The sequence below is a fragment of the Neovison vison genome, chromosome 11, assembly GCF_020171115.1.
Source record: "Neovison vison isolate M4711 chromosome 11, ASM_NN_V1, whole genome shotgun sequence".
NCBI lineage: Eukaryota > Metazoa > Chordata > Mammalia > Carnivora > Mustelidae > Neogale > Neogale vison.
In genome coordinates this window covers 29,921,324-30,065,502 of record NC_058101.1, presented here as the reverse complement: position 1 = coordinate 30,065,502, position 144,179 = coordinate 29,921,324, and the positions used below count along the sequence as shown (strand labels likewise).

General features: G+C 34.5%; 1 protein-coding gene across 2 annotated transcripts; it reads right to left on the bottom strand.

The window, feature by feature from the left end:
- Nucleotides 1-73,061: 73,061 nt before the first annotated feature.
- GABRG1 (gamma-aminobutyric acid type A receptor subunit gamma1) lies at nucleotides 73,062-143,471 on the bottom strand. 2 transcript variants are annotated; one of them, XM_044224756.1, is made up of 9 exons: nucleotides 143,229-143,471; nucleotides 128,796-128,944; nucleotides 115,302-115,369; nucleotides 94,232-94,452; nucleotides 93,314-93,396; nucleotides 89,754-89,891; nucleotides 89,495-89,647; nucleotides 84,196-84,407; nucleotides 73,062-74,466 (listed from the first exon to the last, which is right to left on the bottom strand). In XM_044224756.1, exons 1-9 carry the CDS (start codon nucleotides 143,330-143,332, stop codon nucleotides 74,197-74,199), a joined length of 1,398 nt encoding a protein of 465 aa, XP_044080691.1. In that variant the 5' UTR covers nucleotides 143,333-143,471; the 3' UTR covers nucleotides 73,062-74,196. The 2 variants fall into 2 exon arrangements, with proteins under 2 accessions (XP_044080691.1, XP_044080692.1); XM_044224757.1 differs by having other exon boundaries at nucleotides 84,196-84,284.
- Nucleotides 143,472-144,179: the final 708 nt, after the last annotated feature.

Genomic DNA, 144,179 nt, shown 5'->3' with positions numbered 1-144,179 from the left:
TGGTGACTTGAGACAAATCCAGCACATCTTACATCTTCCATGCATAAAAATGCAGGAAAATATCTATCACTCTGTGCAGGTTCACTAACATTGGTAAGCAGAATTTAGAACTCACCATCTGTGTTTCCACTAAGGGAAATTGTATTCCTTTCATATACAAGGGTTTCTAGCTTTGAATCACTGACAGCATAATGCCATTTCCTTGTTGCATGATTCATCAGCTTCATTTAATTAAACTGAAATCACAGAAGGTAGGATTCAGCCAAGCACTATTTGTCCCTGAACCACCATTCTTCCCTTGAAGACCCTGACCTAAAGTGAGAACAGAAGGCCAAGCATCTCTTTAGAATTACAGTTACTTTTTGTTTCCCCTGGAAAACAGTTCCAGGTCTTTCTACATAAAGAGTCCACCTTATAGAAATCTAATGTAATTCTAAACGATGCTGTCTGAAATTTAAAATCCCCCTGTTAAAAGTGTCCTGAATAAAATTTACTGCTGTTACAGAACTCTGAATGCATAGATTCTGCTTGACTTCTGTTATCCTTTTATTTTTGAGGAAAAAAATCACAAAAACCATTGGCACTATATCTTTGCCTGATGTGGAGTTTACCTGTTCTACATGCATTTCCAAAATTGGCACTAATTTTGTGCATCAAGAAAAGAGATACTTTTATTCAGGAGTAAAGGTTTAGGTAATAGTGAGTTGCTACAGTGTTTATTTCTGGCTTTCCAGAGAGCTGGTAATTTAGTAGCAATCATGTGTCAAATAACTTATATGTGACCTAGTGTTTGATATCTTTCTTAAATAAACCATGTGAAGGAGCTTTATCCTGATTTTGATGTTAAAGGTATTGAGGACCCAAGTGTTCAGTTGCCTGGTGCAAAGCCATACAGATAAGTATCAATGTCACACTTTAATACCAGCTCTGTTTGGTTTCAAAGTCCTTTATTTACTTATTTACTTATTTGTTTATTTTTGTTGTTGTTGTTTTTCTTTGTTCCTGCTATTTCATGCTTGGTTTCCCTGATATGGGGGACTAAGGAACCCTCCCAGGTTTAACTTTTGAATCTCTCTATCTGGGTTAGGAAAGGAAAGGAAATTGTGCTCATTTATCTTCATTTTTCTGCATTTCCATGCCCCTTTAATTATGCACTAAATAAACAACCTTTATACTACACATTGTCTTAAACATTGTTCTTTGATTTTTGAAAACTTCTCAACAAGTACTTGTTAGTGGCTAAAAGGTCTGTATCTATTTGTGTGTATAAATTTAAGTGAATCTTATTTTTTAATACACTTGGAAAAACCCACAAAGTGATTGCCTACAGAAATAACTTCAAAGTAATAACAAGGGAAAAAAAAACAAATATTCAAGCTACAAAATGATTACATGAATCAAAAATATGGCAGCATTGTAGAATTAGGAAAATGTATGCTGTGATATATGAATATGATAAGAGAATTTTAAAATGATACTGATCACTTTATTTCCCCCTACACTCTTTTGGAGCAATGTTTAATGTATATATTCATACTGACTTTATAATTATGTGCCTGACTGTGACAAATTGTCTTCTCTATATATGAAGATTATCTGAGTCCTCACTAACTATAGTGTTCTACAGGGAACCTGGAGACTATGGAGTTGATGGAATCTTATCACCTTAGCAGCATACCTGCACAGTACAAGTATTTTTATGTGAGCAGTACAGTCCTTTTGTTTTGCTTCTCTATACCTAAGTGTAAACTGAACTGAGAAAGCAACAGAATGGATTTCAAACTTGCTTAACCAATATTTTCTAATGGTAGGTTTTTAAGACCCAGAATAAGTTATTTAAGGATGTTATGAAATCCATTTTCTCTTGAGAAATCTAAATGCCAGGCATTTCTACCAGAATATATTTGAAAAAAAATCTACCAAAAAACAAAATGTTGGCTTAGGGTCCTTTCTCCATTTTTGACTCATTGAATTTCTCCCCTAACAATTATTTGAATAAAAGCAGCATATCTGAGTAGCCATTTTTAAATCTTGTTACAATTTTTATATTCAATTTTATATATCAGCTTTGTACTAAAGACTAGAAAACAGTATTGTATATTCATGCATTTCACTGAAAAAGGATTTAAGTCATCTGCAGAGCCTTCTTAAATCTGTTTTGAAACAAGATAGAATATAAATAAATACATTAATTAGAAAGTAGAGAAAATCCTCCTTTGGTCAATTTGTTTCATTTTAATTGGTATTAGAAATGTTTCTACATGGGGAGTTTTGAAACTAATGAAAAACAGACTTTGAAAGAAACTTTAAAAAACATTGCACTTAGTGTTTTGTAACTATTTTGAACTGTGGTTATATTGTCCATGCTTAGTGACATTGCAGAATACCTTTAATTTAATAGGAAAGAAGGAAATCACAAAAGAACCTTGGAAACATGGTTTGGTTCAAAGATTTATCCTGTTACTGAGACAACTTTTCTAGAAGTTCTACAAGAAATCTAGTTTTACCCACTCAATTATTGCAATCCTTTAACTAGTAAGCAATCAGGGAGGCCAAAAATGAGGAAAGGGTGAAATGATTAAAAATAAAAATTGAATTTAAATCTCTTAACTTCAAAAAAAGTTTGTTTTCAAAGCTCATGAAAACTGATTTGATCTTTTCTGCTAATCATTCCAGTTAATTTTAAGAAGTTAGCTAAACATAATTGATAGGAAAAGAAAACACAAGATCTGGACAGAGATATCCGGAGGGGATGCTCAGAACAAAAAAATCACACTATTTGGTAATCTAAGACACTTATATGTGTAATCTGGTCATGGTGTATCATGCAAACTACAAGAGGAATTATTCTTGGCAGACATTTTCTTTTTATCCACATAAAGTATTATCTTGACAGGCAAGAAGAGTTAAGAAAGCATAAAGCCTCGGAAAGTCCACCTTCCAAATGGGAAAGTTCCCCCAAATTAATGGACTTATCCTACTTCTGATAAAGAGCACCCAATGGAAAGACGTCTTATTGATTTGTAAATTCTGTCCTTCAAGAATTGATGGAGAGAGAGAGGGTTTCTTGAGTTTCTCTGGAGATAGGAAATCAGTAGTCTCTGTGAATCTCATTGTCAACTCGGGCCCCTAGTATTTTCTTCAAAATATAAGAAGGCCTTATACTCAAGGACCACTTCAACTTTTTACTTGTCTTACTGATTCTCTGTTTTTACTTGAGAATAAAGAGATATCTAATTCAGATCCTCAAGACTTTATGAATGTCTACTTGAATTTTCCCCCAAAACAAAATACTAACAAAAATAAGCCCTACCACAAATAAAACCTCTTAAATGGGTCAATATCATGCTTAAATTATTTTATCTCACTACGCCAACATATCATCCCAGAAACAATACTGTCACCCATTCCATATCATCAGTCACTGAACTGAGGGGCTAAATCGTCCAATCAAATACTAAATGGAGGCATACAACGTATAACAACAACACAAAGAGATGATAATGAAAATGACCCCAAATCTGACTCTACTTTTATCATTCTAACAATTTCAACTTCTTTCATTATGAACCAATGTTCATAATGCTTTACACCTTAAGCTGACAAACGTAATAACAAGAGTTTCCGGGTTTTAAGCTTTAATTCTGAGCCAGGCATTACATTGATTTGTAATATAAGTGAAAGAGGGAAAAAAGGAAAAGCCCAACAAAATCTTCACAACCCCACAAACCCACCTTTGTTTATATTCACACCCCTCTACTTCACCTCCTAACAGACTAGATTATACCCTTGTATTTGACCATGTAATTTCTTCTTCTCCAAAAGGAACCAATGGAGAGAATAAGGGAGGGGAGTCTGATGGTCCCTGGGTCAAACCCAGCCTCAGGCCTATTTGGGTATGGCCCACAGAGCTAAGAAGGCTTTTTACATTTAAAAAATTATAAACAAAAGAAGGAGGAGGAGGAGAATATGCAACAGTGATCTTACGTGATCCACAAGACCCAATATTTATTATGTGGCACTTCCTAGGAAAATTTGTCAATCTCTGGATAACTAACACATTGTATTTGTTTCCTAGTGCCGTTGTAACAAATTGCAGCAAACTGGGTAGCTTAAAACAACAGAAATTTATTCTCTTACAGTTCTGGAATTCAGACGTCTGAAATTAAGGTGTCAGCAGGATCCATTCCTTTTGGAGGTTCTGGGGGAAACTCCATTCCATGGACCTCTCCTAGCAGCTGGTGGTTGCCAGCAATCCTCATTCCCTGGCTTTTAGATGCTTCACTTCAATCTCATACAGGGTATTCTTCCTGTTTTGAGTTCTATTTTCTCTTCTGATAAACACACCAGTCATTGGATTACCCACCCTAATCCAGTACCACCTCATGTTAACTAATAACTGATGACTATTTCCATAAAAGGTCATGTTCTGCGGTTCCAGGTGGACATGAATTTGAGGGAGAAACAATTCAATCAGTATAGTCATTTTTAATTTTTTCTAGGTTTAAGAACATAAAAAACATTCTTTGTATTGATATAAGAAAATCAAAGTAGCATTCTTCACCCTGACTTATAATGAACTTACTTTAAATATTAATTTCCAAAGACACTGAGTGCTAAGTAGCTACATAGTTACTCTGTTATCACTCCAAATTTTCAGATGTACTAATTGTCATTTTGGTCAACAAGTGAATTAATCAAGTTTTTTTGCATGAAAAACATGTATATAGGATTAGGTCTCTTCACCATGGAGGGAGTCTCTCCAAACTCTCAGTATTCAAGCTTAAAATAATTTTTTTTTCATTTGACTCATTTTATTGAGGTGGAACCAAACCCACAATATCCCCAAAAGACACCGTAATAGCTTTTTTTTTTTTTTTTTTCGGTTTAGTATCTTTTATTTTTAAATTGTTTTCTCAATTTACATTTTTTTTTCCAATTTATTTATTTTCAGAAAAACAGTATTCATTATTTTTTCACCACACCCAGTGCTCCATGCAAGCTGTGCCCTCTATAATACCCACCACCTGGTACCCCAACCTCCCACCCCCCCACCACTTCAAACCCCTCAGATTGTTTTTCAGAGTCCATAGTCTCTCATGGTTCATCTCCTCTTTCAATTTACCCCAAAGCACAGAATCCATGAAACAAGATGGGATAGGGAGGGAGACAAACCATAAGTGACTCTTAATCTCACGAAACAAACTGTGGGTTGCTGGGGGGAGGGGGGTTGGGAGAAGGGGGCTAGGGTTATGGACATTGGGGAAGCTTAAAATAATTTTATTGTTCTTTTTTCATTTAGCTATTGAAAGAAGTCTCATGAAGTCATTAAATTATTTACTTGAAAAAAAACAAAACAAAAAACTCTTAACTACTAGTTCTCATGGGATAATGGAAGGCATCATGGAAAAACTAAGTAGTGAAACAAAAAAAGGAATATTGTCCTGTTTTCTATATTAAGCAATAAAAATTACTTACTACATCTTAATAAATTTACAATTACAGAGATCTTATAAAAGGAGGTTATGAATAACAACATAACTCAAAGGAGAATCATTGTCATAATGACTTATTTAGATACCAGATAAAATAAATATTACTATCTTGAAAGGTCAGGAGTGAGACTGACTAAAAATGATAAGTATTTTAAAATAAAAATACAACATAAATATCTTGATATTTTGCATATCAATTTTAGACTATAATTTAAATTGGATTCCAAAGATTTTTCTACTTACACCTTTTAAATGTGAAGCTAATAGCATTTTCCAATTATAAAATCTAAAATATCAAATGTGTTCTTCTAAAAATATGGATAGCTTCTAGTATTCCCAATTTTCATAGTATCCTTATGTTGTTCTTCTTTCATAAATTGATCACTGTTTTCAGGACCTAAAAAATTAAAAATAAAAGATTCAATTCTCCCTGATAAAAATAAGGAAAGAGCCTCTTCCCCCTTCCCCTTTTCTCTTAAAGCATTTACTTTAGGAAACTCATTAAGTGTAACTTGTCTCTTTGAAATGTATACAGATACTTTTAAAAGCTAAATAACTCTCTTGCCAACTTTAAGAACCAGGAATATCTTTCCCCATGAATAAAGAACCAATTCTTTGAAATGCTATCAACAAGAAAGATTGTGTCCTTTCTCTCCCAGTTTCTGTGGGGAGAGTAGGAACCTATCTGCAGCAGGTGCCTTGCTCCAAAGCAACCTCTTGTCAGAAAGATATGAAAAGTTCTTTTTTTTTTTTTTTTTTGGATAAAGTCAATAAACTAACTCTGATGGTCACCTCAATTATCAGGTGAAATTAGGATGGACTATGTGTGACAAATGGCTTTGCCAAGTCCTCTTACTTAAACGCTAGTCATTGTTGGTTTGGGGAATGCGTATGTAACAGGTTGTATCTGTTTGGCTCTACAAAAGGGTGAGATTTTTCTCTCTTTGCAGTCTTTTAGCAGATTGTAACACACATTACATTGTGGATTAATGCTTATTTAATAACAAAACTGTTTTCTTTCTCTTCTGCCTCCGTAGAGAGGTTTTTCTGGGTTGGGAAGAAATTTTGTTTTTAATTGTATTTCCCTCAAATATACTATACTAAGGAGTCCATGCCTCTCTGAATTGCCATCCCATGAAAAATGGTGTCTATTTTACGCTTTCAGATATCACCTATATTAACAGATTGGCTAGTAGGGTTTTTCAAAACTTTAAGAATGTAACTAAATATCTCTTCTTCAAAAGTTTGATTCTCTCTTTCTTTTAAAATAAAATTTTAAATTGATAGTATAAACTTAGCCTAGGATTTTGTTCAAAACTTGAGAGAAAATATTTTAAATTACATTTAAGTTTCAATTTAAAGTTTAGGCAATTTCTGATATTATTTTTTTCTTCTCCTATTAATTTTGGAGTTACCTGCTACATATGTAATTTGTAAAGTATTACTAGTATTGAGTGGTTTTGCTTGTTAACTCTTTATTTATTACTTTTGCCTGTAATAGTCTTCACCATGATCAGTAAACCCTGCAATTATATGTAAACCTGTGTATTGATCATTAATATCACAACAACTAAATGCTTGTCAAAACACTAATGGCAAGAGACTATGCGATGCTGTGACACCACAAAGACAATTGCAGAAATACTGCCCTGTCTACTCTTCAAACGATGATAGGCCTCCATTGTCTTATAGAGAAAAAAGAAGGAGCATTTTACTTTGGCTTGCTTCAGAGACTTGCCCCCCCCTTGCCTCCAAATGTCTGTAAAGTCAGCCTCAATATACAAGATTCTTATTCTCTTAAACAATGACTGGTAAGGCAGGTGACAATTTCTTGGTACAACTGTCAATTCCTCTTACCCTCATGGACTTTTTGTTAGACTGGCTATTCAATTAATTAAAAAATAGTAGATTGGTTAGAAACTGTGTTGTAGATTTACTTTAAAGATTCCTAGAGCCAATACATCATCAAAAATACAAAGTCGATCAAATACATATTCAATCCCAGCTATGACATTTACTAGCTTTGTTAACTAGAAGAGTTACTGAATTTCTCCTCTCACCTGTTTCCTCATCAGCAAAAGGAGAATAATAATAACTCTTTCAAAAGGGCTGCACTTTAAAAAGTCTTGTACAATAACTGTACATTTAGGTTTTTTGCTAATGGCTATGTATTGTTTATTGTCATTTCCTATTGGGAAAAAGAGCTTCTAGGGCAACTCCCTAGTGGCTGTTGATTTTCTCTTATGTTAAATGCCTACAAAAGAGTACTTTAGTTATGCATTCAGAATGCAAAGGACTATATAGGATATTGGCATTATCAACAAAGAAAAGGTAAGAGAATTTTCTTCTCAATTTTACTTGAACAACTAGGTAAAATTTATTTATGCCTCTGTGAATTCTCTACTTACTGATGCATTTTCAAGAGAATAGTGGAAGATTTCTCTTATCTCCATCTAATTGCAGTCTTTGTTGTTAATCCCATTATAAAACAATTGTAGTTGGTATCCAATGGCCTCCCAATGAACCATGCTTCTGATTTTCACACTCTGGCTTAGTCCCATCTTGAGTTGAATTTGGGCTGGTCCCATGGAACAAAAAGAATGTCCCGATAGTGAGTTCTAAGGCAAGGTCAGAAGAAAGCTATGCATCCTGGGAAGCATACTGGGTGAAGCTGGTGACCTTCTATGAAGTTTCACTATCCAGAACTGCTATGGAAAAGCCAAAGCTAGTCATGTGGAGAGGCAATATGGGAAGAAAGAGATGCCAGCCAGTCTCCAGCTTTTCTAGCCATTCCTGCTTAGGTGCCAGGCATGTAAGTGAAGAAGCCATCTGGATGTCCAGCTCAGTTACACCTTCAGATGACTCCAGTACAAACCTGTGGTTTCGGACTAAAACCACATTTGAACCCTGAATGAGAACTATTCAAGTGAATCCGATCAACCTACAGAACCATAAAAGACAGTATTATATTTTTAAGTGTTTTTAAGGTGATCTGTTATATAGCAATACAAATAGAAGTCATTTTTATACTTAATTTGAAAAAAATGAAAAAATATGCCTTTTATTGGTTACAGTATGTAATTATAATCTGTAAATACTTTAGACTGATTTCTTGAGAAACATTTAAGAATATAGCCAAACCAGACACAAGCTAAAACATAGATGGAGAGAGAGATAGATAGTTCAATCAATCAATCAATCAATCCACACATAGGTTAAACATCCTGCCCAGGACTTCGGATCTTAAGACAGTGTTTGTATTGAAATGTATCTCCTCAAATTCATACATTAAAGTCCTAGTCCTCAATACTCCAGAATGTGAGGGTCATTAAAGAAAAGATTAAGTTAAAATGAGGCCCTTAAGGTGGGTCCTAATCAAATCTGACTGGTATCTATACCAAGGAGAGATGTGGACAAGCAGAGACAGTAGAGAGGCCCAGGCACCTATCCTCCATGACCCCCGACCCCCCGCCCTGCCTCTCAAATTCCTCATATCGGAGAGATCATATGATAATTGTCTTTCTCTGATTGACTTATTTCGCTTGGGTAGGGAGGGGAAAAATGAACAAGATGGGATCCAGAGGGAGACAAACCTTAAGAGACTCTTAATCTCATGAAACAAACTGAGGGTTGCTGGAGGGGCAGGGGAGAGCTAGCGTGGTGGGGTTATGAACATTGGGGAGGGTATGTGCTATGGTGAGTGCTGTGAAATGTGTAAGCCTGAAGATTCACAGTCTTGTACCCCTGGGGCAAATAATACATTATATGCTAATAAGAAAAATAAATAAATAAATAAACAAAACAAAACAAAACAAAACAACCAACCAAATGATGGGGTCCATGATCAAAGGAGCGAGACTGATACAAAGCGAAAGTCAAGCAAAGCTTTATTTCGCGCCAGAACTGAATCAAACCAACCAGCTGGGGCCATCTCTTAAGGAGAAAGCAATGACCCCCAGCCTCAAAGACTAGCTTTTATAGAGTAAAGGCCATGTGGTTAAGCCTGGCCAATGAGATTTTAAGACACAGAGAAAGTTGCATAGTCATGCTAGGTCACACACAGGTGGCCAATTAAATTATAATTTACCCTATAGTAGCTATTTGAACTAGCCTGTCACTCTGGTCAGAATTGGCACCCTAGTTTGGTGCCCAAAAGGCGGGGTTTACATTCTTTGGTAGTTAGGGACATAGTATGTGTGCTTTATTGATTGAATGTCTCTCTACCTGACCTGACCCATCCTTGTATTTGGGCTCTGTTATCAGGTACTGCTCGACCATATTTCACTGGTTTCCCAGACTTGTTTTTAAGTAAGTTCCCCTGGGTTGGGGACAGGGGGCAGGGTCAGTTTAAGTTTTACTGCACAAACAACAAAATGGCTGTTTAACCGAGATGGAGTCACTGTGGCTAAGTAGGCCCCTACCAACCAACCAACAAACAAAAGAAACCTACCCTGCCAATGCCCAATTCCAGCCTCTGGAACTGTGAAAAAATAAATTGCTGTTTTTGCAGAGACCAGATCTAAGGTATTGTGTTATAGCAGCCCTAGCTGACTAATACAAATGTAAAATAATGTTTGAGAGTCAGAGTATGCCACAGCTAATTAGAGGGGTGCCCTTAGCTGAAGTATCCAGTATTAGCTGGTGTCCAAAGCCTCACCTGTATCAGCCTCTACAGTGGTTCTGCCTTGCTTGTGAAGGTTCTGGTTTGACACTCTCTGTCAGTTCTATAAACCTCTGAACTTACTTTGAATAAATCCCCTTTTCAATCCAAGTTAATATGATTTTGTTTCTGTAGGGCTTTTTTGTTTGTTTGTTTGTTTTTTTAAGATTTTATTTATTTATTTATTTGACAGAGAGAGAGAGAGAGATCACAAGTAGGCAGAGAGGTGGAGAGGCAGGCAGAGAAATAGGGGGAAGCAGGCTCCTTGCTGAGCAGAGAGCCCCATGCAGAGCTCCATCCCAGGATGCTGAGATCATGACCTGAGCCCAAGGCAGAGGCTTAACCCACTGAGCCACCCTGGTGCCCTGGTTTCTGTAGTTTTTAACCAAGAGAACTAACCATGAAAGATCCCTGTTTGAATGTTTAGATGAGTCACAGTAAACCACATAAGGTAAGGGGGTTTTCCACATAATGCTTGTGGGCACTCTTAGAACAGGAAGTTCACAGGGTTACAAAAATTCACTGGTAGAAAAAGAAAAGCATCACATTTGGTAATAATATGAGGATACAAATTTTGCTTAGTGAAATATTTAGATAGTGCTACAAAATAACAATAATCATAGCAATAATAATAATTATTTTTATGTTAAGCAGGAAGGGGCTGTCATATGCTTGTGAATATCTCTTTGAATAATAAATTACATGAGATATTGACAAGTTTATTGCTTTGGGAGTAAACTTGTAGGTCATGAAATTTACAAAGGCTGCTTTTAGAGAAAAGCAAACCTGTGTTTAAATCTGATTATATTGTCTAATAGATTTGACCTTTACTATATCATTTGTCTCATCTATAAAATGGGAATAATGTATTTTATATACAGTTATTGTAAAGATTTAAAGAGGAATTTTATGTCAAACATTAGTCATGGGGGCACCTGGGTGGCTCAGTGGGTTAAAGCCTCTGCCTTCAGCTCAGGTCATGGTCCCAGAGTCCTGGGATGGAGCCCCACATCGGGCTCTCTGCTCAGCAGGGAGCCTGCTTCCTCCTCTTCTCTGACTGCCTCTCTGCCTACTTGTAATCTCTGTCAAATAAATAAATTTTAAAAATCTAAAAAAAAATTAGTTATGGGATACAACAGAGTTCATCTGTTTTCTTATTTTCAAGTCCATGTCTCTTTTAGAGGTAGAGGAGGATGTGGTTAACTTGCCAAAAAAACTAAATTTAATCCTTTCTGAATGTAAACAGTTTATTTCAATGTAAAATGATCCCTTACAGCAAATTCGGTCAATTCAAACTTAACAACCTAGCAGGGATAATTCTCTCCACTCAGCTGGTAACTTTTCTTCTATCCATTTCCTTAGAAAGACTCCTGGATATCTGCAAGCACATAGGTGATCCCATGGCAACAGGGATGGGGGAGCTTGTTCTTGGGCTGGTTCTTCAGCTCCCTGATCTGCTGTCCTTAAATCCGGATTCCCCAAGAAACAGACCTGCTCCTATGCTGTTGCTGAGCCAGTTCACTTCTGCTGATCTTTCTAGAGAGTTTCCATTTGACATAAAACAACAGGTCTCTGTGCATTACCAGGGCTTGTCATCTGCCCCCACATCACAGATAGTAGCTCTAAGACAGCAGTTACAGGCACTCTACTGTGCGCTCATACCATTGCTGTCTGGGCTGTCATCTTTGTGATGCCCCTTTCCCTTCATCACAACCCTTCCAGCCTTTTTTTTTTTTTTTTTTGGTTCCTCTGCAAAAAGAAAGAAAGAAAACTGTATACCTTGCTTTCCACAAGGAACCAAGAGGAAGCAGTGAGCCAAGCCATGGTGGAGTACTAATGTGGACCCTCTTTGCAACTGGAGCATGCTTTCCTTCCTCCTCCACAATGGCTGTGATGGACCACTTTGGAAGTGGTCTACACATCTTGATTTCAAAGAAGGTGAACTCAAGTAGGCTAAAAAAAAAATTCTTTTTTTGAGTCTCTCACCTCCTTCTTGCCTGTGTTCTTTCTATTATTCTGCATGCAATTCAACCCAAAATGGGGAGTAAAGGAAGAATCAAGGATGTCCTGTCATCTGACTTCTTATCCTCTCTTTTCTGTCTTTTCTTCTTTCTTTCAATGTCTTAAAAGTGCTCATTCTTTTTGCTCAGTGGGTGAAAATTCCCCTCTGTCTCATTTTGACACCTGTATTCATTGAGACTTAAACAATCTTTTGGGGCTCGACATTTTTTTTTTTTTTCCTAAAGATCCTATCTATTCACCCAACACACAGAGATCACAAGTAGGCAGAGAGGCAGGCAGAGAGAGAGAGGAGGAAGCAGGCTCCCTGCTGAACAGAGAGCCCGACGTGGGACTGGATACCAGGATCCTGGGATCATGACCCGAGCTGAAGGCAGAGGCCCCAACCCACTGAGCCACCCAGGCGCCCCAGGGGCTCGACATTTTTGATGTAAAAATGAAATCTGGTGAGCCTGGATGGCTCAGTCAGGTAAGAATTTGACTTGATTTCAGCTCAGGTCATGATCTCAGGGTCCAGAGATGGAGCCCCAGGCGGGCTCCACACTCCACCCTCAGCGCAATCTACTTGAGATCCTCTCCTTTGCCTCCCACCCCACTCTCTCCTAGGTGCACATTCATGTTCTTTCTCTCTAAAATAAATAAATAAAAATAAATCTTAAAAAAAAAAGAAATTTGAAAAACCCTTTGTCTCTCTACACAAAGTCTGTCATTTTATGTTATTATCTTGCTTTACACACACACACACACACACACCATATTTCTCATAAGTTAACAGCTGATTACTGTACCCCCCACCCCGACCCTGTGCTTTCTGACTATGAAAATTCTAGTTCTACCTTAGGCATTGAATGTTTGGATGACTTGGGTAAAATATAAGTTAGATCCTTACGTGGAAAAATACTGAAGAAAAAGGATATTAATTTTTTAAAGATACTATTCTATTTGATGAATAGGAGAAATATTTTTAGTTGAAACTGTATCTTCCATTTATTCTCCCATTCAGTCTGGAAAAATTTGTGTTGAACTCCTACTATATGCAGTCACTGTGTTAGAAAGTTGGAGAATAAAACAGGAACAAAATGGAAATAGTCTCTGGCCTGATGGATAAGGCAATCATAGAACAAGTAATTAAAATTGTGATAAGGATCACATAAGGAGAGATGTAGAATAGCTTTGAAATAATTGAACATTTCTTTTAGGATTCTTTTGAAATGTAGAAATTTTAATTTACTTATCTTATTAGCAGAGTCAATTATAAAAATGATAACAAGTACACATTTTCCCCCCAGACTAGTAAGCCTTTCTATTAATGAAGAATATTTCATTACCTGAAGAAAACTTTTAAATGAAATATAATTTTTTTAATTTGGCTGAATATAAATAAAGGATATGAACATATTTAAGGAATGACTCCTGTGAATTGAACAAGAAACACATTAAAATAGATTGAATAAGTTTGTTGTGGTGAATGTCTATATTTGCATTTTTGTTAACATTGTCACTTAGAGTGGTGATAATTAGACTATTCCCATTAAGGCAAATCTGATTTATAGATTTATAGCCCTTAAACTGTATAATTTTTGATGTTTAGACCAAAAAAATTTGGTTGCATGGCAAGTGTTCTCTAAAGACAAAAAGAATCTGAGAAATGAGAGAGCCAACTAATCTATCACCATCCAGAACAAACATGCACTTGTGTTCCAACCTGTTCTTTGTCTAACACTACGCAAATGGAACAAACATGCGATGATGAGACAGGTTATAAGACCATAGTATGCCATGTTTCATCACCTCTACCTGACGGAGAATGCAGCAATATGATAAATAATATCAACGGATAGAAATAATTTTATGCACCGTTGCTTTGATTTAGGATTCTGAGTCCCAAAGATGCTGTACCTCTCCAACATACAGAAAGCTTTCTGGTTTAACTTTGACATAATATTTCAAATATATGGGGCTTTAGTGGTATCAAAAATCATTTCTATCAAAGTGAAATATATACACCTTTCCCTAGAAGAAGAAAAAATGCTAACTGCCATTTACTAAGTGCTTATACTATGTTGGACCTTAAATAAAGAATATTATATACATTATGTCATGGAAGCATCAACAGGCCCTATGAGGAATAATTATCCTCATTTTTCTAATGAGAAAGTGAGTTTTGAAAGGTTAAAAAATTGCTGAATAGTATAGACAAGTTAGTATCAGAATCTGTCTGATTTCCAAGTGCATATATTTAACTGCTAATTTTCCTGCACATACTTTGTTAAGGCCATACTTCATTGGAATTGCAATTTGTTTTTTCAAATACCTATAATGTTCACAATCTTATTAAAATGCCTTGAAAAGTAGGTAAGCTTAGAAGGGCAGGTATTTTACTCCAACTTTATATAGATGAGAAACTTCAGGATAAAAAAATCATATGTATTTTGTATGATACACACACACACACACACACACAAAATTTACTAAGTGGTAGCAGCTAGACAAACCATGACTTTGGGGCTCAAACTCACTTTTTTATTTATTTGTTCATTGGTTTGACTTTGCCTCACACACATTTTCTTTGTGCAGAGGAGAGAAGCCAGGAAGCTTGGGCTTTCATGCTCTTTGAACAAATTCAAAGGACGGCAATAAGCACAACTACATGGAAATGAGACGGGAAAAAAACAACTTTTAACATTCATGCTCCCTCTCGAAACATCTTCTACTCTGCTTTTCCCCAAATTGTAACCCAACTCCTTGATGCATGATCTAAATTTTCTCCAACACCTGAAATTTAAATATTACCCCAAACCTAAACTATTGACATTTTTATAGGTAAGAATGCCATAGATTTCTCTCTTTTCTTCCATTGGGTAGGATAGCCCCTTTATCCCAAACTTATGTTAAGCTCTTGAGATACCCTAAAAATGGGTGGGGCATTTAAAAGGAGTCATTAAAGGTAAAACCCTATTTTAGAGATGTCTCTAAAGAGCAGCTTTCTCACTGGCCTGCTTCTAGTGGGACTCTGTCACCTTGTAGAATACAGGCACAGCCGTGAGAGGGGGGACCTACTTGCCTCCATCTAAACAAAAAGGGTCTTTGAGTACACGAGGACCCTGACTGCAGCATTCAAAACTATCTAAGATTTTCTGATCACCAGGACATACCTAACTCCTCACAGTTCCTGACACAGAGTAGGAATTGACTGAAATATAGCAAAACTGGTAACGGAAGGAGCCAACTTGCAAGTTCAGTCCATTGTAAGAAGGCTAGGCACAGAAGCTTCATACTCGTGGTCATCACCAAGAGGCGTTCTTGACTCAGCAGAGTTTACTGAGCATGTCACACCCACCCCATCACCACAGCCCATGATTTTCTTTTTGTTCAAGTCCCTGGGAGGAATTTTCCAGAACCCTAACCCTGGAATAAGAAGAGAAATCCTAAAGGAAAATGTTCCTGACTTGGGGAACACCATCTCACTTTTTATCTAGAGGTGTTTATTGGAATAAGAGTATTTGGTTGTGAAGAAAACAGTTTGAGACCTTTTGCCACTTAATACTGGCTGAACAAGGTCTTAGCTTCCCTCTTCTAGGAAGGAGCAATGAGAAGGAGAAACCTCCACAAAGTTTGCATGGGTGGGGAGCCCATCCTGATTGGATATGAAGATAAGCAAATGCACAAGTTATACAAGTTAATGAAGTACTGAAGAGGTCTTCAGTAGGGCTGGTAAATCATTGATTTTGAAAAGAGGTTTCTTGGGGTGCCTGGGTGGCTCAGTCGTTAGGTTTCTGCCATCAGCTTAGTTCATGATCCCAGGATCCCGAAATTCCTGGGAAAAAGCCCCCCATTAGGCTCCCTGCTCAGCAGGAAGCCTGCTTTTCCCTCTTCTCTCCCCCTGCTTGTGTTCCCTGTCTCCCTGTGGCTCTCTGTGTCAAATAAATAAAATTAAAAAAAAAAAAAAAAAGGTTTATTGTACACAAGAAATATCTATTACTTTTACTCCAAATGAAATAAGCTAGCCATTTTCCTTAGCAATTGGATGATGATGATAACAGAAAAAAATATTAAAATCTCACCACTGTTAAACTTTTCTATTAATATTTTGTTCCTTCATTTCTAGATGTAAATATGAGAATTGCAACTGCCTATGAATAACTATTATATCAATACTGTAAGCTGTCACAGTGCAATATTATGATTTTGCCCCAATTACACACACAATTTTATTTCAATGGCTGAATATAAAATGTGTCAATTTATTGAATTTCCCTTCTGAATTTAGAACTGTTTACATTTACAATAAAAGCAAGTTAATAAAATACTAAAATTTAGTAAGTTGGCTTTCAACCTTGTTTATGAAATATTAGCAGTCACTTCTGGTGAATCTTTAAACTATAAATATATTTTTTTATTTAAAAGTCTGAAACAAAAAGTAAAATTTGGCATTTCTTGTTCAAGAGAGTCTTCATTCATGTTGGAGTGGTTCTGTATATGAGGCACCCTAAAGAAATCAAACTGAAACTCAGCAGTTATCAACGGGCTCAAAATTTTTTTTAATAAAATACTTTATTTGATTTTGACCAAATATAACTCTATCAATCTATATTAGTTACAAAAACAAAAACTGATTCAATTAAACCCAAACCTAACATTCACATCATATGTTAAAAAATGAATTAATCTTAAATTCTGTGGTAAACCTATTGATCCCGTTCATATTATTCAAATCAGCAAGATACCATAGGCTTTAATGTAGTTTGTGAAATCTGTTTTTGTTTTTATTTTATAACTGACTTTGTAAATGTTTTTATTTTATAAATGATTTTATTTTATAAATGATTTATAAGTGATTTCATAAATGAAGTTGTCTGCTTATTATATAAGCAAACTTATATAATGTTTTAAAAATTCTTGTTAGTGTTCTGGTTATGATTATAGCCTCTCCACACACACAATATTTAACTTGGCACTTAAACACACTTTTACATCTTTAAAACAGATATATTTAATTTGGGAGGAAAAAAACACAGGAGGTACAAATTTCCAGCTCATAAAATAAATGAGCCTTGGGTTTACAGTGTACAGTATGGTGATTGTGGTTGGTATTACTGTATTGTATATTTGAGGGATGTGGAAGAGTAGATTTTGCATTTTCATCCCAATAAAAAACATTTGTAATTATGCATTGTGGTGAATGTTAACAAGACTTACTGTGGTGATCATTTCTCAGTGTATGCATATATGGAGTTATAATGTACACAATTGAAATTAATATAATGTGGATGTCAATTATCTTTAATTGTTTTAAAACTATTAAAGAATTTAATAAATTTTTGCTTTATAGCTTAGAAGTTTTAACGCCTTAATAATGTCACTTTGCCAATGTTATAATCCAAAGGACATCAAGAGGTAGACACTTATTTGTGAATAAATTTTTTCTCTTTTTTTCTTTCTTTTTTTAAAATTTTTTCTTTTCTTTTAGATTTTTATTTATTTATTTGACAGACAGAGATCTCAAGTAGGCAGAGGCAAGCAGAGAGAGAGGAGGAAGCAGGCTCACCGCTGAGCAGAGAGCCCGATGCAGGGGCTCGATCCCAGAACCCTGGGATCATGACCTGAGCCGAAGGCAGAGGCTTACCCCACTGAGCCACCCAGGTGCCCCGTGAATAGATATTTTAAATAAGTACTCCCCTTTTCTATTATTTAGATAGACTCTAGGCTGGCATGAATGCTGGAAATTTATAAGAGTTAGATGTGGATGTGTGTAAACAGAATCATCCACCCTCAAAGAGGAAAGGAACATCCCTTACTGTTTAGCTGCAAATCAGTGCTATTAAGAAAATGCCCTCCAGAGCAAAAAAGGAATGGATTTGAATTCTAACTTTTCTTTTAATAGTTTTTTTGATATTGAAAATATAGTTAACCTTTCTATGCCCATTTCCTTATATGTATAACAACAATGCTTAATTTCTATGATTGTTCTGAGAACCAAACAAACGAATAATTATTGAACCTTAGATCAGTGAAAAGTACACGTTAGGTTTGGTTGAAGCATATGAAATTGTCCTTTTTATAACTAAAAAAAATGATTACATATCAGTAATTCCAAATATCCCAACTGAATGACATTATTATTGTCTGCCTAGCTAACTACCACTCATTACTTAAGATTCAGAGTAATGACCCCTTTCTGCTTCCTCCCACAGCCTCCCTAACCCCATGCCCTCTGCTTTCTGGGGCTAAATTCAGTTCCACATCTCTTTTTCGCTACCATAGTGCAGAGGTATATCTCTATTAAACCTTAATCATGTGTATTCTCCTGTTTATTTCTCAGTCTTGAAATACGTTTTTCAAGATTATGCTTTTTATTTCTGCAGTCCTAGCACTTACAATATATTTCATATGTTAACATATAAAAATTATATTAAAAGTGACAGTAGCAATATTTTTTCTTCTCACATTGCCATATGTTTCACACTCATCCTGAGAGCCTATCCCGAAACAGGCCCCTGGCCTGGTTTGCAGACTGCTTCCTGTACACCAAGGGACTGCTTGTCCAGCCACTTGGGATGCAGGGACACGGCAGAAAGCAGCACAGGCACCTTTGCTAAATGCAGAGAAAGGGACAATATAAAGGAGATTGATCCCACCCTTAGAACTGTTGGCAAGACAATCCTCCAGAATGAATTCGCTCTTTTCAAAAAGTAATTTCCTGGATATAAAATTATGGCTACAGGAGTCATGGGAGATTTCATGCAAGCAGAGGGAGCTCATGATTTCTCCTACAGATTTATTGTCATACAGTGAAAGACAAACACAGCAATAATACAGATTTCTAATCTTGAATACAGGGTGCATTCCATTTCTAAAAGAAGAAAAAATAAAAGACCAAAAGGAAACAAGAAAACAAGAAAAAAAGGAAGGAAAGGGAAAGGAAGGAGGGACAGAAGGAAGGAAGGACGGGAGGGAGGGGAAAGGACAGAAAAGAAGAAGGGGGCGCCTGGGTGGCTCAGTGGGTTAAAGCCTCTGCCTTTGGCTCCTGGCATCAAGCCCAGCATCACATCAGACTCTCTGCTCGGCAGGGAGCCTGCTTCCTCCTCTCCCTTTGCCTGCTTTTCTGCCTACTTGTGATCTCTGTCTGTCAAATAAATAAATAAAATCTTTAAAAAAAAAAAAAAGGAAGAGAAGAAAAATTAATATAAAATTAACAACAGAGAAAAGGATTTTTCTTTTTGCCATGTGTGCATGTATCTCACTGTGAACATGATGATTACAGTATCTTGAACAGAACAGGAATATAGATTAGGTTCTAGAATCTTCACAAACTTGGTTTGAATCATGTCCTGGCCAGTTATCTTCTATGTAATTTTCTGCAAGTTACTTTCCTCTCTATACCTCAGATGTAGCTATACCTCAGATATATATACATGTATCATGCAGTAGCATAGCATCACCAAAAGGTTCTGCTTCACATATGTGGGTATATATGTATATATTTGTGGATAAATATATAGTATGATACAATAAATGTATAAATGGGGATTATAATTATAGTATCTACCTTATAATATCATAAAGAGTAAACAAAGTCACATGCACAAATTACTTAACACAATTTCTAGAATGTAGTCATGCTTCAGTTAAAGTTTACCACTGTGTGTAAGAGGCAACACATGTTCAAAGTTATGCATATTTTAAGATACAACAATCTTGGATGGGAATATTTTCAGAGACTATCAGAGACTATTATTCAAAGGAGATTTCAAAATGGTGGTTTTAAAAAGTCCTAACAACTATTATTTTATTATGTATGATTATAACTCTTATTTTAGAAAATGTGAACATAAAAGAATTTAAATTCACATTTGGTGAATGACCCTTGGGATAGTGTAGAACTTCGTACATAAGCCCATAAGCAGGAACTTAAACAAGAAAGATGTTGATTTCGCTCTTACCTAACTATATAAAAGAACCAAATCTGATTTAGAAGCTCTGCCCTGCTGGAGATCCAGGTTCTCTCAACTTTCTTCTGCCTTTCACAGGATGTGGCCGCTATTCATTTTGTTAGTCAGGATTCGCTATCTTAAATTAACAAATTAACCCTGAAGTCCCAGAGGTTTAATGTAAATAGGGTTATTGTCTACTCCAGCAGCAGCATATCCTCAGCAAAGGGTTTTTGCTCAAAAAAGTGACTCAGGGACATGGGCTGATGGTGATTCTACCATCTTATAGCACCATCAAATGGAATATAATTCTTCCCTGGTCACCCTGGCAGAGGAAGAGAATGCAGATTGTTGCCAGGGTTTTTCTCTGCCTAAGCAGGTTAGTGATCTCTCAGTCACTTCCCCTCAGAAGTAGTGGGGTAGGGAGGGGGTAATGGGGTTATAGACATTGGGGAGGGTATGTGCTATGGTGAGTGCTGGGAAGTGTGTAAACCTGGCGATTCACAGACCTGTACCTCTGGGGCTAATAATACATTATATGTTTATAAAAAAGAATTTAAAAATTATGAAAAAAAAGAAGTAGTCATTTGGTCCTACCTGATGACAAGGGATTGGGATATGGTGGGGATATACAGAATATTTTGTGAACATTTACTACCTCTGCTGCAGATTCCATTTTCTAAAAGAGCTTGCCGCCTTAGCTTCTTTCAGCCATTGGCAAGAGATCAAAAGGAAAGTGGAAGGTATTCTCCTTTTATTCAAGAACAAGATCCGAGAAGATGAGCACATACCTATATTCACAAGTCATGAACCAAGCTTATTGAGGTGGCTATACCTACCTGGGAGGAAGACCATGGAATACGGTCTTTATTCTGATACCCATGTATCTTGCTAATGTTTAAGGGTTCTCTTACTTGGGCATCTAGGTGGCTGAGTTGGTTAAGCATCTGTCTTATGCTAGGGTTGTGATCCTAGAATCTGGGATTGAGCCTCACCTCCTGGGCAGGGGGAGAAGGGGTTCCCTGCGCAGCAGGGAGTCTACTTCTCCCTCTCCTTCTTCCCCTATCCCCTGCTCATACTCTCTCTCGTTCTCTCTCTCAAATAAATAAAGTCTTTTTTTTTAAAGGGGGTGCTCTTACTTAAAAAAAAAAAAATGGGGGGAGGGGAATGTATACTGAAATAAGAATTCCAGTCCCAGAGGTGCCTGGGTGACTCAGTTTGTTAAGCAACTGCCTTAGACTCAGGTCATGATCCTAACCTCCAACCATGTTTGAGTCCTGCATCTGGCTCCCTGCTCAACAGGGAGTCTGCTCCTCCCTCTGACCTCTCCCCTCTCATTCTCTCTCTCAAATAAATAAATAAAATCTTTAAAAAAAAAAAAAAAAAAGAATTGCAGTCTCAGCTGCAAAATTTGTGGGCAAAATTATATAATAAGTTCAGTTCATTTTTAGGAAACATTTGAATATCTGGATTCTGTTATAAATAAAAATTCACAATTTGAAGCAATCTTAAAGTACTTCCTATGTGCTACCAAAATAATATTTTAAAATCAATAAGCAGTCGATCTATTGAAATATCCTCCTTTTTTTTTTTCTTCTTCACAAGGAATTTCTTCTGAATTTACTAGGTAATGTGCAGGCTTTTAATGACAAGAAATCTTTTGGATGTCAGTGAACTAAAGTTGAATACAGATTAAAGGAAAATGAAACGCAGATTTATGGTTCATGGTTTATCTTTCATTGCAGTTACACAAGGAAAAACCAGTCATCCATTAACACGGCTCAGCAGAGTTTTGATGGCTTCTTTTCTCTCTCAAGTAAGGCTCAATTCTTTAAAAGACACACGTTTGACAGTTCCAAGAACTAATGTTCCAGTCCTGTAATTATATCAAAATCAATTTAAGAGAGACAGTTGCTGGTTGTTTTCTTTTTTGACTTTTTTTTTAAAGACAACCATTGCCAAAGCCCTTTGTCTGGTTGAAATTCATCTTTAGAATATCATTTTTTAAAAAATATCTTTAGCTATACCTTTTGCTTTCTACCATGTGTTCTCCAATGAATACCATAGAGACCGGCTTTGAGATGGTCTTCTCCAAAAGTTGCCCAGTAACACTGGATGACAAAACCTAGAGCTCTGAGTGTCAAAAACTTTTACGGAGTGAACCTGACCAGTGGAAGGTAGGAAACAGGAACTCAGCACACAGTAATTGTCTCAAATGTCCCTCACGTGGAGTGACTTGCTATGCTTATTTCTGGCTATATAACCAGCTCAAAAATACATCCTCTCATGTGAGGTCTTCCACCGTCCTCACCTCATTTTACCTCACTCCAGTTTTCCTGGAATTTCACTCACCCATAAAATGTCAGCATTTACGTTTTCACTTCAGGTTTTGTTGCTTTAAGAGAGCCTAAAGTAAGACATCCATAATTTAAATATTCCTAATGGGAATTAAGGATACCTACATTTCTCTTTCTTTCATTTTCATCTCTTCTTTTCTCTTCTTTTCTCCTATATTGCTTCCTTCTTTCATCTCTATTTTTTAATCTCTTATTTAAATTTTGTAACTCTTATTTAGGCTACTCTACAAAGTTAGAAAGGGCCAAAACAAGTTTATAAATACTTGAAGTAAATGTAAGTTATGCTGTTTTTTCCTTTAAGTTGAGCTGATATCTTAAACAACCTCCAGATAAATATAAATTATTGCTGTCAGTAGAGAGAGCAGCAGCAGATCACTTAGGAAAGTTACTGTCAAGCTATGGGGTACTGCTCATGAGAAAACGTTGTTTATGTGCTCTTGGCGGACATGAAAGTTAACACATTAATCTATATTGATATTTTTCATATTTTTGTATTTCTATATTTTTATAGTTTTATGGTTTTATTAACAAAATATGACATGCACATAAGCTGTCTGTCACATATTCATTTTCTTCACTGCGCAGCCTGGCTTTGGGATTGTTGACTCCGATAGCGGCTGCTCTTTCCACAATGGCTTTGCAGTTCTTGGAGGAGACATTGTGAGCAATCTCTGCACAGGGAGATCTGTTGCACATCAGATGTACTTCAAGCTCCTTAACATAATGGATTATGAACTATGGAAAGCCACTGGGCAGAATGTGCTTTGTTTTCTTATTGTTCCTGTAACCAGTGTTGAGTATCAACACTGGCCCTTGAATCTTCTGCAACCCTATTTTAATGCCTCTCAATTTCCTCCAGTTGAGGTTTTGACATATTCATCTCACTGGTGCTGGAGAATATTTCTTTTTAACCATTGGCATTTAACCAAAAATGTATAAAATGTAATTTTAGGAACTAAAGAGACCTTGGCATTCACTTAATTCTAAAGTCAATTATTATATAAGGCAATTAAGTGTCTTTTGAAGACATAGTAGCTTCCCAAGTTCAGATTCAACTAGACCCAGGTCTTCTTCTTCTTCTTCTTTTTTTTTTTTTAGATTTTATTTATTTTTTTGACAGAGATTACAAGTAGACAGAGAGGGAGGTGGGGGGGGGTAGGTAGTGGGAAGCAGGCTCTCTGGTGAGCGGAGAGCCCAATGCAGGGCTCAATCCCAGGACCCTGAGAGCATGACCCAAGCCAAAGGCAGAGGGTTAACCCAGTGAGCCACCTAGGCATCCCTAGACTCAGGTCTTCTGTATCAAAGACCAAAGCTCTTAAGTTACTTGTAGTCATTTTGCTATATGCCTCACCTTTAATGTTCTCTCTACTCTGAATTTTTAGAACTAGAACTAGAAGAGGTAAATTAAACAAATAAAACAACAAAGAAATCTAAGAAACTGAACAGAAGATTTTGAAACTCTTGTTAAAGAGAGAGATTTTATTTATTTCTCCCTTTAGAGAAATGGTCCATATACTCTTTCTAAACTATGTACTGAAAAAGAGAGAGTTGTGGATTCTAAATTATTTAAACTTGTGTCTTTCTGGAGGCATGGCTTTAAACCGTGGTTTCTGACCTAGGCTGCTCTGGAATGTTTGGGAAAGTGTTCTTTTTAACCCATACTTACACTCTGAGAGATAGATGGTTTTCAGAAAATCTTCCATATACAGACAATGAATGACAGCAATTAGGGAAATGTAACAAATTTCTGCTTGCTTATACATGTTTTCTAGCTAAGATGAGCATGTGCAACCCTAGCCATGTTTGTTTGATTGTTTAATAAAACAAAATTTTGTTTTTTATTTGAAAAGTAAAACATAGTAATGGTATGAAAAAGAGACAATATGATTTTTTAAATATTTATTTATTTATTTTGAGAGAGACAGAAAGCATGAGAGGGAGCGACAGTAAAAGAGGGAGCAGGAGAAGGAGAGAGAATTCCAAGCAGACTCTGCAGAGCCTGACACAGGGGTCAATCTCACAGCCCTGAGATCAGGGCCTGAGCTGACACCAAGAGTTGGAGGCTTAACTGACTGTGCATCCAAGGTGCCCAACAATATTATTAAGATAAAAGTTGAAATATACTAGTATCTTGCAACCCAGAATTGGCCAATATTAAAATTTTGGAGTTTCTCTTTCCAGATATACTTTTCTACTCATATATATTATTCATTTTTACAAACATGAGACCTTACTATAAATACAATTTTAAGTTGATTCTTTGATTTAAAATATATAAGGTACATATTGACAAGTCTGAATATTCTTCCATACATTCATGCTAAGTGCTTTAAAAATATTCCATTGTATAGACTATATCAAAACAGAAAGGAAAAACAATATATGTTTTGTTATATATATATATGTTATATATATAATTTAGATAGATAATTGTTATATATATAATTTAGATAGATAATTTTTTAAAGACAAAGAAGTAAACACTAGACTTTGAACATTCTTGTTAAACCAGTAGATTTTATTTATTTCCATTATGTAGAGGAAAAAAAAGTTAACCAATTTTCTTTCTTTTTTGATGTGTCAGTTAAAAGATGTATACGTTTATAAGACTTGTAATATATATATCTTTTAGGAAAATAATAACAAGAAAAGTAGCTAATGTTGACTTCATGCTTATCGAGGGCCAGAGCCATCACACTGATCAAAGTTACATATTTTTATTATCTTTACAGAAAAAGAGCGAGACTCTTGAATAGAAGTAACTTGCTACTTAGTTCTTTTATCTTAAAAATTTTGTTTAAAGTCAGGTTTAGTTATGCATGTCTGTGTATGTATCACAACAGTCCACTTCTTTTAAATAGTTTGAGAGGTTTTTACAAATGTACATTGTAAGGACCTATTTTATATTTTTATATTTTAGCCAGAGGCTTCCATTGAGGTTAAACAATAACCTTGTTGTTTAACCCTTAAACTGTCCCTGTTCCCCTCCTCCCAGGGGACTTAGTTAAAAACAAGTCCCAGAAACCAGCCTCAGGTAACAAAGCACAAATACAAGGATGGGTCAGGCCAGGTGGAGACATCCCATCAGTGGGGGGTTGCATACTGTCTCCCTAGCTACCAAAAAGTATGGGCCCTGCCCTTTGGGAGCCTTTTGGGCACCAATCCTAACCAAGGTGAAATTGTAATTCAATTGGTCACCTAGCAACACTGTGCAGTTTTCTCTGTGTGTTAGAATTGTATTGGCCACCTGTACATGGCCAGGCCCAACCGCATGGCCTCTGCCCTACTGTTGGCCTACTCATGGCCTACTTGTTATCTCTCTCTCTGTCAAATAAATAAATTCTTAAAAAAACAAAAAAACAAAGAAATCTCCAACTATAACTGTGAAATTATTTGTCTTTCAATTTTTGCCTTGTATACTTCAAACTCTGTTATTTGATGCATTTATATTAAAATTATTTTGTCTTCTTGATGAATTGACTCTTTTATTACTATGTGCTATCTTTATCATTGGAGTATATTTTGTTCTAAAGTCAACTTTCCTGGTATAAAATTTCTTTTAAGTTTTTATTTAAATTCCAGTTAATTAACATACAGTATAATATCAGTTTCAGGTAAAGTGTATTATCAGTGATTCAACACTTCCATAAACACCCTGTGCTCATCTCAAGTGTTCTCCTTAATCCCCACCACCCACTTAACCCATCCCCCACCTCCCCTCTGTACCAATATTTTGTTTGCTATAGTTAAAAGTAAGGTACACTGTATGTTGAGAAAGCAAGTCTTCTAAACTCCTTTTATAAATCAATGATTCATTCTTAATTATAACAAAAAGAAAATCTTTAAAAATTTAATTATGTAAAATATTATAAAATCTAAAATAATAACAGATACATATGAAATTTGAAAATTCATGGAAGTATTTTGGAAAAAAATTTTAAAAATTGCAAAACAAAGTAAGAAAGTGTACTTCATTGCTACTTACATATATGAATAAGGAATTTTTTGGATTTCAAAATAACAATTTATTGGGCGATAAGGATGTTAGAGAGATTATAGCAGGTATGATCATAGGTGTCCTAGACAGAATACAATAAAGAACAAACAGATAATATTTAAATATTTTTAAAGATTTTATTTATTTATTTGACAGAGAGAGATTACAAGTAGGCAGAGAGGCAGGCAGAGAGAGAGGAGGAAGCAGGCTCCCTGCTGAGCAGATAGCCCGATGCGGGACTCGATCCCAGGACCCTAAGATCATGACCTGAGCCGAAGGCAGCGGCTTAACCCACTGAGCCACCCAGGCGCCCAGATAATATTTAAATCTGTACATTTCCAAACTAGCAATTCTGGAAAACAACACACAACACATATTTTGTTAATCATCAGTGATGATGTCATTACATTACATAGTCTTCAGAAAAACTTCACTCATGGGGACAAGAGTGAGAGTGAAAAAAAGCAAATCATGCCTTAGTATTATATATATATTTACATCTCACGGACCTCCTGAAATGGTCTTAGTCATCCCTAGGACCATAATTTGATAACCACTGCCATAGTGTTCCATTTCCACTTTTAACAATTTTATAATTTTTTTATCTTTTTTAAGATTTTCTAAAATTTATTTTTGCAAGAAAGAAAGAGAGAGAGAGCGAGAGCACACAATTTGGAGGCGCCAGGGAAGAAGAAGACTCTCCAGTGAGCAGGGAACACAATATGGGACTTGATCCCAGGACCCAGGAATCGTGACCTGAGCTGAAGGCAGACACTTAACTGACTGAGCCACCCAGGTGCCCCAATTTTTATTTTTAAAGACCAATTCCTGGTTACCATTTCTTCTATTAAATTTTCTCAGCTAAAATAACTGGCAGGATTCGTCCTAATTTATACCAATCTGGTGAATGCCTCCTAGGAGAGCACTATGAAGGTGAGAACACTTTTTACCATACTCCCTGAAAATAAAGGCATTGTCTTTTGCTCTACCCTAGATATGCTATATATTAGGTTTGGGTTGGATTTAGATTATGCAGAGATCCCTCCTGCACTTGCTCATCAAAAGTTTAATCACCAAATTTTCCTTCAACAGCTTTTATCATAGATCCCATGAGTAACTCAAAATGGTGAAATATTTCTGAAAAAATGAGATTTAGAGTCAAGTGGCAGACTCAGTATCTCAACTTCATAACTCAATTCAATTTATTTTATTTCTATAAGCCTCAGTTTATTAATTTATGATGTGGGAATAATACTACCTCTCAAATGGATATTTTGAGTTAAATGGGCTAATATATTTAAAACTTTCATAATTTTTTAAAGATTTTTTTAATTTAAATTCAATTAATTAACATACAATACATTATTTGTTTCAGAGATACAGGTCTGTTATTCATCAGTCTTATATAATACCAGTGCTCATTACAATACATACCCTTCTATCTCCATCACCCAGATACCACATCCCACCACCTCCAGCAACCCTCAAAACTCACAATTTTCAAAGCTTTGAAACACTGCAATGGTTAGTTATGATTTTTGCCCATATTTTATTATTAATAATTGCATATATTGGTCAATAATGTAAAAGAAACTAAAACATTCATTAAAAGTTTATTATTCACATGTGTCATATAAAAAGAACAAATAGCTGATTGGCTAAAATTGAATTTTCACACATTTTTGATGTTACAAATCACAACTTCGTGTTGAAGAGGCATTCATTAATTCAATAAACACTTCTTACATACCTCCTAAAAGCCTATCAGACAGTTTCTTTTAATTTGACCACTGTACATATGGCAAGAAGAACCTCTCCAGAGATATGGGATGAAGTAACATATTTTACTTTTAGCTATGTGAGTCTTTTACTAAGAATGAGAATTATTTTTGTGGTAGAAAAGTATTTTTTATTAAAAACTATGTAGAAATAAATGTGAATAAATTATTTTCCCCCTGGAAACAGTGACAATTGCTAATTTAAAATTTTTACTATATGGCCAACATTGTGCTAAGAATTTGGACATACGTTATCTCCTTATCCTTCAGAAAATTTAAATACATAAATACCATCATAATTCCCATTTTACAGTTAAGGTTATTCAATCTCAGAGTAGTTATGCTTCCCCAAAACTGAAAAGTAGATAGCTAGACTCTGTCAGAATTTTTATACCATTACAGAACACATATCACTCCAGAACCTATACTCTCAGTTATGTATTGCTTATAATTAGTAATAATAGTAATAGTAATAGTAATAAATAATAATAACAATGTCATTATTTCTTTTTGGTGTGGATATAATACTTTTAGAATTATTCATACCACCACCCTTATCTCTCAACATTTTAAAATAATAATTGATAGTACAGTTCTTAAAACACTGTATATAAAGCTTTGGGTTAATTTAGTGAAAAATTGTTAAAGTCATTTGTGCTGCATTAACTTTAGAACTGGTTTTACTGCCAAAGATGGGATTTTTATTAGCAAAAAAAAAAAAAAAAAATTCAGAGGCAGTGTTTTATTTTGCTGGAAAACATTTGTACTAATAGCTAAATAAGGCAGTGACTTGTTCTCTACCTTTAAATATGTGTGGATCTAAAATTTGAGTACACAGAATGGTTTCGAGATTTCTATTATTTTATTGCTGAGAAAAAGAGGAGTCAACACTCCTTTATCACAATTGAAAAAATGTATCTCAGTTTTCTCTATAAGAAGGAGCGGTTTAAATAAAAACTTAAAAAAAAAAGTAAAGAGCATTTAGAATCTCTCCCTTAAGAAAACAAGTAGTTCTTTATTCTTCAGAGAATTTGTGCCAATCTGGCAGAAACAAAAAAAGAAATTTTTTGGATCATGTAACTGAGAAGTCCAGAGGTAGGGCTGCCTTCAGGCACAGCTTGATGTACTGGCATAAATGACATTCTTAAGCATCTGTTTTCTCCTCACCACTTGGCTTAACTTGACTCTTCATGCCATGTCTGTGCTCTCTAACAGGCTTAGAAAAACTAGCTGTAGGAGGTCAAAGCTTTATATTCTTTCAGCTTCAATTCCCTTAAGAAGAGGATGTTCTTTCCAATACAGTTACCATGAAAATCTTATTGTATCTCATTGATTTAAACTGGATACCAACCTTAAACACAAATGTATAACAGGAGAATGTGAGTCACCAATTGTCTTAGGGCTAGGTCATATGATTTTCTAGAAGCTGACCCTGAAATCAATGATCCCTCTGTAGGCAACTAAGGCAATACTATGAGAAACCAGAAAGGAGGATGGGGATAGGAAGGAAACAAAGCAAGGGTGTGATTTCAGACAGAGTCCAGACAGAGTGTGTTTCAGGCACTATCCACAAAGATACGTCTTTAATCTTTCTTGCAATTTACTCCTACACTTTTCAGTTCCTGGTCACAAGTAAACATAAGCTCCAGACCTCCTGTGTGTGAGGTCAGAGCTGGGTGTGAGGGTGAGTGGGAGTGTGTTCACGCACATGGAGCTGTCCAGGGTTCTAAGGGCAGTCCTCTGAAGAGAAGTCTTATACTCAGGCCACTGGAAGCAAATGCACATGGAACCTGGGCAGGGACACAAAGAAACTCAAAAGGATTGGAGCAACAGTGTTTGCTGCAAACCCTAAGGTCATGGAGTAGCTAGGGATTTTGCCCTGATGAAAAGCAGAATGCAGCTACCAGAATATGGGTAAAATGAATGTTGTGTAGTACAAAACAAGAGCTGTCCACTACATTCTCCAAGCTAAATTTTAGAAACAAATCAAAATATTGTTTAATAAAATATTGATTTAACGGTTAATTTTAGAAATCTTGGTTTTATATTTTAAAGGGCAGTATTTAGAAAATTAAGCAACTGTTGAGGAGTAGAATGAGCATAAGATTTAGGAAAATGTTCGGGTTTCACCCTCTCATTTAGAGTGTAAATTTGAACAAATCAATTAACCTTTCTGAGCCTCAATTCCTTTACCTGCAAAGTGAAAATTAAAATAAGGCCTCCAGCACTAGTTACAATGAAGATCAAATGAGATAATGAATGCAAAAGAGGTTTTGTAATGGTTACACTGCTTAATGGATCTACCTTGCCCATTAGGGTGTAAATGTCAGAAGGCCAAGACCTTATCCTCCTCAACTATTCTGTGTTTAGCCCAATACTTATACTTACGTTATCTGAGAGATTTAATAAGGTAACATATTTTTGTCAGGCAAGATTTTTGCTTTGGTATTTATATATTCATAGACATGACCGTCTTATACCAAAAAACAATCACTTTAATAGAAATGTAATAGACTATTTCAGATTTTTTGAGAGAGATAGAGTGCACACATGAACACACAAATGGGGAAGGGCAGAGGAGGGCGGAAAGAATCTTAAGCAGGCTCCACACTAAGGTTGATCACCTAAGGTTGATCCCAGAACCCTATCATTGAGTTGAAATCAGGAGTCAGATGTTTAACTGACTGAGCCACCCAGGTAATCTACAAGCCATCCTCTATACTTTTCGATGAAAAGAAACAAAGACTATGAGTCAAGTGCTTTTTGATTTTGTGTCCTTTGTCTTAAGGCATTATACATTTCTGTTTTATTGAGCAGGAATTAATGAGGCATAAATTCCAAATACTCAAAATAACTAACAGTCATTTGCTGTCAGAGTAGTAGTCTGGTTCCTTTGGAAAATTAAGCTTATGTGTGTCTAAAAGGAAACCATTAGTGTTTTGCAGAATTAAAACATCACCAAAATGGTCTTAAAGAAAGGAATAAGATATAAAGGAGTAGGGAGAGAGATAAATATAGGTGAAAGAGATTCTAGGGTATGAAGAGTGGCTAATTATCTAGACTTCAGAGCCAGGCTACCTGGAGTTATTAATTCAGTTCTGTGCCTCTACTTGCTCTTGCTCATCTATAAAAGGGAACAGTAATAGTATTGCTCTCCTAGGTTGAAGTGGGAACTAATTGTTTTAATACATTCAAAACACTTTATCAAAGCTTATGCTTTATTTTACCCTACAAGCCTGTTGTTAACCTAAAATTACCATGGGACAAAAGACATCAGACACTATAGTATCCACAAGTATTAACTGCAGAATACATTAGCACCTATAAAAGCAATACAAATTCAATACAAATTAAAAATAAGAGGACTTATTCTCTCTTTGTTAAAAATGAGGGAAAAGATTTCCCTCCCCCTCTACTGCCTTTTTTCTTTTTTTTTTTTGACCCCTTGCTTAAGAAAATTTGTAATTGTAAATTATTTCTCTCTCATGAATGTATGTAAATCATTTTAAAAGTTAAGGAAGAGTTTTGTTAGCTGTATGAATGCACAGGGATTGCTTTCTCAAGGACCTGGGAATGTAAACATCCAAGAAAGATAGGATTCAGGTCTCGCAGTTTCTGTGGGAGGACAGGAGATTAATTTCAGCTGGCTTCAAATTACAAAACTGTCTTCTGTTACCGGGATATGGAAAGTTTATTTTTCCTTTGAGTAAAGCCAATTAACTAACATAGATGGTCACCCTAATCACCAGGTGATCACACATTATCACACTAAGTGTGTTCTTGATGCGGTCAAGTCCTTTTACTAGAAGATTAGTTATTGTTGACATTGAAAACACATATGTGATAGGTTATATCTGCTTGACTATATGAAAAGATAACTTTCCTTTTTTATCTTTGCAATCTGAGCAGACTGTCTCTCAAGCATATCACATTCTGATTGAATGCTCATTCAGTAATAAACTGTTTTCTTTCTCTACTATATTTGTGGACAGGTTTTCCGGATTAACAGAAGATTTTGCTTGCAATTATATTTTACCAAAGTACCTTTCTCTTTATGGGTGGACTAAGAGCTACTTGGGCATTTATAGCTTTAGAGAGAGCAGACGACAATCGGCAAACAGTTCTGGATTTCTTCCTTACTTATGGTTCAACCATTTTTTCTTCCTCTGCATATAAAACCACAGTCACAAAATCTGACAGATCCAGGATTCAGAAACACAGTCTTTCTAAAGTGTTAGTAAAGAACTAATTCCTCAGAATCACTTGTTCTGTTGATAAAAGTGAAGATGGGGAGCCACTGCTTCTAACTTTGCCCAAGTCCTACTGGCCTTCGATTACCAATCCCATGGATAAATAACTGTTCCAAGTTTCAGTTTAATCATCATAAAAATGGGGCTAACAACACCTATTTCTCTGGGTTGTTATGCTTAGTAAACCTTCGGATGCAGTATGTTAGTACATTTTCACTAACACTGTGTTGTGGATTTGCTGTCCTTGTCGTTATTCTTTTTGTTTCAGTCATGATAATCTGTGATTATCACTGAATTTCTTAGTTCCACTAAGGACATCAGTGATTTGTGATTGTTAATGCCAAAACTGCTAGTTTAAAAAAAAAAAAAAAGGACTTCAAAAGTCTTTAAAAGATTTCTACATTAATATAAAATATATCCAAGAAACTACTTCAAATCAACAAGAAACCATAGTTCAATACATTAGAAAAAATGGACAAAGAACAGGATTAATTTACAGAACAAAACCCCAATGGCTAAAGCTATATGAAAAGATAATTAACTCCTCTGGCAAAGAGAAATGGCAAGACCATAGGGATATACCTTTAATCAGACTGGCAAACTGGCAAACCCTATGATAAATATCAAGGGTTCTATAGTAGATAACAAGATAGTGATCTGGCTGTGTTCCTCTTGGAATGAAAACTGGTATAACTATTTTGGAGAGTACTTTAATAGGATGTAGTAAAATTTAACATGCATGTATAGAATGACCCAGCAATTCCACTCCACATCCAAACTATACAATCAAGCCTCAAAAGAGAATTCTGTAGAATGTTTACTGCATTACTGTTTGTAGAAGCAGAGTTGGAAATAATCCAGGTGTCTCTAACAAGGAAAAGTTACATAAAATGTAGTTAGTATGTATTATAGAATGGTATGCAGCAGTAGTTGTTGGAAACAATGAAGAGCATTTTTACACTCTTGGGGACAGATCTTATAAATGTAGTGTCAAGTGGAAAATCAAGATATGGAAAATAGATCTACATCACAATGCAACACATATAGAAGCAGTGTACATAAAGGTAGGTTAAAACTTCCAGATTCAATAGCCACATTATCTGGGTACAATTTCTTGTTAGCTGTGTGAGCTCTTGCTCTTGTTAGCTCTTATCTGTAAATTAGCTCTTATCTGTTATCTCCTTATCTGTAAGTAAAATAAAAAAGGATAGTATTTACACAATAAAATCATTGTAAGAATTAAGTAAGTCAGTATATGAAACCTTTTTTAAGATTTTATTTATTTATTTTAGAGAGAGAATGAGCAGGAGTTGGGGGCAGAGGGGGAGAGAGAGAGAGAAAAGCAGATGCCCTGCTGAGCAGTAAGCCCAACCTGGGACTTGATCCCAGGACCGGGAGATCATGACCTGAGCCAAAGGTAGATGCTTAACCAAATGAGCCACCTAGGTATCCCTGAAAACCATTTTCAAGGCTGAATAATTCTTAAGACTTTATTATCTATTTTAAGACGTATTTAAAACATGTATATATTCCCAACAATATTGCCTGTTTTTCAAAAGATCTATGCAATTTCCTGGTGATATATGAACATGAGAATCTATTTACAGGGAGGATGGGTATAAAATAAAATAAAAAGCAAGAAATAAATAAAATATAATATATCATATGAGAGAAGGCTTGTAAAGATTGATGATGATAGAGTCCTATGAATGGAAGCGCATGATGAACTAAAATTCTCTACTGAGGTCTAAATAAAACAACTCTGCTATTTTAGTAACTTCAACTGTATTCAGGCTTTTTTAGGACAACTTACCACAGTTAGTTAGAATACTATTTTTGTACAAATCCTTAACAAAATTTGCATTTGATCATGTATCTAGAGAACAATATCTTAAAACCTTCAAGGAAATCAAGTAAAGACACTCATCAAAATTCAATGTTTCTCGGTCTTACCACAACAATATACACATACAAAACTTTTGATTGTAAAATAAGCTATTTTTTAGTGTGTAGAAAGGGAAAGGGAAATTCTGGAGTGTAAGCTTGTAGTATTTTTTAATAGTTTTAACACTAGCACCTGGAAACATGTCTGACACTTCGATTCTCAGTTATTATCTGTTGACTTAATGAATAGATATTATAATCAGATTCTCACTCCTCTCTTACTGGTGGATTTCACTTGCATATTTAAGAGTTTATTCTTTCCTAGGGATTCAGTGATCACTATTTCACCAATAACAAATGTAATCATAATGCTTTATGATCTCTTTCTCTTCATGCCTGTGCTGAGTTGCCCAATTAATGAAGCCTGACAGATGCCTATGTAGTTCCTTTCTGTCCCCAGGCAACTAACAATGATCCTGGTAGCGTATTAGACGCCTTTGGATGCAACGGATAGAGTCAGCGTTTTGTTTTCTGTCTCAAGCCCATTATCTAAAATGGTTAAAGTGAGGCCCCAGGCCTGAACTGAATAGCTCCCCAGTCCCCTCTCTCTGCCAAGTGTACAAAATCTGCATGAAGAGATTTCTGCCACAGCATTTTGATTATACCCTCATTTCATCCTGAACTTGTCAGGAGCTATAACAACTTGTTAAAATTGTCATCAGTATTTTTTCCACGGTTGAGAAGACTCTATTCACTACAATCTCAGTGAGACTTAGTCTCATGATCTCCCCCATTTATGCTTAGAAATGCCTATGATGGTTAGGTGCCCCCTGCCAGACCAGTGCCCTCAGATATTTAGTGGGTGTGAATCAGACCAAAGCTTATGTATTCCATATCTCAGGGTGCAGTGTTCTGGGCCCTTCTCTTGTCAGTTGCTCAAATCTTGGCCATATCAACTCCCAAGCAACTTCCTTTTCCTGCCTGCCTGATTCCCATACTGAATTGTGATTGGGTGTCTGCATGTTAACATGACAAATTGTCTGTGTAAATGTGTTTGCTATTTTCTTTTCAATTATCAAAGATTAGCAACCCCAACAGAACTCTGTTAATTAAAACAGAGCATATGACAGTGAGTGAATATGTTTATGTCTTGAGTTGTAACTATAATAAGCAGTGTTTTGTTTTTTCCTGATGAGAATGTTTATTGTCCTGAGTATTGGAAGAACATAAAACTCCAGGTTCTTCCCTTTGAGTCACTTCAATAATATATAATAATAAAATGTTGTTTTGTACTGTATAAAACATGTCATCATTAACAGACCCTTTATCTCCTCTTATTCTTCATATTTATTAAGAAATTAGACCTTGGTTTTGAAATTTCCTCACTGCATAAATCTGACTTAGTATTTAAATTTATCATATGTGTCTTTAATATGTGTCAAGTACTAATTGTGGAGTGATAGCAATGATGAAAACAAATACAGCAGTAATTATAGGTTTTAAAGTTGAATATTATGTTTTTGGATCAACAAAAAGTGTTATGGGCATATCTTAATTTCTCTCCAAGTAGATACTAGCACTACTTATCACTAAGGATTGCTGTAAGAATTAAATTTGTTACATATTAAGTGCTCAATACATGTTATATGTGATGTTATTGTATACCACAGTGCCATATACTGTATAAGAGAAAATAATCAGTACAGTTTTATATTAAAATACAATAACAAAACAAGTGTAATGCATGGTAATAATATTCATTCAGGGATTACATTATTGATACTAGTGGAGAATAATATTTACTCTTTCCTGTGGGTTTTCCTTAAAGCTAGCCAATCTAAGCAATTGACTTTATCTGTGAATATGCTAATCAAGGCTTTAAATATTTATTTATTTATTTTAGTCGGGGAGAGGAAGAGCGACAAAAAGAATCTCAGGCAGACTCCCTGCTGAACACAGAGTCCACCCAGAGCTTGAACTCAGGATCCTGAGATTGTGACATGTACCAAAACCAAGAGTCAATCACTCAACTAACTCTGCCACCCAGGCACCCCACTAACCAGGGTTTTAGAGTTGAAATTTCATAACAAAATCTCCTTCTGACATCTCTTGTGGTGGACATTACCCCTGGTCATGGAACACAATGCCCATCTCATCATGCTATGAAGGAAAATAACACGAAAGATTCTTTTCCACGTTGTATTGCTTAACGCAGTTTGTCCTTTTTATTCAAAACAAAGGTCAGAATTTTCAGTAATCAGGATGGATTTTGTGCTTTTTTTCGTTTTCAGTTAGAAAGCTGTAAGTAGTGTCTTTTATACTGATGTAGTTATATAGCCTTTGTTTCATGTACAAAAATTCAAGCTGCAAGATTTATTTTATGCACTTGCTTGTTTATTTAATGTGCATTATAAATTATTCTGCCACTATATTATCTATTAAATCAAATTGTGTGATGTTTACACAGTACTTGCTATCTCAAGATTGCAAATAATTTCTCAGGCAACTCATGGGAAGTCAGAGAATTTCTATGAAATAAGAAATCCAATATTTATGAATAATGATATTTCAAAAAATACATAGTTGATATTTTTGAATTCCACTCCTGAGGAAATAAAAGTCAAACAAGATTTCAGCAGGTCGTTTTGAACAAGCACAGTTTCACTTTACCACAGCCAGATCCATATATGAAATTGGAGGGCATGGTGAATTTAGAAGAGTTTTTTTTTTTTTTCATATTCCCCAAATCTGATGAAAATATTGCTTTTCTACAGTCTTTTAAGTGATTGCAGTCATGTGAATTCTTAGTGATTTCATATGGACATCTGGGACTAATAAAGCTCAGAATTTGGAATTCAAATATTTGTTATATATATCAACATGTAACAATCCAAACTGGTGCAACCACATAGTTTACTACTCAGAAAAAAAAAAAAAATTAAGAGTTTTCTGACTAATCTCAAGACCAGTAGCAAATTGTAAGATGAAATAACTATTTTTTAAAATAATAACTTTTTTTAAAGATTTATTTATGAGAGAGAGAGAAAATGAGTGAGGAGAGAAACTGAAGGAGAGGGAGAAGCAGGCTTCCCAGCAAGCGGGGAGTCCAATGTGGGGCTCGATCCCCGGACTCTGGGATCATGACCTGAGCCAAAGTCATACACTTAACCAATTGAGCCACCGAGGTGCTCACATTTTTTTCTTTTTAATTTGGATCTTGAGACAGGATGATATACTTCTGAATAGTATAGATTTTGAAGCCACACTACCTACTGAGAATTCTAACTTACCACTGCAGATTATTTATCTGTGCATCAGATTCCTGATATCTAAAGTAAGAATAATAACTGTGGTAATTGCATAGGTTATTCAGAAAAAGCACATGTAAAATTGATAATATAAGGACTCAAAATAAATTTTGATATCCTAAGCCAACATGAAGAACAAACTAGAAAAATTTTTTGCAATAAATATGATGATAATCAGTTATACTAATTTTTCTCACAAATCTATTAAAAGATAACTCAAAGAAAAGAACATACATTGATTATGGGAAATACAAATTTCACTAGTAAGCAAACAAATCTATATTGAAAACAATAAAATACTTTTTTATCTTTTAAAGTAGCATAGATACAGGAAAATACAAGAACACATTATGCAGGAAGTTTGCACTTAAAAACATTCTTGCATTTATATTGCCATTTTGGAAATCATTCTGGCAAAACTTATTATGTAAATTAAAATATTTTTATTATTTGACCTAAAAAAATACATTTTGTAATTTTGTTTTTAGGTTACAATAATTTTAGGCAAAAAAATAGTGTAACATAATTTGTAACTGTGAATTTTTTAAAACAATATAAAAGTACACAAGTAACTGTTAAGTATGTTAGTTTAATTTCAATTATTAAACGTATTTTGGAAAAATATGAAATGCTTATGGGGAATTATTAGTTTAGAAAAGAAGGCTCTAAGGGTAGACTATGTGCTATGCTCATGTAGATACATGGCTGAGAGAAAGACATCAAAATGTCCGAGTAATAGTTCATTGTGTATATACTATCTCTTCTTTAACCATTCATCAGTTGATAGACATTTGGATTCTTTCCATAATCTGGCCAGTGATGATAATGCTGCTATAAACAGCAGGGTGCATGTGTCCCTTCAAATCAGTATTCTTGTACTTTTTGGAATAAATACCTAGTAGTACACTTGCTGGGTCATAAGGTGACTCTATTTTTTTTATATATTTTTTAAAGATTTTATTAATTTATTTGAGAGAGCAAGTGAGAGAGAGAGAACATGAGAAGGATGGGGAGCAGAGGGAAAAGGAGACTCCCAGCCAGCTGGGAGCCCGACATAGGGCTCAATCCCAGCACTCCAGGATCATGACCTGAGCTGAAGGCAGGCGTTCAACCAACTGAGCCACCCAGGCGCTCCATAGAGTAAGCCTATCTTTATCTCTTTGGGGAATCTCCATACTATTTTCCAGAGTGGCTGTACCACTTTGCGTTCCCACCAACAGTGTAAGAGGGTTCCCCTTTCTCTGCATCCTTGCCAACATCTGTTATTTTCTGTATTGTTTATTTTAGCCATTCTAACTGGTGTGGGGTGGTATCTCGTAGTTTGATTTGTATTTCTTGATGATGAGTGATGATGAGCATCTTTTCATGTCTGTTAGCCATCTGGATGTCTTCTTTGGAAAAATGTCTATTCATTTCTTCTGCCTATTTCTTAACTAGATTGTTTTGAGGGTGCTGAGTTTGATAAGTTCTTTCTAGATATTGGATACTAACCCTTTATCAGATATATTATTGGAAATATCACCTTCCATCCCAAAGGCTGCCTTTAATTTTGTTGATTGTTTCCTTTGCTATGCATAAAGCCTTTTATCTTGATGAAGTCCCAATAGTTTATTTTTGTTTCCCTTGCCTTTAGAGATGCATCTTGCAAGAGGCTGCTGCAGCCAAGGTCAAAGAGGTTACCGCCTGTGCTCTGCTCTAGGATTTTGATGGGCTCCTGTCTTACATTTAGGTCTTCATCATTTTGAATTTTTTTTTTTTTTGTATCATATAAGAGTAGTCCAGTTTCATTCTTTTACATGTTGCTGTCTAGACTTTCCCAAATCATTTCTTGAAGTGACTTTCTTTTTTTCCATCGGATATTCTTTCCTGCTTTGTCAAAGTTTAGTTGACCATATAGCTGTGGGTCCATTTCTGGGTTTTCTATTCTGTACCATTGATCTATGTGTCTGTTTCTGAGCCAGTACCATACTGTCCAGAGCACTATAGCTTTGTAATGCCTCCAGCTTTGGTTTTCTTTTTCAAGGTTGCTTTGGCTATTCAGTTCCAAAGTGGCCCCATACAAAGTTTAGGGTGATTCAAGCTCTGTGAAAAATGCTGCTATTACTTTGATAGAGATTGCATTAAATGTGTAGATTGCTTTGGGGAGTATAGATATTTTAACCATTTGATCTTCTAATCCATGAGCATGGAATGTTTTTCTATTTTTTTATGTGTCATCCTCAATTATTTCATGAGTGTTTTAGAGTCTTTAGAATACAAATCTTTTACTTCTCTGGTTAGGTATATTCCTACATATCTTAAGGATTTCGGTGCAATTGTAAATAGAATCAATTTCCAATTTCTCTTTCTAATGCTTCATTATTGGTATGTAGAAATACAATGGAGGTACCCTGGGTGGCTCAGTTGGTTAAGCCTGGGACTCTTGATTTTGGCTCAGGTCATGGTCTCAGGGTCATGTGATCCAGCCCTGTGTCATGGCCATGCTGGCCATGGAACCTAAGATTCTCTGTCTCCCTCTCCTTCTGCTCCTTCCCCCACACTGCCCCACCACCACTTGTGCTCTTTTTCTCTCAAAAAAAAAAAAAAAAAAAAAAAGCAATTGATTTTGTGTTCTGCAACTTTACTGAATTTGTATATCAGTTCTTGCAATTTTTTGGTGGAGTTTTTTGGGTTTTCTATATAGAGTATCATCTCACTGAAAATACTGAAAGTTTGACTCCTTCTTTGCAGATTTGAATGCCTTTTATTTCTTTTCGTTGTCTGATTGCTGAGGCTAGGTGCTGTGGCAAATAACACTCACTTGTGATTCTGTATATGTGGGTCTATCTCTTTTCTTTTTGATAAATCTTGCTAGGGATTTTTCATTTTTATGATTTTTTTCAAAGAACCAGTTCCTGGTTTCATCGATCTGTTTTGCTCTTTTTTCAATTTCCCTATCACTTATTTCTGCTCTAATCTTTATATCTCCTTTCTTTGGCTGGCTTTAGGTTTCTTTTGTTGTTCTTTTTTTAGCTCCTTTAGTTGTAAGGTTAGCTTGTTTATTTGAGATTTTTCTTCTTTCTTTTTTTTTTTTTAAGATTTTATTTATTTATTTGACAGAGAGAGGAATCACACGTAGTCAGAAGCATGCAGAGAGAGAAAGAAGGGGAAGCAGGCCCCCTGCCGAGCAGAGAGCCCATGCAATGCAGGGCTGTATCCCAGGACCTTGGGATCATGACCTGAGCAGAGGCTTAACCCATTGAGCCACAGAGGTGTTGGAGACTTTTCTTGCCTCTTGAGGTAGATCTGTATTGATATGTATTTCCTTCTTAGAACTGCTTTTGCTGCATCCCAAGGTTTTGGGCCATTGTGGTTTTATTTCCATTTGTTTCCATGTATTTGTTTTTAATTTTTTCTTTAATTTCTGATTGACCCATTCATCTTTAGCAGGATGTTCTTTAACTTCTGTTTATTTGTGGTCTCTCCAATTTTTTTCTGGTGATGACTGCAAGTTTCATAGTGTTGTAATCAGAAAAGATGCATGGTATGATCTCAATTTTTTTGTACTTGTTGAGGCCTGATCTGTGACCTAGTATTTAACCTATTCTGGAGAATGTCCCATGTATACTTGTAAAGAATGTGTACTCTGCTACTTTATGATGAAATGTTCTGAATATATCTGTTAAGTTCATCTGGTCCAGTGTGTCAATCAAAGCCATAGTTTCCTTGTTGATTCTCTGCTTAGATGATCTGTCCATTGATGTAAGTGGGGGTATTCAAGTCTGCCACTACTGTTGTATTATTCATGGTTCCTTTATGTTTGTCATTAATTTTTTATGCATTTAGATGCTCCCAAGTTGGGGACATAAGTATTTACAATTGTCAGATCTTCTTGTTGGATAGACCCTTTTATTATGATATGCTACCATTCTTCATCTCTTGTTACAGCCTTGGGTTTAAAATCTAGTTTGTCTGATATAAGGATTGCTACCTCAGCTTTTTTTTTTGACGTCCATTTGCATGGTTAATATTCTCCTTTACCTCACTTTCAATCTGTAGGTATTTTATGTCTAAAATGAGTCTCTTATAGGCAGCATAAGGATGGAACTTATTTCCTTTCTTTTTTTTTTTTTTTTAATCCATTCTGGCACACTAAGTCTTTTGATTGGAGAATTTAGTCCATTTACATTCAGAGAAATTACTGATAGGTATGTACTTACTGCCATTATATTACTTGTTTTGTCATTGTTTTTGGAGATTTTCTCTGGTCCTTTCTAGTTTTTGTCACTTTGATTTTTCTTTCCCACTCAAAGAGTCCCCTTTAATATTTCTTTCAGGGCTGGTTCAATGGTCATTAAGTCCTTTAGTTTTTATTTGTATGGGAAAGTCTTTATCTCTACTCCTATTCTGAATGACAGTCTTGCTGGGTAGTATTCTTGGCTGCAAATCTTTCCTATTTAGCACATTGAATATATTATACCACTCTCTCATTTCAAGTTTCTGTGGTTATATCTGCTGTTAAACATAGGGGTCTTACCTTGTAAGTTAGGGACTTCTATTGTCTTGCTGCCTTTAGGATTTTTTTTTCTTTATCACTATATTTTGCAAATTTATCTAAAATATGTTGTAGTGTCGGCCTGATTTTGTTGATTTTGATAGGAGTTCTCTTTTCCTTCTGGATTTGGATATCTGCTTCCTTCCACAGATTAGTGAAGTTTTCAGCTATTATTTCCACAAATAAACATTCTGTCCCCTTTTATCTTTCATCTTCTGGGACTCCTGTGATACAAATGTTATTATATTTCATGAAGTCACTGAGTTTCCAAGTCTACTCTCATGATCCATGCTTTTTCTCTTTTGCTCAGCTTCATTATTTTCCATAATTCTATCTTCTATATCACATATTCATTCCCAAGCTTCTTCCAACCTTGTGTTCATTACATCCAGTCAGTTTCAAATCTTGGTTATTGCATTTTCCATTTCTCCCTGATTGTTTTTTGGTTCTTTTATCTCTGTTGTAAGGGCCTTTTTGAAGTCTTCCATGTTTTACTCAAGCCCAACAAGTATCCTTATGACTATTTATTTAAATTCTCCATAAGGCGTATTTCTTATACCTGTATCAATAAGATCCCGGGCCATGGCCTTTTCTTGTTCTTCATTTTGGGATGAACTCCTTCATCTTGTAGTTTGGTCTAGGTCTCTGTCTTATTCTATGTGTTAGAAAATCCATTATGTTTTCTGTTCCTGAGAGTAATGGCTTTATGAAGAAGAGGTCATATAATAATGCTCAGGGCCTGATGTTTCAGGAAGTGTCTTTGATGTGTGCTGTGTGCACTCTGTTGCTGTGTATTGGTTGCTCTAACCCTCAGGTCAGCCATCTGCTGAGGTTCTCCTTACTTGCCGTGGATCATATTTGGACCTTGCCCAGCCTTGGCCAGAGTGTGGTGAGTTTTAACTAGTTGTGCTTTGGTCTGTTTATTTTTTTGTTTTGTTTTGTTTATTGATATATATATATATATATATATAGAGAGAGAGAGAGAGAGCAAGTGTGCACACATGCACAAGTGAGAGGTGTGAGAAGAGGCATTCCGAGAGGGAGAAGCAGCCTCCTCACTGAATAGGAAGCTCAATGCTGGGCTTGATCTCAGGTCCCTGGGCTTATGGCCTAAGTTAAAGGCAGACACTTAACTGACTGAGCCACCCAAGAGCCCCTAGTCTGTTTATTAAATGAGACTTGATGCGGTTTCCACTAGAACTGAAGCTTTGCAGAACTCTATGGTGTATAGACCATATACACCATATGGTGGGGATTTGTGCTGATCTTCTGGAGATGGAGCCCTTTGTGCTGGTCCTTAGGTACACTTGCCCAAGTAAAGCAGTACTAGCATAGGACAAGGGAGATGCACTTGATGTAAGGATGCTAGGCCACCACTGATGGTTCTGTGTTATTTGCTGAACTTGGTTTATGCCAGGAGTGGGGGAGAGAAATGGTGCCAGCAGCTCCTTTTTCCCTGGAGAAGATAGTCGGTGCTTGCTGCTCTCAGGGAAGCCTTTTCAGAAGAGCAAATAATTTGCCCTCATGCATCCTAGATATTTGTCAGATCACTGCTTTCAATCTCTGTCTCCAGGTTGCTTGCCTGCCTGGAGCAGTGTTGTGCACTTTGGGCTCCTTCCAGCCAAGCCAGCAGACTTTTAAAACTTCAGACATTCGGGATCTGGTGTGGTGGGGACTTGCACTGGTCCACTGGTGGATGTCTTGTCATGTTAGGACCAATGCAGGTTTGACCCAGAAGGGCAGTCATACCAGAGTGCAGGGGCATGGACTTTGGAGAAAAGCAAGCTACCTAAGCAGTTTCCAGGTTAGCTGTGCCCAGTAGGTGTTTCTGTGCCTAAACTGAGGGGCAGGAGAAGGAAACACTGTCTGCTGGCTCCTTTGTCGCTAGAGAGGCAATGCTACCTCTCACAGATGCCCTCTAAAAAAAGTAAAGTCTCTAGATGTGTGCCTTAGGCAATTCTCAGATCTCACTATCTGCCCAGGTTTGCTTGTTTGCTTGTGTGCCTTCTCTCCAAGAACAGGGCAGCTTCCTCAGGTCCCCACCCCAGCCAAGCCAGGGACCTCTAAAACTCCAGTCTTTGAGCCCTACTGGTTGCAAAAATTCATGAAAATCAGCCCCTCTTATTTTCCTATCTTCCCAATGGTTTTAAGAAAGCGTTCTCCTTGTGCATATTGCCATGTGCTGCTCTCTCTCTTGCTTTTCTCTAGGACCAGGATTCCTTCTCCTCTTTAGCATCCATGATCTGTTTCTCCCCCAAACCATGTCTCCACAATTCCTACCTTCCTCTATGTAGTTCTTCTCTCCCTCCAGTTGTGCAGTGTATTCTATCAGTCCTCAGGTCTATTTCTTGAGTATTTAGAATGATTTGATAGTTATCTAGCTGTGTTTGAGAGACAAGGCAAGATTAGGGTCCTCCTACTAAGTCAGCATCTTAGCTTCTCCATCAGATCTCATTTTTAATCCATATATTTTTAATAATAACATCTGAATATCATGTCACTGGTTAAAAACTGTATTTATTTTCAAAATGGTCACTATGGATTCTGTAAATATCTTAATTTTGAACTTTATTTATATATTAAATTATTGATTTTCAGATCATTTTATTAATCATAAATTGAAATTCAGAAAAGTAAGATAAGTGTCCTTAGGTAACTTGAGCACATAAATGGTAAAACTGAAACCCTGGGGTATTCCGATGTTAAATGTATGTGTCTTGCCTTCTACTATGTGGGTGCTTCTCCTCTCTTATGTGTAAGAAATAAAGGGATAAAAAACAGATAAAATATTATACCCATTTTGTTATTTATTCAACAAGTATTCGTTGAATATAATTAGCATCAGACCATGTGATAAATATTAACATTGAAAAGTAAATCACTATCCTAAATACATGAATGTTGAAGTTCTTATGGTGACAGGCATATAAAAATAGAGGAAATGTCTTCCTGGATGTATGTGCCAAATACATACAGGAAACACTACCATGGAGGTGTGTGCCAAGTGCAATGAAAATATAGTAGATTCATAAGATTGTCAACCTGGGGATTCAGGGAAGGGTTCATTAAAGTAGTAATCTATTAACAGGATTTCACCAGATTGAAGAGGCAGTAGAGGAACAAAGTTTCAAATGAGGTGATTCTTTAGAGAACAGTAGGCAGTCCTCTAAGCTGCAATTACAGTGGACTGAAAGGTTATACATAAAGCTGGGACATAAGCTCATGTGGAATTACAGGTGATTCAAGTGAGATTAAAAAAATATGGAGTAGTGAAAAGTACATTAGCCTGAAAAGTAGAAAGATTCAATTCCAGTATGGCCTTTCTTTTATAAGCAATTATGGCAAGTCTTTAATGTGCTAAACACTGTACTATTGCAGAGCTTATGGAAATTAACAAGCACGAATAAAAGCCCCACCCCAATGGAGTTCATAGTCCAGTGGATAAACATACATTTTTAAAAGTATTTACAATACATATTATAGTTGCTAAGTGGTATCTGGAAAAGTGGTTGGTATATGTAAGGAACTAAGGCAGTATGCAGGAGCTATTAGTGGCATTCAAGTTCTGACCTCTAATCTGTAGGAGCTAGATTTAAGGGAAAAGTAGAAGTCCATTTAGAGCAAAAGAATAGCATTTGCAAAGTCCAGAGGCACGCAAGAGCATGTTGAGGTCAGTAATGGGTAGTGAATAGCCCTTGAGAAGGAGAGATGAGAAGAGTTCAAGCAGAAAATCAAAAGTGGTCAGATGAGTCACAGTCTTGTAATGGAGTTAGAGGTTACTTTAAGGCAATGGTAAACCTTAGGGATTTTATGACATCATTGTGAAGAATATATTTTTGAATGATCACTCATTTATCAATGTGGAGATTGGACTGAAAAAGGCAAGTCTAAAGGCAATGATAACACGAACTAGGTAGCATAGTGAAGAAGAGAAGATATAGTGGCAGTTTCAAGTCACTAGGGTCACAGTGGTAGGGAAGGCAATTTCACTTTATCCTCCTGAGCCTCAGGTTCATCTTCTAGCAAATAGAAATGTTGAGCTGTATGGACTCCCATTATCTTTCCAATGCAAAAATTCACCCCAGAGTGTTCAGCTCATGGACTACAATGAAAGCAGCATCTCATTCCCAGCAGGGGCATTCAGAGTGGTGCAATGAAAATCTGACTTACCACATAGCTATGATGGTCTAAACTATAAGAGTTTGAAAGAAAAAAAATAAATAAAAAATCAGCCACAAGAGAAATAGGAAAGCTGATAAAGTGGATGTCTGGTGGGAACTGCTTCACACAGGCTCAGTTGTGAAGATTCCTAGGGGAAACCAACACACTAGAACAGTGTGAAATTTTTATCAGAAAACCCCAAACCACATGAACACTCTTTCCTTCTACTTTACGCACAAATGTCACACCAAAGTGAATTCATTCAGATTTGGGGACTATTTTCCCCTTAGCCCAGGAACCTTTCATCTAAGCAATAAAGAGAGACCTGTTACCCTGTCCAGAGAAAGTGCTCTCACCAGGTTGATTGTGTGCTTGCAGTCTATCAAGAAGAGGAGATTTGATGTAGGTGTTTGGCTTTTCTGTATTACCACATGGAAAATCAGTGCAAGCATTTTTTAATAATACCTGAAAGGAGAAACAGGTTCCTGCCATTCGTGGTGGGAATGGAGAAAGAACTGGATAAAAGTTCTCAGTTAGCTTTCCCATTCTTACACAACATTCCCCAACTCTGTTGCTACCCTCCCCATCATTTATGGCCTTTCCCCATGAGAGGTCCATACACTTTTCTTTTCACCTGGTTGTCAGTATTTCTTTGGTTTGGTGATCTGCTGGGCCCACCTCCACTCTGAGGTGCCTCTTTTGCAATCTGCCCTGTACCTACTTATTCTGTTATAACCAGATATATACAATCGTTAACTTCAAAGATCTTTAAGAATCTGATAATTCAACTACTTCTTCTTACTGCCATAACAACTGAGTTGGGAGCCTATAGCATCTTCTGCCTTATCAACGCTGTTCTGAACCAGGACTGAATAAATGTGAAAATGATGCTACATGCTGAGTCACAATACTGATTAAGTCTCCTTTCTTCTTTTACCAAGAAGACATCCTCTTTGCCATCATGCTGAATTTAACATAGGGAAATAAAATGATATTTCTGTTTCCAAAACTTTCTAATTCACATATTAGTGTTTTTTCCTGAATGTTAGAACTCATTCTGCCCCTATCTTTGTGGAATTTTACCCTGGGGGTTAAAGGTGAAGTTCTTGATGAAAATTAGTTCAGAAAAGAATTAATGTATACAAACATTAGAGATAATTGATCTATTTATTCCCTACATCCCATAAAGTTTTATTCATTATATTTTTTCACTCATTTTTTCTTTTAGGGCTCCTCTTGTGCTGTTCACTCATATATCTCATTGCATGCCTGTCTTCTTTTTAAACTGTAAGCAACTTGATGGCAGAACCCATGCATTCTTCACTTTTATATTTTCAACCTCTAAAATTGTATCCAGCAAATAGGGCTGAGTGAATATTTGTAGAGTGAGTAAAAAAAAATCGGTTTTGAACTGAAGAGACAGTGTCACCTATATTAAATAGAGGTAGTATAAAAATCATGCAAAAATACATATGTCGATGAATTTCATTTAAGATAACTTTAGAGCTTTGGTGTTAATTAAGGCATGAGAGAAATTTGAAAAGTCAATTTATGCTACTTTTACATGCTTCCAATTTCTTTATATAAAACCAGGAGGAAAAGAGTAAAAGAAGAAAATCATATAAATTGTGTATTCTCTCATTTACTAAAAATAATATGCAGTTTTAAGAGTTAGTGGCTTGAAGGGACACCTGGGTGGCACAGTCGGTTAAGCAGCTGCTTTCCCCTCAGGTCATGATCCCAGTGTCCTGGGATTGAGTCCCACATTGGGCTCTTTGCTCCGCAGGGAGCCTGCTTCTCTCTCCACCTCTGCCTGCCACTCTTCCTGCTTGTGTGCTCTCTCTCTCTCTCTGAAAAATAAATAAGTAAATAAATAAATAATCTTAAGAAAAAAAAGAAAAAGAATTAGTGGCTTGAACTGGCTCATCATTTCTACCAAAAGAAATTATATATCTATGTAGGCTCTGCAAAGAGTTTCTCTGAGTTTTAATTTGTATAATATAATCATGAGCATAGTCTTCAGCAAAAATTATATTACATAAACTAACTTCAATTTCTACATTTCCTACTACTCTTTGTTCATTCAAGGCTGACATAAATTTTTCGACAATGGAGGTAGATGTGTAGTAAATGGAGCTCTCACACATATAGTAACATTTTGCATACTGTAATTCCAAGTCTTCTTATGCTTGAATTATTGCTGTTACATAAGGAAGACAAATTCTTGAAGACTGAGGAGGCAACAATTTATTTGTTCCCTGTATTTGGTATTAAAAAGAGACTTGTATAAATGATCATTAAGTCACTGACTTGGATTGCCTAATACATACTGAGCCATCACCTACAAGCTATAATCTGAAGGCAGTGAAGATCCTCACCAGCAGCCTGCCCAAATTTGCCTTTGCATCTCGTCAGAAGAATTTATCCTTGGATGTCTCCTTTCTCAAGGCAATAAAGAATTCTTCTGTACAGTTTTCACATGTGAAAATCTGTTTCCTCTAGCTTTGCCCCTGCTGCTTAAGGGCCCCATCAACAAACTGGGAAACATCTTTCTGTAGAAATGATCTAGAAGAAGATTCTCCAAATGTATTCTGTGTAATACTAATTTGATTAGATTTTCCCTTTTCAAAAGGGGAAAAGAATTCTGTGATCAAATAGTTTAAGAAAACTGATTAGACAGGTTCCTTTGCTGATGGATTTCTTAGGAGTTTAAAATTCTGTTATGCATTATCTATCCTGAAAAAAGAGATAAAGAACATAGTGTTTTCCAACCTTAATGACTACAAACTTTACTCAACTCTAACACATATTATGGAAATAGTATTCTGTTAAAAAACACTTGCAAAAATTTGCATTCATGCCAATGGGAATGGAAATGAAAAGAAGAGTCCATTAGTCAAGAAAACCAAAATGAATGAAAAAAAAAAAAGAAAACCAAAATGAGTTCAAAAGTTAAAGTCTTCTTCAGAGAAATAGAATACATTCAAATGACAAAAAATTATCATTTTATGCAATAATTACAACCAAATACAGTAAAATTATTTTCTTTCTGTGTTCTGTTCTGTATTTGTCTTTTCTTCCATAGTAAGATTCCTGGTTCCCAATAATACCTGTGTTTGTTCATTTGCTCATTCCTGTAACACAACATGGTTTAGTTTGTTTCTATATTCCAAAAGAATATAGTAGCAACAGAAGTACTCCCAGTGAGCATACCTCACAGCTTGTCTTGTAGATACTGCTCCTCAATAAACACCAAGCAGGAGTACTTAGGTTAATGGCTGATTACCAGAGAATTCTAGAATATCTTACTGAGCCAGAAACTACACAATCACTCAAAAATGAGGGGTCATGTGCAAATGACACAAGAACCAACTTGACGAATTTCCCACCTACCAAAGCTGGAAAAGGAAATCTTCAAAATAAATAATGACAGTTATGGATTAAAACATAATGATTATTTTAAACAAGTACTACAAGGAGCAGAGATGTACAGGAAGATAATATATATATATTATAATATATATATTATATATATATTTAAACAAGTACTACAAGGAGCAGAGATGTACAGGAAGATAATATATATATAATATATTATATATATAGTACACACATATATATATATATATGTGTGTACTATATATATGTGTGTATATATATATATGTGTGTATATATATATATATATATGTGTGTACTATTTATACTACTTATGCACACTCACACATACATACAGGTGATCCTTGAACAACAAGGGTTTGACCTGGGTAGTGCACTTATAAAAACATAAATAAGTATAATACTTGTTTAGAAAACAAGCTGTGAGGCGCACTCATGATGACTGTAATTTCATTGCTTCTATATTATTTTAGAATATAGATATAGGAGGGGTGTCTGCCTGGCTCAGTCTGTAGAGCCTCTGATTCTTGATCTTAGGGTCATGAGTTCAAGTCCCATGTTGGTCATGGAGCCTACTTTAAAAAAATATATAAACAGGAATTATGCCATGCGTATTGTAGGATTGAGAAAATGAGAAAATACATTGATATTGTTGAGAGTCAGTGTTTATTTTATGGAAGAAAAGACACATAAATACAGACTAGGAAAGAAAAACCTTACTGTTTTTACTTAGCATTATCAGCATCAAGGGATAACTTTTGTCATTTGAATATATTTTCTCTTTTTGATTTTCTTAATAACATTTTATTTTATCTAGCTTACTTTGTTGTAGCAATGCATAAAAGTGTTGGTTAACTTTGTTATCAACAAAACTTCAGGTCAACAGTAGGCTATTAGTAGGTAAATTTTTGGTGAATCAAAAATTTTATTCATATTTTTGAGTTGACAGGACATTGGCATTCCTAAACCCTGTGCTGTCAAGGGGCCAGATACAACTAAAGTTACATGGGGAGTATTTTCTTATAAAATTAAAAATAACTGAGAAGAATGATATTTTCTCTTATATACTGTATGCTAAATATTTTAAGGGATTTACTACTTCATAGTTTTTTAAATGAGTAGTTTGCTACTACCCAAGGATGTATGAAAATAAATGAGAAGAGATTTGGTCAATGAATTAAAAAAAGGCCACAACAAGCATGAAAGAATTCATAAATCACATATTAACACTAAAAACCAAGCAAACAAATAAATTCAGGGAGAAGGGAAAGCTCTTTTTTATAGTAGAATGCCAACTAATAATTGCCACAGAACGATGTGGTTCAAAAAATCACTATTTTGCAACCAATATAGTAAGAATAAATTTAGGTGTTGCATGGGTGGCTCAGTCAGCTAGTTAAGCAAATGACCCTTGATTTCAACTCAGGTCATGATCTCAGAGTCATGAGATCAAGCCCGGCATCAGGCTCCCTCTTGGGCATGGAGTCTGGTTAAAATTGTCTCTCCATTTCACCTCTCCCAGCTCATGCTTTCTCTCTCTTTCTCTCTCTCTCTCTCTCTCTCTCTCCCTCTTTCTTTCATAGAAAAAATAAATAAATAAATTCAGCTCAGGATAATTTTTCATACTATGTTTTTCTACATTACCTTTGGCTTAATTCTTTGTAAGTGAAACCATGAACGATAATGACCAAGTGTAGTTCACACAAATATGAAAGGAGGTTTTATAGAAAAGATATGTTAAAAGTCTGGATGCAGTGTTGTTGGCTTTTCTTTTCTTTTCTTTTTTTCCCCAAACTATGCTGAATTTCATGTGAGTTAGAATTCTTAGCAATATTTTAGCCAATTATAAATCGAGTAGTATTCTCCGCTTCTGTCTCTAATCTTCAGAATCTTTAACTTTCTTGAAGAGTTCTGATGTACCATATGTTCTTTCTCAATTTTTATTTTTGTATTTCAGCAAACTGTTGGTAACATTAAAATATAAGATTGGTACTTTACCTATAGATTCTATTTCTCTTCTTTTTTTAATAGTTGTTTTGTTAAGATATTTCTTTCCTAACTACAAGATATAAAGTACTTTTCCTCTGCTTTTATTTTTTTTAATTGGGTATATTTGTTAAGTTGATGAAAATTAAGGAAACGACAAGGAAGCAATAAGGAAACCTATCAGAAATAATACTAATCTTATAAGAAAAATTCATAGCCACTTTCTGAATTTATCAATTACTTTCCCCAAGTTGAACATTTTTATTATATTGACTAAAAACATCATATAATTTTCACATTCTAAAGTAACTAATGATATGCCAGCTGATTTTGTCATAATAACTAACAAAATTTTAAGTTTTTATAATTAAGGGCATTTTCTTTTCTTTCTTTCTTTCTTTTTTTTTAATATCTCTTGTTTCCTTCTTAGTTTCTGGGAAAATGCAAGTATGCATCATGAGTCTAGGAGATAGTTTTGACTTGAGATTAGAAATTAGAAGTTAGTTATGGAAACAGAAATTCATGTGGCAATTGTTTGATATTTAAACTTTTGTGTAGGCAGGTATCCTGTCATAATGGACATTTGTTTCATCACTACTTGAAAGCCTAATTTGAGGGGCACCTGTGTTGCTCGTTCAGTTAAGCAGCTGCCTCGGGCTCAGGTCATGATCCCAGAATCCTGCGATCAATAACTGCATCAGGCTCCTTACTCAGCAGGGAACCGGCTTCTCTCTCTCTCTCTCTCTCTCTCTCTCTCTCTGCCAGCCACTCTGCCTACTTGTGCTCTCCATTTGTCTGTCAAATAAATAAATAAAATCTTTAAAAAATCTAATTTAAGATATTTTTTGATGCTACAGTCATAAACTGACAAATAGGAAAAAACATCTTATTTCAGTATGGATAGTTTATTAGAATTGCTAGATCATTCTTTGATTTACCAGATTTCCTTGTCTTTCCTGGAGTTGGGAAGTCAGACATCAAGATATTTAAAAATAGATCTCTATAACTATAACTAGAACATGTGTTATAAAAAACAGCTAATCTACATGTTCTAACATCTAACTTTATATTCTTGTGGCTCATAATAACTAATATCATGTAATAATAGTTGTTAGGAATCAACACTGCTTTAAATAATGGAAAATCTGATTTGTGAAGAAAATACATACATTTTCATTAGTGTATGTATATCCAGAGCCAAATGGATATACATTTGCACTTCTTTGGGGGAGGGGGAAAAAACAGCATGAATAGTTCTGTTCTTCATGATTTAAGAATTACAGCAGATACTGTGTAAGTTTAGTTTCTTGAAATATGAATGTATCTATCTTGTAAAAGATGTAGGTAGAAAAAAATTATGTCAATTAACTTAGCAGGATACTGCAAGAACAAATTAGTCTTCTTTTAAATGACCCCAAAGTAGTTTTTTTCAAGGGAGAAATATAAATGTTAATATCAAATTTCACTGATGTGGAATTAGGAAATGCTGTCTGAATTGCTGATAAATCAGAATCTTTGGAAAATTAAAGACAATAAGCTTCTATGAAAATCATAAAATATGAAGTCGTTTTAAGTGGTATTGACACATAAGGAAGGTTTATCAGGACCTGCATTGTTGATTAGATCACAATTATAATTAGATTGGACATTTCACATTCTGAAAAAGATAAACGCAAGAGCTAAGCTTTATTTATTTATTTATTTATTTATTTACTACATATAGGAGAATTAACCTAGAGCCTGATGTATATAGAAGGAACAAAGCCAAAGTTTCTGCCTATATAAATGGCCAAGTGAAAGACACAGTGAATAACAATGTTTAAGGAGTTTGTTTCAATTGAACAAAATAGCTCACAAATTACTTTTTCTCCTATTATAATTCTTTTTTTTTAACATAAAAACATTTGGTAAATGTGGGGGATTGACAATTTTTCCACCTTTATACTCTTACTTAAATTATAGCAGTAAGTAATTAAAGCCTTGAAATTTTTTTTTTTGGTTTGTTGTTTGAATGGACTATTCCAACACCAGTGGCTCTGTTCTCTTTCTCAGTTCAGCTGAGCTCTTGACAGTGTCAATCATCTATTTGTTTATATTGTTTTATCAGAACAATTTACTAACATTGTGTAGATTAAATTTTATCAAGGTATTTTTCTACATTTGAAATATATTATGATTTCAACATTTCTTGAAGTTCAGGTAATTATTCCAAAAATTCCATAAGCACTATTTTTTGTAGGAAAATACTGCTCTGGCCTTCTGTTAATGCTTATATGTTCCCACTGATGCCTTGGCAAAAAAAAAAAAATTATAAATAAATCATAATTTACTCACTAAGATCTTTCTCCTGCTAATTCTTTCTAACAGCATTATTAATAATTATATACCCAATGAATTAATGGTAAGCCATTAAAACTTGGTTTTATTTTTTTATTTATTTTTTTATTTTTTTTTATTTTTTTTTTTTAAATATTTTGTTTATTTGACAGACAGAGATCACAAGTAGACAGAGAGGCAGGCAGAGAGAGAGAGGGAAGCAGGGCCCCCGCTGAGCAGAGAGCCCCATGTGGGACTCGATCCCAGGACCCCGGGATCATGACCTGAGCCGAAGGCAGCGGCTTAACCCACTGAGCCACCCAGGCGCCCCTAAAACTTGGCTTTATACAAATTACTTGAGTATGACTATATTTAATTTTCTCAAACTTATTTTTATTGCTTGTTTAGTACTATAATTGATAAAATTTAATCTACATGAAAATTTGTCATTACTGAACATATAACATGTTTTAAGATTCTCTTAGAAAGACAAAATACCAAAATTCAGTTAAAGCCAGTTCATTTTTATTCTAAATATGTAGAAAAAAATTACTTATGCATCATTATGAAAAATGAAATGAGTCTATTAAGATTACTTAGCTTTTACTCAGTACTTCATGTTTCAAAAGAATTATAATATTATTTAAACATTATTCTTAATTCTATTTTTTTTTAAAGATTTTATTTATTTATTTGCCAGAGAGAGATCACAAGTAGGCAGAGAGGCAGGCAGAGAGAGAGAGGAGGAAGCAGGCTCCCCTCTGAGCAGAGAGCCAGATGCGGGACTCGATCCCAGGACCCTGAGATCATGACCTGAGCCGAAGGCAGCGGCTTAACCCACTGAGCCACCCAGGCGCCCTTAATTCTATTTTTAATGTGGTTTTTAAGACTCAAAAGACCAAAATGTCCTACACAGGACAAGTATAGTTCACTGAGATTTATGTAGAGAAGATTAAATGGGGATAGGTATAAAAAGATGGTTCTGTTTTCAGCTCTGGAACTTGGTAGCGAGGCATTCTACTGAAGTCAGTGAACTTCTCTGAATTCCAATTTTCTTAGCTTTAAAACTAAATGTCAAAACACTATTTTATTTCAGGAATCAAATAAGTTGGTGTAGTTTAAAATGACATGTATTATGACTACTCAATCCTTCATTATCTTTATTGCAATATTAGATTTGTAGAGTTTCTTGGTGAAATGTATTGGATTGCTTATGCGGTAATAGGTAGGTCCACGGTACCTAGGCAAGTTTGTAGTCTTCCTTTTCCACTTCTCAATACCTTCAGCTCTCCTCCACTTTGCTTCCTTGCTACCCCTAAGAATGATCTCAGATAGTCCTTTATCTGAAGGATATTTGCTCTTGTGGGCCCTGGTCTCTTCTCTCAGACAGAACCCTTTGTCTCTTTCCTCACACCCACAAGGCTAAATTATCTGGGCTGGCCAAAGCGCAAAGTCACTAATCAGAAGGGAATGGTGTTGTGGTAGGAAGAACTTTGGAATTAGCTCTGAAATGTCTCAAATCTTTGGTCTTCAGTAACTACTTTTCTATATTCCGAAAATAATTAGTTCTTGTTTTCTTAACTGTGCAGTAGGGTTAGTGATAGTCTTTAGCTACTTTTCACATATGAAGATTAAATGAAATAAAGCTCCCTGCAGGGTGCCTTGTAAACAGTAAAAAACACAAAAAGCAAGTAGATATTGCAGTTCAGATTAAACGTATCCATGCCAGTGGAAAGAAGCCAGTGACGAATCTCTGAAAAGCTTCCATCATTATGAAGAGGTGTTTGAGTGTGAGTGTTTAACAGAGGCCTTCCAGAGGTAAGATCTGTTCTCTCTTGTTGAATTGAAAGGAATGGCACCAAACACTGCCTAGGAATGAGATATATTTAGTGAAGAAGGTGTTATGTGTATCATTTACATATTAAAAAATGGATAGCCTTAAAAAAAAAAAAAAACACCCTGGGGCGCCTGGGTGGCTCAGTGGGTTAAGCCGCTGCCTTCGGCTCAGGTCATGATCTCAGGGTCCTGGGATCGAGTCCCACATCGGGCTCTCTACTCAGCAGGGAGCCTGCTTCCCTCTCTCTCTCTCTGCCTGCCTCTCCATCTACTTGTGATTTCTCTCTGTCAAATAAATAAATAAAATCTTTAAAAAAAAAAAAAAACACCCTGATAACCTAGGTGTACAAATATACCATTTAATTACAATATATACAAGTTTATTTTTTTTTTTAAATCATGCAGGGTAGAGATGGTAATGGTAATTCCTTTGGCATCACACCTAATATATCTCTTGCATACATTATCCCATCATAGCTTTCTCCTTCCTGGAGAACCCAACCATCCCTCTATACATTTACATGTGCCACCCCACCACGTCACATACATTACTTCAAAAAGGTCACATTTAAAAAGTTAGACAAATATTCCTGTAGTTTGGAACCAGTAATAGAAATAAGTTATTGACTTTCTGGTGAGATGAGGCTATAGTGTTACTCTTAATAACATCAACTGAATTTGAAATTGCTTGATGGTTCTTAATTTCTAAGGTTAGGTCTTATGACTCCAAGTGTTTCTATACTAATTCTCAAGACTAATAGATACCATGCTGTGTCCAGAAAAAGTTTCTGAAACAGAAATGAATAACAGATGGTTTTTCATATATTGGAAGGACTTTGATTCAGATGTTCAAGATGATATTCAAAACACTTGAATGGTATCTAATTGTTCTGGAACTAGTAAATGGAAAACTCAAGTGGCTTATTTAATGTGATTGGGTAATAGGAGGTGGATAGTGGTCTATTTGACTCTAATTGCACATGTTTTCCCAGTGTATATGGAAACACTAGTTGTACTATATGTTAAATGATTAACATTAGAAATACAGTCAGCATTTCACAAAACAAACAAACATAACAGAAAATATTTCCAACTGAAAATTGTCTACATACTTTTGAGTATATATCCATCAAAATTCAATGTTGAATATTTAATGAAGAATTTCTTCATTTAGTAGAAATGAAAATTAGAAGTGATTTATGGAAAAGTTGGTGGAGGCAAAAGAGGAAAGTTGAGTCCAGGTTTTTGCTTGTTTGTTTGGGGTATCCTATAACCACTGAAAGCCATTGTGAAAGAAATCATATTCAGATTCCAATTAATCTGAATAGGCATTAAAACAATAGCAAGATTCTTGGGGCGTCTGGTGGCTCAGTGGGTTAAGCCTCTGCCTTCAGCTCAGGTCATGATCTCAGGGTCCTGGGATTGAGCCCTGCATCAGGCTCTCTGCTCAGTGGGGAGCCTGCTTCCCCCTCTCTCACTGCCTGCCTCTCTGCCTACTTGTGACCTCTCACTGTCAAATAAATAAATAAAATCTTAAAAAACAAAACAAAACAAAAAAAAATAGCAAGATTTTTTTGAGCACTTCGCAATTATCACAAACAGGCTGATGATTCCATTTTTTCAGTTTACTAGAAGAGCTTAAGTTTTTTATTTATTTATTATGGCTTTTAAAAGTCTTATTTCATTTATAGGTGTCTCATCAATCCTGAGGACAAATTGTCTTCACTTTATTAGTTTCACTTCACTTCTTTTACCTATTAAAGCACATTGGGAATGTGAATATGTTTGTATCTGTGGTATTTCAGCAATATGGAAATAAAATATTGTTCTAAAACAATACCATTTAGAACATAATCCATTATGTATATAATATTTCACATTGAGAGCCACTGTTCCTAGTGTTTCTGTGACTTAATTGTTAACTTATTTTACTTTTTATAAAGGTAACCACATTTCTTTCATTTTTCTCTATATCAAACTGTGAAAGAAGGAAGCACACACACAAACACGCATTATCATTAGCCAGGCTAATCTAACTTCAAGTCTTACTCTGCCATTTACCAATAATGTTACCTGAGCAGATAACTCTACTACCAAAACTTTCACTAAATCATTTTACTTTCTTAAAATTTTTAAAAAAAATTTTAAAGATTTTATTTATTTGACAGAAAGAGACAGCAAGAGAGGGAACACAAGCTGTGGGAGAGGGAGAGGGAGAAGCAGGCTCCCGATATCATTTTACTTTTTTAAATTTTAAAAAATACTTTACTTATTTATTTGAGAGGGAGAGAGAGAGAATCCTGTTGAGGGAGGAGCCCAATCTAGGGCTCCATCTCAGGACCCTGACAGAGATCATGACCTGAGCTCAAGTCAATAATTGGTTGCTTTAATAGACTGTGCCACTCAGGTCCTCCTTCACTACCTCATTTTAAAATAACATAAGAAAGGATGTCTGGATGGCTTAGTTGGTTAAGTGCCTGCCTTCAGCTCAAATCATGATTCTAGAGCACTGGGATCAAATCCCACGACGGGCTCCTTGCTCAGTGAGGGGCCTGTTTCTCCGTCTGCCTGCTATTGCCCCTGCCTGTGTTCTCTCTCTCTCTGACAAAGAAATAAAATTCTAAAATAATAATAATAATAATAATAACATAGGGAAACTCTAGAAATTAAATGAAATAATGTGTAATATATGTATATGTATATACATACACATATCTATAATAAGAAAATATAAAGAATGTTTCATAATGTATTTAATCCATGTCTTCATGATTTCTGTGAGGTATTGGTAATCACAATCCTTTCAGATTTTCATCTCAGAAGATCTTGGTGATACATAGCCAGTAATATTCTGTCAGTCATGGAATTATGTCTGCTAGAATTTCATATAAAATGTATTACTAACACCTATGTAACAGTCCTGTAGTTTTCTTAGTTCCTCCTTTTTCCCAGATTTTAAATAAATTTTGTGGAAAAGTCAAATTGAGAAATTTAAAAAAATTATTTCTAGTCTATTCCTTGAAATGTAAAATAATTTTTACATTTGCTACATTTCTCTGGCTCCAGTGCCTTTTCTTCTTGATTCACATTGTTATTATGATAGTTAGTACTTCCATGTCAATCTTGGGCATTCTTGTTGCCTTGTTACTGTTGTGTAATTGTACAAAGTACTTTAGATGTCTCAAGTCTTTCTTTATCTTGTTTTATCTTGCTTACATTCCCAAAATTGATTACGAATTATCTTTTTATTCTCACATGTTTTATCAATGCTTTTTCTTCTTTACTTTTTAATTGCTTGCCTGTGTTAGTCCACTCAATTCATGTCATGTTTATCAATTTATAATTTTCTGTTTTTGTCATTTTCCTCCATCTTGTTTTTTCTTGCATTTGTTATATTATTTAATTGATTTTTTATTCAATCATTTTCTTTTTGTCTTATTGGTAATGATACATTAAATACTGTCCATTTGCTTGATTAATTATGTCTTGCATTCCATACGTTTTAAAGGAAGTTTTTTACACATTTGTTGTCTTATGATCAGGGTATAATTTAGATTTTCTGTCTTTGAACCATTATTTCAATACTTTTTTAAAAAAATTAGTTATTAATTTCCTCTTATGTGGCAGCCATTTTGGACTTTGTCTTTCTGAAGTTTACAACATAGAAAATAGACAATTAAGCAATAGATCAGTATTTGTGTACATATTTATAAATTTTACTGCTTATGATAAATGTTTCAAAGTGAGTAAATGGGACTCAGGTCAGTCAGATATTGAGAACAGAGAATAATTGTGGGGGGTTGCACATTTATAGAGTAATCAAAGGATGCCTCCTTTAGATTACAATTAACCTTAGATATAAAATATAAGAAAGGGACAACAAAGCAAACTATAAGGGAAAGAATAGTCTAAGCAAAAATAATAAATTTTGACAAAGTTCTTAGTTATTAACATCCTAGGGTCTTTGGAATGACACTAGACAACCTTATGATGTTGGCAAGGCCATATGTTATATGACTTTCTAGTAAATGAGTAACTGAATGAATTTATATTAACAAACAAACAAAACTCAAGTTGTGTGGATATCAGATTGCAATTAATAAGAGTGAAAGGGGAAACTTCAGAATATTGAGCCAATTTAGGAGTTCCAGAGACAATGAAGAGATTGTGTCTATGAACGCACAGTGGAACTAGAGACAAATAAATCATGAAGGTAGAAACAACAGGTGTATGTGTTTTCCCAGACTATTGAAACACTTATTAATTTACGTACCTTATTTAGGATATATGCTTTTCAGTTTGCTACTCTATCTACTAATACCAGTCTTGGGCAGGCTGCTTCAGAAATTGTACATTTAAATAACCCACCTGGCCTAGAATTAAGATATGTATCTTAATTTAAATATATAGCTCTCTGCATTCATGAAGCTCACATTTATTCAGAATTGGAGAGATGATATAGAATAAATATATAGGTAGAAACATTATTATCACTAAAAAAATCCTAGGTTCTATCACTCAACGTTCCTTCATTTCTAAAGAAAGAAAGTTGCAGTAGTTACTATTACTGCCTAAAATACATTAAAACTTAGTGCACGAAACACTCCTGTTGGTATGCTCTCAGTTTTTATAGATTAAGAATTCAGATATGGCATAATGGGGATGATTTGTCTTGATTCCCCTATGTCTGGGGCCTCAGGGAAGATTAAATGGTTAGAGGCAATTCAGTGCCTGAAAACTGGAATTAATCTGGGGACATCTTCACTCACTTGTTGAGTAGTTTGATTCTGTCAGCTGGGACATTGGTTGGCCTAATGGCTAAGAACACCTACATATTATCTCTCTATGTGATTTCTCCGTGTAGCTATTTTGGGCTTCCTCAGAGTATACTAGCTAGGTTGTAGGACCGAATACCCCAAAAGAACTAGGAAAAAATTGTATTACATTGGAATGCTTGTATCATTACTTCCATTAGAATTACAAGCCTTTCCAGATTATAAAGAAATAACATAAGTTCTACCTCTTAATTGGAGGAAACTCAAAGTCACATTGTAAAAAGGACATGTGCATTTGGCAGTGTTGTTGCAACCATTTCTGAAAAACACAATCTACCTTGCTACTGATACAGTAAATAATGGGACTCTGGAAGCATAATTTGCTTTATACAGGACTTGCAAAGAGCCAGTCACATCATTACTCCATTGCATGTTTCATCTTAGTTTAAATGTTATTTTAATTTTCATCTTGATAGCTTAGGGTCATGGTTGAAAACCACACCATTTAAAGACAATTAGGAAACACATTTTTCAGAATAGTCAAAGAAGCATTTCAACTTATTAGCTTTCCTATGATGAATCACAAAATGAATCAGCTTTATACTAGGAAGTCAGCATGGCTCAATAAACTAATCAATGAACTAAGGCTTCAACATATGGTATACACACTGTACTCCCCCCAAGATGTTTTAGGCTCATTAAAATGGTCCAAACCAGATGCACGTACAATTTTTTTTAAGACAACAGTGAAATCCTTACCAAAAATGATATTTTTGCAAACCCTCTGAAAGTCCTCACAGTGTATTTGTATGCATTCTTGAATGTCTACTTTCCTTACTGTTCAACAAATCAGTCAGAATATATTGGAAAAACGATGTATTTCCTGTTTAAAAAAAAAAACTGGGGAAACCTATGATATAATTGGCCTCTTACAATTATGTATTTATTGGAAAAGGTTAAGGAAGTGATAAAAATATTGAATTGTGGCTCACATGGAGATTGATACTAATGCATTCTTCTTCTAGCATATATTCTGCATCATAGAATATCAAATAGAAGTGTCATGAGAGGCATATTCAACTTAGCACATGTGTCTGTCAATAATAACTTGCTGCAGGCAAGTCACTGTGTTAAGTGCTTTCCTTCCTTTGCTTCGTTTAATGCTTGTAATATGCCTGTACAGTGTCTTTAAAAATAGAGACCTATTGGGGCGCCTGGGTGGCTCAGTGGGTTAGGCCACTGCCTTCGGCTCAGGTCATGATCTCAGGGTCCTGGGATCGAGTCCCGCATCCCGCTCTCTGCTCAGCAGGGGGCCTGCTTCCCTTCCTCTCTCTCTGCCTGCCTCTCTGTCTACTGTGATCTCTCTCTGTCAAATAAATAAATAAAATCTTTAAAAATAAATAAATAAAAATAAAAATAAAAATAGAGACCTATTATTTAACTCGTAAAGACAAGAAATCCTGGGATAAGCAGTCTAAGGCTTATTAGACAACTCAGCAATGCTGTAACTCCTGTTCTTCCTATACATCAACTTTTATACCTCCAGGGAATTTAGACACATGAAGGGAAGAAGGGAAAGGCCCAAAGCTGACAGTTCTAGGGACTGAATGTATACATCAGCTTCATATAATTCTTAACAAGAAAATGAAAAGTTTGCTGGAAGAAACACTCAAGTAATTTCTTGCACTTAATTAATGGGGATTGGATCACATGGTCACCTTTAAATTTTTTTTGAAAAACATGAGGAGACAAATATTTATTTTCTTCTTTTGGATCTATAGGAGAGCAAGGCTGGGGAAAGAAAGGAGCTGTGAAAATTCTTTTCGGCATTCACTTCACGTTATCTACTACACATCCTATGGAGTCATTGCATTTATTGTCATCCATGATTTACAGTTGAGATGAGGGTGGTTGGCAGGGTGAAGTAGTTTCCCCAGTGTCATATGGTCAGTAACTAATGGAGCTGGACTACAAACTGGGCATCTAAATGCAGAGTCACATTTTCAACTGCTATACAATGCAGCTTCCTGTTACCACCCTGGATCAGAAAGTCATTATTTCAGGAAATCTCCTTTTCTTCCTTTTTTTTTTTCTTTTTTAAGATTTTATTTATTTATTTGACAAAGAGACAGCCAGAAAAGGAACACAAGCAGGGAGAGAGGGAGAAGGAAAACAGGCTTCCTGCTGAGCAGAGAGCCTGATGCTAGGCTCAATCCCAGGACTCTGGGATCATGACTGGAGCCAAAGGCAGGCGCTTAATGACTGAGCCACCCAGGCACTCCAGGAAATCTCCTTTTCATAACTCTTTCCCCTCACATAATCATCAGAGCAGATATTAATAATTATGGGTCATCTGAAAGATGCCAAAAATTTCTATAAAAGTTGTCTTTATTAAATCAATTAAAATATCTTTATTAAATCAATTAAGGCAATCAATTTTTATTTTTTAAATTTGATTTGATTTGATTTTTTTTTTCAGTATTCCAAAATTCACTGTTTATGCGCCACATACAGTGCTCCATGTAATATGTGCCCTCCTTAATACTCACTACCAGGCTCACCCAACCTCCCACCCCTTTCCCCTCTAAAACCCTCAGTTTGTTTCTCAGAGTCCACAGTCTCTTCATGGTTTGTCTCCCCCTCCTCTGATTTTCCCCAATTCACTTCTCTCCATCTCCCAATGTCTTCCATGTTATTCCTTATGCTCCACAAGTAAGTGAAACCATATGATAATTGACTCTCTCTGCTTGACTTATCTCACTCAGCATAATCTTTTTCCGTCCCGTCCAAAACAGAAAGGCTTATAAGTATAAGAAATTTGTGTGTGGTCACACAAAAATAAAGGCAGGCTAAGATTTGGTTCCAATTCCACATAATTCCCAAGCCCTTTGTTTGTTTGTTTGTTTTCATTTTGTTTGTTTTTACTACACAACAAGGGTTACAATTTTCCTAAATATAATGACTGTTCCAGATGCCACCCTTTTACATCCACTCTGAAAGGAAGATTGAGAAGCAACTTATCATCTAGTTATCTATTCATCACCTATCAATCATTCTTTCATCTACCTATCTACTAATAGATACATATTTAATATGGTGGGAAAACACAGAGTATAAAACTTACCAGTTTAACCATTTTTTTAAGTGTCCATTTCAGGTATTAATTATATTTATATTATTTTGCAACAGATCTCTAGAACTTTTACAGCTTGCAAAATCAAAATCCTATGCCCATTAAACAACTTCCCATTTCCACTATCCCATGAAAACCACCATTCAATTTGTTGTTTCTGCGAATCTTGACCACCTTAGATACCTCATATTAATGGAATCTGCAGTACTTATCTTCTGGTGGGCGGCTTATTTCACTTAACATATTGTCATGTTTCCTCCATGTTGTAGCATGCCACACACAATATATTTCTTTTTAAAAGCTGAATCAGATTCCGTTGTATGTATATACTATGTTTTCTTTATCCATTCATCTGTCCACAGTGATTGAGTTGCTTCCATCTTTTAGCTATTGTGAATAATGCTGCAATAAACATGAGTGTGCAAATAATCCATTTGAGATCCTGCTCTCATTTCTTTTGGATATGGATAGTATTATTGGGTCATTATAGAAATAATTTTAATTAATAAAATGTTGGAGATTGCTCTTTTTATCTACCCCTGCATCCTTGTAGTATTATGTGAGAACAATTAACCTGTGACCCTTGACTCTCCAGTTACATAGATCCATACAAATAATCTTGTTTCTCCAGATTTTTAGACCTTTAATGAAATCTTCTGCTTTTAATCCCATTCTGGACATGCATGTTTTGCTGGTTCTATCCTTCAATGTCAGTGACTCCAGATGAAATGCATTTATAGTAATACTTGAGGCGTTAGGCTGGGTGTGTGGAACTTAGATGTCTAGAGAAACAGTTTTGTAGTGTGTAGAGAGGACAGGATCTAGGTTGGGATGGCTGGGTCTAATCCCAGCTGTACCACTCATTTTCTCTGTGTCTCTGAGCAAGTATCTCAACTACCCTGTGCCTCAGTTTCCATTTATGTGAATTGGGATAATAATACAAGCTAATTCTTGGAATAATGTAAGGATTAGGCTAGTTACTATGAATAAAGCTCCTAAGACAATATCAAGTGAACATTATGTGCTGGCTGTATTACTTTTTTATTGTCATAGTATTTGTTATTGCCCACTCATTTTTCATTCTCAGAAGCCATTCTATTTTCCAAGTCCTCATAGGAGAGCATGGTTGTTAGTCCCACCATAGTTATTCAACGTGCCACTTGCAATTCTCAAAGGTGGTTAAATTAGAATTGAATTATGGTGTGTTCATGTTGAATCATAAATGTTCAGTTGCAGAACCAGCCAATACTACTGATACATTTTAAAGCTCAACCTTCATTCATGATTGAATTTTGTAAATAACTCTGGGCACATAGTAAAAGCTCAGTGTATATACTATTTTATTCTGCTTTATAACAATTATCAAACTCAGAAAGTATGTCATATTCATTGTGATCTTAGCAAGAAAGCAAAAGCTTGGCTCAGATTTTGCCTTCCTTGGCCCAGCTCCTTTTCATTCATTCAAACTGTCAAGATAAAAATATTGTACAATGGAGACAAAGAAAAAGAACAACACTAATATTCACTGGAACTATGGCAAGAAGTGTCAATTAAAAAAAATCTAGCAAATTAGTCCTTGACTTTTAGAACAAATAAATACTTAGAAATTTACTGCACCACTGTGCCAAGAATTTTACCTGCCAATAACAGAGAAAATGGAGCTGGAGAAATGGAGAACCTTCTTTGATGCATGAGTCAAGCTTGCCAAGGCATCTTGGTCCAGTCATGGCTATTGACCCTGCAGTAGGAACTACAGAACTCAGAACTGCCTGGGTGCTTCTAACTTTTATTTTCTAGGTAGATAGAAAATAAATATAGGACCTTAAGGTGCATTAATTGTAAGCATTTCTGAATCTCCCAGTAGTCCTCTCAAATATTATTCTATGTTCCATTTCTCCTCCAAATCTCTCTAGCAGTCTGCTCTCTGCTCTGTGTCCCAGAAAACTGACTGTAAGGATTAGATCAAATTCCCCCTTGACCTCTGGCTTTCAGTAGGGTTTGCCAATGATGAGCAAAGGGAAAGAAGGGAAGAGATGTTGGTGGGATATTTACTCTACAGATTCCCTCCAGCAGAGTTGCCATGAGATGCGAGTGCCCTTCTGCTAAAGGTCACAGTGCCTGTCAAATGTCCTTTGGCCAACAGCTTTTTTTTCTAGCTTTTTGCCTCTTCCCTTCCCCTTGGTCCTTTAGCGCCTGCTACTTCTTCTGTAATTAGTTTCAGGATTGTGGAAGATGCTTGGGGTTTTTTCTAACTCTTATCTATTCATAAAATGTTCTTTTATTAAACCCTTCTCGAATCACACATTTCAAATATCCCATTATTCTCTTTCTGGGATCATGACTGGAAAACACATCAGAAACACTGAGGTGAAAATACATTTTCTTACAAAAAGGGGGCCAGAGTTAAGGAAGATGAGAGGGATTATGCATGCTGTACAAATGGTTCAAATTCTTTTATAACATGCCTTAACATCCAGAGTTTACACTAGAAACAAGAATTTAAAAGAAAAAGCTTTGACCTTAATGTAAGATGTTTACTAGGCCTTCCCCACTGTCTCATTCACTGTTGTCTTTATTTGTCAAATGGAGTGCTTACTATTGGTCTTTCATTTCCTATAGATTTTGCTAATGGCCAGCTAAGATCATTAATATAAAAATACTTGTGTAGTAAAACAGTATATTAATATTAATTATTTATATCAATGCAAAAAGAGGTTTTCAAAATTTTTATTATGAGTATAATCTTTTAAAAAGACAAGTAAGAATGAAGAATTGAAATGTTAGCACAATAATTTGAAGGTTAGAAGCTAAAAATAGTAAAGTCTAAATTTTAGTTTGAATATAAGAAACATTAGTAGTATACTTGAATCAATTTTCAGAAATTTGATTTATGCTAAATGATAAGTATATCATGACTAAGTTACTTCTTATATAGTATTATCTTAAAGAAGTGTTCCTGTTTTATTCAGAGTTTACAATTCTTAACAAACTACTTTTGGTGACTATTTGAAATGTAAATTTTAATAATTGAAGTGCACATCCTGAAATGCAGAGGGAAAATACATGAGTAATGTGCACGGTAAATTAAATATTTATTCCAGTGAAATTATTCAGAAAGGGCTGCTTAGATTTTAATACTGTGAAAAATGTTAAAAGCAAGATTTTATTTTGACACAAACAATTTTAATGAGGAAACATACTTGTTTTCTCAAGGGGGAAAATATTAAAATTGCTTTAATATTTGCATTAATCATTTTCTTTTACTTAAAGCATCTTGTGTCAATTTTAGTGGCAACAGCAATCTTCTATCTAGATTAATCTACTTTATCTACTTCAAATAACATTGAAATAATTTTGAGGAAGTGTGTATTTTCGTTAATAAAACATATTAACATTTTTTTTTTTTTTTACAAATTCTACATAAGAGAACTAGCCTCAGTTAATGTCTCTTTGAGAGGGGCTGAAACTATAAAGTACAGTGGAGAGTAATTTAGTGTATTATTTCATATAAAACTCTTTTTAACTAAGATCTTTTCCTTTTAAATTAAAATTTAAAAACGGGAGCTTGGGTGGCACAATCATTTAAGCATCTGCCTTTGGCTCGGGTCATGATCCCAGGGTCCTGAGATCCAGCCCCAAGTCTGGCTCCCTGCTCTGTGGAGAGCCTCTGCCCTTACCCCAGATTTTGCTTTCTCTCTCAAATAAATAAATAAATAAAATCTTTTAAAAAATTAAAATAAAAAATTAATAAAATAAATTTTTAAAGCTGTGACACCTTTCTAAATGTAACAAGTAAAGTTATCCCAAATACAAGTTGGCAAACTTTCTCTCCAAAGTGCCAGAGAAAAATATTTAACCTTTATGGGCCATTTGATTTTTGTTGTACCTACTCAACTGTTCTATCATAGTGCAAAAGAAACCACAGACAATACATACATGAATGTGACTGGCTGTGTTCAAATCACTAATGTTGTAGCCATAATGTGCCAACTCCTTTTCTAGAAAGTCAACAGTCTGTATTATATTTGATTGGATGGCAGGAGAATTTTCCAGAACAGTTTTAGTACATACTTAAAACATTTCAACTAAAATGAAGTCCACATTTGAAATTAGCTGGTAGAGATCATGTTCTTACTGAAAGAGTATTTTTGTGTTTTAAACAGAACTGAGTAGGTTGTGTTTTAGTTCTAAATTTCTCTTTTGTGAAGGAAATCTGTTCTAGTGTTAGAATATGAACAATGATTTTGTCATTAGAGTAGTAATTGAAAGATAAGTGTCTCTAAATTTAACTTCAGGTTACAGTCATATGAGCTTAGAGAATGATTCTAATATACTGAGCCTTGGTTTCCCCATCTGTTAAATAGAGCTCTTTGCTCTGAAAACTGCATTATTAATATAAAATGCTTAAAGTTCCAGACAATGGCAGGTGCTCAATAAACATTAAATATTCATCATCTTTAGTATTTTATAGAAACAGCATTGGACCTGAAGGAAAACTTGTAAACTTTTTTTTAAGTCCTCTGCCAGAAAACAGAGAACTGCAAGGGTGAAGCAGAAAAGACTCTGTTGATTTTCTGGATTTTAATTCTCTGTCACTATTTCCTCAAACTATATAAGACCCTTTCGTGGCATGGAGTATTTGGAATGGCCTGGGTACTAATCATTGAATAAATATTGGTCTCATTGACTCACTTGGGGAAGAGTATCTGGCAGTTCATAGTAGGATGAAGTCACAGGTTGCTAGAATAATCTAGAAATTCATAGTCTTTGTAGTGAAAATCATGCATAAATATGAACTATCCTTACCTACCTTTTTTTTTTATAGTTCAGTTTGTTTTCAGATCTATCAAAGAGAAACCTTACATTTATTTACTTCATTGAAAAAATGTGAAACAACATTGATCAGAAACTAACTTCAATGCTAAATTCATGATTATATACTGTGAAACAATAAAGGGACATACTGGTAGAAAAACTATTTTTAAAAAAACACATTTAAGAGAATGTAACACTTTTTTTTCCATTACAAGTTATTGACTTTATTTTGTACTTAGAATCATGAAAATAAAGAATACTTTGAAAAGTCGAGATACCTTTGCCACATACTCACAAAATGTTCCCCAAAATGATAAGGCAGAAGCAGACAACAGAAGCCATTACAATCACAAGCCATAAGACTTTATTATATGAAGTGACTGGATACACTTAATAGAAGCAAATAGCTGTTATTACAGTGACTTATCAAGATCCAAACTATTTCCATTTCGGTCAGCCTTATCTTTAAATTCTGTTAAATTAGACCTTTGTGTTTAACTGCCTTACAGTTTTCATAGGCTTAATCTGATCTATTCACAGATTCAAACTATTCATGATCCAGGTACATTTTATGGTCCACAAATAAAAATTTATTTCTGTACTTTGAGACAAATATTTCAGAAATTGAGACTCTAAGTCAACTTCCTGGATTTTTCTGATCCTACAACAGCCTAATTCTTTTGCCAGTTTTTCTCCCTCCTTAGTCCAAATACATTATTTTTTTTTCCTTTCTCAGTTAGAAAGAAAGAAAATTATTTGATAAGAAAGTCCTTTTAATGAGAAACATATTTTAATAATAATAATAATAATAATCTGGAAAGATCTGATTGATGATTTGTATTTCAGGAAATTATCACACACACAAATAAGAGGAAAGTTCTGCAGTATTCATAATGGCTCTTTTCTACTTAAGTAGTTTCTGAACTCTCCATGAATTTAGAATATCACCTAGCCCCCTGTGGTTTGTATTCTTGCCTCTTCACCATAGGGCCTGACCTATCTTTATTTGTCTCATCTTTAATTGCCTCTGTATGCATCTTAACTTTCAATTAAAATGGAAATTTTATTTGTGCCCATGCTTCTGTTTCTTTATTCAAGCTGTTTATTCAACTGGAAGTGTGATCTCTACTTAACCTCACCTGGTGACATATTGAATTCTCAGGCTTCCATCTGTAGAAACTTTTCCAGAGTTAGCCTCCCTCCCATAGATTATATAACTAACCCTCTCACTATATGTTTCTTGAGAGTTCATCTTTATATATCCCCTGCTGTACTCTATCCATAGAAAGTGCTGCATAAATATTTTGTATTAGGTTATTTTTTTTTTCAAAATGTAAAGAAAAAAAAGGCAGAACTAACATTATATTTACTAGAGCAATATGATCAATAGTTTGGAAACTCCATTTGGAATCTTTTTTTTTTTTCTTTTAAAGATTTATATATTCATTTTGAGAGAGAGAGAGAAGAAAGGGCAAAGAGGGACAGAAGAAGACTCCAAACCAAGCACAAGTCCTACTCAGAACGTGGATTTTTCCACCCTGAGATCACAATCTGAGCTGAAACTAAGAGTAGGATGCTTAACCCACTGTGCCACCCAGGAACCCCCATTTGGAGTGTTTTTGACAGTGCCTTGGTAATGGTTTCTGTGACTTTAGAGTGGCTTGTCAAGGGCTTCATAATAGTGAAAAACAATGACCAGTAGAAACATCGTACCAAGGATCTCTGGTCTTCATGTGGAAAGGCATTGAGAAGTAAATTTGATGATGTAAAGAAAAATACCTTAGTCAGAAATTATCTTCAAAAATGTTTTTGGTGGGACAAATGTTAACTCATCAGATATTCATTGAATCACTTCAATTCCAGTGGTAAGTAAAATCAAGGAAATAATTGACAATTCTTGCTACAGGAAATTTTCCAAGTGCAAATGGGCCCTGGTATAGTAGTTTGATAATTTTATATATATGTTTATTCATTTATTAGGTGCTTATTCAATTATTGGTAATTAATCTAAATTTTACTTGAGCAAAGGATCCTATCCAAATCTCCTTTTGTGTAACCAAAGTACAAGATGCATTTTGTTGTAACATATCGACTTGGGGGGGCACCTTAAGCATTAGCTTTCAGCTCAGGTCATGATCTGGTGTCCCAGGATCTACCCCTCCTCAGGGTCCCTGCTCAGTAGCTAGTCTGCTTCTCCCTCTCTCTCAGTCCCTTCCTCCATTTGTGCTCTCTCTCTCCTTTGCTCTCTCTCTCTCTGTCTCTCAAATGAATACATAAAATCTTTTAAAACAAAACAAAACATATTGACTTGGAATACAATTTCACGTTTTACAAGTATGGGTCTTTTGATATGAGAGTACTATCAATCATTCTTTTTGATGCTACATCATTGGCAAACATGCAACCCTCAGTTCAGCAAAATTGTAGCATATTCTAAAACTATTAGTTAATGTCAGATATGGGAACACTAAAGGAAAAAACAACCTGGTGAGTGTATAGTTACACACATTTACTGTGTTTTAGCCTATAGTTGATCAGTTTTAGTAAGTCCTTAAAGAAAGCTATGTCTTTAACTTAAAAAACTTCCAATAAATTGATTTCTATTTCATTAAAACTTCATACTTAGTTAGATTTACTGAGGAATTTGTCCTTTCTCTACCAAATTCTCAGGGAGGCTAAGTTTTTGTTTTTTGGTTTTTGGTTTTTTTTGCTTGTTTTTTTTTTTTCTTTTCTTTTCTTTTCTTTCTTTCTTTTTTGTCTGTCTGCCTGTATTTTTTTTCTTCTTTTTTCCCTCAGAAACTACTTGGCATTTTAGGAATTAATTTCAAGTGTGCCTAAGTTTTTCTATGCCATTCAAGAATAAATAAAATATTATTTTATTTATTGCAATTGTAAAGTCAAGAAAATAAAATTGTTCCAGTCACAGTTTCCCTTGTCAGAACTTGTAGATCCTGGTCACATATTTAAAGGATTGATCTATGAATTACCATTTTCCCAGATGATTCTAAATCCTTCTGCTTCATTTATCTTTCCTATCCTTTATATCCACTTCTTTGGTCTGTTAGTGTTGAAACCACTTAAAGCAGCTAAGAAGCACAAATTCCAGTGAGTCCAATAAATTCAGATAAAACTCTGAAAGGAGGATTTTTTAAAAGTTGTTTCTTAACATGGTAAAACTTGAAAGAAGAGAGGGACAGGAATTAGACTGCATTCCCTTTAAAAATAAGTTCGATTTGATTTCTTATAAACAGAGTCTATCTGTATCATCACCTTTTTATTCTCATTTTTAGAAATACTAAGATTTGTATCCCTCTTTCTGACCTACATATTTAAATGAAGCTGTTGAAAATTTCACTTGCTTTGTAAACAAAGTGCTTGTTTTGATGATCTATACACTTAATGTATGTAGTAAAGCATCTTTCATATTTTTATTAATTTTATTTCCACTTGTTAATATTGCCAACATTTAAAGCCAAGTTAATGGAACACCAATGAGAAAATCAAAGCTATTTATATTAAGCATTTTAAAGTATTTTAAAATACGGTCATGCTTAGTTGAAGAATCTCAGAATTAAAATTTCCTGCATGAAAATGAACAAGTTATAGCTTAGAACATGGAAATAGCCATAATACATTTTAGTGATGTGTTTTATTCGTCATGGATACTTCATTTTCCATTTATCCATAAAGGAATCTTCACATTATGAATATCCATCAATACTCAATTGTAAAAATGAATGCATGAATAATTTCTAAGTGAATATATACATGGCCAAAGTTTGATTTGGCTCTCCATTCAAAAAAGGTAGTGTCGGTGGATATTGGGGCATTATCACTCAATTCATGCTTACATTTTTTTCAGAAAAGTTTATAATCAAAGTAAAAAAAAATTTGACATAGCTGAGGAATGCACAATGAAATGTATTTAGATTTTTTAAAAAACCTTATATATTCTATAAAGATAAGCATAACCATGCCAGAGCCTCATTCATGTATTCACTAATCATGTGGAGGACTACTGCATTAAAAACTAGTATCAAATGCACAGGTGCTAGCTCATAAGCTAGCTCACATACCGTAAGATAAGTTTGAACACAAAACTTCTTATCCTCATACTTGCTCTTGGCAATGGAAACAATTTTTAAAGGTTATCTCCGAGATCACTTTGGTGATTTCCCAAAAAATTAGGTGGTGGTGATTGAATGTGGAGTTCTTATAAACAACAGATGTGCTTAACTATTTACAGGAATGTAGTGATTAAAGTCTAAATTCAACTCTCCTCGTAACGAGAGAAGCATTTGGGAAACTACCAAACAACAGGCTTTACACAACAGTGTGCCTTTCTCTGCTCCTGTCTCTGAGTATAGAAAGCTGCGGCACTCATGTTCCTCAGAGGGACCTCGAACAGAACTCCACTTTTAATGTGATCTTTGAGCCTGCTTTCATTTTTTTTTTTTAAGAGAACATCATAACAATTTACAACATAGATATAAAATGGACAGTGTAGGAGCTGGCAAAGACAACATGTGACACACACCTAAAACTCTATTTTTAGGACTCTTTTAGTCTGGCAATTATTAATAGTACATATTTAAGACCATATCCTCAATATGAATGGTTACTCAATTTGCTAGATAATAATTCTTTTCCCACAATGAGTGAATACCAGCACTATTCTTCTTCTTTTTTTTTTTTTCAGTTTAGGGAACATAACACTTTTGTAGAGCAAAAAGAAAAAAATCAATTCTTTCTGTATTTAATTTCAGTGTTAACTTCTTTATACTTCATAAATACTGTGAGTCAGAGAATAAAATGGTTAAATGTAATTTCTTTTTCATCTATATTTAAAATATAAATTACTTTGGTGGTTTTCATCCTAGTTTTTAAATCACCAAAACTGAAGTAACTACAATACTATTTAATATTGTGTCAGGAAATGGATTCGATTAAAATACATATAAAAATTGGCCTTTTAATAAGGTAATAATTGGTCTTTTATTCTAATTTAATTTGTTCTTGGGAGTAAAACATCTGGATATAAATGCCAGGAAATCTTGGCTTTATGGTTTTAATTAGCTCTATTCCAAACAAAGCATACAAATAAAAACTAAGAAAAAAAAATCAAAATAACAACATTTTCTAAGCAAAAAATTACTACAAACATTAGGCACAAGGTTAAGTTCCCATTACAAACAACGATAGATTATATTTAAATAAAATATTACTAAAGTTATTAAAGTTTTCCATCTTTAAAATATAAATCACAGACTTATGAATTCAAAATCCTAATGGGATACAAGTAAAATAAATAAGATTAAAGTAAAAATATATAATAGTATTTTACTATACTTAATTCTGCAACTAATCTCTTTTACATATATTTAAGTAAATTAAAATGAAAGCTGCTACTTTATTTACCTATGAATCGGTAGAATAGTTACAATGCTTTTACATTTTAACCATTGGTTTCTCTGCATTTTAAATTTAAACTTCATATTATTGAAAGCAATAGATTATATTGGATTTAGTTTAACTTCTTACAATTTTTGCCTGATAAATAGAACTTATAAGTAAAGATAGCCAACCCAATAAACCAGATTGAACAGGGCAAAAGCTGTTGGGAAAAATATTCGAGAATAGGAGTCAATTTTAGCAATGCGTATGTGTATCCTTCCTTCCCTCCATGACCCTGTTCTGCAGTCTTCAAAGCAACAGAAGAAGCTGGCACAATCTTTGCCCTCCAAACACTGATACCCATAATCCTCTTCTCCATGGGGCAGAGAAATGTTATTCATTGGAATCAGAGTGGATCCAGGATGGAGTCCAGGGGACATCTGAGTAAAATAATAAATGAGTTTTTGAGGAAAAAAATATAATAAAGAAAGATCAATTTGTCTCCTTGAGGCAAACCCTAAAAGACTGATATGCAATAAAAATAATCTTAGTTTACTGAAATCAAAGACGTATTCAATCCTAATGTGTTTTTAGATTATAATCTACTTTGTAAGACATAACTTACAAAGACCACACAAAAAAAAACCCCTCATATATGCAATACATTTTATAGCTTTAGAAAATCGACCTACCAAAATATTGTTAATCATGAATCTAATTCTAAAACAAAAATAAAGTCTATATTTCTCTATTTGACACTGAAACATTCACAATGCTATAAGTATCTGTCTGCCATTATTATATTATGCAATTTATTTATTTTAGTGATAATGAGAACAAATAGCAAAGATGACATTTTCATAATACAGAAAAGCTCTGAGGAGCTGTGAATGAATAAAAAACACATGGGTTGGGTTTGTAACAGTGGATAAGGCATCATATTTTGGAGACAGAATATGCAGGGGTTAAAAACTCAGATTTGAGAACAACTGTGTTCTAATTTGACTTTTTTCTACCAATATAGCTATACTCACAGCTAGAATTATATTAACACCTCATCTTTGTGATGGCTGTGATGAGTAAATTTCAGGGCTTATTTAAAAGATAACTGCTCTATCTTGCCCAGTTATAATAGTTACTATTATCAGGATTATTTGAGACACATATCAAATTAACTTTTTATGATACCAGGTTCTGAATAATACTTACATAATAAAAATATTTAAAAAAATATTTAGAAATCAAGCAAGTCTAGGATACCATGGCACACTAAAGAAATCACTTTGGAGTCAGTCAGGCTTGGACAGAAATCCCAGCTCTGGCCAGGAAAGCTATGTTGCTCTACGTTGCTACAGAAAATGTTAGTGCTCTTCTTTTTATCCCTGTGTCTTCTCCTTTACAAAAGTCACAATAATACATAGATCCATTAGATAATTAAATGAGATGATGTACATAAAGCAGAAAGCAAAACATTTTAAACATAGCAAGTATTCATCATAGGTAATCTTCTTGTTATTCTCATTGTCATTGACAGTGTTGATGCCTGAAGAAGAAATACTACCATTTGGTATAAAATACATGCTTAAACAAGGAACAATAACAATCTGGACCTCATAAAAAATGCTACTGGAGGAAAAAAAATTAACGAACTCTTGAAAAAATGACAATTAAAACATTATTGAAGACTGTAGCTTTAGTAACACTTCCTTCATAATTCTTGCATATTTTAGGGGTTATTTTAGAATGTGAATCTTAAGATATGGTCCATATATACAATGGGGTATTATGCCTCCATCAGAAAGGATGAATACCCAACTTTTTATCAACATGGACAGGACTGGAAGAGATTATGCTGAGTGAAATAAGTCAAGCAGAGAGAGTCAATTACCATATGGTTTCGCTTATTTGTGGAGCATAAGGAATAACACCAAGGACATTGGGAAATGGAGAGGAGAAGTGAGATGGGGGAAATCGGAGGGGGAAACAACCCATGAAAGACGGTGGACTCAGAAACAAACTGAGGGTAGGGGTTGTATGAGCCTGGTGGTGGGTATTATGGAGGGCAAGTATTGCATGGATCACTGGGTGTGCTGCATAAACAATGAATTTTGGAACACTGAAAAAATGAAATAAAAAAGTACAAAAATATGTGATCATTACAACTTGTTGTAACTGGTGGCTTTATTATCTAATCACTAAATATAATGCTGAGATTATTAAAATTATTTTAACCTGACTTTATATTCTTCCTAATGAAAATATCTGCAACATTGTTTATCCTGAATTTTAAAATAAAGAAATTTCAAGGCCATGAAAATTGAACATTGTATGGAAAAGTTTTTAAAAATTAAACACAAAAAATAATTTTTAAAAAAGTGTGTCTATATTCAAATCCATTTTGTTTCAAATCCAAACCACTAAATATTAAAATTCAGTCAATGTCAAAGAAGCCAATAATCACATTTAGTGATATTTTAAAAGATAAATGCATCACACAAGTCACAATATTAGAAACAAAATGTGCAGCCTGAAGATAAGGAATACATCCTAAACACAAATAAATTCATTACTCTACATGCCTGGATGTATTATAAAAAGCAGAAGCAATATATTATTAAATGTTAATGACATATGTTTTGAGCTTGACACTTGGGGATACTTGACTAGACTCCGAAATTTTAGTGGAACACTGAAATCATGTACAAAATGAGGCAAATTGGTATTCAGTTCCTTGTCACTTAATACTTAAATAGCATATGTTCAAATGCTAATCCGAGTGAAAATTGATTGAAATACAAGCTTGTTAGTTGGCAATTTCAAGGTTATATGGCACAAAATGCGTTCCATATATCACTTAGCACTGCCAGAAATAAGAAGATGGTGTGTTTGTTGGAAGATATCAGTTGTGCATGAGGAAGATGATTAAACATTAGAGTGTCCGAAGGTGGAGAAGAACTGCGAGTGGTTCATTTTAAAACTGGACTAATGTCTGGTGGTCAAAATCAGGGACAGCTTCTATTTCAGTGACACTTCCCATTGACAATTTTCCAGTTTCCTGCCTTCCCTTCAAATCACCACAAGTTCATAAAGTGAAAAAAGCTACACTTTAATGAATGGTGGATGTGAATAGAAATATGACTTCATAGGTGCTGAGAAAAATGTCCTGAGCTGACACAGTAGCAATAAAATAAAATATTTTGACACACAGGTAATGACCTGGCGACCACTAATGACGGAGTAATCAGAAGAATATACATATTCCAAACCTTATTTATCTGAAGTGCAACTGTTTCATTTCTCAAGTAAAACTCCTGTTGCCCCCCCAAAACAGGAAGCATTGAAAAAATAAGAAATAAATCAATTTAAGTAATATAAAATTAAACTACATAACTGAGTAGGATTCTCTTTTACCTTAAATAATATAGTTTTGAGACTATACCATTTGTTGTTCTTTGAAAAAGTCACTAGGAATATAAATGAATTTAACATTTTGAGAAACTGATCCCGTTCACATTATTAAAGATATATTTGTCTGGCTATATGTTATATACTACATTATTTATATATTAAAGGTTTATTTATTTATTATTTGAAGGGGCACTAGGGGCAGAGGGACACAGAGAAAAAGAGCGTCTCAAGCAGATTCCCTACACAGCACAGAGCCCAACATGAGCCTCAGCCTCTAAGACTATGATCTAAGCAGAAATTGGACAGAAACCTACTAAGTCACCCAGGTGCCCCCCACCTCTATATTTTTAAAGATTTATTTATTTATTATTTGAAAGCGAGAATAAATACTACATTATTTATATATTATTTATATCTAGTAATAGATTTAAATATACAAAATATATTTCAAGCACCAAGATAAACTAATGCTGAAGAAATATTAAGTAGCAAAGAAAATATTTATGTTAATTAAGTAGTAAAGAAAATAATTATGTATGCATATTTGTGTATGTTTGTATATTATAATTATTATTTGTATCATATACTAATACCATCAATGTTATTAAATATTAGTAACATTAATATCAAACATTATTAGGTCATGTTACCAATATTATGAAATGCTGACTAATATTTCTGTTATTAATTTCCCATTTAAAACTTTGTATGGGAGAATGCAAGCCTGAGCACAGGTTTTCTCCACTCCATTTTTATAAAATTCCACTGAAGTATCAGTTGGGATTTCAAAAACTACAAAATCCACATCAGTGTTAAAAACAGAGAGGAAGTGGATTTGGAGCAGCCAATTAGCATGTCAGAATTTGTACTGTCTTTGAAAGACAAAGAACAGGTGAAAATAGGCCAACATTTCAGGAGGCCACATTTCAAAAGAGGCTCAGAAAATGGAAACTTTTTTGTTTTTTTAATCTCCATTTATTTTTTTTAAAAGATTTTATTTATTTATTTGACAGAGAGAAATCACAAGTAGACAGAGAGGCAGGCAGAGAGAGAGAGGAGGAAGCAGGCTCCCCGCTGAGCAGAGAGCCCGATGCGGGACTCGATCCCAGGACCCTGAGATCACGACCCGAGCCGAAGGCAGCGGCTTAACCCACTGAGCCACCCAGGCGCCCCAATCTCCATTTATTTTTAATTTAATTTTTTTCAGTGTTCCAAAATTCATTGTTTGTGCACCCCACCCAGTGCTGCATGCAATACATGCCCTCCTTACTACCCACCACCAGGCTTACCCAACCCCTGAACCCCCTCCCCTTCAAAACCCTCAGTTTGTTTCTCAGAGAAAATGGAAACTTGACTGTGGGAGCTATTGTTCCCACCCAAGACACTTCAGAAACACTGTAATGCAGGATGAATGGGGATGATAAATAGGATGGAAAACATGACGTTAGTTAAACGTCTATCTCCAGAAGAGCTACCTCTGTTTGAACCACTGCTCTCTGTGCATGTAAAGAGGAAGCGATGCTGACAGGTCAGAGTCTGCTTATGTTTAGAACTCCGTAATTCTAAAAATAAATAAACAGATAAATTCGTGCCTCTCCAGGGAAGATTAGGGCTTATGAAGCTGATATTGGAATGTTCTAGTGATATCCTCATCATCACTTAGAATGTATTTGTGTATGTCTGGAAGCAGTAAGATGTCACATGTCCCATCCACACCCATGAGAATGAAATGTCACAGTTGCACACTCAAAAGTTACAGGCCAAGCTTGCAGGGCCTACTGGTGAAAAATCACAGAGAACTTCCAAGGTAAACTAACAGTACAAAAGAAAAACATGAAGACAAAGAGTGAAGTGAAAAAATACATATATAATAGTTTTGTGTTGTTTTTTTTCCCAAATATTTATTTATTTGACAGAGGAGACAAAGAACATGTGCACACAAGCAGGGGAAGCAGCAGGCAGAGGGAGAGGGAGAAGCAGGCTCCTGCTGAGCTGAGAGCCTGACATAGACCTCTATCCCAGGATCCTGGGACCATGACCTGAGCCAAAGACAGACCCTTAACCGACTGAACCACCCAGGCAACCCTAAAAAGTCTCTTTTATAATTTATATTCACTGTAGAAAATATTTTGCTTCTGAAAAAGTATGAAACCAGTCATGTAATTGAACTAATTCCCCTATAGTATCTTTGTTTACTTTTGATTTTTAACTTGTATTGTACTTTATGTATAGTATTTTTTCCATAACTAGATTTAAAGATTAATGAAAGCAAACAAACAAACAAACACATACTATTGTTTTGGGGGGGGGGTTTCCTCTCCAAAGTGCCTTGTCCATGGTTGGTGAAATAAATTTCCATCATTGTACACTTTAACTAGTTGAGAGAATACAATAATTCAGTCTGTCCTCAAATGGGTTAAAACAGGACCCTGATATAGGTATGTATAACATGGTTTTCTGAGATTCCTAATCATCTACGGGAGGAATATTCTAGTCTCAACATGACTACTTTTTAATTAATAATGAGTGGCTTACCACAATTACATTTCTATGACCTTTATCTGTTTCATAGTCTTGATTTCATCCTTTAACTTTCTTAACTTCTTAGATTTAAAAAAAAAAGGTATTGACATAAACATAATTGAATCACATTCTTAACAAGTATAAATAAAAACACAATAATATGTATTAGATGGGGTGGAAATAGGGACCAAATGAAAACATCATTGATATTCACAATAAAAAACAAAGAGAAAAATATGGAAAGAAGGATCAAAGGAAGGAAGGTGGGAGGTAAGGGGGTAGATAGTGAGGCAAAGAGGAAGAAAAGAGTCTAATATATCACATGTACAGTAAGGTAAAAAAGCATTTTTATTAATTTGTGTTTTTAAAAGGACTCATGGAAGCTCAAAACCTAAATTGGGACACAGCCAAATATTATCTTTTTTTTTTTCCCAATTTATTTATTTTCAGAAAAACAGTATTCATTATTTTTTCACCACACCCAGTGCTCCATGCAAGCTGTGCCCTCTATAATACCCACCACCTGGTACCCCAACCTCCCACCCCCCCCGCCACTTCAAACCCCTCAGACTGTTTTTCAGAGTCCATAGTCTCTCATGGTTCACCTCCCCTTCCAATTTACCCAAATTCCCTACTCCTCTCTAACGCCCCTTGTCCTCCATGCTATTGGTTATGCTCCACAAATGAGTGAAACCATATGATAATTGACTCTCTCTGCTTGACTGATTTCACTCAGCATAATCTCTTCCAGTCCCGTCCATGTTGCTACAAAAGTTGGGTATTCATCCTTTCTGATGGAGGCATAATACTCCATAGTGTATATGGACCACATCTTCCTTATCCATTCATCCGTTGAAGGGCATCTTGGTTCTTTCCATAGTTTGGCGACTGTGGCCATTGCTGCTATAAACATTGGGGTACAGATGGCCCTTCTTTTCACGACATCTGTATCTTTGGGGTAAACCCCAAATATTATCTCTTTTTAAAATAAATTAGAATATTCTGGGATCCTCAGTTAAGCAGTCAGACCTCAAGAAGTTGATTTTGGTTTGCTTAGTTAAGACATGTTGATCTTCCAGTGACTCTAGTCAAGGTATTTTTTTCTGACTTACTGCCATAAGCTATCTAGAGAACAAAAGGAGGAAATGATAGATTTTAAAGTATTCAGAATTTTGAGCTTAAGAAAGAAAATGTGGATATGGAAGGAAGAAAGAGAGGAGAAGAGGAAGAAGAAGGAGGAGGGAAGGGGGAAGGGTTAGGGAAGAAACAAGAGGAAGAAGAAGAAAAAAAAAACAGAAAGAAGAACAATAACAACAAAGAAACATTTGAAAGGGAGATGAACCACGAGGAACTCTGGACTCTGAGAAGCAGAGGGTTTTAGAGGGGAGAGGGGTGGGGGAATGGGTTGGCCCTGTGACGGGTATTAAGGAGGGCAAGTATTGCATGGAGCACTGGGTGTTATACACAAACAATGAATCATGGAACACTACATCAAAAACTTATGATGTACCACTGTATGGTGACTAACATCACAAAACAAGAATAAAAATAAAAGGAAAAATAAGAAAGAAAGGATGCCAAAGCAAGAACCTGCAAGACTTGTGTGTTTGATTGTCCTGGCTAGCAGAAGAAAATGCAGATTCTATCAACCATTAACTAGAGCACTTGAGACTACAAGCAGAGCTGTTTATTCTTCATAAAAGTGCGTTCTGATTTACTTGATTAACAAGACCAGATGGCAGAACACGGAACCAAGCAGGGAGTCAGATTTGATTACTGATTTCAGTTTTTCAATCAAAATGTCATTTAGTATTTAAAGAACTCATAAATCACATAACTGAACAGAAAGGAAAGACTATAGAACTTTATTTTGGCTCTAAAGAAAATACTTTTTTGTACCCAGGTAGCCGGTTATATGTACTAATTTAACTTTGGATGTTTGAAATTTAGTTTTTCAAAGCTCATATTTATTTTTTATTCCATATTTTTTTATCTTTACTGTTTGCTTCCTGAGCTTGATGCTAAATTTTAAATACTTAATATAACTTTTTTTTCTTAAATAACTATTCTAGAACATTGTGTAGGACACGGGTGTCCTTAATAAATACTTGGTGAATGAAAGATTTAAAAAATCATAATTTTAAGGTTTGCACTCCAATGTTTAAGGTTTCTGAGTAAATGTGACAGTCAAACTGATCAGCTATAGTCCCAGAATAGACTATAGAGTATCTTTGATAATATAATAATAGTATGTACATTATATATTCCTAGAATGAAATCAGAGAATCTATATGAGCTTGTAGATTTCCTGATTTTATTCACAATTTCTAGAAGTAAAATTTTCAAAGTAGCAATTGAGCATAGCTATGAATGAGTAAATAATGAAATGGAAAATTCAGGGAGGGTACTTTGCTTTGATTAAAGGAAAACAGTAGAAAACCTGAATTTTTATTTACTTAAAAACGTAGCAAATGGATATTCAAATTGACGTCATTGCCCTCAGATGGTTTGTCCCTTCAAGGGCTACAATATGTCCCACAGATAAACTAAAATAGGATAAACTGAGAGAGTCACAGGCTAATTCTGCAATGTAAGCTATCAAATGTGTACTGCCAGCAATGTGCCCTGTTCTCTTGGAATACTCTGGGAAACCAAAAGCTAATGCACATAGGGTTTGGTCCTTGGAATATAACATGGAAAGTAAAATATAATTTAAGAATATGTCAAAGTTTTATAAAGAAATCAATGAAAAATGGGAGGAGGGATGAAAAGAATCACATCTTAGAACTTACTAAATTAGGAGATAATATGGAAAATTCCATGCTTTATTATATACGCTCTATGGTAGGCTTACAAGCTTGCCACCAAGCATAGCTGTTGATTATAGTTCTCATTTATTTAGGTATTTGGGAACAAATCTGCTTTGAAAACATTTGCTGGAATCATCAATAAAGTGCCATTTTGGTCAATATTGAAAAACAGATGTTTGCTTTTCTGAGTCTTTTGAGAACAGGAATATAAAGGAAGGATTACAAACTTCAGGCACCAGAAAAGGCCTTGGTATGAGTCTTGGATTTTTCACTTCCTCAGACTGTCCTTGTGCAAATTACTGAACTTGTACTCATAAGAGCATAAATGAAATCATGCAGGTAAAACACCTGGTATACTCAGGAAGTGTTGGATATTATTTTCAGGTTGTTGTAATTGCCATTAGGTAAGAATTTATAGTCGATCACCCAACACTTAAGTATCTTAGGATTAATAGAACCAATTCTAATATATCAATGTGATGTTATACATGTAGAAGTAGATACAGGATAGGGAAGGGGGAGTAAGAGCACAGAAATACATACAAACCAAAACCACTTTTTAGCTATGACTTTCAAACGCAGCTGAATACTAACATTAAAGAGGGTTCTTTAACTCTAAAAATGAAGCAATTTTTTGGGCCACCTGTTGTTAGTACCCAAATCCTAAGAAGCAAAATAGAATCAAAGAGAGATCTTAAATAATTTTTTTAGGTACAAAGAATCTACCATTGAGGAAAAATCACAGCGTAAGAAACCACTCTTTGAAAGGGGACCCAAGAGTCTTTTCTAAGGGCAAGTATTAATATATATTTTTCCTGGTGGGCAATGACAGAATAGTCATTAAAATCTTGTGCTGAGTAAAATAAGTCAAGCAGAGAAAGTCAATTATCATATGGCTCCACTTATTTATGGAACATAAGGATTAACAGGAAAGACATTAGGAAGAGGAAGGGAAAAATGAAGGGGAAAAATTGGAGGGGGAGATGAACCATGAGAGACTGTGGACTTCAAAAAAAAAAAACTGAGGGTTTCAGAGGGGAAGGTGTTGGGGGGATGGTTTGGCTTGGTGAGTGCATGTATTGCATGGAACACCAGGTGTTCCATGCAAACAATGAGTATTTTTTTTCAAACAATGGGTATTAAAGAGGGCATGTATTGCATGGAGAATTGGGTGTTATATGCAAACAATGAATCTCAGAACACTACATCAAATCTAATGATGCACTGTATGGTGACTAACATAACATAATAAAAAAGAAGGAAGGAAGGAAAGAAAGAAAGAAACCTCCAGTTTCATCTTAATGGGATTTGGCTTTTGTTAGAGTATCTCAAGAATCCCTATTAGTCTAAGCAAGTAGAACATGAGTACTCAAAACAGTATTTCGAATAGTAAGTTGCTGTTTATAAAAGTAGAGATTTTTAACATACCGAGCTTTTATTCTTTAGCTTTTTGTCTCTAGTGGTCTTTACTTTTTTGTTGCTGGTAAAATAATGCAAAGTGCCATATTCCATCAAGGCTGCAAAAACAAAAATGAAACAAACAGAAACAAAGAGATCCATCGCAGTCACATAAGAAACCTTAGGTAAGGACTTCCTGGCGATTGTGCTCAGAGTTGTCATAGTCAGAACTGTAGTGATACCTGTGGAGGGAGGGGGAAGATACAAAATAAAACATAGCAACCCATTTTTATTCTTCCATCTGATTTGGCAATGTTGGGAGTAGAAAGAAACAATGGAAACAAAAGGATATGATTACCTGTGATTTACAGAAAAAATGATTGGTAACCATAGCTACCTTACTTTCGATGTGATCTTTGTATCTGCAATGAGTTTTAATCATCTACATTTGTGGACTACAAGTTGCTGACTCTGCACACTCATTTTTCCATTCTTCATAGCAAGAGACCGTCAAATTTTTAGCTGGCATGAGGATGAATGGAAGAACTTCTTTGCCACCTTTGCTCAGCTATGTGTGGACACAGGCTGAGATCTAGCCAAGGAGAATTAAGTCAAGAGTGTAAACAGTGTCCAACAGATGGCATTAAAAATGCAAAAAGGGCATCAAAAGTTTCAAATTTCCAATTATAAAGTAGATAAGTCATGGGGAGGTAATGCAAAAAGCATGGTGATTACGGTTAATAAGGCTGTGTTTTTATATTTACAAGTTGCTGAGAGTGGATCTCCAAAGTTCTTATCCCAAGAAAATAAATTTTGTGACTATGTATGTTAACTAGACTTTTGGTGCTGGTCATTTTGCAACATATACAAATATTGAAACATTAGGTTATACTCCTAGAACTAATATAATGTCAATTGTATTTCAATAAAAATAAAAGATGGCATTAAAGAGATGGAAAATGCCTGGCTTTCCTTCTTCCTCATAGCTTTCTCCATGGAATGCAATGGCCAGGGCACCAACAGCCATCTTAGAACATTATATAATCATGAGAATTAAAATCATCCACAACACCCGCAGAAAACTGGAGGGAACCTGAGCCCCTCACACTGAAATCGCCTTTTGACTACATACCTCTGGACTTCTCACATGAAAAATAAATACTCTTCTACCTAATAAGCTACAGTGATTTGAGGTTTTCTACCACACATAGTTAAAGTTAATCTAAACTAGTACAGTGTTTCCATATGCAATAACTTGAACTAGCACTATATATATTTATTTTTAATCTCAAAGTTTAAGCAAAAAATACTGGCTAGCTTATGTCAATAACTAAAAAAAAGTACAGGGAAAATCTTTATATTTTAAAGAATCTGGCATATAAATTGGGTATCTTCCTGGGCCTCAGCCCTGTGTATGTATCTCTGTATATGCCCTTGTTTCTCTTTAGTGATGGCTTTCTTATGGTTCTTACAACTGCTAATCTTGATACTCCTAACTCACAGCTGTACAGAGCACATCTCTCCTTACCTAAACTGCTGTAATTCTCATTCTATGTCCACCAAATATAGCTCCATGAATGGAATTATGTACTCTTCAAAAAGTACTTAATGTAATGCAAAACTCTTCCTAATTTGGCCAATTATTTATACCGTGGCAACATCAGTGATGAAAAAAAAAAAAAAAAAGAAAGGGTCTCTTTAATATAGTGAAGGCAATACTACCTTTATCTTCATGTCTCCTTTGAAACATGCCCTAATAATTCCTCTTATGCACTTATCTTTTTACTTATATCATCACGTAGGATTGAAAAAAAGTGAAGACAGGGGTATGATGTATTGGGAGTCATGGTGACAAATTTAAGTTCAAATTCTGACTCTTTTATCTATTAGCTCTGTGACCTTAAGGAAGTTTCTTAACTCCTCTGTACCTTTCATCTAAAAAATTGACGCAGCAATATCTTGCTTAGTTCTTATATTACATTTATACATAAGATATTCATTTTATTTATTAGATTTTAAGGTAGATACTTAGAATATTAGTTTTATATCTTCCTTTCTAATATTAGCATTGTAAAGCAATGTTTTAGTTGCATCTCACAAATATTTACATATTAAATTCTAATTACTTAAAATTTAGGAATATTTTCTAATTTCCAGTTTGACCCAAGGGTTATCTAAAGGGTCATTTTAAAATTTCCAACTAGGTAAGGCCATTATTATCTATATTATTTATATTAATAATTGTTTTTTAATTTTTAGAAAGGGGGCAAGAGAGAAACAGTGAGAGAGATGGAGGCATTGGGAAAATCCTAAGCAGGCTCCATGCCCCCACCACAAAGCCTGACTTGGGTCATGGGTGCCACAATCCTGAAACTGTGACATAACCCAAAATCAAGAGTCTAATACTCAATGGCTTGAGCAACCCAAATGCTCCTATTTATATTAATTCTTAATTTACTTCCATTTTGGTCAGAAAATAAACTCTGGAAAATTTTGGTCTTTTAAATTTTATTGAGATCTAGGTTAATGCTCCATATGAACTGGAAAATATGGTATATTCTGTAGTTAGGTGTAGTCTTCTATAAATATCAATGAGGTCAAGTAGTTGATAATTTCATTCAGATTTTCTACATTTTCATTGATTTTCTTCCATGTGCTTTTTCTATCAGTGTTGAAAAAGGATGTTAAAATATCCAAATATGATTACAGATTTCTTTTTTCCCTATTGTCTCTGACAATTTTTGCTTCAATTTTTTTTTTAAAGATTTTATATTTTATTTGACAGAGAGAGAGAGATCACAAGTAGGCAGAGAGGCAGGCAGAGACAGAGGGGGAAGCAGGCTCCCCGCTGAGCAGAGAGCCCGATGTGGGGCTTGATCCCAGACACTGAGATCATGACCCGAGCCGAAGGCAGCGGCCTAATCCACTGAGCCACCCAGGCGCCCCATTGCTTCAATTATTTTTAAACCAAAACAATAAAGGCTAGGCATATGGTAACTGCTAAATGATCTCCATGAATAAACAAGTCTTTCTTCTTCCTCACCTAATGCTCTTTTTTTTCTGGTAACTTACTAAATCATAACATTGTCACAGTCAGACAAAAGTAGATTTCCAAATGTATTCCTGGCTTCCATACTTATGTCCCAATTTACTAAAAAAAACACTTAAAGATAATGTGTGTTTTGATTTCAGTATCAATGACTGCATTAAATTTCACTTTATTAAAATACTATTACATTCCTATTCATAAAACAATGAAAACTAGAGCAGAATTTAGCTTTCAGACTTTTAATTTAGTAATTATTATCACAGTGTTAGCTTAAAAATTGGATTTCCTCTTAAAATATCTTTGAATCCATGATAATAAGAAAATTTTGTGTTATTAAGCAGATTCATATATATTTCCTGCTCAAAATCCTACATGTCACATTGAAAATAAAATCCAAAGTCCATAAAGTAACCTACTAAACCTATATGATCTAACAGTTAGCCATATCTCCAATTTCATTTTTCTCTTCTTTATAGTCAGTTCTAGCCATAGCTGTCTTTTATCTGACCTTCAAGCATAATGACAGGGAAGATCCAATTTTAGGACCTGGTGGTTCTCCCTGTCTGACCTATCTTTCTACCACATACCCACCAAGCTAGCTCCCATGCTACACTGGGTTTCTGCTACCTCCTCAAAGAGGTGTAGCCTGACTCCATAGGATAAGATAGCAAACATCATATTCACATTCACAATCTCCTGTCATTCTCTTGCCATTTATTTTGCTTTCTTTTCATAGCCTTTATTACTCACTGATGTTATAGGCTCTTTATATTTGTACATTACCTGCACATCCCACTAAAACATAAATGCCATGAACATGGGGGTTTTATAGCTACTGTTCACTATTAACACTGAAGCACTTAGAACACTGCCTGCTTCATAAAAAAAAATTTGGCAGATGTTTGCTAAAACACAATGTGGAATAAATAATCTCAGGAAATTGTACTTCCATGACATAGATATTCATGTTTGTATTTGTGTGCATATACTTGCTTAAAAAATTTTTGAGCTCCAGATACATAGGGTCCCAAACTGTAAGAGATATTCTTCAAGTTAGATATGGCTATGACTTATCTAAATGTTGATATGCTAATATTAAAAAATATGAATTCATATAACAATACAGTTCTGCAACTGGCTATTCCCTTTGAAGATAAGATGGCATGGTTTCTGGCTTCATACAAATATCATGGTAGAAATAATCTATTCAAATTTTCTTTGGGAAAAATATGACAATAATGTTTAAAAACAAAAATATAATATTCAAGTCATACTCATAGTATCATACAAAGAATCTGAAATAATTTATTTACATTGGAACATAAAATAATTTGAAATAATAATAGTTTAAATAGGAAACAAAACTCAGGTATTGAGTACATTTTATTCACTAGCTGTAAGTACGCTTCTCTTTAGACCCCCCAAGGGACTGCATTTTCAAATATAGGGCTGGGTGCCTCAGGCTTTATCTTGCCACTTCTATATGATTTGCTTTTTACTGTATTGATTAAACAGAGTTATTCACCAGTGTGATTCATGTCTTGCACTTATCTTGGGAATGAAATTGATCAATAAGTTATGTTTGTATATCAATACATAAATGGAAGTTATTTTCTTTTAAACAAACGCACAGTAATTAGACACATTTTCTTATATGGTTTTGATTATTGCAATTGATTGCTAAAGAAAGAAACCAAAAGTTTATTTTTTCAAGTATGAATTACAAATTGCCCTCTTAATCAGTGTTATTGTGCAGACAACTCTCAAAATATTCATAGACTAATTACACATTTTATAGATTACAGAAGCCCAGAAGTTTCTTGCCTCTTTCAGTGACTTGCCCTTTAGAAAAGTTCACTGTTGATTAGCACCATTGTAAGAGTGGGGAATTTCAAAGCCTTCTAAACACACATTGGTCAATAAATTCTGGCTATCAGTGAGTCAGCTAAAAAATAAAATCAAATCTTGATGAACAGTGATTAAAAATATAGACCAAATTGAGATTCAGGGATTATGTATGGGTTTTGTTTATTAATTCCTGCTGAGTATTTATGTTTCCTTTGAACTCCATTAGCAGGAAAATTTTAAATTCTTTTTGATTCTACTTCCTGCTTGTTTGTCATATAGTCATTTCAACATTTTATAAAGCACTAGAGTACTTGTAAATTTTTGCTTGATTGTAATGTAGAGAAATATTGTAACATATTCAATGATGAACTTTCTTCACACTAAAATGTTTGAACAGTCCCATGATACTACAGCATAATATTCATATCATACCAAGTGATGTTCTTGCCGGTACTGCATCTTTATTGATCCAAAAAGATACCCAAGAAAGAACAACGGTCAGGATACATGGAATGTAGGTTTGAATAGTGAAATATCCCATTCGTCTGCTCAGGTCAAAAAAAATTGTCATGATAACATAATCCCCTGGAAGAAAGAAGTTTTATTTTTGATATTAAAATACATAAAAGTATAGATTCAAACCTATAGATTTAAATAAAAAATCATTCATTGATTGGCATTTCCTTCTTACCAGAGATTGTGTGAGAAATTTCAGTTGAGTTCCGTAACCCTACAAATGCAAACTGATATAATCTCCAGTATTTAGGATCAGCCACTTCTACAGAAGGTTTTTTCCACTTATACTCAATTTCATTTTTAGGGTACCCATCTAGGTAAAAATTAAAATAAAAATATATAGATTACCAAGATTCAAATCTGTTACTGCTTCAATACCAACATCATTCCAAATTCATTTTTATATTATAGGTATGTAAATATAGAAAACATGGCATAAAATAGTTTGAAAAATCATATAATGATTAAATAATGATAATCCATGTAACTCTACTTAACTAAAAAAAAAATAGAATCATGTTAGTGTCTAGGGAAACTCATGTGTTCACTCTGATATAAAATTCCGTCTCATAAATAGAGGTAACCACTAACTTGACTTCTGTGAAATCCTTCCCTTGTGTTTCTGTTATTGATTTTCTGATATGCGTTTCTGAACCATAGTTTATTTTACATTCTATTTGAATTCTAGATTGTTGCCATACAAGATGTATTACTTTATATTTTACTTATTTTGATATGATATTTGTAATAGTTGCCCATGCTGAAGTATATAGCTTTAGTAAATTTTTTCCATTATAAAGATGTTCTCAAATTTATTTATTTTATTGGTGTAGACACCTATAATGTTTCTTATTGGTCAATAATAACATTACTACTAGTAACATTACTATACATACTCACAAAATTCATGCATGCAAATTTCTTTGGCATATATATATATATATATATATATATATAGGTATGGAATAGCTGGGGTCATGGGTTACATATAATTTCTATCATCTCATAATAATTTATGAGACAGTTCCAACCTTCTTTTCATAAAGAGTATATCAATAAATTTTCTCAGCAGCCAGAGTATGAAAGTATACTTGGGTTCAATTCTTATTTAACTTGATATGGACAGTCTATTTTTACTGGTCTGTAAGCATATTTTATTTCACATTTTTTCTGATTATGAATGAAACCTAGTAATTTTTTCATATGTTTATTGGATTCCTAGGTTTCCTCTTTGGAGAACTGCTTGTTGAATCACATATGCCTTTATTGGGTTTTCTCTCTCTCTCTCTCTCTCTTTTTCAGTCTGAATTCATTTTATATCCTGAATACAAGATCATTGTTATTTGTGTTGAAAATGTTCTTTCATCTTGGAAGTTTCTTAGCATGGAGGTGACTTCTCTCAAAAAAAAATAATTTTTTCCTGCCACATTTCAGAAAAATCCTTTTTCAGAGTAATCAAGTGAATGAAATTTGGGCTGCAAATTCATGTGAGTGTGGGTTTGTAATTATATCCTCTCAAGGAGTTACTTCACCCTAGTTTGCTGATTGCAGAGTCAACATTTCTTTTAGACATTAGTGGTTTTGTGTTTGTATGTGTGTGTATACACATCTGTGTATATAGGAGAGGATGCTTCTTCATGTTACCCTAAGCATCTAGCCTTTGTAACCCAGTTGTATGTAGAAATTATGTTCTATTAGAACTCTAATCCACAAGGCTGTCAAAGTCACAGCTCAAATTTACCTTGTTTGGCAAATGTTCTTGGGTCAAAATTGGCTATAACCTTTCTCGCTTCATTTTTATGCTTCACTATCTTCCTGGGGATTTCACTTCTATGTTTTTGAGAAGATTTTTTAATAACATATAGTTTTAAATTGTTTTCAACAAAAGTATTGGTCTATCACATTATAGAAACAGAATTCACTATCAACTTAAAACATTTCCAAAACATTATATCACTTTGTACCAGGATCACCTCATCAGCCATTCAATGAAATAGCACATCTCTCCTCTAACTTATTAAAAATATGTTCCCTCTTTTCTTTTTTCACATCTTCTTTTTGTTTCATAGGGCTCTAACCATCCTGCTTTTCCATATTTTGTATTTTTTTAGATTATCTTTATCAATGCAATAGAATATAGTCATAGTATATAGGAGTATGGGCACAAATAAAAATAGCTCGTTATTTTACTATTCTAAATTTCATGATGTTGACTTTTAAAATGGGGTTGTATTGAAATCTTTTGAATATATTTGTTGTGAAGTGTTAGGTATAGAAAACTTAATTCTCTGCTGGATCCGTGTTGAATACCTGAAAAGTTAGCTATGATTATTATGTTTATGTTAGTGATAACCAATTACATTCACAGGGGCAGATTATTAATTTCTAGCAATGACAATCAAAGCCAAAGAACTATCACACTAAGAATTTAGTCATGGTGTCTAGGAGGCAAGTATAATAATCACTACATTTTCAAATATTTGCAATTCAACTATTCCTTGAGTGCTTGGATTAATCAAGTCTTTGTTATGATTTGGGTGTTTTATTCATTGAGAAGTTAATGTTAGAAAATTAAAGCAGCGAGATAGATTATAAATTTAAAAGGACATTTTAATGAGACAAAAATCCTTAAGAAAAGTCAAGACAATCATTAATAGAAACAACAAGAGATAATTGGGAATTTTGTAAATGATTAAGTAGGATAATACTCATGGATAATATTATTTGACTCGTGAATACACAAAATCTATAGTGAATAAACAGTAGAATGTGATATATGAAAAAGTCAAATTTCAATAGAATGAAAATAGTAATTTGTGGATATAGGCAGTAACACTTTTTAAACTCATTTTACATTCTTTCAAGACTTGTTCAATTATATATTATCTAGAAAAATATTTTTATAAAAATATAAGTAAATGTTACTAAATATGAAATAAAATCGATATTCATACAGAAAGATAATATTTTCTTGGAACAAAATACTTTTTATTTTCAAATTATTTAGTTCTAATCATTTCTCTGTGTTTCAATCTTTCTTTTGAATAAAATAAGCTTATTTCTACCTAGGCTTTTCCAATTCATTAAAGTCTTTGCAAAGATTTGCTATTCATGTAGTAAATATTATTCACCAAACCAATCTTTGAAACATATTTTAAAATCCAATGTAATAAAGATAAATCTTGCCTCAGGGAGATGAATAAAATTTGAATCAATATTCTATTCATAGCAGTGTTAAAACATTTGAACACAAACCTATCTTCAGGACTACTTTATTTAATCAAAATAGGAAAAAGATACTTGGATAAACCCAAAGTTTGTAAGATGATATAATTAAAAATATATGCATTTATTGTCACTTTTTAATTTAAAAGCAAGAAAAATAGGTCATTTGTAATTATTTTATTTGAAAGACGAACATAGTCCATACTTCTTAAAAATATATGTTGTATTTTATCTCATTTTATTTTACACTTTTTTTTATAAAGAGTTTATTTATTATTTGATAGACAGAGATCACAAGCAGGCAGAGAGGCAGAGAGAGGGGGAAGCAAGCTCCCTGCTGAGCAGAGAGCCCAATGTGGGGCTTGATCCCAGGACCCTGGGATCATGACCTGAGCTGAAGGCAGAGGCTTTAACCCACTGAGCCACCCAGGTGCCCCTATTTTATGCTTTTAAAATAAACAGAATCTAAGGCTAAAATTCTATAAAATTATCACATATTTTGTCACTTACAGCTTGAAAATTCCAGTGGACAGGAATGTTCATCCATGGGAAAGTTATGAAGCTGAAGGTAACATTCTGCATTAATTGTCAATCTATTCAAATGAAAAAAGCAAATATTAAATAATAGGAAATAGTTTAAAGCATTAAAAATCATTTGTCTAATTTTCAAGAATTATTTTGGTCTCTAATAACAAACTGTGATATCTGTGATATATTAGAAAATAATAATAATTGTAATGTTTTGAAGTTTTAAGTAGTAATATTATAGCATTCACAAGTAAGAAAATTTTAAGATTTTCCTCTCCAGCCAACTAAGCTGCCACTATACAATCTCTGTTTACAGTTAAATTTTATACTTCAGGATCACAACAAACACACACATGCAATTAACAGAGCATACATGGTTAAGGATGGTGATTGTTTTCCATTAAATTTTCATAAACTTCTTTCCATTAAGGATGATTCTTAATAAGATTAGGATGATTCTTGATAAGGATGTGATGATATGTTCAAGACAATGAGTCAAATAAACTTGAATCTTCATTTAATCCTTTCTTAAGAATGTTTTACTACATTATTGAATTTTATGCAGGATTGGCTCCTAGAGAAAATCTCAGTCAACCATTTGCATTATAGATTAAAACACATAATGTTCACACCACACTCTCTTATGTTTCAGAAGAGAAGGATATCAAGAGGTTTGTTGTTTTGTTTTTTTTTTTTCCTTTGCTTTTAGTGCCTTTCATATACCAGGTACTCTGAATTTAAAAAAGAAAGTTTCCAAAATATTCCACCGTTTTAGATTTGTGTATGAAAGGAACTCAACATTTCTTTCTTTGTAAAACTGAAAAAGGAAAATTTGTGAGTTGATCAAGTATTAGTATGGAAAATAAATTAGAGCAACTACATTTTTCTCCATAATGTTACCTTAGAGTATATAGAACTCGTCCATCATTCCAAATTCGAAGCAGACGATTAGGAGTTGTTATCCAATGTGCATCAGATTTTCTTGAGTTTCTGAAGAACGTGTCAGGAATCCAAATTTTCCCTACCATATTGCTGTTAAGCATAAGCACTTTCATGGTACTGTTGAATTTTAAACGACTGTCAAACCAGGTTTGAGCAAAAATTATATCTATTGTGTATTCCTGAAAGATAAAAAGAAGGGTAACAACTTTTATAGTAAAGTCACTATTCTAGATGTTTTCTTCAGACATTTAAATTTTTATATTATAAAGTTTCTGTAAGTAAATAACTCTTAAACTCAGTCCTTTCAAAAAAAAATAAGTATGACATTATCTTAACCTTCCTCTTTAATTTTTTACCTGAGACATATAAATAAAATTCAAAACTCCTACTAATAACTAGGTTATTACTTATATTACTTATATAACTGCTTCCCAGTCACACTGTAAATTTTACTCAGGATTTTATAATACATGAGATATAGTCACTAGATATAAAAACAAATTATCTTAATGTCAACAATTATATTAATTTTGTGATATTTACATGGAGCTAAAGCTTTAAAAAATCACAAATAAGTACAGAATCAACATGCAAATGCTTACCAAATTATCTAAAATACCTTATATTGTCTTTTATCCAAAAAATCAATTACAAGTATGTGGATTCACTGTCTTCAAATATTTCAAACAAATCACAAACACACACACACACACACCCTTATTAAATGCATATAACATTCCAAGCACTATGTAGAACTTTGCATGAATCCCATCCTTAAAACCTTACTTACAACCCTGTGAAATAAGTATTGCTATAATCTTTATTTTAAAATCACATTTGGGATGCCTGGGTAGCTCAGTTGGTTGGACGACTGCCTTCGGCTCAGGTCATGATCCTGGAGTCCCCGAATCGAGTCCCGCATCAGGCTCCCAGCTCCACAGGAGTTCTGCTTCTCTCTCTGACCTTCTCCTCACTCATGCTCTCTCTCACTGTCTCTCTCTCAAATAAATAAAATCTTTAAAAAAAATAAAATCACATTTATTGAGCAATACAGAAGTAAAATAATTCTCCCCACATCACAGATGCAGATGATAAGGAGACTGAGTCACCACAGACTGAATCGCAAATCCACATCCACAACAACCACTTATAATGGTGGTCCTAGTGGGGCCTGATGGGTACCAGGATTAGAGCACAGGCTGTACCCATTATCAGCAAATAACTGTAAAGAGGAAATTGTGCGGTAATGAGAGAAGCTTCAAGGAAGTGATTAGGTATTATCTACTTTTATACGCTGACAAAATCTTGCCATATTATAAGCATTAAACTTGATTTAATAAAATTAATGGATAAGAATGCAGTAATTACCAATGCTATTGAGGAAAGTGATTATAGTATGTGTGTATAACTGTGATATTAAGAGAAATAAAAGAGTAAATTGAAAACTATGAGTATTATATAAGTTACTTCTGGTGGGAGAAATTGGTTGCTCACTCCTGATACAGTGCCAGCAACTGACCAATTTACATGGGTGGACATATTCAGCATAAGAAATGGAAGTGTAGGGCACCTGGGTGGCTCAGTGGGTTAAGCCGCTGCCTTCGGCTAAGGTCATGATCTCAGGGTCCTGGGATCGAGTCCCACATCAGGCTCTTTGCTCAGCAGGGAGCCTGCTTCCCTTCCTCTCTCTCTGCCTGCCTCTCTGCTTACTTGTGATCTCTCTCTGTCAAATAAATAAATAAAATCTTTAAAAAAAAAAAAAAGAAGAAATGGAAGTGTAATTGGGAGTTTGACAAATGAATAAAAAAAGGTAAGGAAAATAATAAATAAACAGACTGGAGTCAAGTTGTTAATATAGAAGTTGTGTCAAACCCTAATTTCCAAGCAGGATATTTATAATTGTAATTTACAGGACTAGAATAGGAGAAAATGGAATAAAGAAAAAATAGAGACTGGAAAGGAAAACCTTCTTTTGTGTATTTTGTTCTTTTTCTTTTTCTTTATTTATTGAATAAATTTGACATGTAACATTATGTAATTTAAGGTGTACAGCATACAGCATGCATAAAGCTACTTTGATACATTTATATACTGTAGTCTGATTGCCATCATAGCAATATTTATCACATTACATAATTATGGTATATTACTGTCTATATTCATCTCTCCTGTGCATTAGATCTCCATGGCTTACTTACTACTTATAAGTAGTAAATACTTATTTTGCAAATAAGTTTTTTTTTTTTGCATTCTGCATTACTTAACAGTAGTAAATACTTATTTCAAGTTTGTATCTTTAAACACCATCATCTTATCTGTTTTGGTTGAACAGTGTTGCAATTCGGAAAATGCATATACATATTAATAATTATTTAAAATCCAACAAAGCCCTAGACATTATGCAGTTGAATATGAGATGTGCTTATAAAGGGGTTAAGCAATATAGATAAACTACTATGAATAATATGTCCATATTATAATGTAATATATGATTATTCAGTAATCTCTCCATATATTTAGCCTCTACTTTGTGTCATTGAACATGACACAAAGTCCTTAAACACAAAAACACTTGCATCATGATCCCCTCCTGAAATAGTCTTGATTGCCATGAGGTTGTCAGAGTAATTTAGGGAGAGAGGACTAAAAGTTCTTTCCAACTTAGTATGGAATGGTATAGAATCAAACTGTGCTGTGGAATAGAGGCTGAAGGTACTTTGCAACCAGGTAAGCTCTATACAGTCCATTGCCAACAACTTGCTGAAAGTCTTGTTCATAATTCAAGCTGAGTCATACTGCAAAACATATCTCATAAGACATAATGATGAAGTATACTTATTCTGTAAATACTTAATCATCTTATTTAGTAACATTAATGGATTGACATGCATTTAGGTGGGCCAATGTGCCCTCATAAAATATCACGGGTGTACTTTCTCACTGAATCTTGTGGAAAATCCTTGGACAGCTTTACAACAGTTATCTTTAACCCTTATTTTTACATCCTGCTTCTCAGGCCAGATGTCTTTTCTTTGAAATAAATCACAATTTACCTAAAAAACCATTCAGAATCTAGCAGTGTAACCTCTGTTAGTGACATGCTTTCTGGTTTTAATAGTAAATGCAAATAGAAGGAAGCCTTATACTCATTCTACAGTGGATCCTAAAAAGACTATTTAATAACTTTATGTGGCAGAATTACTTTGTACTTTTGTATGAAATCAAACAGTAGAAACTGCTTAAGATAAAGGATGAGGCTTACATAACTTCTAGGATTATGTCTTGGCAAAGATCCAACTTTGGTTGGTAAAGGAACATCATGCTACCTGATAGGTATGCTTGGCTGCCCTGTTCCTAACTAAAAGGGCATTAAAGGCTGCACTTGAGAGGGAACTAATATGTATAGAAGTGGGTTTAGCAAGTATAATCCTGCTTAGCAGCTGATGGGATCTTAGAATACCTGTTGATAAAGTCTTAATCTCCATTGAAAGAGTTATGATTTCTACAGAGCAAACTCTGAGCAGAGAGTCTTGGGGGAAACGGGAAAATTTTCCTACCCATAATTATTCCCTCAACCTAGGACCAAGAAGAGAAAGATATAGAGCATGTTCTTGATAATCCAACCTTCGTAAACCCTTTGCAGATGCTAATACTTCCAAATTCTTTTAAATTGCTAATCCTTAATAAGTGCTTCACTGAGATAAGAAGGTCATTAAAGTTTGTGCGGCTTTATATGTAATCGAAAAATCCAATTTCATTTACTCATTTGTATTAGTGTAACTTCCAGAAAATGATCAAACTGTGCTATTGTTCCTCATGTTCTTCTTTAGAGGTTATAATTATCTGCATAAGAAATAAGCAAAGGAAACATAAAAGGGAGTCTCCACTTACTCAGGACAATAAGTACCATCGCGTCCAGTATAAGCATTTTGCAATAAGGACCAGGGCATTTAACATTCAAGTTCCAATGTACGTTATGACACTTTGTTTTCTTGCTAGTTAGCTGAGAAAACAGCATGAGTGAATAAAGGTGAAGAAATGAGTCATCTTGATTTCTAACTCAATCAAATCAAAACATAGTTGATGAATGTGTGTGTCCCAAAGTCTTCTTACTACATGGTTAAACTTGCAATCATGTACATGTCTCACATTTAATAGAACTAGTTAATTCAATATTATTGTCTTTCTACTAATGGAAGAAACTTTACACAAAATGCAGACCTGCCTAAGGAATTAAGATAAGTGCATAATCTCATAATGAAATTTGTTTAATCCTGATCTGGTCTTCACACCATGGCATTAATTTCTCCCTAAACTAGCCATTCCCGTGCACAAAATAGCATGCTGGGCCAAATAATGGTTTAGAGTACATTAGATACTAAGGCTACGGATATATAAAGAAAGGGTACAGGCACAGCTAACCCACAGTACAAACACGTTAGTGGTAAAAGTTCATAAGTGGCTGTTCCGCTTTGCTCAGTTATTATAAAAGCACTGGTTCTTGATACTAACACAATATGGTAAGTAAAATCGTGGTATTATTCTATTTTTCAAATAGAAAAAGAGATAAGGAACAAAGATGATTTATCAGTATAAACCATTGAATTCATCCAGAACACTGAGAGATATTTAAAAAGTAGACATGAATCCTGGGTTCAGTTACCAAACTTTTGGGATCTTAAGTTTTATGTCTCTAAATGGAAATTTCCAAAAGAACATAGCATCATGTACACTCATCAATTAACTTTTTAACAAATATTTTTCAGTGTTTAAGTTACTTATTTGTCATTCTGGGTTTACAAAGATGAAAGTGGATTCTACCTATTATAAATACACTAAATATAAAATAAAAATTAGAAATTAATAAAACCTAGGAAAGGTACAGTTAAAGAGAAATGGAAACAGTAGAGGAAACCTTAGGAAGACTTTAGGACAGAAGTTGTATTTAGCCTGAACCCTGAAGGATATATGAAATTCAGATAAATGCCGAGGTCAAATAATAAAAGTGGGGAGGAAGTAAAGGGGGTAAAATGTAGGGCATAATGGGTAAAGAATGTAAGTCATAGGTAATGAAAGGAATAGTGTGTTTTCTGACCATCAGGGAATGTGCATTCCTCCGATATATAGAAAATTCTAAATCTAGAATAGTTTTTGAAAATAATTATCTAAAATTACCAAATACCAATAATTGACTCTGGAGCCTAAACAGAGCTCCATCTCATGTATTACTGAACTGAAAGTCTTAATATTTCATGTGTTCATTTTATGTACTATACTTAATCATGCATTTCCTATTAGATATTTATTCTATAATATTCAATATACAACTTGAAAGAGTAAAACATCAAACTTAAATAATCACAGCTAAACCTTACAAAGGATTCAAATTTTAAAAATTCCCAGTCCTTAAAAAGTTTATAATACACTAGAGAAAATAGAATTAGATTCTAGATGTATATAACAAGTAACCTAAAATCTGGGGTGGGAACAATTCTTATGAACCTGTTTCAGTCAGGGTTCTCCAGAGAAATAGAAGGCATAAGGGGCACCTGGGTGGATCAGTGGATTAAAGCGTCTGCCTTCGGCTCAGGTCATGATCCCAGGGTCCCAGGATCGAGCCCCACATCGGGCTCTGTGTTCAGCAGGAAGCCTGCTTCCTCCTCTCTCTCTGCCTGCCTCTCTGCCTACTTGTGATCTCTGTCTGTCAAATAAATAAATAAAATCTTAAAAAAAAGAAAGAAAGAAAGAAAGAAATAGAAGCCACAAGATAGATGGATGGGTGGAGAGATGGATGGACAGCCAGACAGAAAGACAGAATAAATAGATTTATCTTAAGGTTTTGACTCAGGAAATTGTGAGGACTTCAAAGGCAAAAACTTGCAGGGCAGGCCAGCTAACTGAAAAACAGAGACGAGTCCTTATTTCAGTCTTGAGAGACCAGTCTGGTGACAGAATTTCTTTATCCTCGAGGGGCCTCAGTCTTTTCTCATAAAGCGTTATCCGATTGAATGAAGCCTATCCACATTATGAGAGGACGAGCTGACTTACCCAAAGTCTACTGATTTTCACATCTAAAAAATGTCTTCACAGTAACATCTAGACAAATAACTGGATACCATAGCTTAGCCAACTGAACACATAAAATAGACCATCACAGAGATATAACAGCAGGAATAGACATTCATCATTTCGGGAAGTCTTAAAAAATTATACATGTGTGTGTTTGCTAGACAAATTAAAATGACTAATTTTTGTGGTATGAAGAATCGTATTTCCCCTGCTCATGTTTCTGTGTAAATCTACATTCTTCATTTTGCATTTTTACTCACTCTACCTCTCAGAGAAGTCTGTTTTATATTTTTCAATTGGCTAAATGTCATATATATATATATATATTTGTTAAGAATTTTTTGTCTGTTTTTCATTCTCTGAACTCCAAGCTTGATCAGAATAATCTCTCAAAGTCTTAATGGGAAGTTGGAGTCAGTACGTGCACAGGAGTGCTGACAAAGCCAGGAGTCCAAATTCTTAACCCTACTCTACATTCCCACTTTAATCACTAATTAGATAGGTTTGTTTGCCGGTCTTCTATGCATATTTGTCAATGGATTCAGAATCCATGCAGGGGGATAACAATAGGAGATGTTTTGGTCCTTTCGAACTCCAAATATGCTTCAGAACACATAGACTGCCATTTTTTGCCCCATACAGATATCCATTTGTTTAGAGGTTCTCAGATTCAATTTTGGCATTGCATAAAGGTAATAAAATTTGGAATTCTATTTTTCAACTGAAGGACTCCCAAATTAAGTCATACGATTTATGTTTATTTATGTCATATGTTTTGCAAAGTAATTCCAAAATGTTACCTGCCTTAAAATTACTGCATGGAATCAAATATACAATATTGCCTATTCCTTGTACCATTCATAGGATAATAAGAGTTGTGGCTGTCCTCATTAGGGCATCTAATGTTAGGAAGAGAAAAGTCTTGGGCATGTCAATATCTCTTTCTATCAATCTACCATGAGAAATCCATTACTTCAGATCTTCAAATTTTAAACAATAATGTCCTCTGGGCATTTATAAATTTGTGAATTTAACCTTCCACAGTTAAACATGCCTTGAGAAGTTTCATCAAAATTATGTCGCGTTGATACTAATATCACATGGAAGGACAATTTCTTGAAAAAATTCTAGGAAATTCTCCAATGCATAGGCATCAAAAAGATGTTTATGCCATTCTGCTTTTCTGAGATAGATGTAAAAGAGGCACAAATACACACATGAAGTGTGTGCCATCTGCAACACAGGGAGCTGAAGTGAGAAACAAGACAATCTAGAAGGCCAAAGAAAGGCTTTCTAGATTCACCATAGCTGCATCAAGCACAAAGACAAAAACTTAAAGATTATTTATTTATTTATTTATCAGAGAGAGAGGGCGAGAGAGCAAGCACAGGCAGACAGAATGGCAGGCAGAGGCAGAGGGAGAAGCAGGCTCCCCGCAGAGCAAGGAGCCCGATGCGGGACTCGATCCCAGGACGTTGGGATCATGACCTGAGCCGAAGGCAGCTGCTTAACCAACTGAGCCACCCAGGCGTCCCAAGACAAAAACTTAAATGGCTGGAGAAAAAGCACCCAAGTGTAGAACCTAACATATAGTTAAGAGAAGTCCAAATTTTTTCAGTATGGAAATCTGGAGTACTCTGAGTCCCTGAGTTGGGAACGCATTTAGAAGGGGGCAGTTTAGTGTAGTGATTAAAGATGAATGCTACCATTGGGAAGACTTGGAGGGGGGTTGAATTCTGAATATAACAATTTTTAGTTGCTTTGAGTATATTTCCCAGCTCTTTATGGCTCACTTCCTCCTCTTGAATCCCTGTTGTCCATAGTATATAATATTCTTGCAAATATTTAACATAAATTACTTAAAACAATGATTTCACACACAGCAAGTATTCTATAATATTATCATCATAATAATGAAGGAAAGACTTCATATCATTTTTAAATGGGGCAACAGAGCTTTTGCAAACATTCCTATTTACAAAGATTATGAGACACAGCTATATAATGCCTCCTCTGGAAGACATGAACATTTTATAGACATAGTTTTATTTTTGAGGAAATTTCTTCATGTATAGAGACAGCCAGTTTCAATACCAAGATTTTAAGTCATAAAAATTACCTAGCTTCTGGAAAGCTATAAATATTCATATTATTAGCTCATTTGCAAAATTTGAATCAGTTAATCAGTTTTGTTTCATGAAATATTTGGCCCACTCAAAACTTGGGACACCGAGTCTTGTTTTTCTCCCACTTCAGGGGCGACTCCTTCTCAGTCTCCTTTGCTAGTTCCCCTGCCTCTTTCATATGCTATGCAATGCAGTGCTTCAATTTAATAACAGTCCCCTTCTCTCCACTCTCAAGATAACCTCATCCAATCTCATGACTAAGTATCATATATATAGTCTGAAGAATGCAAAAGCTATATTCCAAATGCAACTACTTCCCCTGAAATCCCAACATGCATGTATGACCACCACCTTAATGTTTTCATTTGGATAGCTAATAGACATCTCAACCTTATAATTTTGAAATAGAACCTTTGATCTTCATTATCCTCCAAAAAAAAAAAAAAAACTCTCTCTTCTCTGTTTCATTAAATGACAAGTTTTCAGTAAAAAAATCTTGGAGTCATTCTTGATTCCTCTTTTTCTCTACAATTCCACTCTGGTCTTCAAAATACCTTGGCATCACTGTTTTCAAGTTACTTACAAAATCTGACAAATTCTCATTTGTTTCACCATCATCAGCTTTTTCCTTGATTATTGCAATTATTTGTAACTAGTTTCCCTGCTTCCACAATTCACTTTGTATAGTTTAGTCTTCACTCAGAAGGATAATAGTCTCACTGAAAATATTAAGTCATATCACCGTACTGCTCTAATCAACACTTTTATATCACATTCCCATACTCATTCAGCCAAAAAAAAAAAAAAAAATCCCAATATCCTTTCAATGTATTAAGGATTCCAAATAATCTGAACCCTAATTACACCAACTTCTCTTACCTCTTTTAACCTTGTTAATTTTGCTACAAACACTACTGATGCACATTCTTATCTCAGAGCCTTTATTCCTACTATTTCCTCTGGCAAAGCACTCTCCAGTATCTGCCTGACTTCCTCCTTTAACACTATTGATTTCTATTCAAATGTTCCCTAATGAGTGATACTTCCCTTGGCTACTACATAAAATAAAACTTCACCCCCATCCTGACTTTTCCTATCACGTGCTTTGCCTCATTTCTCTTTATTCATTCATTACCACTTCATATGTTATATATTTACTTATTTTATAGTGCCTCCCAACTAGAATGCAAGCTCCATGAGGGCAAAGGGTATTTGATTTTTCAAGACTATAATCCGAACTCCTTTTTTTCTTCACTAAGCATTCTTCTTTTATTTATTTTTTATTTTTTTATTTGAATATAATTGACACATAATGTGTCAATTGTATTGTCACACAATATCAGACTAATGGACACAGATTAGTTTCAGGAATATATCATAGTGATTCAACAACTTTATGTGTTATACCCAGATCACTGCAAGTACAAGCTACCCTCTGTCACCATGTAATACTATTACAATGCCATTGACTATATTCCCTATGCTGTACATTTTATTCCTATGTCTTATTCATTCCATAACCAGAAGACAGTATCTCTCACTGCCTCCCTGCCCTTAGCCATTTTGCCCAACCCCTACATCCCTCCCCTCTGGCAACCCTTGTGCACTATTGGTGGGAATGTAAATTGGTACAAATTTAGAAATAGCACAGAGAAATAGAACAGAGCTTCCTCAAAATAAATTAAAAATAGAAATACAATATGGTCCAATAATTCCACTACTAGGTATTTACTAAAAACAAAACAAAACAAAGCAAAAACATACACATTGAAAACACTAACTTGAAAAGATAAATGGACCCCTATATTTATTGCAACATTATTTACAATAACCAAGATAAAGAAGCAGGTCAAGTATTCACTGACAGATGAATGGATAAAGAAGATGTGAGATATGTGTGTGTATCACACAACACACAACACACTATGAAATGTTACCCAGCCATAAAAAGGATGAAATCGTGCCATTTGTGACAATATGGATGGACCTAGAGGGTATTATGTTAAGTGAAATAAGACAGAGAAAGACAAATGCCAAATGATTTCACTTATATGTTGAATCTAAAAAACAAAACAAATGAATAAACAAACAAAAAGCAGAATCAGACCTGTAAACTCAACTCTTAAAAATAGTGTCTGGCATATAAAAGACCATAAATAGTTATTTATGGGATAAATGGAGATACATATATTTTAATCCCTGCTGTCTATAATGCATTTGAATTAATCTTCAAGAATTAGGCCCAAAACTCAGGAATTCATGGCTGATTTCATAGTTACATAGGTCTATGATCTAAACTAGAGTTATACAAATACTTTTACCTCTGCAATTTGCGAGAGAAAGTTACAATCTAATTGGGGAACTTATAAATACACAGCATGACATCTGGAAAGAAATAATCTTCATGGTTACTATTAAAAGCATGGTAAGGAATTCTCCGCAACACATGACTGATATTCAAGTGAGGACTCTGCTTCCTAGAGAAGGCCTATCACCAATGAACATCTGTGTTCCATCTACATGGGTAATATTTGCCATTGATTGGTTCAGTCCTAGATAGCTAGATTCTTTGTTCCGTTGTCTTAGTGTGAGAAGTATTCCTGTATCTGTAGTTACATTGTATTAAAAATATATTCCTCAAAATTAGTATACTTGAAATTTGTTAAAAGGATAGATCTCAGGACGCCTGGGTGGCTCAGTCAGGGCATCTGACTCTCCGTTTCAGATCAGGTCACGTTCTTGTGGTTGCAGGATTAAGACCTGTGTTGGTCTCCTTACTCAGAGTGGAACCTGCTTCAGATTCTTTCTGTCTCTCCCTCTCACTCTCTCTCTCTCTCAAATAAATAAATAAAATCTTAAAAAAAAAAAAAGGTTAGATCTTAAGAACTTTCACCATACATGTATGCACATACACACACAAAGAAAAAGAAAAAAAGGTAACTATGTGATGTGACAGATATGTTAATTAGTTCAATTATGGTCATCACTTCACAACGTGTATGTATATCAAAACATCAAGTGGTACACCTAAAATATATACAACTTTTATCTGTCAATTTTACCTCAGTAAAGCTGAAAGAAACATTTCTTCTTGTTAAAATTAGTCTTCTTATCTAAGCAAGATGGAACATTATATCTGGAAATGATACATTTAGAGAGAATTGGCATGTCTAATGTTTTAAATTATTTATATTAATTACCACTTTATAGATTCTTTCCATTGTCCATATTCTCAATGCAGAAAATGAATTTTCTGGCACTCAGTCTGCTGCTAGAATAGCATTGTTTGTGCTGCTTTAGAAGCACTGACTGCCAGTATTTACCTTGGTTGTTTGGATATAATTGTGCATATCACAAAGCTGAGGGTTCTTATGAGAAAATCCAAGGTTTAGCACACAATTGGCAGAATTTCTATTATAGAAATTTGTCATAATTTCCATAATTACAAAACATCAAATGTTAAGTCATTTAAATAAGTCTTTTCTCCTTCACATTTTAATTAAATTGCAGAGCAATTGCTATTAGTTCAGATTCACTGCCAATCTAAGACCTAAGACTTCAGTATTTTATTAAAATCCCTTCCACTAAAAAAAAATCTAAAAATAACACATTGAATGAGAGCAAAGGCATTGTCTTTGAATTATATGTACTATTTTAAATACATGTCAGATAATCAACAAAATGGTTCCGGATATATCAAAGGAAGGTATTGTAGTGAGAAGTTGTGATGCAGTGTAAAGAACGCTGACTGGATGGAATCCGGAAATCATACCATGGTTCCAAATCTGTGATTTTCTAGAATATAATGCTGACCAAGTTTATTCTGTCTCACTGGAAAAATGAAGGCACAAGGCAAGATCGTTATTACCGTCATCCTGAGTTCTAAGTTCTGGTGATCATGAGAACATTGTTGATCATGAGAATGTTATAAAATTTTAGAAATTAATTTTTTTATTATGTTATGTAGTCACCATATGGTACATCATTAGTTCTTGATATAATGTTCCATGATTCATTATTGGCATATAACACCCAGCACTTAATGATTTAAACATAAACAAGGATAAAGGCTAGAATGGGCAAGATGTCTTTCAATGATCCTTCCTCAAAAAAATACTTCTGAGATATAGGTGTTTTTGTTGCTTTCATTTAATCCCACTTAATTTCTACTAAATTGATTGTTGAAAATGGTTTTAGGAAATGGCCATGAAACTTGGTTGACTAGAAGTCTTTGAAGGCCATTTCAGCATTCTGATTCCAAGTCCCTGTCAGGAATTACTCAATCAGAATCTCCTGCAGCGATGACTGAAAATTTGGATTTTTCTTATAAAGAAAAAAAGTGTTATTTTCTTATATGGTTTGGGTAATAAAGGCCTGGGAATTTTTGACAAGATTCTATCCCTTCCTCAATGCATTTATATATTATATCCATTAGTTTTCTGCATAGCAAAAAAAAAAAAAAAAGTAAAAGAGAGAAGAGAGAGAGACATCCTTGTTTTACAGAATAATAGATCTCTAACTGTGAACCTCAAGGCATTTAAACACTTTTTGCAGTCAGTATCTACAGATGGGAAAATTTATGTACCATTCCTTCAAACTGAACCATGTAGGCTGCCATCTCTCTAAATGTAAGCTCCCTCTATTAATCAGCATATGAGAACGTGTGTGTGTGTGTGTGTGTGTGTGTGTGTATTTAAGAGAAGTTTGTTTTTTAGCATTCAACTAAAATGTGTGACTCTACACAATTTTAGAATGTAGTCTTCTATAAGCCTGTAATATTAACCCCTTGAAGTTACCTTAGGCCATGTCAAAGTACCACTACATGAGGAAAGCTGCTTTTTCTTAGACATTTATTGTTTTGTTATATTTTTTATATTATTAGCAAAGCATTAACATTAGTCACTCTCCTCCTATAAATAAATTTCAGGTTGAGATACAAAACAATTGTCTATTAACTTTGGCTTCAGTACTGAAAGCCTCAGGTAGGTACCATCTAACCCAAAGAATACAATTTCAAGCAAAGGGGTAAAAGAAGAAGAATCAAGAGTATGTCTGAGCCAACTATCAAAAATTAAATAGTGACTTGAAGCAGCTGGCAAGAAAGCAAGTCTAAAACCAGCTATTAATCACGTATGAAAGTCACAAGTTGAAACAACTATCATTCTGCCAGAACTTTCCCTTTTAAACCTAGCCTGAGGCCAGATTTACCAAGCAGTAGGGGTTCATTCTACAACATTCTGTATTTAGTAATTCATAAAGGACTCAAATTGGAGCTAACCTGGGAATCTCTACCTTGAGGCATATCATTAGAAAAGAATTCAAAATAGACACCTCCAAAATCTGACCAAGATGTACCAGAGATCTCAAAGGTGTTTATATGCATATCCTAAGGCGATAGTTATGGGTAGCCAAAGGATTTTGATAACATTACTTTTAATTACAACAAATTGGAAACATTCCAATTGTTAAATAATGGATGATTAATATATTACGGTACAAATATATCCCCTAATATTATGCAATACTTTATGATTTTTTAAAAAAGTAATTAAGTGGAATAAGTCATGATATAATAAAAGGAAAGATAAAAAATTACAAATTAGTATGTATAATAGAGCATTGATAAAACTATGCACATAAAGATATTAAAATGATAGTAACAATGTTTACCACTGGGTAACAATAATTTAAATAATTTTTTTTTCCTTTGGCCTAAATGGAATTTCTAATTTTCCCATATTGGACATGTATTTCTTTTTTAAGAAGAAAAACATATATGATTTTTTTAAGAAAAAAAAACTATAAGGTCACCATTTGTAACTTAAAATAAGTATAGGTTCATACACGGCATTCTTCCTGGCATTTCCCCTTCTATTTTGATCTGATCTGCATTATTTAGTCAGCCTTCCCTTAGGTTTTATGCTTCTCTGAAGGAAGGAGGTCATATCTTTTATAACTTAGCAGCCAACGCACCAACAGTCACAATACAGGTAGTAAATAAATATAAGACAAACAAAATCACAAAGTAAAAATTAAAATGTAGTTGTTTACATCAAGAAATAATAAAATTATTTTAATAAGTTTTGAGATTCAAAGGTTAATTTAATTTTCTAATCTTAGAACTTTAGCTTCCTTTGTGTGGGGCAAATGAACATACTGGATCCAAGAAAAAGAGAGATGAAAATAACACTCATTCGTTTATAATTTTTAATTTTATCTCTCCTAGTGCTGAATCAAAAAATACCTAAATTTTACGCTGTTTTAAGATGAAGCTTGTGAAAAGAAATAGATTTTAGAGTATCTAATGCCAAAAGAATTAACATAATATGCAGAAATAAAAAAATTAAATCCATGGAAACAAGCCTTAAGATATTCTACAATCCAATCAAATAAACTTAAAATCGTTAAATATAAATGCATGTTTTAAATACTTTAATTCATCATAGCCAAGAAAGCAAAAACTCTTTGTCTTCCCTCCATTAGCATATACAGATTAATTATCCAGATACAAAAGTGTATATATACATGTATTTTCCATGCTTTTGCTGTTTCATAATTCCTCAATTTAATATACTTGGTGAGGAGTGACTAATTCCTGTTAATATAGTAAAAGAAATAAACAGGGTTTCTTTGACATGTAGAAACTATGCCCAAGGCATTTTCTCCTTGAATCCTGAAGCAGCAGGGACAAAAAAGAGAGAGAAAGACAGAGGGGGAGAAAAACCAGTTGAACATTAGCGCCAATTGCATGAAACACTGAAAAAATGTGTTCCTTGCAGTGTAAGAAATTTTTAAAGAAAAATCTCTGTGTGGGCACCAGCTTTCTCAATATCTCTAGAATATTTAAATACTAGTTATACGTCTGGGGAGTTTATTATCAAAAATGAGTGATAAGATAAAGTAAAAAAAGACTTAAAATTCAGTCCTCGACATTTTTACACAGATTATTAACTATACCCCCTCAACATCACCCCCTCCCTCACACATTTGATACTTGGTCGACCCACTTAAATGAATGGAACGAAATTTGATGGCTGGGAAATCCTTTATTTCCATTCCATAACGAATCATATTTATGACTTTTATAGTTCTACGTATATTTTCGCTTAGGAGTGTTTTGTTTTGGGACACCTCAGTAGGGTTGGTCAAGCCTCTGCCTTCAGCTCAAGTCATGGTCCCAAGACCCGGGGTTCAAGCCCCAGGACCCTAAGCTCCTTGCTCAGCAGGGAGCCTGTTCTCCTTCTGCCTACTCCTCCCCCTGCTTGTGCTCACTCTCTCTCTCTCCCCCTCTCTCTATCTCTGACAAATATATATATATATATATATATATATATATATTTTTTTTTTTTTAATATATATATTTTTTAAAGAAAGAGTGTTTTGTTTTTCTTTTATAGGGAATATCTGGATTTTCCTTTTCTGGTAAATGGACTCTGAAAGGGAGGACTATTTTTAAATATGCCTATATTAGCCATGAGGAAAGCATCCTGGTTTTTGCCTAGTTTACTTACGGGTTTGTGTCCTGCTAAACACCTTGTAGTCCTCTCCAGCCAATAGGTACTTTGCAATTCAGCCCAGCTGGTGTCCCAGCTACTTTCTAAGTTGTGCTCCTCATCACTTGTGCCCTGATTCCTCTGCTCTGCCCCTGTTCCCAAGACCAATGGCTATTTAAAGCAGGAAGAATCTATTCAACTTCAGTTCAGTACTCTGGGACTATGTGATGTATCACTCTGGTAGTTAGAATGATACAAAGTAAATTCTTCAGACAAGACCTGGGACCGCATTCTTTTTTCAGGTTTTTAATTCAATTGCAGCTAGTTAACATACAGTGCTATTTTTGTTTCAAATGTACCACAGAGTGACTCATTTCCATACACACCTGGTGCCTATCACCTGTTTCACTGACCCTCTCTCCCCCTCCTCTTTGATAACCATCAGTTTTATTTGTTCTCTATACTAAGAGTCTGTGTCTTGGTTTGCTTCTCTCTCTCTCTCTCTTTCTCTGCCCCCACCCCTTTGCTCATTGGTTTTATTTCTTAAATTCCACATGTGAGTGAAATCGTGTAGTATTTACCTTTCTCTAACTTATTTTGCTTAGCATAATACCTTTTAGATCCAGCCAGGTCATTGAGTTTCTCTCTCTCTCTGGGCCCATGATTTCCAAATGCTCCTATCAGTAATCTCTTAATATTGAACTATATAAAGGTGTACCAGTTTCTATAAGCCCATGTCCAAATTATACCTATAATTTTCTTCCTTATTTTTTATTGCCAAAAATATTCAGAAAGGTTTTTTTGTTGTTATTATGTTGTGTTTTGTTTTGTTGGAAAGTTTTATTTAAGTGTTTTGTGTCGCCTTTTAACCAACACCAAAAAGAGAAAAATAATTTTGCCCTTCCAAACAGGAGTGTCATTTCAGAGAGGACTGGGCATGCATATTGAGAGCTGGGAAGGGTCAGCTTCCCTAGGCTGCTCTTCCCAGCCATGCTACCTGGGGGTTGGATCGCCAGTCCAAGGAGTTCACTTTCTGGGAGCCCTGGGAGACCTTGGAATGAGTGAGGGAGCAAACCCCCATCCTGCAGAGAAGGACTTGGTCTCTTCTGAAGGTAGGGGCATAAGTCTGGTGGGGCCTGGTGGTTCCAGATGGGAAAGGAGATCCAGAATGTTCCATGGAAGCTCCAGGTCCTCCAGGTCTGTAAAATAAGTTTTCTGGAAAAATAAGATGCTTTGAAAATTTCTGCAGTCTGTGTGGTCCACCTACCCATGAGAAAACTACTCTGTTGACCAAAGGTGGCAGGAGGGAGGAAGCAGAGGCTGGAGGCCAGGAACTGGTCTGGCTCCAGTGGAGGATTCCAGAAGGGAGTGAGGCAGGCACCAGTCTTTGGTTTCCTAGGTCCTCTTTCTGGCAGCTATAGATGTTATGAAGACCCCAACCTACCTGGCCCTTGAGGTGTGGGCTCCCAGGCAGTAGGCAGTGCTGAAAGAGGAAGGCTGGCCATCTGTCATAGGTTGGAGGGTGCCCAGGCCATGGGTGCTCAAAAAAGTGTGCCCAAAGGGAACAGGGCTAGCTGGAGGAACAGGGGTCCTGGGGGTAGCCTGCCTGCCAAACTGGCTGAGGCACAATGGTCATGGTTGGCACGGATGTAAGCCAATTTTAGCCATCAGGGGGAAATGTAGTTCTGCTTTGGATGGCGTGCAGCAGGTGTGCCATGGGACCCTTGGTGAAGACTGCCATGTCCTCCCTGTCATAGGTCTCATGGTGCAGGGCACAGGAGACTGCACCTGGTTACTGCAGTGAGCATAGTCCACCATGGAGACATTGTCTCGCTCATGGCCTACCACCAGGCCCATCGCCATACAGGATGGCAGTGAAGGGCTTCTTGTCTGTATCACTCACCATGGGAGCCAGACCAAAGATAGAGTTGCCAGGGGGTGCACCTGCCAAAGATGAATACCTGGAGCTGGTCCACAGTGACATTGGTCAGTGTGTTTTCCAGGGAGATCATGGTAAGTGTCTGCCCAATTGCCTGGTCCATTTCCACCTCCTCATGTAGAGCCTGCTTGGCCTTTTCCTCCAAGTTACCAGGAATTTTCATCTATTGCTGTTTCTGTACTTATTCCCTTTATGTATTTTTTATATATAAGGTGTTTATTTATTTATTTTTTGGGGGGAGAGAAGACAGAGGAAGGGAGAGAGTGAGCATGAGGGGTGGGAAAGGGGGAGGGCAGAAGGAGAGGGACAAGCAGACACCCCGCCTAGCAGGAGACCTAACGTGGGGCTCGATGCCAGGACCCCAAGAGTATGACCTGAGCCAAAATCAGACTCTTAAGTGAGCCATCAACATGCCCCTTATTACCCTTGTGTTTAGCCTTCTTAGTTACCCATAATTTCATCTTGGATTCCCAAGATGCCTTATTGATTTTGACTTGATTCAGAGAACTGCTATGCCCCTTGAATGCTGTTTTAGCTAGTCAGAGTGTAAGCTGCAATTGTTTTATTATCTTGAAATGCTTACCCAAAAGAGTAAAATCACATAATTTTTCCAAAGCCCCCAAAATTAAAAGGTTAAAAAAATTTTTTATTCCAGGTGAATAACCTCTATTATTTTTGCCTTCAATTCTGATTGTATATTTTTTCTGTTTATACTTAAGATCGCTTTTTATTATTAACTTTTTAAAAATTTAAATTCCAGTATAGTTAAGATACAATGTTATATTAGTTTCAGGTATATAATACAGTGATTCAACAATTCTTTACATTACTTAGTGCTCATACATAACCCAGAGTTTTAATTAAAGCACACATAGTTGAAGAGCCTTTACCCAAAATTACTTTATTCTTGTTCAGTCCTCATTAATGCATCTATTATTCATTTTGAATTTAAAATCTCAAATTGTAAACTATAGAATTAATCTATTTATTGACTAAATTATACATTTATTCAATGTTCAATGATTGAATATCTTATTTTTTTGATAGTGACATGAAGGCTGAAGTCATTAATATAACCTTGAAAAAAAGTAAAGAAAAGCATATCTTATTATAGAATAATCTTGTTTTAGGTCTTATCAGTAATCTAAAAAGAAATTATTTTTATGTAGCCAGGCTTAAAAATAAATAACTATCTTTCCTGAAGCCAAATTTTGGCTAATTTAGAAAATAAACCATTAAGCTAATACCTTAATTTTGTTCCTTACCAGTAACTTAAGTTGTATTAATTATTAGGGGGAGGGGAACCTATCCTCTTGGTTGCTTAATTACACTCAAATTTGCTTGCTTGATTATACTCATATTCAAAGTAATTTTGTTCATTTTATGAAAGCTGAATTCTAATTTTCCTACATTGTTTAGTTAAAAGTCTTCTACGTAAACTGCTCCTTATTCGTCCCCAGTAAGACAAGGTTTCTCCTTTAATAAACACTATCAAGTATTCTATGTCTTTTTTTCTTGTTTGTGCTTTAGTATCACTAGTTTTAATAGCAATTTCATTTAATTAGCTTTTTAAAAAACTATCACTGGCCAAGGTTAGAAGTGTGCAGTTTGCCTACTGGGAAAACTAAGTCTTTGATACCATGAAACTTTGATACAGGAAGATCATCACAGAAGTTTCTCAGTAGCCATTTTTGATAAAGAATCTCTGGAATGCTAATACAGCCTTGAATCCTATTTTTTATTTTAATGACCATGTTTTTAAAATGAATTTATTTAAATTAAAGACAAGAGCCCAAGACTAAACATATACAATTCAGCAAATGTAGATGTCTATAAGCTCTAATGGGTTTATCTTCTTCATTGGTTAATTGGAAATTAAACATTTTAACATTCTCGTAAGGAGAAAATTAGCATTTTTAGTGATGTATCCCTTTATAAAATCTCATATTTGCATAATGTTGAATTAATATACACAGCTATATAGAATGCTTTAGCTTTACAGAAATCAGCAATTTGTTTAGGAATTCAATTGCGGCAGAGCAAATACTCAAAAATGTATGGGAACTTTCCTTTCCTTTGGTTTCTTTGCCACTGTTTAACCTCCATTTTCTTGACAATGTTGCTGATTCTTCTATCACTTCAGATTCATCTTTCAAGTCCTTAAATGTATGTGTTCCTTAAGGTCTGATATTTATTCCTTTTTCTCTTTCTTTACTGTAAGACTGTTGTTCCCATCTCTAAGAGGTTCAGCTAATTTCTGACAAATATTTGCTGCAGCTCTAACTTTCTCCTGAGAGTTCCTCAGTTCTGATTCTCAAATTCAACTTATTTCCACAGCCAATTCATATTCATTTGCAACAAGGAGACAAAGATGTCAGTTGTGCTGTGGCCAAAATGCCATCAGTACAGTAGTTGATGAGGCAGCTGTGAAAGTTAATGACAATCATGTGACCATCATATTAAGTAAACGAAAAAATGTGAGCTGACAGTAATACTGTAGGAATCAGCACACACAGCCAGTTGTTAGGCATGATGGCTATTCAGATAAAAAAGAGTTTGAGGCCTATAGAAAGGGATGATTTCACTGTTGTACTAATGAATAAATGAGGTAAGAGAGAAAATCAGTTTTAAGAATTGTCTTTGGATGGTGTTTGGGGCTGAAAAAATTTCATATGTTGAAGCCCTAAACTCTAGTATCTCAGACTATGAATTTGGGATTACCTCAGAATAGAAGATCTACTTCTCAGACTACAGCAATTACTTAACTGGTGTCTCTAACCCCTTAATGGTCTTGTCTATCTTCTACACTGTTAGAAGTGTGATCTGTTAAAAATATAAATTCACCTATGATACCTTCCTGATGAAAAGTTTTCATCATTTCTCTGATCTAAGGGGATACAGTTCATAAAACCCACACTTCCTATTATGGCTAAGAAGAACCTCCTTAATAAGGACCATAAGCATTCTGTCAGTCTCCCTTACTTGTAATTTATGTTCCAGTGTTATCACTGGAAGTTCCCCTGATCTTATCAGGTTGTTGCATTCCTACATGACCTTGTGCATGCCCCCGGCTCTTCCAGTAAGTCCTTTTCCTTCTCCATTTTCCCCACAGTCCTTCTAGTCAGATTTCTTCAGGGATCTCCTCTTGATGGATTAGGTGATAATTTTTCATGCCTTAACATAGTTCCTACAACACACAGCTCACTGGAGTAAAAGGCTACATGTTCCTAGATAAGGGATATTTTAGCCCTAGTCCCTGAACTTGGCATATAGTCACTTCAGAGTTGCCCTGAATTCTTTCAGGATAAGTTATCAGAATTTGTCATATATTCATTCTATTATTGGGTGTATATATTCAAGAACTCCATGGCAGACAATTATTTTTAAAGCTCATCACTCACCATATTTATGGGATCAACTGGTCCAATGCTGTTTACATAAACATCAGTTTCAATTACAGTGGGCCTCACTGCAAAATAACAACATAAAGAATAGTAAAAAATAAGATCAGAGGTTGTGTTAAGTAAATCTTAGCTTTAAATAGATCTTCATAAATAACATTTACCATTTAAGTAATAAAATATTCTTCATTAGGAAATGAAGAAACATCACCCATTACAAAAACACAAATGTCTTTTGAACATTTCAGTTCACAAGTCAATTATGTATGTAAAAGTCAACATTTTAAACTAAAAACATTTTTAAAAGATTATTATTTTTTTAATTTTAGGGGGAGAAAAAATTAGCATGAGCAAGGGCAGGGGCAGAGGGAGAGGGAGAATTTCGAGCAGACTCCATGCTAAGTGTGGAGCCTGACTTGGGGCTCTATACCAGGACCATGAGATCATGACCTGAGCTGAAATTAAGAGTTGGATGCTTAGCCAACTGAGTTACACAGGCATCCCTAAAAACATTTTAGCATACAACATAAAAATGTTATAAATATCTAAATCCTCTATTAAAATTAAGGAAATTAATTTAATAATTTGCTAGGTAATTTGCTCTCTGCAATATGCTAGGATTTTAGAATTTGAATGAATATTAGTATCTAAGGATTATGCAATTCTACTTAATGCCTATCAGTTGTGTGCTTGTAACTGTTCAACAGCCTTTCTTCCATAGTGGATCTGGGGGAAGCCCTGATTTGTAGCTTTTGCCGATACCCATGGGTAAATATTCCCACAATGGCTGGTTTAAGGATACAAATGTGAAGTCACTGAATGCAGAGTTGGGATAGTATCTAATAAGTAGGTATGGTGAGTCAGTATAAGCATGCTCTAGCACCAATGGGACTCAAAGCATGGTTATGAGGATTAAAGGAAATAATGTCTATAAAGCATTTACCTTCAAGTCTGATTCTGATTCTTATGAGGAGCTTCATAAATATTTGTTCTTACTTCTTTCTCCCCTGTTAACAACATTCCTTTAGGTGGTTTATGTTGGCTCCAAACTTAGGTGCATTTGTATTTAAATTTCACAAAGTATATTGTATAGCTATTTCTATGGATTTCATCTATTGTGTTGTATATATAACCATTTGTGTTTTCCCAGTTCATCTTAAATGGTATATACTGTGTATCAGTATGTTTATAGTCTGTCAAAATGTGTAGTGCAGATCAGCCTTTTAAATGTTTATCAAATGACATGATTTATGAATACCTGTAATACCGCCATATTAGATGATGATTTTTTAATTTATTGTTTTAACAAATATTGAAAATATTTGTTAAAATATTTGTAAAAATATTTTTTAAATATGAAAATATATTATTTTCATATAGTTTGTTTTATTCCCCTGTCCCACCAAATAGAATATAAGGGGTTCATTTATTAACATAGCAAATACTTATTAAAGTGTCAGTGTAAAGGGTTCACGATGTTGACAAGAAGTAGAAAACCGTTTTATGAAAAAAAATTCATATCTCAAAAGAGATTTATTTAGAGATGATGCAAACAAAAAAAAGCATATAAGCCTCCTTGTAGATTGAAAGTTTCTATTTAATAAAGGGCATGTTTAGTAACACTTACTCAGTTCTCCTTTATAAATTGTATCTGATTTCTTATTTCTGGACTAATATTTATCATTCTTAAAACTCAGACACTATGTTTGACCTGGAAGGACACACTTCTCCCTCTAACACATAGTTAAGCCTGCCTGTCAGAGTCTCTATTCAGCCCCAAGTCCCCTGTCTTCGAAACTTCCAATCTGGCAGATTACCCATGCTGGCAAGAATTCAATGGAGAACTTGAGGTATTTTAAAAAAACAATATAAATTTTACAATATATAATATATTATAAATATATATCCTTTTGCAATTATAAAACAAATTACACTTAGAAAAACATTAAAATATTTGCATAGTTTGGTTTTCTTCGAGTAAAGATTTTATTACATTATATATATATATATATATATATATATATGTTGTTTAGCTAGAAAAGTAAATAAGATTTGTCAAAAATAGCTTTGGTATGCAAAAGTATAGGTCTCTAGACCTACACAGTACATGACAATGTAATTCAATCTGCTAGACAACAATTAGATTTCTTAAATAAAAGTATGTCATATGATTTATAGCAGGCTTTATAATTTAATGTAGGCTGATGACATGTGAGATGACTTCCTTTAATTGCCATTTATTTTTGATTGTGAATTGAAGCCAATAAATACCAGATAATTATGCTAGTTTTAGCTAGATTTATAGAATGGATTTTATGAAAGCTAATTAATAAAAAAAACATAGGTTTATTAGTTCCATTTGTAAATATATTTATTTCCAGTTATAAGCAATTAAGTGTAACGTACCAGACTTATTTAATTAGATTTTTTTCTGTTCATCTGATAAATCAATAAACACTGAACACCTCTTTATTGCGTGATAGTAAGGATTGAATACTGTCTATGGAGATAAATAAATGATACCTGGGGGCCTTTTTATTTATAGGTCATACTTTTCACATTTATAGTATAGAACGTTTTAGATATGAGTCATCTATCCTGGTTTCCTAATACCAATATTTCCTTAACCAACCATGAGACAAATATATAACATTAGGAAAATATAAACTCTTACATTAGGGCTGAGCCACATTGAAATATTTCATGAATAACAGAAATCAAGTTCATCTGGGATAGGATAAAAGAAGAATCACATTACTGAGTGCAATGTAGAACATTGCTGTTGATGAAGATATTCAATAAATAAATTAATAAATATATATTTGTAAACTATAAATATGTCCTTAATTATTATGTACTCCGTTTTTTAACTTGGGACTGCTGGTATTTCATCTAGTTCTTTAAACTTCAGCCCCAAATAAGCCTGAAAGCGAACTAAAATAGGTCAGATTAATTTTAAAACACCAGCTAGAGACTGTATGCTTCAAAATATATACTAAAGAGGAAAACAACAGAAAACTGTCATTGTTCCTTAATAATTACTCATTACCACTTTTATTGATTCATCCTATGAACAATACTTGTGGCTGAAATCATTTAAATACAGGCTTCTTGGTAGAGTGAGTTCATTTTCTTAGCTCTGTAATTTTCTCAATACAAAGTTTGTTCAATTGGAGGATTTTAATAATATTTTAAAAAGAAAACATCAGATTTCATTCAAAAATAAAAAAGGACACTAAAAATAAATTGTCATTCCAGGTTCATTAATGATCTTTAGGATAAGGACAGAGATTATGTTTAATTCTTCAACGCACATGGAGATGAAAGATCTCTTTTTTGTGATAAACAATGATGGGAAAAAAGTATTACTATAACAAATCACATTTTTGAGAGATGGAAAGCAGGTAGAGAGGACACTGGATTCTTTTTGCAAGGTCTCTTTCTGCATTGTGATTCTAAGTACTTTGCTTTAAGTATCTCAACAAAATATAAGATAAACTCTCTGTGGGAGGGAGTGAATATAAGAAAGAATGGACATTATGAGCAACTTAAAGAAAATGCAGAGAACAGTAAGAAGAATCAAAAAATAATTTAAGAAGAAGAAAGCAGTGAGATCAATGAAGTTTCCACACTCAACTTCCACATAGCTAGGGCAAAATTGAAGAGAGCCAACTGTAGAAATAGGTAATCAGTTTTTAATCAGAAAACACAAAATAAAACAGATTTTAAAAATACTTTCTTAATAATTATGTTTAACCATGCTTTCTTAGGTGACATTCAAATTACTCTAAGATCTCTTTAGCAGATTATGTAGGTTCTGGGTCACTTTTGTATATTAATTCAGATTAATTAATTAAGAATAATTAAAAATTAACTCAGATCAGTTAAAATCTCTAATCCTAGAATGTAAATTTGACAGTCTTTTCTATTGTAACAGAATAGGCACTAAAAAAAAAAAAAAGAAAGAAATAGCCCCACTGATTCCTATATTACCATTATAACACACAGTTTTTGAAAGAACCATAACCAATATGTTTTTCTTGCCCTAGAATAGACAGCAAGGTTTCTCAACCCAAATATACCACTTTGGGCCCAGATACTTTTTCCCAGGCCTTGCTAACAAGGAAATATCAACTAACACTCACCATCTCCTTCTGCAGGTTACATATGGACACATAGATATTTGATAAATATGGATAAAAAGGTACATATGGATATATAAGTTCTTAAGTGCAATATAATACTTTAGCCAATAGATTCTAATACACAAAGCCTGAAACCATACTAACACAAATTCTGGATAGAAAAAAAAATGCCTCCAAAGGGCTCTTCAACAGTTAAGTAATTTATTACTTAACCATGCTACTATGCATGGTACATATGTCTACTTAAATTTAAATAGAAATTAAAGTAAAAATGTGTTCTCTTAGACATACTAACCATATTTCATGTAGTCAGTAGCCAATAACCATTATCAAGTATTCAATACACATACATAAGAGAATTTTAATATATATTTAATTATCTATTTTAATATAATACAATGCAATTTATACATATATTTAATTAAATATATATATATTTTTTTCTTTTTTGGAAATGTCTTCTTAGAAAAATAGAAGATGGGCCTCTCATTCTACAGTTAAACTTGTCTTTAGGTAGCAGACTTAGTCACCTGCTCCTGCTCCTATATCTGGTGGAGGAGGGGAGAGTGAGAAAGAAAGTTAGAAAGGAACAATGGGATCTAAATAAACACAATAGAATACTACACAGCCATTAAAAATGAAATCTTGCCATTTGCAAGATGTGTACAGAACTGAAGGGTATTATACTAAGTGAAATAAGTCAATCAGGGAAAGACTATCATATGATCTCTCTGATATGAGGAATTTGAGAGGCAGGGTGGGGGTCATAGGCAGAAGAGAGGGGGAAAAAATGAAATAAGGTGGGACCGGGGAGGGAGACAAATCATAAGAGACCCTGAATCTCAGGAAACAAACTGAGTTGCTGCAGGGTGGGAGGGGAGGGATAAAGTGTCTGGATTATGGACATTGTGGAGACTATGTGCTATGGTGAGTACTGTGAATTGTGTAAGACTGATGATTCACAGAAGTAATAATACATTATATTAATTTAAAAAAAGAATTAGGAAAACAAAAAAAAAACAAACTAAAACAACAACAAAAAAGAATAATTACACTAAAAAAAAACAAATAATAGCAAGGGGGAAAATCAAGAGAATGTAAGTGAGATAAAGAGAGAACTCAGAGAAAAAGTGGCAAACAGGAGGGAGGCAGATTCTGATTGATTAGCTTACATGTAACTGAAACCCATGCAAAAGAAAACTAAAGCAAATGGAAGAGAACCAAAATCCAACACTAGAGTGGAAAGAAGGAAGGAAGGAAGGAAGGAAGGGGAGAGGGAAGGAAAGGGAGAGAGAGGGAGGAGAGGGAGAGGGAGGGAAAAGAAAGAAAGTAAGGAAGAAAGGAAGAACAGGAAGGAAGGAAGGGAGGGAGGAAGGAAGGAGGGAGGAGGTAGCAAAGAAGGAGAGAGGGAAGGAAGGAGGGAGAGAAAGAGAAAGAAATTGCACTTTTATTTATTTATTTATTTAAAGATTTTATTTATTTTATTTGACAGATAGAGATCACAAGTAGGCAGAGAGGCAGGCAGAGAGAGAGGGAAGAGGAAGCAGGCTCCCTGCTAAGCAGAGAGCCCGATGCGGGGCTCGATCCCAGGACCCTGGGATCATGACCTGAGCCGAAGACAGAGGCTTTAACCCACTGAGCCACCCAGGCGCCCCAGAAATTGCACTTTTAAAAGACACATTAGTTACCTAGAATAAAAGTTACTCAAAAAGAACAATTCTGAGATAATTAGTGTATTATTAATATAGTGTAAGTATTCAACTGAAAAAAATATTCAAAAGGCCTCCAGGAATGAAAAGATGAAATAAATTATGAGGGCAAAAGAATTGGATTGGCATCAGATTTCTCAAAAATGATACGCAAGCAAAGAACTTTGAAATAGTCTGATAAAAGGAAAACAGTGAAAGAAAGCACAAGCCATATGCAGCCAATCTGTCCTATAAGTATCAGGTCAATGGAAAAAAGTTTTTGAGATATAGAAACTTTTTGGAAAAGCTACTAGGTTAAGACAGGACTGGAAAAACTTCAGAAAAAAGACCAATGGTGAGTATTTTGACATATGTCAAGGCAGATTAAATACTAAAACAAAGATTGAAACAAGAGACTGAACCTAATTTACAACTGTTATAATTCCTGTAAAGCAGAAAATATGTTGACTAAAAATAATACAGCAAAGGAGAGGGAAAAAATAGAAAAAGCTCACTGCTCTGTGCACAGTAGGTGGGATTTAAAGGATACCAATGACAACTGATAATCAAAAGAGCAAAAGGTTAAAAAACAAACAAACAAACACACCAGGGACTAATGCCATTGGGAAAGTTAAAAATATGAAGGAAAACTAGAACAAAAACATAAAACTTTCAAAATACTAAACTAAAAGTATTATTAAATGAAATCCAAATAATCCACATCTCAAGCAAAAACAGAGCAAATATAACTAAAATATTATGGAAGTGTTGAGAACAAACCTATCAGTCATATCCACAAATGAAATGGAATTAATTTCTCCATGAAAATAAAAAGATGTTTTCATTTTATCTCACAAAGCAAAACCTAATGATATACTGCATACAGGAAGCACAGCTAAAATGAAGCGATTCACGAAGGCAAAAAATTAATGGGGAAGGCAAAAAAATACCAGACAAATAGAAACAATAAGAAGCAGCAGGAAATGATACTTCCAATGACACATAATTTAAGTCAAAAAGCTTTAGATGTGACAATTAAGGTCTCCTTTTTAATGGTTAAAGCCACAAGTAATTATGAAGATATCAACCAAGATATTTCTAAACTAAATAACAAAGCAGCTAGTTTTATGAGGCAAAATCTGCAAAAGAAGCAAGAAAAATGGATAGGAACACAATAAAAATTTAGAATGAGAAGAAATCATTAAATTCCCAGGTCAAAAACTAGAAAAACAAGAAAGAAGTAAAACAGAATAAAATACAATGAAGGTTTATAATAAAGACAAGATAGAAATTACAAGGAAGTTAATAAAAAAAAATGGTAGGACTCATTAAGAAATGGGATTCTGGGCTTTGGGAGACATTAATAAAGTAGAGGAAAATACTATTTTAATTTTCTTGGCCAAAAAAATGGTTAATAATACAACATATAAAGAAATTACAAAAGTAGGGGCGCCTGGGTGGCTCAGTGGGTTAAAGCCTCTGCCTTTGGCTCAGGTCATGATCCCAGGGTCCTGGGATGGAGCTCTGCTCAGTGGGGAGCCTGCTTCCTCCTTTCTCTGCCTGCCTCTCTGCCTACTTGTGATCTCTGTCTGTCAAACAAATAAATAAAATCTTTAAAAAAAAAAAAAGAAATTACAAAAGCAGAAGTAAAGTTTGAAGCAGAAGAAATTTTTTAAAATCCTAAGAGACTACTTTGAAGACTGCTTTGCAAATAAACTTGAAAACATAGATAAAAGGGACACTTTTCTTAAGGAAATACAGATTACCAAAATTCATCTTGACAGAGTATAAAGTATAAAAAGAACAATTTCCATAGGAAAACAAGGCGATTATTTGAAAAAAAAAAAAAACAAGAGACCTGGATGATTTTACAATGGAATTCTTTCAAATCTCCAAAGACCAGCTGTCAATAAAGTTAAATAAATTGCTAGAACTTTGAGAATAAATGAAAACTCCCTATCATGAAACAATTATTAAAAGAATATCTAAGAAAGGTGAAGAGAGTACTCAAATACAAAATAAAACATATCATTCATGAATACCAATGCAAAATACTAAATAGTACATTAGCAAACAAAATACAACACCTCATTAAGTATATACTACATTGTGGCCAGGGAGGCTTCACTCCAGGATGCAAATTGTTTCAATTAATATAATATACCATATTGATAGTTGTAAGAAGGAAAAAATTCATAATTATTTTCAGAAATGTGAAAAATGCCTTTGACAAATTTTAATACCAATTTCCTGATTTAAAAACAAAATCAAGGGGCACCCGGGTGGCTAAGTCAATTAAGTGGCTGCCTTAGGCTTGATCACGATCTCAGGGTCTGAGATCAAGCCAGGCATCAGGCTGCTTGCACAGTGGGGAGTCTGCTTCTCCTTCTGCCCCTGCTGCTCCCTCTGCTTGTGTGTTCTCTCTCTCTCAAATAAATAAATAATATATTTTTAAAAACATTTTACTCAAAAAAAATGAATAAATAAAAATTAAAAATATAAAAACAAAATCAAGAAAGTTGAGGGAAGATTTCTTAATGTAAATCTTTGTAGGACAAAACATTAGTCATTTTCATTAAGATCTAGAAAAAGGTAAAGTTACAATCTCCACCATTACTCAATATTATATTAGAGATATTAATAAATGCTATTAGATAAGAGACATCAATTAGTTGCACATGAATAAAAAATTATATATCTATTATCTTGATAGCATATTTCAAAAAGTCAGATAATGCTCAAATCATAAAAGGTCAGTAAGCAGGAGGGCAGTAAGGTATAGAATAAGCATTCATAAATCAATAAGATTGATACACAAAACTAATAACCATTAGAGGACATAGTTGAGAAACTACCCTTTATAGAAAGGAAAAAACTAAATACTTAAAACTCAATTTTAAAAATGTGAAAAACCTGTATGAGTAAATCTTTAAGATATTCCTGAAAGATACAAAATAAGTATGAAGAATTGCAAAGACATGTTCCCATATTCAATGAACAATGTTATGAAGATTCTGATTCTCCCATAGTTAATTTACAAATTTAACACAATCCCAATAAACATACAAACAAGTTTTTTGGGTTTTTTAATGAAGTTAAATTTATTGTTAATAAAGCCCATATATTTTATGAAAAAATGTAAAATTAGGAATCCTGGGTGGCTCAGTCAGTTAAGCATCTGACTCTTGATTTTGGTTCAGATGATCATCTCAGGGTTGTGAGATGGTGCCCCATGTGGGGCTCAGCCCTGGGTGTCAAGCCTGCTTAAGATTCTTTCTCTCCCTCTCTCTGCTCCTCCCACTCTCTCTCTCCCTCTCAAAAAAACCCCAAAACCCCAAATACAAGCAAACAAAACAAAGAAACAACAACAGCAAAACAGAAAAACTGAAAGGGAAAAACAAAACAAAATGAAACCACGAGGTGGAACTAGTCTTACAAGACATTAATACAAAATGTTTTAGCCTCAATGTACTGTTTAAGCTCTATTATTAATATAGTGTAGTGACTAATAGAAAAACAGATGAGAGAATGGAACAGAAAGTTCAGGAATAACCAAAGTTCACAAGAAAATGTAATATATGAGAAAGTGGGTGTCTCAAATAACAGAAGCAAAAATTGATTTCTTTCATAAATGATGCTTAGCCAACAGAAAAGCCACTTGGTAAAGATAAAAATTAGATTCCTACTTCATACCGTAGAGTAACTCCAAATGGATTAGGGAATTAAATATAAACAAATAAAATCATGCAAGTACTAAAAATAGACATGGATGAATTCCTCTCAAAGTGGAATATAACCAGTAATACTTGAGCCAAACTGTATTAAAAATGAATAACCATTGAAGGATAAGAACTTAAGATTGTTGAACAATATTTTAATTATATTCTGTAAAACTGAAGATGAAAATAACTGTACTTGAGTATTTTATTCCAGTTAATTTATTTTCATTGTCAAATGGCATGTTAAAATTTTAGAACTCCGTTTTATACTTACTGGAATTGAAAAAATAAGAAAATATACTTTGGATAAATCAGAACCAGGTGTCTCACTGTTGATAAAAGGAATTACAAATAAGGAAATAGGAAACAGTTCGGAAACAGAGCTGTCAGTATGAACTCATGGTTTACAATACATGTAAAAAGGGATAGAGATAGAAATATAGATAACTGTGAATGTGTTTGTAGAACATATATTTTCTACTTCTCCTCACTGAAATGGTTAAGAAGCACTAACACCCAGTATCAATGAATATACCTACTGCCCTGATCTTGATTTCTAAATACCTTGGAGAAATGGTGAATTTCACTTCTTGGATCAAGATGAGCTGGGAATATCTTATGAACTAAAAAGTAAGGATGTGATCAGAAAATGATGGAGACATATGAAGGGACACAGAAGCCAAACTATTGGAAGTTTCAGTGCCAAATTTATTTTGAGCAAAAAAATAATGATAGTAATGGGTTATAAGCTATAAAGTAAAACATAGATATGTCTATACTGAGTATAAATGAATAGATAAATAAATGGAGGATAAACACAGCTATTCCTTATAGTACAATTACAAATATTATACATAGAAGGAGTGATGATAATAATGATAATAATGATAATAATGAGTCACCACTAGGCAAACAACACAGTAATAAATACTGTTACAGATAATAATCATTGATGGATACTAGCTTAATGGACAAACATGGGCTGAGAAATTTTTACATAGTTGACCATCCTCCTGACTATATCTCCTCACAACATATGTATTAATCTAGAAGGGGAAAAATAATAACTTTACAGTGGAGAAACCTACATGAAACCACACTAACCAAGTGTTAAAATTAATACCACCAGTAATAAGCTATGTTAACATCACATACCTCCTAATACAACACACTGAAAGGGCACACAATCAGTTCTGCGTTATCCTTATCTAAAATATATCAACTCAGTGGAGTAATGAAAATACCAAACAAACTGACAGACATTCCCCTGGCCAGTACTCTTTAAAGTTATCAAGTTTATGAAACATACAGGAAAATAGAAATTATATCAGATCGGAGGAAAATAAAAAGACATGAGAACAAAATACCGTGTGATCTTTGTCGAAATTCTGAAACAGATAAGAAGACATTAGTGAGGCACCTGCCATATTTTTAATAATGTTTCTAGAGTAGTTAATGGTATTCTGGATATTATTTTCTTGATTTAGTTTAGGATTTCTATGGTTATATAAAATGTTAACATTATGGTTAAAGGGTTTGTGGAAATTCCATGTATGGATACCATTTTATTAAGGCTAAGTGTTACTTTAAAATTAAATAATTAAGACAATCTAAGAAAACAGCACATTGCATATGAGGAAATTAGATTAGCATAATAAGCCAAATGTTGTAAAACAATGAAATTTAAGAAGATTTTTCAGGGCCCTCGGGCAGCTCAGTCGGTTAAGCGGCCAACTCTTGGTTTCCACTCAGGTCATTACCCCAGGGTCTTGGGATGGAGCGTCCCTGCTGGGCTCCCACACTGAGTAGTTTGCTAGTGGATTCTCTCTCTCCCTTCCTCTACCCTGCCCCCATGGATGTGCTCACTCTCTCTTTCTCTCTCTCTCAAATAAATCTTAAACAAAAAGAAAGAAGAAAGTTTTCAACAGAAAAAATTGACAAAGCCAAATTTTATGATAACAATAATAGAATTGAGAAAGTCTTTCAAGATTAATTCATAAATGAAAGAACAGATTACTAATATCAGAAATGATAAAGAGAAAAAAAGCTCAGATACTAAAAACATCAAAAATATCACAAAAGTTATTATGAAACAATTTAAAACTAGCAAATTTGAAAATTTTTATTCCTTAAGAGGTTCAGTTTACAAAACTATTAAAGTAATTGAATTGTTAAAAATTCTTCTCCAAATTAAACTCTAGGCTAGCATAACTTCACATAATTCTCTAAATATTTAAGGAAGAAATAGCATCCATTTTAGACAAACTCTTTCAAAGATGAAAAGTGAGGGAAAACAATTTATTTGTAGAAGTTAGCATGATCTTGGTTCCAACACTGAAAGACATATTATAGGAAGTTAAATAAATTTCTAATGTCCTTCATCAACATAGATGTAAAATTCCAAAACAAAACATTATCAAACTGAATCTAGTGATATTTTTTAAGGTTACCGTATCACAACCAAAATGCCATTTGTTACAGAAATGAAAATTTGGTTTGAGGTTTAAAAATCAGACAGTTACTTACAGAACAAATGGTAAGTAGAATACGGGGCAATATACAATTGATATGATTATTTCGATAGATGTACAGAAATTATTTGAAACATTGAGGAGGAAAAAAGAACTCAAGCAAAATAAGAGAAAGGATTTACAAAGATTGTCTTTAAAAAAAAAAAAAGCCTATAGCAATCATACCTAATAGTAAAATATGAAGTGCTCTCCCTGATATCAGGAAAACCCAAAACTATTCAAATTTACTCCAGTCTTAGCCAATGCAACATGACATGAAAAAAGTATAATTTTGAAAATAAAATAAAATATTCATTATTTACAAAGAGACATTATTTGCAATGTAGTCATAATTTATAAGTTATTATCTTTGTAGAAAATCTAACAGAGTATAACAATAAGCAATTAAAAGTGAGAAAGAAATTTCACAAGTTTCCTGTAGACAAAATAAATATGCAAAATAACTTTTCTATATACTGCTTATATAAAATTAGAAACTGCTTATATAAAATTAGAAAATAAAATTTTAAAAATCTATTTACACTTGCAACACAAATTCAAAATATATAGAATTAAATCTCACAAAACAAACTGAGGGTTGTTGGGGGGAGGGGGTTGGGGAGAAGGGAGGTGGGGTTATGGACATTGGGGAGGGTATGTGCTTTGGTGAGTTCTGTGAAGTGTGTAAACCTGGCGATACACAGATCTGTACCCCTGGGGATAAAAATATATTATATATTTATAAAAAATAAAAAATTAAAAAAATATATATAGATTAAATCTAGTAAAATATATTCAATACTTCTTCACAGGAAATAATAAAAATATATGCATAAATAAAGAAATATATGATGAATTTGAATATGAATTTAGTATAGTAAAAATTCAATATAGTAATGATTTCAATTTCTCCATATTGACCATAGATTTAATGCATTCCCAATAAAAATGTAGGCTGGTTTATAATTTGTGTTTGTTTTTAATGTCATTAGGGGGACTTAGAAGTTAATTATTATAAAACTTATACATAAATGCAAATGACTAAGAAAAAAATTAGGATTACCTACACTATTATAGGGTTATAATTAATTAAAACAGTGCTGCATTTGCACAAAATTAGAACCCAACTTACCTTTTAAATATTCTTTTTTATGAAATACCACTCAGCTTTTCAGGCAGTTTTATCAAAACTTGGCTGTTGTACCCTTTATTGTAGCAGTTATAAAATAATAACTTCAGAAATATTTGTATGCCTTTCTTCCCACATCAGACAGAATTTCTCAACAGTGCCAATTAAATAATTATCAAACCTAGCAGTCTCTGACATACATCAGATACTCAAGGAATATGAACTGTATGATTAAAATAACATCAGTAAAGTAGGTTTCCACCAAAATAAGGTCACCAAAATCCCAAAATAACTCAAACTTACCTCCTATATCTGGGCGAAGTTTATTGTCATAGCCTTGAAGCAATGAGTTGAGAATTTGTGTTATATCTCCTTCATGAATCCTTGGTGCCAAGACCCAGGTTTTGTTCACTGTTAAATCCTCATCATCTTCATCATCCACTTTATCAACACTAAATAATTAAAAAAAAATTGAGTGATAGAAAGTTCAACCAAATTCTGTACTGAAAAACACAGTATTAGATAATCATAATTCCTATAATTCTGTTAGGAAATAGTAAGATGGGAACAAGCATTTATAATATTTAACATTAAGTAAGTCTAATTCTTTCCTCCTATGAACCATACTATTATAATAATACTCAAAAATTAAGAATTCAGTACCAGAAATGAAGCACATAATATTGAAATAATAAATTAAATCTTGGCCACCACAGCTGTTATTAAAGGCCATAGAGATTAGGCACTGAAAATGTGAATGGCAGTCATAGATTTGTATAGTACACACTCTGTACAACTGTATATGGTGACTCTAAACCACCATACCCCAAAATACAAAAATAAAAGGTAAATAAATATAAGAAAATTTGTAATAACTGGTGAGATATTTAAAAATGCATGTGTAAAAAATAAAAAGTATTGAACACATCTATGATTATTCCTTTCAATTCAGAAGAACCCAGGTATCACATTCCAAGAATTTGTCAGAGATTGTCTTGTCATCAAATCATGAATGGGTGACTGACCTGCCACATTTATGGAGAGGGGCATGACTATCAAGTTTTATGACTAGAAGTGAGACTTTAGAAATCAAGTAGTGCCATTGCCTTTATTTTATAAATGAGAAAACTGAAGACAGTAGAGAACTAGCCATTCACAAACTCACTTATTAGCAAAGCTGAGAATCAAGTCCTAACTCTCCAATTAAGGCTTCTTACTATACGTTGTGTTTAACAAGCATATGGATTCAGCTTAATTCTTCACTGTGGTAGAAAATGCAGCAATATAGATGTTCATCTACAATTCATCAGAAGTAAAGCAAACTACTCTTCTCTTTATTCCTCATAAAGAATGCCATCTTCAAATGAGTATGATCATCCTAGACTGAACACCTACTCTAGTATATCTCAGTCCTCCAGTGAAAAGGGGTCCAAAGACTAAACACTTACATTAGTGAAGTCAGGTAAATCCAAAATATATGAGTTGTTTGTATATGTTTCAGAGATAAGCTTCCCTCTAGCAGTAAACATGAAAATTTGATTTACTATCTTGAGTTGATTTTTCTACAGTATCCTTTTAGATTTCTTCTGCTTTGCACATAAAACATCTTAGCTAATGCAGTGCTCACTGTCTTTATCCTTCTTAAAACCCCCCCCCCGCCCAGCGGTGCCTGGGTGGCTCAATCAGTTAAGCAGCCCACTCTTGATTTTAGCTCAGGTCATGATCTCAGAGTCCTGAAATTGAGTCCTGCTTCAGGCTCCCAGCTTAGAGGGGAGTATCTTTTTTTTAATTTTAAATTTTTTTATTTTTTATAAACATATAATATATTTTTATCCCCAGGGGTACAGGTCTGTGAATCGCCAGGTTTACACACTTCACAGCACTCACCATAGCACATACCCTCCCCAATGTCCATAACCCCACCCCCCCTTCTCCCAAACCCCCTCCCCCCAGCAACCCTTAGTTTGTTTTGTGAGATTAAGAGTCACTTATGGTTTGTCTCCCTCCCAATCCCATCTTGTTTCATTTATTCTTCTCCTACCCCCTTAACCCCTCATGTTGCATCTCCACTTCCTCATATCAGGGAGATCATATGATAGTTGTCTTTCTCCGCTTGACTTATTTCGCTAAGCATGATACCCTCTAGTTCTCTTCCTCTCCTTCTGCCCCTCCCTCTACCCGCATGCACGCTCTCTCTCTCTCTAAGTAAATAAATCTTTTAAAAAATGTCCAGTTTTATTGAGATATAATTGACATATATTATACTATAAATTTAAGATTTACAGCAGAACGATTTGGTATATACATATATTGCAAATCCACACTTTTATCCTTAAGGAGTACAAATTAATATTATAAATTATATCTTTACCTTAAAGTATTTGCTACCTCATTTTTCTCCATAGTAATTCTGTGGATAGTTATTATCAACAGATAGTGGGGTGGGCTATTATTCTCAATATTTCTTCTCTCCTTCTTGTCAGAGAATTATACTTTTCACTCCACTGACTTCTGACTTGGTCATGTGACCTGAAATGTTCCTTCCTTGCTGTAGAGGATTATATTTCCCTGTTCTGTTGAACTCAGGTGTGGCCCTGTGATTTGCTTTGGCTAATGAGTATGTGTGACATGCTTCACTACTAAGCAGAAGGTTTAATGGCAGTGCACAGTTCACTGTATCATTGTTGTGCTTCGGCCAAAAGACCAGCCTACATAAAGGTTTCACCATTACTTCACTCCCAGAGTGAAGACAACATGGACAGAGCCACAGTTGACCCACAAGAGACACGTAGCCTGAATGAGAAATCAGCACTCAGGGTCATAAGCTGCTGAGATTCGAGGGTAGTGTACTACCACAGTACACAACCTAAATTTATGTGTGAACACTTATGGTACATTAAGTTAACAGGTTTTTAATGAAGAGCTTATTTATATTAATTGTCCTGCCTGCCATATTTAACTTTAAAAAATATATAGTATAGAAATATAGTTATATGATTTATTTAAAATAATTTATTTCCTATAATAAAATACATACATACACATACATGCATTCATTCATAAACTAAAGCACTGAAAATACTGAAGTATAAAGAGTCCCTGCTGGAATGTCCTCCAGGAAAGTTATCTTATCTAATTAGAATTGCTAAGACACTGGCAACAGCCCAAATTTTAGAGCATCCATTTAGCTTTAAATCCCAGTTTTATAGAATGAAACATCTGGTGGTTAGAGGCAGGCCAGTGCACATATAAGCAGTGATCTTTCTTTGAAACATGATTGTAGTCAAATGGAAGTTTCCAGGGAAAAAAAAATAAAAAGCTTTTTCTATTTTTTAACAGTAGCAACATCCTGATAATCCAAAAGCGCATGCTCATAGTGATTTATATTCCCCTTTTCCCAGCTAGCTCAAAGGTTAAGATGAGAATCTCAGTGCTACCACAAAGCTCACTGTCCTCATTTTTGGCAAAAATAGAAAGGAAATCTCATTATAGTTAATTTTTTCTGCATCTTCCCTCCAAGCTTTCTAAATTACCTTCAGAATATTCATTAATTACATTAAGATCTTATTGGTATTATTTTGGTGATGAAAAAGTACTTGTTGTAATTTAAAAATAATTCACATAGTTTATCTGATGTCTTAATATCTTTTACAGGCTTGAGGACTCTTGTAATGTTTATATACATTGAGTGACCATTTATTTGGGGGAAAGAAGTATGATTCTTATGTAACACTGAGACCTTTCTTGACTCGTGCTCAAGGACTTCTTTTAAATAACTTGAAAAAATTTAATTTTAAAATTAATGGAAATGCATTTAGATCCCTGAGTATAAAATTTTAATAACTGTTATTTTAAAGATTGATATTTTTTATTGTTACTAACAAAAGCTGAATGCTTATATAGCACCATTAATTTCTTACCATGTTTCAGGAATTGTGTGCTACATTCTTTCCACATTTTATTTCATTTAATCTAGAGTAATTCCATGAAATAAATATTAATATTTCTACTTTACAGATGAGAAAAAAATAGATTTATAGGGTTTCCAGAACATACCCTATTAAATAACAGAACAGAGAAGATTAACTTAATTTGAAGGCTGTTTTCTCTCTCTCACATTTTTTTTGGGGGGGGGATTTCCACAGTATCATCTCATTTTATCTTTAATAAAAAATCCAGGTGGTTGGACTTGGACTGTGAGTTTTCTAATTCATAAGAATACAGCAACACTTGTGGTAGGTAATTAGTACATTTGGATTGTGTGTGGATAGGATGCTAATCTCCATCCTTGAATTCCAAAAGGTTGGAATAATAATTTTGGGGAATCACACACACACACTTAATAACATGTGTGTTTAACTTTCAATCCAATGTTTTAATTCATTTATAAGGGTAATATCATGTACCACAAAGACAAAGTTGTATTCCTGATCTAAATTAGCTTATTTTCTAATAAAGGAGAAAACAATTTAAACAAATGATAGAGAAAACCATCATATGCGGGATGCCTGGGTGGCTCCGTCATTAAGCATCTGCCTTAGGCTCACATCAAAATCCCAGGGTCCTGGGATAGAGTCCTGGAGTCGTGCATCTGATTCCCTGCTCAACGGGAAGCCTGCTTCTCCCTCTCCCACTCCCCCTGCTTATGTTCCCTCTCTTGCTATGTCCATTTCTGTCAAATAAATAAATAAAATCCTAAAAAGAAAAAGAAGAAAACCATCATATGCAAAGATGTTTATCACAGTATTATCTATGATAGCACAAATTTTAAATACTAAAAGTATGTTTAAGTAAATAATTGTGTAACCCTATGATTTATGGATGTATCTGTTTAACTGACTTTGTGAATAGTCTACAAAAATAGAAAATTATTTTCATATTTAACGTTATATGAAAAATAACATCAACAATTCATTTTTACCAAAACCTACATGTAAAATGGCTGAAGATTTAATGGAAAAGTGACATAATAAGTACACTAAGAATTCTACACTAGCAGAGCTGCAGAAAATTGAATTTTATCTATATATTAATATGTGTTAGAATCTTTTTGTAGACTTTTATAATATAAATACATGAAAAGGAGGTAATTTGTCATTAATGTCTACCTAAAAATGAGTTGGCTTTTCTTATAAATCAGATAGTATTTTGAAATACATTTCTCTTTTTTTTAAGATTTTATTTGTTTATTGGACAGAGAGAGATGCAGTGAGAGAGCGAACACAAGCAGGGGGAGTGGGAGGGGGAGAAGCAACCTGATGAGAGAACCCGATGAGGGGCTTGATCCCAGGACTCTGGATCATGACCTGAGCCCAAAGGCAGACGCCTAATGACTGAGCCACCCAGGCACCCCTGAAATACATTTTTAATAATAATTAAATAGAGCCTTTTACGGAGAGAAGCAGAGCTTGATGCTCTGCTAAGAAAACAACAGTGACAGCCCTGAAAATTCGCTACTTAGTTCTTCCATGGGAACAGAGTTAACTGATATCCCAGCTGCAAACTTTCCAGACCTGAACTGCATGGGCACCAGACCCAAGTTTCCCTCAGCAGCTTTGAGCAATAACTGAACATAGAAGCAATAACTGAACATAGACTAGTACCTGTCCATTCCTGCAGGACTAGGTAGGGGCTTCTCTAAAGGACAACTCCTGTTAGATAACTCTCACTGGCCTGGTCAAAACTTTGTTGGAAGTGCCCAGGAGTCTGAGACTCCTCTGACACAAACTGCTCTCCCCACCCCCCCAATCACCACAGAGGTGTCAGACCACTACTATCTGAGGCCCATCTCAACTTACTTCCACTTCCTCTTGTTTATCTTACACAGCATTTCTCTGAAAAATCTCATCCACATCTAACTCATCTTGGCATCTGCTTCTTCAACGTTTCTGTTTCTCACGCTTTTTTAACTGACAGCACTAATTATTTACTAAAGAAAATTTTTGAGTCACCTACACCAATGTTGGTTTGTCTTTTTTTGCCTAAGCTATAAGACATGACACAAATCAATCTGTTTATATAAGTTATTGTATGTGAAAAATTACTTTAATGAATGTATTACTCTTCTTAATAAAACAAGCAAATGTTTTTAACTAGAAATAACAAACACAGGCTAAGTAAAACAAGGTATGTTATACCATATAATTATGAAGAGAATTCATCTTTATAGCTAGAGAAAAATCATATAAGTCTACATAGCAAGTCAATCAATTAATATAAACTATCTTTCAAAAAAGCTTGACATTCATCAGGGTTTGCCCAGGATGGCTTTGGTTTACACCTGTTGTCCTAGAACAATAATAGCACCCTCTTTCACTCACAAAATGGCCTCATTTGGAAGATAAATTATATAGCCATCCTTTATATAGTTCATATAGAGGTGACTGCAAATGTCCTGGTTCTGACACCTGGAGAAAACTCTTCCATTAATCTGTTTAAATGATGGAGAAGAAACTCCAAAGCCAGGCCTCATTTATGAGCTGTTGCTCATAGAAGATTAGCATTTATTTATAAATATCAGATATATTTCTATAAGCATAAGTCAAGCTACAGGTTCCAGAAGAGAAACATACCCCTTTTTATGTTTCTGAGTAGAAGATATCCTAATGCCAAAGCCTACAGGAGTTAGCTTTTAAAAAGTAGTTAGAGCTATTGATTTTAGATCTGAAATTAAAAGATGAGAAAAACACAGTAAAGAATAAAAAAGAGAATTTTGTTTTCTTTTTTTCCTTTAATTTCTAGCTGCTAAATTCTTTTGTACGGAGCTTTTTTCTATAGTTGTAGCTCTGAATCATTTTTATTATTTGTAAATGTAGGGAAGCAAGGGAAGTAAAAGCATGACAGGATTATAGATCTGAACTTTCAGAGTTTTATTTTATTTATTTATTTATTTGTTTAAAAAATTTTATTTATTTATTTGACAGACAGAGACCACAAGTAGCCAGAGAGGCAGGCAGAGAGAGAAGGGGGGGGGGGAGCAGGCTCCCTACCGAGCAGAGAGCCCGATGTGGGGCTCAATCCCAGGACCCTGAGATCATGACCTGAGCCAAAGGCAGAGGCTTAACCACTGAGCCACCCAGGCACCCCTGAACTTTCAGAGTTTTAGAGAGGTGAAATTATAGTCCACTCAATTGGATATATATATATATATTTTTTTTAAGCACAGTGGAATATAGGATCCATCAGTTAACACACATAGAGGTGAATACTTAGGAAATTTGAGAAAGGAAGAGGGAGCCTAGCCCCGAATATTAAGTAAATGTGTTCCACTTTGTGTTTCTGAAATGTCCAGGGCTTACCTCTCCCATGAAACTGATCACATTGTGTCTTAATTAACTACCTTATTTATTTATGACCTTCTCTAAGCTCTTTGAAGACAAGGGTTAAAGTTTTCAGTGTGGTATCATTGGTACATAGCCCAATGCCTAACACATAGTAGGTGTCCAATAAAAATATTCATTGAATAAATGGAAAGAATATTAGATCTCATCTTGCTATTTGCAGCTAAAATTACAGTGAATCAAGGAAATAAATAGCTAAAAACTGTAACTGTTGGCCTTAATAGGAGAATTTATTATTATAGGTAATCTAATATAAAATTAATTTTAAAAAAGTACCTTTCTGAAACCAGCACCAACCCCTCATAAATAAAAACAAATTTTTTTTTCACAATAACAATATGGCTTATACAATTACTAAGAGGAAATGTAGTAAGGTAGGTACAAGCTTTATGTGAAAAATAAAGGAAGAATAAAAAAAACAGAAAAAAAGGCAAAGTAAACATTTTGGCTATTAAACAAGATTGTTAATATATTTTCCCCAAATTAGCTTATAGAATTAATGAAGTTTTAATTTGAATTCCATAGTTCAGACATTAGAGGTTAAAATCATTATAACTAAGTACAAGAATCAATATGGGAGTTTACAGAAATTAATGAAAAAGGGAATTGTAAGGTGAAATTTGCCCTGCCAGAATTTAAAAAAAAATAAAACACATTTTTTAGAGAAGAGAAAATAAACCATAATTTTCATTAAGTCTATTAAAAATGACAACTGGGTTGAAAGTATATTAAAATAAACACTGAATTCTCTATTGTTCCAATTTATATATATAGATCTTGACAGAACAGAAATTAGTCTTAGAAACAATATAATTCTTCATGACATTCATATTCTCTAAGCCTTCGATGCTCTTATGCATCAGATAAATTCTATAAGTGGGCTAAAAACTTTGTAAAGTGGAAGCTGATTAAATTAGAACACATATTAAAAGATCTTAAAATTAAGTTGAAGAAGGAAATGGCAATTAGTTCCTTTGAATGCAGAAAAATATGCTTTTTTTCTAAGTCTTGGGATTACAAAATGAGAGATTAAACTATTTTCATTGACATAAGGATACCTTCAGACCCATTCACTTAAAAAGAAGAGAATCCAAATGCATAAAACAAAAACAGCAAAACTATCTTTCTAGTCATTCCAGGTGTGACAGTTTGAAGGTTTTTCAAAAAGAACTCTTACTAAGGAAATGACAGACACAAACATACACTCATAAACCACCTGCACAGAACCACAAATTTGTTTATAGAACATACATGTCAGAGTAACACTTAAATTTAATCTAGCCAATATGGTTACTTTGTTCTAGTCAATATGGCTATTTTGTGGAAAAGGCAATCTTTACACAAAACACTCTTTTTCCTGTGTTGGAAGATTATTTTGATAATTATACATAACTAGGATAAGTGAGAGTTGAGTAATGTCCCTGTGGTTAAGCGATTCACAAACTGTGCAACCACAAGTAACAGTCCTAGAAATCTACTCAAATATTAACTTGTCCAGAATCTAATTCTAGCAGTCTTAAAGCTACCTGGAGAACCAAATCACCTGATCATACCAATATTAAACTATTTATATTAGATTAACTATATTCCAATCATAGACTTTCTGAAATGCCCAAGTTAGAGTGCTTCTCTGTCCTTAATGCCTAGCACAATCTCTACTACTGTGTTACTCAATGTATTTGTCTAAAAATAAGGAGAAATTTTAAATCTCCAAATACATTTTATCTGGGAGGAAATGGATTCCTACAGTTTGGAAGTTCACTATTAAACTAAATGATACAGGCTACAACAGGATGTTGCTATTTTATTTTTTTTAAGATTTTATTTATTTATTTCAGAGAGAATGAGCATGCGAGAGAGAGAACATGGAGTGAAGGGCAGAGAGAGAAGCAGACTCCCCACTGAGCAGGGAGCCCCATGGAGAACTGGATCTCTGGGACACCAAGATCATGACTGGAGTTAAAAGCAGACAGCCAACCAACTGAGATATCCAGGCACCCAGGATGTTGCTATTTTAATGCCACAGGTTAGATGACCAGAGGAAAGGATCTCTCAGAAGATGTAGGAATACAGTTTTCAATTTTAAAAGACCTATGAAACTGTGAGACTATACTGCTGGCCACAGACTAGTAATGTTCTCTCTCTCTCCAATCTGTCTGTCTCTCCTTCACTAATACATGACAGCTGACAGCATTCAGTCTTTCCCCAGAGTTGCAGCTGATGCCGGCTTCCTTGATGTCCCCATTATAGCTCATCTAGAATTCTGAGTAGCAAATATAGCATTTTATCACCAACATAAACTACTGGAGTTCAGATTCTCTGGAGACAGGGACTCTGTCTTCTTTGTCCTGTGCATCTAGCATATATTCTTACATATATGCCCCGTATTCAGGATAAAAACACTATTAGGAAAAGATTCTGTCTTACTTACCACTGCATCTCCAGTTGTTAGAACTCTGCTTAACACACAGTAGGCACTGAGTAAATATTTGTTGAATGAATGCTAATGCTCAATAAATGTTTACTGAGTGAATTAACAGCTAAGACTATTTCCTGAAACATGAGGCTTCAGTTGGTTAAACTATTTTAGTACAAATAGAATTAGATTCTGAGATATTTAAAAATAGAAAGAGACATAAATTTCATCTGCCTCCCACAGAGTACAAGAACTCTAACAAGCTTCTGCTTGAAGAAGTCTAGTGATAAGACATCCATTATTTTGTTAGAGGCCTTTAGTGTTGAAAGAAAATCTGCCTCCCCATAGCTTTCCCTACTCACTTATGGTTTGTTTGCTATACCTACGTGTAATAAATTCAACCATGATTTTATATAGCATCTTTAAAAATAAGTTGCTATGTGAGTCTTCAAAAAAAAACTTATCTGAATTCCAAATTATTCCTTTTAACTCTTTAACCTATGATATTCTTTTTAGATCAAGTGTTCCACTTTGTTGAAGTTTTTCCTAAAATAATTAATCTAACACTACATATAATATTCCAGATTATGTGATAGGTACACAGTAGATTTTTATACTTACTATGTTTCTACCAATGACATTGTCTGTTCTTTCCTTTCCTTATTCCTAACATCCCTCTTTTCCTTTTTTCTCATTCATCCAGAGTCATGCTATTTGCTGTAACTTATATTGCATTTGTAATCTGAGAAGTGTGAAAGAATGCAGGCTCTGGGCATAAGACACATGGACTTGAGTCTCGGATTCAGCATTTAGCAGCAATAAGATGTTCAGCGAGTTCCTAAAAATTGTTGTGTCCCAGCTTTCCCATCTGCAAAATGGGGAGAAGAACAGTATCTAAGCAATATTATCCCTTCATACTTGTCTGGTTACTTGACTAAGTATAACGTTCTAGGTTGAACATTTATCTTTATAATTTTGGAAACATTTCCCCCATAGTCTTCTGGTACTGTAATGAGAAACCTCATGGCTCTCTAATTTTCTTTCCTTGATTGAGATCTTTTCGAACAGCAGACGGTTCTGTTCAACCTTGGAGTTCTGAGTGCATGTTTCCTTACTGAGACTACAAGATGTTTTGGTTTGAGTAATACCATAATCTAGGCCTTGGCAGTGAGTATAAACGACATATAGGTAGTACTCATGTCTAGTCTATTCACCACTGTAAACCCAGCATGTTGCACTGTGTATGGCTCGTAACAGTTATTCAAGAAATATTTGTTGATTAAAAGAATGAATGATCTCTCTGGAATTCAAAACATGTCTAATAATGCATAAGGATTCAAGGACTTTACTGTAATTGAGACAACTTTCACCAGTATAAATAATACTAGAATCACTGTAATTCTCAGAATATCTGTTGTTATGTCTTTTCAGTTAAAATTTTAAGTGCTATGTACTTGGCACAAATTTTCTCTCTTGGTCTTGAAACAAGCTGGAAAGGAGAATGTCATTTCCATTTTCACAAATGAGAACTCTCTGCCTCAAAGATTTTCCTGAAATCACCCTAGTGGGAAATGGTGGAGCTAAAACCAGAATTTACATTCTAATGGCCAAGTCCAGGATTCTCAATTGGTACCTGGTGTATATGTGAATTATCCCCCTGAGGCCCATACATTTAATTTATGCCCACCTTTCCTCTTTCTCTCGTGATAGTCATTTATCATATTTTGATAATATCTCAAGAGCCCTTTTTCCCCACTTTTCCACCTTGCCTTGTCTCCTCTCCTTTGGGACCCTGCCATCATTAATATTTTCTTAGACAAATTCTGTTCGCCTTTATATAACTATAAAATATTAGATTAGCCTATTTCATGATTGAATGAAAAGTCTAACATTTGCTTTTGTTGCTTAGGCAGAGGTATGTCTGATAGTATATAATGAAACAAAATAGAAGAGGGATATAGCTAAGACTATATATACAGGGGATTTTTCTATTATAGTATTTGCATTTTAGTTCCAAAAGAATTTTGTCCCTTGGTTCTTTGAATATTTTACTGTCATGGAACATCATTACTCAGTAATTTTGTCCTCAAGTTTGCATCAGTGTTTTATTAGAAAATTAAGTCAAAACTCTAAATGCCTAAAGAAAAATCATTCACTACCACCTCCACAAAATACATTACTGAAATTACTTGAAAATAATACATTTTATAAAGGAAGTGTATTTGAATATTTTCATTTGGGCAACTGACTGTTAAATTGTACAATTATTGACTCATGAAATTGTTTGGAAAAAACAAGTTATTTTCCCTGGGCTCTCTCAAATATAACTGCTTAGTCAAAGCTTATCATAAATTACTTCTTCGAACAACTAAAGCCTCCAAGCACTTTTTCAACTCTCCTTAAAAATCTGATTAGAATTAGATTTTTCCAACGTTATAAATAAGTCAAATCTAGCTAAGAAATTTTAACCAACTTCTCAAGATGCCATGGAGCCTCACAGAGAATGAAACACAGGAACCATGAGTATAGCTTTCAGTTACAACAATAGGATAGGCTTTCATACTTCAGCAATATAAAAATCAATAGTGTCTCTCCTCTATGCATTTGATGGAAACTAATGAGGAAACAAGGTATTGTCTCTGATTAAATATGAGAAATAACAAATTCCAGTTTGGTAAATTCCCAAGTAGGTGACTTTGAAGATTTATTTTAGAAACCAACATAAGACAACAGAAGTCTTATATACAGAACCATTTATGATTAGTTAGAAAGGCCCTTCCAAATAAGGAGAAAGGGAGATGAAAATATAAATGTAACTGGTTTATACATGTTGACACCAGTTATCTCTAGCTAAATATTAATAGGGTAAGAACTTTACCACAACTGTAACTACTTTAAAGTGAAGATATAAACTCTCATCATGGAGGCCCTGACAGCTAATTATAACAGAAACATATAAATTTATTTTTGAATATTCTTTTATTGATTGGCCAGAATAATCCAAATTACTTACACTATTATGATAAAAATCAATTATTTATCTATTTTTAATTGCATAACACTTCTCTCTCACTGACTCTTCCATATGCTTAAAAAAAAAAGTACATGGAATTCCAATTAGAATTTTACTCTTTAAAACTGCAAAGAAAAACCAAGAGAGCAATCATGGAGTTGTTTTATGTTTTAGTTCAAATCTAAAACATATTGATAATGAAAACTTGTAGAAATCACAAATGATCTACTGCCCTTAATTTTCTAGATGAATTAAGTGTTTAAAGAGGGTAAGGAATCTTGGCACAGATCATGTCTCCAGACTTCCAGAACCCATCTGTGTCAGCTATACTACATAACTACCTCTGAACAGCTTGAAGAGAGTTCTGGAGCCAATTAGGAAATTGAAATGTAAATATCCTCAAAAACAAAAGATGTTATGCCTTTATTATTTCTTTAGATGCTTTGTTTTAGATATTTCAGTGATCAGCTTGTGTACTAGGTTCCAAGAGAAACTTGCAGTTATAATGGCAAAGGAGCATACAGGTTGTCATTTCAGAAACCCACTGGGTAAATCTGTTTTTACTTATGAGAATACAGATTCATTTGTAATATTATGAAGATGCATGAAAGCACTGATACATGATCAGCCAAAATATCTTCTATAATTTGACAATATATTCAAAGAAATAAGTGATTATGATATGACTTATATGCAAGAAATAATTAGTCAGTAGTATGTTTGTGTCCATGCAGAATGAATTTAAGTTTCTAGGGAGAAAGGTAAATAAACTAAAACTGTAATACTTTAAAAAATAATATGTCAAACATTTTCTGGCAAGTCTAATATTGCTTAGCATACTTTAATCCATTCTCTGTTTTTGGAGAGAAGATATAGTTGTTCTATCTGCTGATAAATATTCACTCTAGCTGTATAGTAAAATTAATCATAATAATTTTGTTTTAGTAATGATGCAACTAGTTATAAAGACATGTTTCCATCTGCATAGTGATTGCGTTTTACTCGAGTTCCAAACAGTATCACATAATACAATAATATAATGTTAAATGTGCATTCATATAAAACACAGTTACATGATATGAATAGTATGTCCAAGACCATAATAGAGTCTGTGTCTTGATATATTTTAACTCCTTTCAACCACTACTCTTATATCCAGGTGCAATACCTGGCATTTTATTTTTCTGTCAGAATGACTTCAAAGTTTTATTGGAAGATATTAGAGCCAAAGGAGCCCAGATCCTGTTCCTGTTAAACTGGAGGCTTGGGGTTGCTAATGTCTCTCTCTTTGTCTCTCTGTCTCTCTTTCTCTGTCAAACACACTTACACACACACACACACACACACACACACACATTCAAAAATTATTCAGATAGCCCAATAAAATATACATGTCATCTCTAACATAAATATAACACCCTCTTAACCCTGGTTTTTAAACCATATTTATAATCTCTCTCCAAATGTAACATTGGGTTTTTCCAGAAGAGCAAAATAATAATAATAATAAAGGGGAAAATCAATATTTATTTATAGAAAAGCATCATACATACCATGTTGTGTAACAAGTCTCTAAAATAACTTTCTCTTTAAAATGCAGAATTATCTAGAAAGTTCATCAATGACATTCATTGACTAGATTTAGTACCAAACTCATTTCTACTCCCCATCCTAGGAACTGAACCTTTACAAGTTTCCACTGTGTCAAGTCAAACAAGCCAAAACAAAACAAAACAAAACAAAACAAATCCAAAACTGAACTGCCTACCATGCTTTCACACACAGCCTCATCTCATCCTATCGGAAAATAAGTGTATCTAACCAGAAAATAAAACGATGGTAAACTATTGCACTTGTGCCCAGAGAAATGCAAATTACTTAACTTAGAATGATTTCCAAAAGAGAAAGAAATGAGGGGGAAGGGGGTTGATCCCAAAGAACAGTTTTAAATCCTTGAATTTACTCACCAGTTTCCCAGATGCAGGGTCAGTAACAAGAACATGAGCCTCACCACTCTACTTTGACTCCACAGAAGAAAGGGAGAGAAGAGAAAAGCTTTCCAAGAACCCATCAGGATCGCTTTTTCCGCTCAGTTCTCCAAGCTAGGACTTTTTCTCCCACCTCAGCACCAGCCAGGAGAGTACCGAGGGGATGAGTGTGGCTCGGCAGTACACCTCCCAGCCAGGTAGGATGCGACTCCCAGCGGGATTGAGCCGGGGAGCCAATCAGACACAGCGGATGCTGGCATAAATTATCTGAAAAAGAGTTGGACCAATCTACGGCCCAAAGAGGCGGGGCTTCTCCTACTAGAAATCGAGCCCAGTGGGGAAAAGGGCTCCGTTTTTCCCCAAAGAAAAACAAACCTCTTCTCTCTCTCAACCTCAGAGAAACGTTTGCGTGGCCTTGACAGATTCCCTCCCTGGGGAAAGAAGCTTCCTTCTTCCTCCTGGCCTTCCCTCCTGCCTGCCACTATTTCGGGGGCCCCTGCCTCTTGTTCTCCCGCGTTTGAATTCTGAGTCTGCCTTCCCAGAGAGACGCGTGGCAAGCTTACACAGTACCTAATCTGTTTTCCCCAGGCTCACGATGGTTCTGCTAATTTTTGTTAATTATCGTTGTTAATTGTGAGTGTTGGGCGTTGTCTCATTTCGCTTTGCAGTCCCGGTACCTGGCACAGTGCCCGGCACAAATGAGCTCTCAGGAGATGCTGAATATCTAATTGAATGAATGAATGAATGAGCGGGCTCGGTGCATTCCTGATAATCACGTTTCCACCCCCCTTCCGCTGCCTTTATGAGTGAAAAGATTGGCAGTCTCCTCTCTCAGGGCACTAAATCATGCTCCGGAATAATGCCTGGCAAGAACTATCTCATTTTACAGAAACATAAAGAAAAATTCTATTTTAAAATGGTCCTCTTAGC

What these genes read in the sequence shown, in the direction of transcription:
- GABRG1 (XM_044224756.1), bottom strand. Translation starts at nt 143,332, where the DNA reads ATGGGTTCTTGGAAAGCTTTTCTCTTCTCTCCCTTTCTTCTGTGGAGT. An exon ending in CAGTTGATCCCATAAATATG is followed by an intron (nt 94,453 to 115,301) that starts GTGAGTGATGAG and finishes TTTATCTTTCAG; the next exon opens with GAATACACAATAGATATAAT. An exon ending in AGCTAAAGAATAAAAGCTCG is followed by an intron (nt 74,467 to 84,195) that starts GTATGTTAAAAA and finishes TATTTTACTCAG; the next exon opens with ATGTCCCCTGGACTCCATCC.